This window comes from Mytilus edulis, chromosome 3 (assembly GCF_963676685.1).
Source record: "Mytilus edulis chromosome 3, xbMytEdul2.2, whole genome shotgun sequence".
NCBI classification, from domain to species: domain Eukaryota; kingdom Metazoa; phylum Mollusca; class Bivalvia; order Mytilida; family Mytilidae; genus Mytilus; species Mytilus edulis.
The window spans coordinates 38,654,041-38,798,219 of NC_092346.1; the positions used below are offsets into that span (position 1 = coordinate 38,654,041).

General features: G+C 33.1%; 3 protein-coding genes and 1 pseudogene across 4 annotated transcripts; 2 read left to right on the forward strand and 2 right to left on the reverse strand.

Moving 5' to 3' along the window:
* The first annotated feature begins 8,081 nt into the window (after positions 1 to 8,081).
* Positions 8,082 to 33,188, forward strand: LOC139515238 (solute carrier organic anion transporter family member 4A1-like). The gene is made up of 14 exons (XM_071304802.1): positions 8,082 to 8,126; positions 19,034 to 19,075; positions 19,442 to 19,491; positions 19,827 to 20,143; positions 21,503 to 21,700; positions 23,572 to 23,674; positions 24,374 to 24,501; positions 24,924 to 25,048; positions 25,916 to 26,054; positions 26,479 to 26,683; positions 27,135 to 27,267; positions 27,814 to 27,974; positions 29,429 to 29,493; positions 31,125 to 33,188. The coding sequence occupies exons 1-14, from the start codon at positions 8,082 to 8,084 to the stop codon at positions 31,493 to 31,495; spliced, it is 2,082 nt and encodes a 693-aa protein (XP_071160903.1). The 3' UTR covers positions 31,496 to 33,188.
* Positions 32,752 to 80,505, reverse strand: LOC139516414 (solute carrier organic anion transporter family member 4A1-like). 2 transcript variants are annotated; one of them, XM_071306489.1, is made up of 15 exons: positions 80,222 to 80,505; positions 77,681 to 77,767; positions 74,847 to 74,921; positions 54,578 to 54,627; positions 52,967 to 53,283; positions 52,071 to 52,268; positions 46,354 to 46,459; positions 43,438 to 43,559; positions 42,317 to 42,402; positions 40,870 to 41,008; positions 39,781 to 39,979; positions 39,313 to 39,448; positions 38,590 to 38,771; positions 36,173 to 36,237; positions 32,752 to 34,927 (listed from the first exon to the last, which is right to left on the reverse strand). In XM_071306489.1, exons 1-15 carry the CDS (start codon positions 80,228 to 80,230, stop codon positions 34,689 to 34,691), a joined length of 2,010 nt encoding a protein of 669 aa, XP_071162590.1. In that variant the 5' UTR covers positions 80,231 to 80,505; the 3' UTR covers positions 32,752 to 34,688. The 2 variants fall into 2 exon arrangements, with proteins under 2 accessions (XP_071162590.1, XP_071162591.1); XM_071306490.1 differs by lacking the exon at positions 80,222 to 80,505 and adding an exon at positions 76,516 to 76,679.
* A 6,311-nt stretch (positions 80,506 to 86,816) lies between these two features.
* On the forward strand, positions 86,817 to 90,868 carry LOC139515239 (uncharacterized; annotated as a pseudogene).
* On the reverse strand, positions 90,843 to 94,441 carry LOC139516415 (MAP7 domain-containing protein 2-like). Its single transcript, XM_071306491.1, has 4 exons — positions 94,337 to 94,441; positions 93,530 to 93,782; positions 92,828 to 93,000; positions 90,843 to 92,173 (listed from the first exon to the last, which is right to left on the reverse strand). Exons 2-4 carry the CDS (start codon positions 93,769 to 93,771, stop codon positions 91,917 to 91,919), a joined length of 672 nt encoding a protein of 223 aa, XP_071162592.1. The 5' UTR covers positions 93,772 to 93,782; positions 94,337 to 94,441; the 3' UTR covers positions 90,843 to 91,916.
* Positions 94,442 to 144,179: the final 49,738 nt, after the last annotated feature.

Below are 144,179 nucleotides of genomic sequence, written 5' to 3' on the forward strand. Positions count from 1 at the left end.
ATCTATGTTTGTGTTCGATCATACAGTATAATAAGTCGGTAGTTGCCCGCGAATGGATTTTTTTTTTAATTTCTTGTGACTCTTTGCGTCTTATTTGTTTATTGCAGTTGGTTTTTGTTTTGTGTCATGTGGAGATATGGTGTGATTTTGTTTTTCTTTTGATGTGTTTGCATCTTAGATTGGGATTGCACTGACTTATTTCATGATTTCTTTTGTGCTATATTTTCGATAAATTTTTATTGCCCCACCTACGATAGTAGAGAGGCATTATGTTTTCTGGTCTGTGCGTCCGATCGTTCGTTCGTTCGTTCGTCCCGCTTCAGGTTAAAGTTTTTGGTCAAGGTAGTTTTTGATGAAGTTGAAGTCCAATCAACATGATCAACTTGAAACTTAGTAAACATGTTCCCTATGATATGATCTTTCTAATTTTAACGCCAAATTAAAGTATTGATCCCAATTTCACGGTCCACCGAACACAGGGGCGGATCCAGCCATTTTAAAAAGGGGGGGGGGGGGTTTCCAACCCAGAGTAAAGCTATATGCTCCCATTCAAATGCATTGATCGGCCAAAAAAAAGGGGGGATTCCAACCCCCGGAACCCCCCTCTGGATCCGCGCCTGGAACATGTAAAATGATAGTGCGAGTGGGGCATCCGTGAACTATGGACACATTCTTGTTAGTCTATCTTATAGCATCTTACAATTGGCTCACTCTATTTTTCTCATACATGCTCACTATTACAAGTCAAGTACTATAGTAGTACACCGGTGTCTTCATATTTCATGTATTACACATACGTATATATATTACTCGAATTTGAAACATGCAACAATACTCTACCAAAGCAAGCCAGGAAACAATCCATCAACAAGGAATTAAGTTATTCATTTAACTTTAAAGGGGGTATGGTTTTCTTGTCTGAGCGCGACCATTTATTGTCCGCCTCCACCAATAAAATATTTTTTTCTTTCAAAACTTAACACTTTAAGGTTTAAGAAGATCAGAATTCATAATATTTTTTCTGGTTTTAAATTTTGTCTGACATATTTTTTCGAACGAATTTTGGATCAGACGATATTTTTTTTGAATGAATCTTACCCCTCACTCTTTTTCACAATTTGAAGTTAAATTTTCGTTCCCGTATGTAAATAACCAGCACAAAGATTCATTTTTTTTTATCCATTTGAAGACTTCCAACCAATATTCAGTGGCGGATCTAGAATTTTACATTAGGAGGGAAAAGGGGGGGGGGGGGGGTGGGGGCTGACTGAGCTAAGAGGAGCTCGCTCCAGTCATGCTTCAGTGATTACCTATGTTTAATCAAACATATTTCCCCGACGAAAGCCCCTCCCCCCCCCCCCCCCCCCCGAATCCGCCTTTATTCTTTAAAACGTTGTTCTTATACATACTTACCTCCATGTTATTGTCTCAAGTCTTCAGTCTTTGCACCAAATACTTACAATCAACCAAGCCGTTGCTAAGACGGTGCTTAAAAGAGCAGCGGATTGGGTTAAAATTGTACTTACTAGACAGTTTTTGATAATCTATTACAGTTTTGTACAAGAGTTAGTCCTTTGTTGTTTTAATAATAAAAACGGAACTATTATGATGTTATGGGAAATATCGAGTTTGCTTGATATTGACAAATCAAAAATTCAAGTCACATGGTAATGTTTGGGATGCTTAAACCTTTGACATATTTTGTAAGTTGAAATATGACTATACTAATTTAAAGACCTTTTTTGGGGTGTTAACATTTACGGTTGACTAGCATATTTTAGTAGAATGTACAACCTGTTTTATTTAAAAAAAAATGATGATTCTAAAAGATAACGAAAATTAAGCATATGCTCTTTATTCTGTTCTTGAACAGGGCTCTAATTTAAAAAAAAAAAAAAAAAAAAGAAGGATTCAGCTGATCAAGTTCTATGAAGAAGGAGAAAGAGGAAACCAATGGCACTGCTATATCATCCCAGAAATAATATAATTTATTACCATCAGTATTACAAGGCTATGAAGGATGCATTCACATCTCTTCTGTTATGGATACGTTTGACAAATTATGTATATAAAAAAAACAAGTTCCTTTTGTGGCATAACTTTATTCATATAGATTATTTCTCCTACATATCTTTATATATTGTTTTCTTTAGTTCAAATTGGAATCTCAGATAAGCATCTGGTACTACTTTAAAACCTCTTCTCTCTGGTCGACATGTGTACTTCAGAATAATTCCTAACTGTCGGATGTATAGCAGAACTTTCACATAATTTCTTGATAAAACTGCTGTCTATCTCCCTTTTCGACACTGCAAACATAAAAATCGAACAGGCAATTAAAGAGGGGGTCGCAACCACATATTCCCCGTACAAACGGATCGGAACTAAGAGCTCTTTCCCGGATCTGACACTGAATTTATACATCAGATGCATCACAAAATATAAACATGTTATTAATATACTAGAATATGAAATAAAGAAAATTTAAAATATTAATCGAAAATGTTGAATTATAATTTATGTCTACGAAACCCAAAGTTCCTACTTAATTGGCCTTGTTTTCAAATCATATCAAATGTTTTCATTGGTCTTCACATGTTAGAATAATGTAGGTTATTGCATATTCTTCAGAGCTGTATCTTGAACTAATGAATTGAAAAAGAGGGGATGGATATACGTACTAAACATTAATTTTGTCTGTATTTTCAACATATCTAACAAACATGTGAGAAAAATTAGTTTTAGAATACGAACTATCTCTCTCATTCTGTAAACAGATATTGTAGGATTGTTAAGGTATTTTGGTGTTTTTGACCCCCCCCCCCCCTTTTTTTTTTGTAATGTACACCACAAAAAACATTTAGTTAGGATAAAGAACTAATAAACGATAGTCCTATAATGTAAGGCTTCAGAGTTTCATTTCATTTACATTCAACATGTTTATCGGATTTTTTTTTATATAAAAAAAAAATGAATGTTGAACCGTTATTTTTTATCGGATTTTTTTTTAACTACCAATGTTGAACCGTTTAACCGTTCAACATTGATAGTAAACAAAAGATCGATAAAAAATGTTGAATGTAAATGATATGAACCTCCGGTCATATATTAGAGGACAATATATAAGACTTCTGAGATTCATATCATTTACATTCAACGGTTTTATCGGATTTTTTTTTATTACTTTGAACCGTTCAACATCAATAGTAAAAAAAAAATCCGACATAAAAACGTTGAATATAAGTGATATGAACCTCCGAAGTCTTATGTAATAGCACTACGGTAAATAGAATAATTGAGATTCATTTAATTGAGTGTTGGAGGCTATTTTAATCCACTTTATGAGTGTGTATTATATAATGTTACAATGTAACAAACCTATCGAACACACCTTGAAAAATAACATTATCTCCCCTGGAAATGTTTAACAACAAGATACAAAAAGCTGCTACCTTTTTTTGCCCTATATCACATGATTATGAAAACACATTACATAGATAGGGAATACTGTGCTTGTGTACACGTTTGAATGTGTAGGTGGCACACTCAGAACGATTGTCTCTAGATTTTTTTTAAAAATTCGTCCCGGCCTTTCCGGGTTCACGTAGCAACACGTTTCTTTCCTTTGCAGCTATTCCTTATTATGAATAAATCCAAAACATGCATTTATTCCAAAGCAACAACTATTAAACAACTCACCTATACCAATGGTGATCGTCTAATTCCTAGCTGATTCCTTTAATCGTACCTTTCTTGACGACACCCATCGTTGTAGCGTCTACCATTGGAGGTAGCGAAATTACATGATTTGACAGGAGAGCGAAATAAACAAGGGGAGCAATTTTATCGAACCACATTCCGGACTGCACCATCTGAACTCTACCAACAACATATAGCAATGTATGTCTGAACTTCGCAGAGACATTGGTTGGTAGGGTATACTGTTATGTATTTTTACAGGAAATTATGTTCAATGAAAACAATTGAGTTTTTTTCACACACTTAAACATACCATATGCGGAAATAAAAATTAAAATATCTAATCAATAGCATACTAATAGTTTTTAGTAATAATGTCATTTAGTATAAAATTAATGAAGCTCCATATATGGCTTGTCAATATCTACAATGTGCTAAGATTCAGATGGCCAGAAAAACAACGCATTCATTAGTTATAATTCAACAGGGAGTGTATTTACTTACCAAACGGCATATACACATTATCAAAAGACTTTTAGGCTATCCCTTAATGGTCTTTCATGTCTGATATAAATGTCTTCAAGTCATGCAATTGAGCAAAAGAATGATTTGAGACACTCTACGTCGAGGCTTGTCTACATTCGAACTTTAACTATGTTATTGCATTGTTTTACAGAGTAGTTTGTTACGTATAGTTTGTTTTCTACTCAGTTTGTTATCCATAGCTGGAATCCTGTCCATGTATCTTCAGAAAAGTACCTTTCTCACAACTGGTGAAAATTATTCAAAAATGACCCCATATTTCATTTCAAATTCCACAATTCTGTTATTTGTATTCAGTTTGAATTTTTCCGTAACAAAGCGTAATTTAAAGGGCGACTCAAATAACTGAGACTTTTCCTTTGTTTTTATTTATCTAAAATTATAACATGTATGCTTGTACGAATGTTATAAAATATAGATGTAATTTTGTTTGATAAATTATAAATTTAAGTTTTTCTACTGGATTTTTTTGAAAATTAAAACTGTAATTATGATATTTTTCTGTAATTTTTATTCATGTGACCATTTGACGACATTTTCTGTGACTTTCGTTCCTGAAATGGTTTTCCTTGTGACTTTTACTCTTGTGTGATGATATAAGTAAGCATTTTTTCCTCTTTTTAATGTACTTAATTGATCTTTGTATTGCTTTTTTTTTAGTGTAATGCGTTTTTTTATTTTATTGTAATGCTCTTAACTTGCCTCTGTATTGCTGTCTCTATATTTAATGCTTTTCTCTGATCTTTGTCAGCATTGCCTCATTTTGATTATCATAAATGATCCTTACATTTTTTTACAGATTCGTTTGGTTCCATATGATCATGTATAAATTCACAGCCACGCCGAAGTGAGAACACGGAATCAGAGAACACAACTATTTGGAACATAAATTAAAAATATTAAAGTGGACGATTTTGCGCACTGTTTAATGTAGTACAGCAACACTATTTCATTTGGCAGCACCTGTAAAACCGTTCGAGACCTTGACGGTCAATTGTCATATTTTACAATGGAAACTTTACATAAGTAGCCAGTATATAAAGACAATTTCGTAAGGAAACAGCCCTGAGGTTTAAAACATTTGTTATAACTAATGCATGGCAGCTTACTATTGTTCTGACAATTTAGTACGTATACATATCAAAACGAATGGTTAAACATCCCACCGCTTCCTTGGCTGCCAGAATAATCGAATCTTCTTCACAGTTTATTAAAACATGGCATTGGTTGATTTTTCCTGTGTACGGCTGTTTTATATTGGTGTTTTAGTTTCGTTTGTTAGTTTGATATGCAAGTTCGAAATCACGTACGTTGCTCTACTAAATTCCAATTATCATTTGCCTATTTAAAAGTTATGATAATAAACGTTTGTGTATTATCTTTTATAGTAGGTATTAAAATATACATTATCTACTGTGTCTAGCTACTGCATAAACATAAGAACAATAAAAGTGTCAGAAGATGTGTCTTAGTGCTCTTGTCACAAGGAGAAATAAAATCACTCCTACTTATGATAACAAACAATGCGCTTAACTGTTTGCTTTAGAGAAATTAAATTCAAAAATAGAAATTCAAAAATTTCTGCTACCGTTATAAATGTTCACATATTTTAAAAGGTACAAGTGATATTGTTCTTTAATATAGGCTAAAATATTTCTATTCAGTTTGAAACGTACGTCCGCACTCAAAGTTGACCTTCGAAGATTTTTGGTAATTCTGTTTAATATGTCCTTAACGATTTTGATGCTCTGAGCTATTATATTTGATAACCTTCCTACACATTTTGTTTCTTTTCCATCTCAATAATTTCACTTTCCGTTTTTTGTTTTGAAATTGGTATATCTATTCACTTTATAATTCAAGTAGGATGAAATGAGGTGAAGAAACACTGCCAACTTGACTCCTCACATTAGCATGTCAAATGTATCATAGATATATGAAGATGTGGTATGAGTGCCAATGAGACAACTCCCCATCCAAATAACAATTTATAAAAGTAAACCATTATATATTTTAATGCATTAGTTTTAAGATTGGTATTTTCCATAAAATCTACCTAGCAACGTGTATTTTCCATAGCAACCATACTATTTCAGGCATTTAATGTATGTAATTGCATACATAACTTACATTTGGTGTTTGCCAACTTATAATTCATACAAACAAGCTAGTTTGTTCCTTTCATAAGTTTCAGACCGGTATTTTGCTCAAAAGCTACCTAGCAACATGTATTTTACATAGCAACCATACTATTTCAAGCAATTAAATATGTATTTGCCAAAATTCGTGTTTTAAAAAGGGAAAGGATGAGATATTAAAAAAAAGAGCACCACCATTTAACATAGTCATATGTCCATGTTTCTCTCTCAAGTCATCAACAAAGTCATTGGTTGCCTTCTGTAACATCTTAATGTTTTTCGCCCTTTTGGTGTTGATTGACATCTGTCTAATGGGTAAGACTGTATATATCGATGTCAACAAGTATACCGGTTTTTGGTGTCATGGTTTTGCTCTCACATTGACATATAGTTCTATTCGTGAGTTCTTGCGGTTTATTGCATGATATTCTTACACATTTTATGTTTTCAAATTTGCAATGGTCTTTCATTGTGCTTATGACTTTCAGCAGGTTGAGTTATAATTGGTTTCCTATGCATCAGTTTCAGATTAGTTCTGTGACCTTAAACTACCTTGCAATGTCAATTTTGCATGGTAACCATTTTTTGCATTTACATTTGTGTATAGAACATATATTTTTGATTTCCACCTATCAATGATTTTTTTCATTTATATATAAGCTGCAGTATTTTTCTAAATGCATAACAATGTGTGTATCTTATGATTTCTTCAGCATATACTACTTTTTTAACATTCACAACAGATTTAACATTAAGTGCATTAGTTGCAAAGGAAGATGTATAGGATGCATAGTTTCAGCATTGCCTTTCTTTGTGTTAGGTTTTTTTTTCAGTTGAGTTGGGTAATCGTGGCCGTCTTTTTTCCATTATTTACTGCATTTTTTCTTTGGAATATTCAAGGGTGTTTATTTTTTGTTAATCAAACTCACAATATAAACTGCAAACCTTTAGTCAACCTTTTATGGTAAATGTCAATAAGGTTTTTTTTTTTCTGTTCATTCTTCCAGGGATCAGTTTTGTTTACACAAATTCTATAAATAAAGGGTCACTTTTTCTTTGTATTTAGTTGACAACAATCTTGATTTAAAAATGTACTATTTTACCTCTGTTTCATTACAATTTTTTTTAGTAGCAGATGTTTTTGTGTCATCCTATGAACTCTTTTTACCAGTTATCATTTGGTACTAAAGTTGCTAGTTTTATTTTACGAATATAGTCTATCACTCATTTTTTTTTGTGTAATTTTAAGAAAAAACACTGCAAGAACAAATAAAAACAAAATACATATAAGCAGACGAATAACTAAAAGGTAAGTATTATACCGTAGCTATAAAATTGAGAATGGAAATGGGGAATGTGTCAAAGAGACAACAAACCGACCATAGAAAGACAACAGCAGAGGGTCACCAAACAGGTCGTCTTCAATGTAGCGAGAAATTCCCGCACTCGGAGGCGTCCTTCGGCTGGCCCCTAAACAAATATATACTAGTTCAGTGATAATGCAGGTACAGTTTCAAACAAAAAGAGGGAGGGATAGGCAGACTTCGCAATTTGAAGAGAATGTTCGACCAGATCAGTGATCCCTCGTACCTGTCAACACTTCATATAATTCTAAAATAAAATTATATTGATGTAGTCGTCATAATAAAATCATTTATATGTGGTTTATGCTTGTCAAGAAAATTCACATATATCAGCGAAATGTCCTCATCTCAAGTTCATCCCAATGATGAAGAGAACCAAGAGGTAATTATTTGTTTTCTTTTCCTGAAATTAAGGTTAAGTTTGCATCTATCAATTATTAAATTGTTAAATTTGAACTAATGCAACCAAGACTGCAGTGGTCTTAGATTGTGCAACGATCTAAATACTTGGAATTAACTCTCTCGGGGAAAAAAGCTTACCTCCAATAACTCTGGCACCAAAATTCCAAGCGAGTTTATGTATTTATTCATCATTAGCTTTTAAATGTTAATGTTTGAACGTTCCTGATAAAGGTAAGACAAAAAAACACTGCAATTGCACGGAATGATTTATGAGCTTGTTTTTTTGTTGTTTTGCGATGTCAAATAGAAAACATACGTTTAGCATTGATACTGTATTAACTTTATTATCGATAATCCTATTTACCAGACATTACATTTATATGGACTGGTGATAATTTCTGATTTTTAAGCAATTTAAATACTTATAGATTATCGTTGATAATCTCAACGAGATTGGTTTTCTCGCTTGAGCCGGGACGGCGAAAGCGAGAAAGGCAACCGAGTTGAGATGACCAATGATAATCTGTTTATCGCTATTTTACCTATGAGGACGTTGTCAATTTCATGTCAATTTCGTTAGCAACGCCACGTGCCTGCTTAATTTCTAGTGATAATTTTCCATCTCAAGCGAGTAGCATGATATGAAAAATTATCATAAAAAAAGATAAAAGGAAAAATGCACAAAAAAGCGATAATATTGTTTAAATGGGGTTTTACCGACCAGTTGTGTTTGAGGAAAATGGTTAACAGTGGTAAAGTCTAATTCCGGAATGACAAATAAATATATGTTGAATGCACACACTTTTTATTTTTGTGAACGTGTAATACCGATATTTTAGTTGCTCCCGATACGTATGAATATAGGGAAATATGGTAATCTTTCAAGTAAGACAACTATCTACCACAAAACAAAGAACGTGGATGTTAACAAGTACTTGTCTCTTCGTCTTAATTTTGAGTTTTGAATGTCACTGATGGTACTTGTATCTACCGCCTCTGTTTTATTTTAATGAGAAGTAAACAATTTGAGCGCGTAAACTAACGGCCTGATTTAAGTATGTAACATGAAAAGAAAAACTATAATATGATAAGTAGAAATCAAACGACAATCTATGACTACAATCTCCTATTTTGGGGCAGGTCACTGGGACAAGCACGATTGGTTTTTTTTATATTCACCAAGTAAGCGATTTTTTTTTTTTGCGAAAACAAACCAGTAAAGTACCCAAAATCAAATAGTGAACTGTCAAAAACGCTAACAAATGTCTAAAATTAACTCTGTCTTGGATGTAGTTTAATTCTACAGTCTTTTTTTTTTAATTCCTTAAAAAAATTATCCTGTTAGTATCGAGGCAATGGCATTATCTATCTACTGTGGCACCAATAAAGCGCTAGTAATGTTCATAAAATGTAATTACTCCAGCATCGATTTTGTTAGTTTGTATTAACCGAATGTATGCTTCGGTAGATTTTGTATAATAATTATTTGCATGTAACGTTGTGTATGTAAGTGGTACTGCACCAGATGCGCATTTGACGATTAATTTATCTTAATATTTGAATATGATCAAGACCAAAATATTTGAAAATCACAAACCAAATACAATCAATGAGATTGTCTGGAGCTTATAGGTATAAAAAAAATGACAAACAGGGAACAATAATCAAAGCTATGCATTCGGTTTTGATCACTTTTCAACTGGTTCACTTGCTGATGCTTTGACAGAATCTTTGTGCAATCACTTTAGAAAAAAATGTCTTATTAAGATGCCAATGAGACAATTATCCACAAAAAACAAATGACGTACCTATTGGTCTGCGTATACCTTCTTAACGGAAACTAATTCAATATCAAGTCTCCTGATGAATGGTGTTTCTGCATTCTTACAACAGGGCTAACTAAAGCGTCTGGTTTATTGTTTTACAATTATAATTCAACCTGCCGAAAGTCATAAGCACAATGAAAGACCATTGCAAATTTGAAAACATAAAATGTGTAAGAATATCATGCAATAAACCGCAAGAACTCACGAATAGAACTATATGTCAATGTGAGAGCAAAACCATGACACCAAAAACCGGTATACTTGTTGACATCGATATATACAGTCTTACCCATTAGACAGATGTCAATCAACACCAAAAGGGCGAAAAACATTAAGATGTTACAGAAGGCAACCAATGACTTTGTTGATGACTTGAGAGAGACACATGGACATATGACTATGTTAAATGGTGGTGCTCTTTTTTTTAATATCTCATCCTTTCCCTTTTTAAAACACGAATTTTGGCAAATAGAATTTATTTAAGAACAAGAAAGATCAGTACAGAAAACGTATAAAGACGAAGCAGATTTATGAACTACCAGTAATCGTTTTCAAGGTACAACTAATCTTGTTTTGCTTACTCGAAGCCTAAAAATTTAACACAAATATGAAACTGAAACTGGAAAAATTATGTATTGATGTCTTTCAATTCATTAAACACGAAAGGTTAACTGGGGTATAGAAATATAGTTCTTCTTTGAATTCATCGGCCCTGAAAGAAACCCCGCGCTAACTCGGGCTCAAAGGGGTGTATAAATACGCAGTCATATCCTGTCTGAACGGAGACGTTAAATTCGATGTTTCGCTACCATGATCTCTAAACATGCAAGGACACTTGCAATACTTTTCTGATGAATTTTTCGAATGTGGCCAGTAGCATTATAAAATTTCGGACATAACCTGACAACTAGTTGCAGAGGAATTTCTATGCTTTCCTCTATGTCACTCTGCTTTTCAGAGCTTACATATGTTTAAACAATATATGTGTGATCGCTTACATATACATGTACTATTTGCCACTGGGCGTAAAGCAAATGACATCAAATAAAAAAAACAAATTATATAGATTCCTAATGTACAATAGATTAAGATATAAGCAAATATAATCGCCGTGTTCACAGAAACCAATTTATTTTATTTTACATTTTTTTTCACATTGAGTGTTTTTCGCCTTTTATATATACATGTACCTACACACCTGTACGTGCTCTGTTCCACTTGTACACTAATTGTAATTGATATATTACGTAAAAGTGAAAACTTTATAAACTTGTGATTCATCCTTTGAAGCATCCATCACTGGGTGAATAAAACTTCCTGAAGCTTAAACCAATCCCCATGTTATATATCCAACTGTTAATTTCAACGTTTTCCTCTAAGCGCAAGTTAAACTGGATACAAATATGCGCTAAAAATGGAAGCATCACTGTATTAATTATGTGCTACTGACGCGCTTTCCTGGATTAACCTACACCAGTAACGCTCAAAGCTGAAACTTTGAAAACCAAGGATGTGACTGAAGTGGGAAAAAAAACACTAAAGCAATTATTATATCCTTTAAAAGTCATAAACTCCACGGTACTTTTCAATGTTTAACTTTTATATTTGGAATGAATAAAACAGGAAAATACAAATTTAAAACGAGCAAAATCAAACATTTATGACCTAGTTTAAACTTATGTTTATTTTCGGGTGTCATATTCCTGAGTATATAAAGGAGTTTTAGAATCGATATAATAAAGATTTTTAGTAGTTTGAAATATAAATGCCTCCCAAAATTATATGGGGTTTTAATGATATTTTGACCACAAACCAAAACCATTGTCCACTTAAAATGATACAGTGCATATTAAACGTAGATAATCAAATATTGACAATTTTACTTTGGAATTAAAGATTTTATGGACTTAGGCTATTCTTAAAGACATTGGTTTGTAATTAAATGATGAAAATAAAATATTTGTACAAATATACTAAAGACCGTATAAATATTTATCTATTTTGTACCTTTTGAATTTTGTATAAGTATGCAAATGAGGCAACTTACAAGGTTCACCTGTGATACCTGGCAAATAGTAATTTGAAACGTCACGATGAAGGTAAGACCTATTTTTCTTACAAAACTTAAAGAGCATCAGATATTTCTTATATTTCTTATGTTTACATTTCCCCGAAAAAGATAATATAGAATTACATCGAAAATTCGGAAATTTAAAACTTAAGATTTTATGCCACCAAAAAAGTAAAAAAAAATCTAGCTGAATGATATTATACTGAAAACAAAAGAGTAATGCGCTTAATCTTTAACATATTTAATTACATAATTATAGTTGAGAACAGCTTTTATGATTGATGAAATAACATGCTTTTTTTTTATAAAATAAAAATCTCAGAAAAGTAAAAAAAAATTTGTTTTGAATTTATTTACATTATTATAATCCTGGTACTTTTGATAACTATTCTATCATTATCTTATTTTTTTTTAGATATTCTTTACTAATTGTCCTTTTTTGTGTAATTTGACAATTGTTGTCGGACCAAGGACAAAAAATATATAACTTCACCGCATCTCCTCATTTTTATACCCATCAATTAAACACTTGTGACATAACTCTTCATTGAATGTGATGATGATGCATTTCTTAATCTAGATTGATATTTTTTCGGTTCAAGGTAACCGTGTTCTTGTTAAAAGTGCTTTTTTGCTGCTAAACATTGATATGTTTTCGCGTTTGAATTGTTTAACATTTGTCATTTCGATGCCTTTTATAGCTAACTATGCAGTATGGGTTTTGCTCATTGTTGAAGGCCCTATGGTTAAATATAGTTGTCAACTTCGATGTCACTTGGTATCTGGTGAAGAGTTGTCTCAATGGCAATTATAATACATTTTCATATTTTTACATGTGCCGTGAATGAGACCACACAATTAAATACATGTTTTGTAGTATAAATATCTCACAGAAAGGGTAAGATCAAATTAGGCTTGCAAATGCAACAGTGGTAGGGTTTCCATACATGCCAACTGTCACTATTTGCGGGAGACACCCCCCCCCCCCCTGGAAGCTCCCAAATGGAAATTTTGAAAGAGCAAAATAAAGAAAAATACATATAAAGGCCCCTTTGAAGGTTTCTTAGGACTATGAGAACCATCTTGCACGCAAAACCCCCATGGGCATTTTTAAAAAGTTTGCAGGTATGTTTTTCATATCTTCAATTCTCAATTTTAAAATAATGAGATGCTGAATGCTTGCAGAAGAGATAACTATTCAACACAGTTTCATTTGTCATACTTGTAACCGCCTTTTCTATCCTAACAGATCTGTCTTTGAAAATAACTTTCAATGCATCATTTTCAAGTATATGTCATAAATTAAAACCAATCATAAATGAAATGACCACTTATGTTGAAGAGCAATTATCTATCTGTTATTATATGTGCCTTACTATCACAATGTTGAATATTTAAACGATGACATGGCCATTGCTTCTGTTTATAAAAGCTATCTTCGAATATGTTTAGGATCGCAACTTCTAGTGTATTCATGAAGTGTTTTCAATGTTATATTGACCATGAAAAATGCTGCAGGCGAAATAAGCAAATTCATAAAAAAAATCTTTATAAAGGAAAGATGCATTTGCAGTCTGAACGTCTTTGTACCAATCAGAGCGTCCCAAATCATGAAAATCCCATTTAGCAACAACATGTTTGTGTGTTTCTGTCGCTTAAGATAATAAAATTGATTGATTCTTGTTTGCCTAACGTCCAGTGACAGATATTTCATGCATGTTTTGGACGAGAACGAATTACCAATACACAAAATAGGTAGTTCCTTTGACTTACCGGGATGAAGGGTTTGTTTATTGAACTGCAGGACGTTGCATCGAATTTATATATCCTGCACATCCCTAATAGACACCTTACTTAAACAATAGTTTACTACCGGTCGGAAGAAGACCAAGAGATAAGCAATTTATAAAATATTTGGTGCATTCACTAAAATTTTCACGAAAACATTAAAATGAATACCAAAAACCTACATAAATTGACTCTATGATTACTTTTTGTATAATCAACTATCTAAGGCTTAATGATATTTCAGTCTGATAATAATCACTGTCAATACAGCTGCAGCGATACACTTAGTTTCCGCTTGATAGTGAAACTTTCTTGCTTTAAGTCGATGATCATATAGTACTATCTATGAATACTGTAGATTAAAAGTAAAGGTGAAGATCTTTCAACACCCACGACAATGTCTCACTGCAAAAATGAAAACAGAAAAAATCATTTCAAACCAGACTAAATATATATTCTTTGATCTACGTTTTCATATAATTCATTCGAACAAAAGGTTTTTGACTTGTGTTAATGTATTTAGAAGAAATAGAAGCATTTAATTGTAATATTAATATATTTCAACAACTAACGATTGTTTGTGATATCGGCCCACGACATTTGATAATACTAGTTTATCAATAAAGCAAGACATAGCACTGTAACGTTGCTTAACACCTACATTTACTGATACGAAACTAAATGTTTGAAATGTATGAATTAAAAGAGACATTTTTCATACATAAATTAGATAGCCAAAAAAAAAAAGAAAAAAAAAGCGTAAAACAAAGCGTAGAAAATGTTTTAATTATACAAATGAAAATACTTGACGTGTATGTCTTTTTTTCCTCTTATATTTGAGTGTGTATTCTCATAACTTTTCTATCCCAAATTCATGTATTTAGTTTTGATGTTATATTTGTTCAATCTAATTAAAAACCGATCTCTCATCGCTCCTGTTTCTGATATGTCGCGTGGGAGATCTAACGAAACCCGCTTTGAGGTCACATGTGAGTGACCTCGTAGGTGTGTCTTTTTCGACCAATGAAATTGAGTCTTCCACAATCTTGGAAGTTTAACGTAAGGCAAAGGGATGTAACTCATTTTATGTACGACGAAATCGTCAGTCATAATAATACATAAACTTTTTTGATTGGCTTATTAATAGGTCGTCAACTCATTTGCATATCTTTATAAATTCATGACTTTTAGTTCACTCACATGTGACCTCAAAGCCGGTTTCGTTAGATCTCCCACGCGACATATCAGAAACAGGAGCGATGAGAGATCGGTTTTTAATAAGATTGATATTTGTTATTCTCATCGGATTTTGTCTAATGCTTAGTTCGTTTCTGTGTGTGTTACATTTTAAAGTTGTGACGTCATTCTCCTCTTATATTTAATGCGTTTCCCTCGGTTTTGGTTTGTGACCCGGATTTGTTTTTTTCTATCGATTTATGAGTTTTGAACATCGGTATACTACTGTTGCCTTTATTTAGTCGTCGATTTATTTTGTGATAATGCCCTTTCAATTGGCATATAAAGTCTATTCCATACATTGGTTTTTAATCTCAGTTTATTTAAATGGTTTGGAGTTTAGTATAGCCTATATTATCACTGAATTAGTACACATTATTGTTTGGGGGCCAGCTGAAGTAAGCCTTCGGGTCTTAAATTTTCTCGCTGTGTTGAAGACCCGTTAGTGGCCTTCGGTTGTTTTTTGCTCTTTGTTCGGGTTTTTGTTTCTTTGACATATTCCCACATTTCGATTCTCAATTTTATTAATTACTCAATATTAGATGAATAAAGATAGCCAACAACTAACAGTAACTGCTAAAGAATAAAGTTGAGAATGGAAATGGGGAATGTGTCAAAGAGACAACAACCCGACCAAATAAAAAACAACAGCAGAGGGTCACCAACAGGTCTTCAATGTAGCGAGAAATTTCCGCACCCGGAGGCGTCCTTCAGCTGGCCCCTAAACAAATATATACTAGTCCAGTGATAATGAACGCCATACTAATTTCCAAATTGTACACAAGAAACTAAAATTAAAATAATACAAGACTAACAAAGGCCAGAGGCTCCTGACTTGGGACAGGCGCAATATGACTTAGAGTCATACTGCCATTTTATTGATAACAGTAAATTTCATCACAGATTCTTGGTTGTGACTACAAATAGCAGTCATGTTCCCGGTAACAAAGACTTATTATCCATAATCATAACACTATAACTGAACAGACTGAATCCCTGATACAAATCTATAGAAGGCGCGTATTTAGTGTTCTCTTGCTATGATAATGCATGTAGCATTTGCCACTGAACGCTTAGCAATCAACAATCAATCAATCCAACTGAAATATTTTTATCTATTGTATTATTATTTATATTTAGGCATGAAACATAACGCCTTGACACATTTGCATGACTTAATCTTTATTTACCTTGAAGATTTTTGTACATTACGAATACAAAATCACCCAACTAAAAATCATCATGAACCAAATTTTACACTTTTAATTACTGTTGTGTGTATATATAGTAGATATTATTTGTTCATTATCGGACATAGTAAATTTGACTTTCCACTTTTCCTTTCTCACATATTTAATTGTTATTCTCTGTAAATTTGATCGTTCCAACTTGTGCTCTGTTCTTTTACGCAATTTTGTTTGCAATAAACTTGACTATCCACTTTAAAGTAACGTTGAATCAAGTAATTATATATAAGGAGTGTCATCTTCTGTACATACTAATTATTCGAAGTAAATAGACTTGGTACTTTTATGTGTTGTTTTTATATATAAGTAAACAATTCTTTATCCAGACTGAATATCATTATCCTTTGCAGGACGGATATGGTCTGCATATGATCATGCATATTTATACATATATTTCGAAATCACATCAAAGATACCCTGCTTTTACTTATTTACCAGACGCGCTTACAAAATACTTATTAGTGGCGCTCAATTTAAAACACTTGGAATGTTAAATCAATTAAGTCAATTGAAAGTCAAACATTTTTAAATGGCTAAAGCTCGCCCATGACTTGAGTGTAGAATTGTCTAAGTGTTTTGAATGGCTTTCAGTTTTAGTAACAGTAAATGACTATATCAAAGGCCTATCATGTCAGAGCAGAATCATTCAATGGATTATTTTAAATATAATTCCAATGAATAATTATACTTTTAAAGAGATCACTGTTTCTTGTAATATCTTTGTCTTCGTAGGTATTACGGTTCGCATTTTTTGTTCATTATGAGGAATACTGAAGGGATATTATCTGAGGAGAAATAATAAAATTGAAGAATGTTTTTCTGAGTCGCCATTACACTCTTTATTCAAATCTATAGCTATTACCTAATATTTTTTATACCCGACATTTCTATTAGAACGAATACACTTCGATAAACCAACTCTAGAGGTTCCAAATGTTGGTTTACTACAGTTTTCAAGAAATGCCATGTATAGCATTCAAATTTTTATTCAAACTAAGAACTTACATCAAACCACCGTCTGAAAAAGAACAGTGTTGTGAACCCTTTTCCAATAAGGGTTACCCTTTAAAATGATGTTTAAGTTTGATCTAGTGTTGTGTAGTTATAGGTCCACCAAAGGGTTGAGCACTAACGAACATTTTTAACCCTTCTTAATTCCAAAGTTTGTTTGCTATCATAATGTATTTATTTATTTTCAAGCATAATTTTCGAAATTTTGTCTGTTTTTCGAAATTATCTATAGATATAGGAAGATGTGGTGTGAGTGCCAATGAGACAACTCTCCATACAAATAACAATTTAAAAAGTAAACCATTATAGGTTAAAGTACGGCCTTCAACGCGGAGCCTTGGCTCACACCGAACAACAAGCTATAAAGGGCCCCAAATTTACTAGTGTAAAACCATTCAAACGGGAAAACCAACGGTCTAATCTATATAAACAAAACGAAAAACGAGAAACACGTATATATTACATAAACAAACGACAACTACTGTACATCAGATTCCTGACTTAGGACAGGTGCAAACATTTGCAGCGGGATTAAACGTTTTAATGGATCCAAACCTTCTCCCTTTTTCTGAAACAATAGCATAACTATGCATTCCACACCACCGCCTCGTCAAATAAACGTCGTTCTTTTCATCAAATCTTATTCTATATTCATAATTCTGTGAATTCCATCAGGTTAGATTGATTCGGAATCGCGATTAATGGAACGCCATAATATTGTATAACAGTAATCATTTATGTTTTTGATACGGTCTCTTTACGCTTAGATTATCACATGCAAGTGTCAATTTAGGTTGATCAACGTCACAACCCAACGTTGTTTCAACGTCAAGTGCCCACTAGGATACTTACTTTCATAGATGTACTCATTGTTAAAGGCCTTTCGGCTTTCGGTTACCTTTAATTGCTTACATGCACTTCATTTGACTTCTGGTGTTTAGTTTTACCATTAGCAAGCATTCCACTAGATCTTACTTTATTTCTGTAGACAATATTGCTGTAAAAAGTTATTAATTCCATTTATAAATTTCAACCGTAATCAAGTATTTATTAACAGTTCATTTGCATTTTTGGGTGAATTTTTATAAGATATCCAGTGCGTTGATAATATAACTTCCACGCACTTATATTTGTCCTTGTGAAGGTGTATACGCGCTGTGTATTTCAATTATTTAATACTACTTGAAAGTAAGTATTTCCACAATAAAACTTTGAGATCCATCATAGATCGACAAGTAAAAAGACAATTAAAACAAGACAAGATTGCTGATATTGTGTAATGCCACAATAAAACTGTTTTCACAGATCCTTAACCAAGACGAGATTGCAGTAAAATAAGTAGGCCAATGTTAACATTATTGACAGTGAAAACCATTAACATATTCATTGAACATTGAGATGGCATGACATAACAGTTGATATAGTTCTAAAAATTATATGCAGCAAGATTAAAACAATGAAATTATTTGTTATATATGTCTTTGATACAACATATGTGCACCATTTATCACGGATGCATATAACTTAACACCCTAGAATAAAAACTGTAATTAAAAGAAACAGTAGCTATATTCAATTCAAAAGTCTTTTCAAGAAAATGTTAAATAACCTCTTATAACATAAAATATCATTGTATTACGTTATATATGCTATTTTAATTCTGAAATAACTTCCACAATTTACTCTATGAGACTTTTTATAATTCCAGGGCACACGAAACGGAGATGCATACAAACAGAAAGAATATTCGGTTAGTACAAATGTTTTAATAGATTAGACCGTTGGTTTTCCCGTTTGAATGGTTTTACACTAGTAATTTCGGGGCCCTTTATAGCTTGTTGTTCGGTGTGAGCCAAGGCTCTGTGTTGAAGGCCGTACATTGACCTATAATGGTTTACTTTTATAAATTGTTATTTGGATGGAGAGTTGTCTCATTGGCACTCATACCACATCTTTCTATATCTATTTCAAAAATCCACAAAGATCTACATGCTCTAATTTTGCACTTTCGACACACAATTGTATAAATCTGTTATTTCACAAATATCAGTAAATTTGCTCTTGTTTTTTTTTTATTTCACTTCTTTCACCTTAACAAGTTTTTTTTCTGATATAGATTACTGATGCAGAAGATGAAAGCAATTTGAAATGTCGATTTGGACCAAAGTAAGTTAACTATATTGGTTTTAGCTATAGCTATTATACTTTGCTATACAACTTCAGATACAAATTTTAATACATTACACTGACAAACTAATTAAGAAACAAATATCTTAGCATTCAAAAGATGACAAAAAGAAAATAAATCATATAATTCCATAATCAAAATAATGTTTCAAAAGAAAACTCGCACGCACAACATTTGGTAACTTTGACGTTTTGTGTCATTCAATCTCCAAATCCTTATTAACCTTTGCTCAATGTAGGAAAACAAAATTCAATTTCTGATAAAAGACACAAAGAAAAGTATCATAAAAATCAGAATGTTTTCATTTTTTCAGAGGCTGTTTGAATATAAAATGGGTAGTTTTCTGGTTGTGTGTGATCGGCTTCATAGAGGGAGCTGCAGTCAATGGAGTCACCAATATAGTGTTAACTACATTAGAGAGACGATTCAGTCTACCAAGCTCTCAGTCTGCCCTGATTGTCAGTTCAACAGACATTGGTGCTGTTATATTTGTACTGTTTGTTAGTTTCTATGGTGCCAAGAAGAACCGAGCTGTCGTCGTAGGACTGGGAACATTAATAATGTCGCTCGGTTCCTTTCTTTTTCTGATTCCACATTTTGCATCAGACACGTATGATTATCAAGGAGCAAGTGAGTGATATATCTTTTTACATACATTAATATGCTTTGCTCACGTTAATTATCTTTCAAACAAGGAAAACAACATTAAGTGTCACGTGTCCTACGCACTTTTCTGAATTTAATACCTTCTCTGGAACAATCGAAGTCGAATATGTGAAGCCAATCATGTCATAGAACCGAAACAGTTAAATAGCTTTATATATACCACAAAGGATAAGAATAAAACCCAAAAACCATCCAAGTCCACTTTAACGGATGGAGTTGAAACCTTAGTTTCTTAATATTTTTTTTAAATCTATAAAGTATAAACGGACAATTGAAGAAAGGTTTAAGTTTCTTCGTTCATGTCAATCACTCCGAATTCATAGAGGTGAAAATCAAATTTAAATAAAAGACTTGCTTCACAATATAAAATAATGTTCTTATAAACAGAATTAGTAAAACTGTCTTGTCATGTGTATCTTTCTATAAGGAACAACAAATCAGAGTTACACATGTAGACACGAGCTTCTTTACACGAATTAAACCACGCATGTATTATATGTAAGCTAAAATTATAAAAAAAATCCAGAGCTAGATAGTTACCTTTGTAATTGACCTTCATATATAACATAGTTTTCAATATTATCATTGTTCATGTAACGCAAAATTAAAATATAATAAAATATATCAAATAACATTGACATTGACATCGAAATTCTTGATGATTATAAATTTTAGTTGTCACTTCATATTTACTTTAAAAAATGATGACACACAAGAGACAATAAAATAAAATTAAAAAACGAAGGCCGACATGAAATAATGTCAATTAATTTAAAAAGAACACATACTAAAGGACGAGGATAAACAAGAGCAATAAAACAATACGTAACAACCATGTCAAATAATCTAAAGAAAATATACTAAAAAGAAGAAGATACCCAAGAGCAATAAAATAAAATAACAAAACAGAACAGAACGGAGAGACATAAAACCCATATCAAATAATTTAAAGAAAATATATTAAATAAAATAACAACAAAACGGAGAAAGACAAATAATTTGAAGGAAACAGATAGAGTTTTATTCTTCTGAGAACTTTCTTTTGGAAATAAGGGAGCAGATACAAAGCGAAAAATGTTAACTCATAGTCGAAGAAAACTACTACACAGAAAAATAATGCTGAAAAAAAGTACTCAACTGTCGGGGTGTACCTGGGTTTTCCTAAAGTGTATGCAGCTCGTGTATATCTATTGGTACCTGTCGTATGGACTTTTATTAACACAAGAAGAAAACATAAGTTCATTCTTTTATTTTTTTTATCTGATTCCAAATTATTTGCAATATACAATGCTCATTTCTTCTTTTTGTTAATTTTTTTTATAGATGTCAATTCAACAAGTCAGATATGTGAGATCGGCGGTGATGACACATGTACTGCACCATCACAATCTGGTAGTGGCTTTCTATACGTATTTATGTTGGCTCAGTTTGTACATGGTATTGGATTCACACCAATGTTTACACTTGGAACAGCATACGTAGATGATAATGCTAAAACAGAATCAACGGCTATTTATCTGGGTAGTATATATAACTTATATAAAATGAGAACCTAAAATTTACATATTTCTGATACGCAATAAAACTCGTATTGCTTTGTGTGTGTTTGTGTGAATGTTGTGTCCAGAAAAAAGGTTTACGCAGCATCTCCTGCTTCACTTGTGGCACCCGTCTCGTGTTGCCTTAAGTAAAACCCTAGTGATAAGTCTAATTTGGTAGGTCAAATAAGACAAAAGGACATTGTTGTTTGCGGTTAAGCCAACATACAAATTTAAAAAAAAAACCAATTAAACATTTGCTTTGCAGATGACTTTCGAAAATGCATTCTCTTGGCTCTTTTTTTGTTTTTCTTAATGACTGTTTTACGTCCAGTGGCAAATTAAATGCAAATTCAGAAAGATAATAATGTGAAGTACATAGGAACCCTATTTTGTTATAGACCAACACGTTGAGTCGGAATTAAACGCACTAGACGAAGTGCATCGAATAAAAAAATGTCGTCTATTAAAGAAATTAAATATTCAACATGTATGCAAACTTCTATATAAAAATCAACCTTGAAAGAACTTCAAGTCTGTTGATTTATGAAAAGAGTTGTAAAATAATTATAGATAGAAGCACGTTTAGGGTTAGACAGGTTAAAACATAAGTGCGTTTTATGACAGCTATTCATCACATAAACTTTGAAATATTTATTGCCTTTAAGTACCGACACATACAATGTACATGTAAACATTCATGAAAGATACGAAGCTTTTACATAAGACTCATCAGTGTCGCTCGAATCAAAACTGTTGGAAGGTCAAATCAGATACAAAATCAAAAAGCGAAAAAGAACCCGGAAATTCAGAAAAGTTTTGCCAAATACCAATGCTTTATGAATAGACACAAATCTATTGTGGACAATCAATCAATCATATCTATTGATGAAGACTACATGTACTTATCAGTCCCCTTAAATCAACGAAATAAAACATTCAATATGAACGAATATAACATCTTATAATGCTAATTATCTTGGTTTTTAAGTTTTAAGCTTTCCTTTTTTATATCGTTACTCAATTATTGAACCAGAATATATAATACGCAAATAAAAGAAATTATCTTACCTCCTATACAATTCCAGGAATATGATTGGTTAAAAGCGTCCGCGTGCAAACCGTGTATATTTGATATTAGGTTAGTAGGGAGGCGGGGCTTATCTCATACACGGTTAGTAGTGGAGTTACGTCCCTTTATATTCCTTATTAGGTAAGAAGGGGCGGGGCTTATTTCATACACGGTTAGTAATGGTGTTAGGTCCCTTTATAAAAAACAAAACGGTACTGAGAAAAAAATCTTAAAAGTTCCAACAGACGAAGAAATTGGAAACAAATTCATAAAACACATTTAAACCTTACAAGTCGTTATTGTTGGCATCTGTTTTTGTAGGATCAATGGAAGTATTTTCTTAGTGCTAACAGTATTGAAGACTTGCTCATTTTGAGAATCACTAGTCTTAATTTCACACGTTAAGATAGTCGGTAAGATAAATTCGTTACATAGTGTGCTAGTGACGTAATACGGTATATATGGGGTCAGTAAATTCCATATGGGGATTCGAGCTTCGCTCTCACCCCATATGGAATTTACTGACCCCATATATACCGTATTAGGTCACTAGCACACTATGTAACTAATAATGGTCCACTGTGTTGGCTTCCGTTCAATCTACCATTTCTTCATAAGGAAATGCCTGTACCAAGTAAGGAATATGACAGTTGTTTTCTATTCATTTGATGTGTTTGAACTTTTAATTTTGCTATTTGATAAAGAACTTCCCGTTTTGAATTTTCCTTGGAGTTCGGTGTTTTTGTTATTTTACTTTTATATCGCATATTTATATTTTATAGGTTTGATCTATGCACTGACAGCATTGGGCGTTGCCGCTGGATACATGGGCGGTGGACAGTTTCTATCACTTTGGGTAGATTTTGAAAGAGTGGATACCACGTAGTATGTTTTAAATTCAATGCCTTTCTTTGAAAATATATAAACGCATGCGTTTGAGACAGTGTAATTTAAATTTTAACTTTTTTTTTAAATTCTGACAAAATTACATATTATGTTTTGAACATGCTTGAGGGGTTTGAATTGTGATGAAGAAGAAAAGAAATCAGAAAAAAAGACTAATATTTAAGAAAACACAAAATATACTAATAAATAAAGAAAACACAAAATACACAAATAAATACACAAAAAAAAAAAAACGGAAAAAAACTACCACGAAATATAGAAAACAGAAAAAATACCAACAAATAAAGAAAACAGAAAAAAATACCAACAAATAAAGAAAACACAAAATAAACAAATAAATACAAAAATAAAACCAGAAAAAAAAACATACCAGGAAATATAGAAAACAGAAAAAAACATATCTAGAAATAAGGAAAACAGAAAAAATACACCAAGAAATAAAGAAGAGAAAAATATACTAAGACATATAGATAACAGAAAAATATACTAAGAAAAAACCAATAAGTAAAAGATATGAAATGTTGTGCTTAAATATAAAGAATAGAGACTATTAGCATTATGAATACAGAATTACTTCTACAGAAAGGATAGGATACCTTCCTTTATCCAGACTGCATACTGTTCACAAAACCAAATAAAAAAAAATAAAAAAAGTACAAAATTTGTTTATGTTTGCAGTATTTATGACAACTTTACACCAATGGATCCAATATGGGTAGGAGCTTGGTGGGTTGGTTTTATCATAACCTGTGTAACTTTTTTCCTGTCAGCTATACCAATGTTTGCGTACCCCAAAAACTTGACAGGTAACATACACTTAGTTGTGATATGTGCAATATTATATTTTGACATTAATTTTTGAAAACATTACACATCGGCAAGAACTCAATAACTGAAATTTATTTAAAAAAAAAGAAACACAGAATTTAAAATTCCAGATGCCAATTATGATCAGCTTTTTGCAATACAACTGAAATTTATGAATACAGAGGAAAAAAGAAAAACACGTTTCATCCTTATTTCAAAATTCTAAATATGTTTAGACAAAACAGCAAATTTGCAAACGTTTAATTTTTCGTATAAACAAATTTTAAACTATTTTTAAATACTGTTTATTCGAAATTGTTTTTAGTTATCGATGAAATTGCAAAGTGAATTTTCTTCCAGTTAAAGTTTTCCTGTGTATATTAAACGATTGAGTTTCAGCCTAAATAACATTTCATTGCAGGAAGTGCTGCCATAAGAGCTGCACGTTTGACCGAGGAAGATAGAGTCAGAATAGCAAAGCAAAAGAATGACACAAGACCTCTAAAATTAAAGATACTAGATTTTCCAAAAGCAATAGTAATTCTTGTAAGTATTAGGATTCGTGCCGAAAAGTATTGTACTATCTCCGCAATTATTCACGCTGGCGGCGTTTGAGTTTTTTCAAACTGATAACTGTAGACAAGTTTGAACATTTACCCATATTAAAAAAAAAATAACACTTCACGAATCAACTACAAGTTTATATAATAACATTACATGTATGTTTTACGAAAACCGTTGGTTGTATTGGCTAACAATAATCGCGCGTCATTCAAAAATTAACCTTGAATCATATCAAAATGAAATGTTACATTCATGATGACACGTGCATTTCCTTTGGTATATGTGAACAAGTTGTATGATTGACAACGTTACCACATCTCCTTATTTACGAATTGAATGCTGCTTTTTGTAAATTTATTGGGGTGTAAAAGCGTTGACCGAAGTACATTTTGTATGAAGCGCGGAAGCGCTTCATACTAAAAATGTGCGCACGGTCAACGCTTTTAAAACCCTATAAAGTTACAAAAAGAAGCATTCAATACTTATAATTACATTTTTTAAAGCTAGAATCATGAAAACACGATTTTTATCAAGTTTTCATTTAATTTACCTGTGCACTTTATTGTGGGACCTCGTGTCATCATGAATGATAAATGTTATTGTCTAATACAATTGTTTCAGGAAGAGCACGAGATGTGCAGTTGGCCAATCAGAATAACGTATTATAATGAAACATACATCTAATGTAATTATTTTTAAATCAAATTTGACCAAAAACTGTATGCACATGTGAAATTCTAAATTTGCATTCCTTTGAATCAAATTATGTTCGGTTGCTACATGTACAAATGTATATAACCAAAATTCCCATCTATTAATTAACTAAGCTGGGTTTTTTTTCTTCTTCAGATAAAAATACCGTGCTTTGTTATTATTACTTTGGCTGCATGTGCCGAGACATTAATCATAGGAGGTCTGGCAGCGTTTGCACCAAAAATCTTGGAGGAGAAGTTTGATGTCGTTCCTAGTGATGCCGGACTTATAATGGGTAAAACATACAATTATTTTTATTGCAATTTTATTTTATTTTTAATGTGTGAAATGCTGTTTAATTATTAGCCTTTGCTTTTTATCTAGGAACTTTCTCTATTTGTCCCAAAAATTAGTGAAGACAAAAACTACATGTTAACTGTTGACGAACATCTTTGATATGATGTAACACAACTTGACAAAACCTTAGAAGATATTTTTTGGCAGTTATCATTAACACAATGACTCTGGAATAGTTAAAACGAAGATTAAAATTATTTTTTTCTTATAAAAAACAAATGTCTAGAACCATCAACGAAACTCAAAAACACCCTTCCTCTGAAAGATTAATGGTCGTTCTTTAACAGTTGTATTATGGTTTCGAATGTCTATTTGTTTACGTCATAGACGATACCACTCTAATAGAAAACTTTGATTTACAGGTGCGGTGACATTGTTAGGTGGGGCAGGTGGTATGGTTTTCGGCGGTGTTTTAATTAAATGCTTTAAACTGCAAGTGCGTGGCATGACAAGGTTATGCTGTTTGATGGCTTTATTATCACTAGCAATCGGAGCAGGATTTTTTATCAACTGTGAAGAAAAATCGTTTGCTGGTTTATCATCTTCCTATTCAGACGGAAGTTTAGGGTAATTGTCATATCAACGTATTAGCTATTTTAAAACATTTATAAAAGAATTATATGTAGGGTCTCAAAAATGTGAAAAACATAACATGTAAAAATAAAATATACCACTGATCAGGTTTCTGAATTGGGACAGGCACACTAATTTGTGGAGTGCTAAAACTAATGACTTTAAAGATGTGAAATACCTCCAACCTTTTTAGCATTACATATTTTACTTCTGTAATTTTGAAATTTGCTTAAACTAAGGAGAGACCTGGCTTCTCTTTGTTCTTCTTGAGAACAAAAAACACCACTTCCCAACACTAAATAAGATGGGAAATAATCCTTGAAGTTCATAGCCTTTTAAAGTGTCGCTCTCGTAGAATCAATTGTTTTTATCTTGATTTTCAATAAAAAAATACATATTCAAACAATTTAATCATTATAATTTATATCTTTGTTTTCCATATAAGTGTAGGTAATATCATATCAACTTGTAATGCGGATTGTGGATGTACAACTTCAGCATTTGAACCTGTATGTGGATCAGATTCCGTTACTTACTTTTCAGCCTGTCATGCTGGGTGTAATATTAGTGATACAGATGTAAATATAATTATTATAGCTAGCAACACAAACAATATTGCTATGCATTAACTCTTTGAATCGGATTTTGATGCCTTTAAAAGTCCACGTTAAACCTTTTCTATTCGACATTATATATGTAGTCCAATAACTTCACTGCAATTAGTTTTTATTAAAAGGATAGAATTTACAAACTCAGGCACGTATTTATAATGAATAAAGTCATGGAAGACACATGACTAATAATTATCATCAAGGGTTCCCGCAATAATCATCTATCGTGGTACTAACGGTTGATTTTATAAAAAGAGAGTAACTTGAGATAGAGCAATACAAACATCCCATAACTTTGGACCCTATAACCGATAAAACCAGTTTTCAAAGAGAGGTGAATCCAAATTTTATTGATATTGATCACTTCATCAAAATAAATGAAAAATATGGTACTGGTTTCAAAATTTATGAAACGTAAATAATAATTGCCAGAAACTCGGGGACAAAAGCTAAAATACGGTATTTTTAAATGTTTTAACATATCAGTCAAATCACTCTCATACATAATTTTAGTTTTCACAATGTGGCTGCGTTGGATTGTATGGTAATGGTACAGCGATAACTGGAGAATGTGGAAGTAGTTGTAATATCTACATAGTGTTTATTATTCTTTTATTTTTTGCCATGCTGTTTACATTTACGACGGTTACCCCTGCATCCATGGCTATTTTGAGGTTTGTAACTATATACTGATCACACGAGTAAAGAGACACCACGGGTTTAATTTTAAAAAATAAAAAAAATAAAAAAACCTTCGAAAAGTTCATACACCATGGTAAAAAAAAGCTGAAAAGGAAAATAAAGTCTACAAAACAACCTTAACATGAAAACCTAAATGTACAACATTCATCCCTTTTCCACGTGAGCGCGATGCTTCGAAAGGATTTGCAGTTTATGCTTTCATAGTGACACGCTTTGACAATGTTTATTTGGAAATGTGCTCGTCGTTGACAGGGTTTTCTACTTTACTTAAAAAAGAAATCTTTTGTGTACCTGATTTTTAACTATATGTAGTACTACAGAACGAACGATTTCTGTTTGAAAATCACTATACAAACCAAATTAATAATGAAAATACCGAACTCCAAGGGTAATTTAAAATGAAGTGACGGGTAAAGTCACCTATAAAAAAAAAACAAAAAAAAAACCCTCAAACTCATCAAACGAATGGAAAACAACTGTCCTATTCCTATTTTGACCCTGATTTTGTACAGGCATTTCTTCATGTAGAAATTGGTGGATAAAACTAGGCTTTATAGCTCGCTAAACCTTTCCCTTGTATGACAGTTGCTTAAAATTTATTGACAACAATATGTGAACAGAACAAACAGACATGAAAGGTACAAATTTCAAAAATAGGGATTACCTCAGCCGTATTTCACACAATTTTTTGGAATTTTGGGTCCTCAATGCTCTTCAACTTTGTACTTGTTTAGTTTTCTAACTATTTTGATCTGAGCGTCACTGACGAGTCTTATGTAGACGAAACGCGCATCTGGCGTATAAAATTATAAACTTGGTATCTTTGATAACAATGAACAGCAGTCAACATTATGTTATAGTCTTAATCACAGTAAAAGAATGTTGAAACAGACGAAGGATTAATTTGTCAGGTAGCTTCGAAGTGCATATCATCCACAAAATTAACACGTATTGTTCTAGCTTACAAAAGGTTTAACATATACCAACGGATAACTACACTATTCATAGATTTAAAGAAAGACACAATCATTGTAAAAATATAAAATTGACAAAGACCCCCAAAAAAAAGACACAACAGCCAAGAATTCAAAAAGTGAAGTTCGAGCAAGTAATGAATTACGTGAATTCGTTCAGAAATGTATTCAATGGTATGTCCTTTAGTATCTATGTGAAAAAGTAAAATCACAAAAATACTGATCTCCGAGGAAAACTCAAAACGGAAAGTCCCTAATCAAATGGCAAAATCAAAAGCTCAAACACATCAAACGAATGGACAACAACTATTACTCCTGACTTTGTACAGGCATTTTCTTACGTTGAAATTGGGGGATTAAACCAGGTTTTGTAGCTAGCTTAACCTTTATTCTTTACGGCAATGTAGACACAAATATTCATGCACCTTTACATTCATTTATTGGTATCACAGGTGTGTACCTGATGAACATAGAGCAGTTGGTCTTGGTTTACAGTGGGTTTTACTGAGACTTTTAGGTAAGCAGTAACGAATAGAAAATGAATCTAGTGATATCTTTAAATATGTACTATGGTTTGATAAGTTGTACTCTAGATGTGACCTTGATTCAAACATTTACATAAACATAAGAAAATGTGATAGTATTGCCAATGAAACAAATATCCATTCCAGTCTCAATTAAGTGGATGTAAGAAATTATAGGTCACTGTACGGTCTTTATAATATGCTTTAAAAATCTGTTCACAATAATATAGTTAAAAAAAGAGGGACGAAAGATACCAAAGGGACAGTCAAACTCATAAATCTAAAACAAACTGACAACGCCATGGCTAAAAATGAAAAAGACAAACAGAAAAACAATAGAACACATGACACAACATAGAAAACTAAAGAATAAACAACACGAACCCCACCAAAAACTAGGGGTGATCTCAGGTGCTCCTGAAGGGTAAGCAGATCCTGCTCCACATGTGGCACCCGTCGTGTTGCTTATGTGATTACAAATCCGGTAAATAGTCTAATTCGGTAGGTCACATTCATGAAAGGGAAGGGGATTGTAGTTACGACGTAAGGAACATATCCGATATCATTTGTGAAACGGTTATTCCATAACGGTCAACCAACTCGTGATGGCGTCCGTAAAATTTACGAAGGGATGATTTCAACTTCACTATTTGATAAATATAAAATACACTTAGAACAAGTGCATATGGTAAAACCAAAAATTTATTTGTGCTGTCTTGCAGTAAGACCTATAAAAAGTTGTAACAACTTTCTTTAAAGGATTGGTTTGCCATACTTTGTTGACATTTACCAATTGTTAGTTCTAAAGAGGTTGATTTGGATTTTTATGTATGTCTCTTTTTTTTTGCGTACCGTACATCTGCTTTTATTTTAAAATGGAGGTTGTCTCATTATTAGTGTTATTGTTTGAGTGGGTGTTAAAAGTGTCATGAGATTCGGTAGTCCCAATTGAAACATACTTGGTTTGAGTTCTCTTAACCTAGTCCGTGAGTTCGCCAACCGGGTAGTACCAAAGGATACCTCTGTCTTCCGGAAAGGCATATCGGCTCGGAGTCAAACCAATGAGACTGTAAGCCAAAATCTGATCTTGGACGTTTAATAAAACGTTTTGGTCATCTTTATGTCTGTGAAAAATTATGTGTATTAGTTTAAATCTTTTCGTAACGGAAACCTAAACTACTAGTACTATGCCGTGTAAGAAAAAATGTCAAAAACATGTTTTATTTCCGAAATCGGGATTTATAATAAGCTTCTTGTCGAGATAAACAGTTCATTTTTTAATGCCCCAGATGTGTACTTCGACAGTTAACGTCTAATTAGTGAAGATTTAGGTCAATATATTCGAAAATCACAATCTAATAGAAACATAGTGTATATCTGTATTATGTATGTGTGAAGGGTTGATAGTATCTGCTCTTTTTTGTCTAGATGTCACGTTTGAAACAAATTAAACTTTTCAATATTAACCAAGTGTGTCAACTATTAATGTAGAAAAAACTAAAACTATTTAACTGCAAACTTAATTCTGATTCTATTAAAATTCGAAAATGTTTATATGGTCCTGATCTATGTTTTCAAAAATCAACATGATATTATTTTCATTATTTAACTGTTTATTTTTAAGGAACAATTCCCGGACCTGTCTTGACTGGTTCTGTACTGGATACTTCTTGTGAAGTCTGGCAAGACACGTGTGGCACCAAAGGTTCCTGTTGGGTTTATGATCGAATGGACATGAGTTGGAAACTTTTTGTCTGGTGGTGCGCTGTGAAAGTAGCCAGTTCAATTGGATTCTTTATTGGTGGTAAATTATACAAGGCACCTGAACGGACCACATTGGACATAAAACCGCCAATTGAAACAAACAATGTACCTAATGGCGATTATGACGTTAACTTTAAACACAGGAAACCATATGATAACATGGCGTATTTGTCAAGTGAAGCGCCACCATCTACCTCCAATAATGATGTTGTCCTGTCGACACATATATGAGCAATACTTAATGCTTTTAATGTATGCATTATCTACGAGCAAAAGCTGTGATTAATTTGATTGATTGTTACTTCTACCTAATTTATTTATAACACGCATTATAAAGGTGCGTTTAGACGATACGAATTTCCTTCATATTTGATACCATCGACTAGGTAAATCGTACGGTCAGCTTCTACGATACGATACAATTTTCATTCGATTAACTAAACAACAGCCGTTGTTAGTGTTCAGCGATTTTTGTGTAATTCGACATCATTGGGGAAAATCGGATGGGAAATCGTACAGTGTTCCCTGATTTTTTTTGTGATTAATGAAGAACAACTTCTTTTTTGAATACTTAAATCTGTGGATAACTGTAAAAAATGTAGACCTCAAATGACTGTTCAATCGATACAAAATATACCCTGTTTCTTACAAAATTTTAAATCTTGACCGGGGGAAGTAATCAAAGATAACGTATCGGTTATTTTTTGAAATTTTAATTCCAAGGTTTTAAAATTACATCTTTTTTTTTATTTAATTTGTGTCTGTATTAGCAAAAATTAAGAATTTTGTAGATAAATCTTTTATTACAAAAACAAAACATATTTCATAGTCGGCATTGAGTTATAGTTAACGTGTAAACGCATAATTATTTGTCCTACCGCAGGTCAGTGGTTCTTTCAGGGCACCCCTTCGCCACCAATAAAAAACGGACTGCCACGAAATGGCCCAATAATTCGACAATGTAAAAAAAATCACTTGCTTTAAATCATTTTCTAAATCATTGCTAGAAGATGGCGCAATTCTAGAAGTATAATAGTACATGATGTAACCTTTTGGCTTGTTATTATATACCATGTGACGAAACATAACCAAATATGTGTATTTTTTTGTTTTCATTCTGTGCTTTATTTTATTGTCTAGTCACGTGATTTTATTGTTATTCAACAAGCATATTCATATATCATTTTTTTTAATTAGAACATCTAAGGGTTTGTTGCATTTCCGTAAAAAAATACACTTTGCTTTTATGGGCATCGTCACTTCCTTTCAATGTTGAGCCAACGGTTGAAAAAATATGATGAAAAATTGAACGAATTATTCGGCAAATTAAATTCTTGGATTAGATCATCAGCACTGTTGTCATTATGGAATTATGATTAAGTACATAATTGACGAACTTTTCCGGTGTAGGAAATAACTCGAAATTGGTCTATATAATTCCGTCCTTTTTTTTGGTGTAAATACTATATTGTTGGAGCACTATCAAATACAGAATTGTTGAATTTTATTCATTCTTGTAAATATATGCATAATAAATATATGAGGATACATGTACATTGTATAAGCATTGAAATAAAAAATGAAACAATGTTATAAATAAATGTACATATGGCACTATAAACACTTACATGTAATATGAGAAAAGGCAAGGACAACATACATATAGCAATGATATATACAGTACATGATACTTCTCTGTGATATGATATATGATACTTCTTTTGTGATATTATTCATGATACTAGTAGTTCTTAGATTTGATTTGTTTTGTATAATTGCAAATAGAATGTCATTAGAATATTGAAAAGAAAGATAAATATTCCCAGAGCATAACAATGGTTATTGTTTATCTTTCGAAATTTAATGGAATTAATCACTATAGCACCAGATTTTGTTAATAAAAAGTTCTCGTCCGCAAACCAAATTTTGTTGTCAAATATATAGATAATAAGTATATGCTTGATAAACATTTTAACCAATTACTATTCACCAAGTAGTTGTAGTTAAACATATATCACCGGTATTTATGCAATAAACCATGAGTACAAAATAAGAATTTTACTCTTCAAGAGTTTTCAATTGGTTCATGTTGCTTTCATCGAGTGTTTTTTGATTAGATGGTTGATAAAAAAAATAGGCCGTAGCTTTGTCCGTTTTGTTTTTCGATTTCTTGAAAATTGTTGAAGTATCTTCTCCACTTTTGTCCACTGTAAATACACGTAAAATATCTACAACCTGGCTTGATATTGTTCTCCTGTGATGTGCTCTACTGTTTGCCGCAGTACAAACACGTGGAATCTCTTTACGGTAATGAGTATTTTGTTGAGTAAACAATAACTAGAGGCTCTAAAGAGCCTGTGTCGATCACCTTGGTCTATGTGATTATTAAACAAAGGACGCAGATGGATTCATGACAAAATTGTGTTTTGGTGTAGTGATGTGTTTGTACATCTTACTTTACTTAACATTCTTGCTGCTTACAATTATCTCTATCTATAATGAACTTGGCCATGTAGTTTCAGTGGAAAATGTTAGTAAAAATTTACAAATTTTATGAAAATTGTTAAAAATTGACTATAAAGGACAATAACTCCTTAGGGGGTCTATTGAACATTGTGGTCATGTTGACTTACTTTTAGGTCTTACTTTGCTATACATTATTGCTGTTTACAGTTTATCTCTATCTATAATCATATTCAAGATAATAACAAAAAACGGCAAAATTTCCTTAAAATTACCAATTCAGCAACCTAACAACGGGTTGTCTGATCCATCTACAAATTTCGGGGCAGATAGATCTGGACCTGATAAACAATTTTGCCCCCTGTCATATTTGCTCTAAATGCTTTGGTTTTTGAGTTATAAGCCAAAAACTGCATTTTACCCCTATGTTCTATTTTTAGCCATGGCGGCCATCTTGGTTGGTTGGCCGGGTTACCGGACACATCTTTGAAACAAGATACCCCAATGATGATTGTGGCTAAGTTTGTTTAATTTTGCCTAGTAGTTTAAGAGGAGAAGATTTTTGTGAAAGTTAACGACGACGGACGACGACGACGAACGACGCCGGACGCAAAGTGATGAGAAAAGCTCATTTGGCCCTTCGGGCCAGGTGAGCTAAAAATTAGGTTTGTTGAAAAATCAATAAAATCATTATCCTTATCAAATAAGGTTATACAACAGTAAAACAACGAAATGATGTTTTATATCCATCCAAAGGTCCTTATAAAAATGTCATAATTAGTATTACAGTAGTATGCCCGACTCACTCGATACGAGTATTTAATTGAATATAACAAAATAAAAAATTAGAAGTTAGGCCCGTTTGATTACTTACATTATATCAGTTTTCTTTTTTAAAAAGGTCACATATGATAATGACAAATGCAGCTTTTACATTAATCACAAGTTTCGAAGCATATGTCTAATTTGAGGTTATTTCGAACGAATCTTTTTTCCCAGTTCTGGTTTCAAACAAAATTGCAAACAGGTAAAATACTGCCGATAGCAATGACACAATCAACCACCAAATCAATATCCCTGAAGCCATATCATCATGGCTGTACAACAAACAGTTACCTTTATTACCACAAGTTCCGTCTAAAAATATCAAACATGCGTTATCCAGCACCCAGCCAACTAGAAGTGGACCTGGAATGGTTCCTACAAAAATACAATTACAAGGTATACATGAATGTTGTCTAGACGACTAAACATGAACAGAAATGGATAATACAACAAAAAGTAACATGTATTATATACAAAACATGCTTTCTGGAATTCACAATTTATGTATGTATTACAAATAAACTAGCATTCTAAGTTTACTGACATGAAAGGTTACGATTTTGTAACCAGGAAGCATGATTTGTCCAGCACATAAATCTCATTTGCAATCTTTGTTGGTTTTTTTCAAACTTTTATCTTGGTGTAGATTTGTCATGATCGGTATAAGACAGTATTATAATTCGCTAGGCCTATTTGTTTAAAGTTCATTGTTTCGGTCTTATAATTTACTGGTCTGTTTGTCTTGAACGTATGTGCTGTTCAACTTAGACATTGAATTATTTTGTTTCTAGTTTTAATTTGATTTCTAAAATTGATGTTGGTGGTATCGGTGAATGTACAGTGATCTAAAGTAGGTTTCATCAACACAGTGAACGTTTGCATCAGCGATTTGGTCCTATGAGGACGGAACATAGTTTGGTTTATTAATTGTTCTTCTTCGAGTCATTTAAATTCGATCACGCTTTTATTTTACATAGAAACCTTAAAATTATAATATACCAATATTTGAAAAAGTCATTAATTTTCAATAGTATCAGTGAATAAAAGTTATTTCATGTTATGCTCTATTCGGTAGGCATACTATTCGTTCGTTAATAGTGTAAGAAATGCGTAAACTGCTGTCAAATAGTATGCCTATGTTTGTAATCAAACAGGAGCAAAGAGCACGAATGAGAGAAAAGTTTCGATTTTGATTTGAAATTTCAAAACTCTTTTTCGCTTGTTCCGGACATACAGGACACCTTCAAAGGATTTGATTTGATGAAGCATGGATAAACGTTATAGAAATATAACCGTGTTACAATGTTAAAGTTTATGCATTAAAAAAAACTCCAAGATTTTTTAAATTTCACAAAGAGCTTCTCCCGTAGATATATTAATATTGATTTTACGGATCGATAAAAAAAATCGACGGACGCTGCAAATCGTACTGTTACTCCAAATAAACTTATCATAGATACCAAGAATAAAATAACACGCGAATGCCATGATTTATTGGAATTAGAACAAGGGATCGTTTGGAAAGCCAATGAAGAGCATCAAGAGGAACTAGAAATTTCAAAATCTGAATGTAATTGAAAGAGAATGATGCATACTGAAAATAATTAACAGCACACTTACCAAGAAGCCGTATAAATACCCACTCCACACCTAAGGCAAATGGTTTAACGTCCTCATCAACAACTCTGAAATTGTTATAAATAATCGGTTATGCAACGACAAATATTTTGATTTAAATGAATCAAGCAAGAACTAACTCTAAGTACTGAGACAGTTGCTTTTTTTTTTTATTGCATTCCAAATCTTTGGAATGGTCATTTTCTGTACATTTTCTGTTAATAAAAAATTGAAACTCTTCCAAAAAGCTTTTCTATCCAAAGACATAGATGTCTCTTTCCGTTTTGACCCAATTATTCCAAAAAAAATTTATTGTTGCCTCCAATGTATTTCCGATTTGTGTTTCATTTTATGCGCCTCTGATGATTGTTTTTAAACATGTCGGGTAGTTAGTTTAAAGATTGGTATTTTTCAAGATTTATTTTGCTACGAAGAAGTACATAGATCACAATAAAGAAAATGTACGATAAAGTGTATTTACATGCTTTATTTTCAATGAAGTTAAAATTTGATATATATAATTCTGTTTTCAAGTTGAGGTTGATCATAAACATGTAGTTTGATTTTCCATAATGCTACAATATAAAAATTGTTGGGTAATGGAAATGTCCGAATTACGTATTTTTATGAATACAAACGCTTATATTATTGAAAAACTACTTAGAAAATTTAACTGTTTCCGTTTTTTCTGTAGAAAATTCCATTTATTTCTTTTGTTGATGTGATACTTTTTTAACCCATACATTTTTAAAAAGTGCGAAAAACAAATGAATTTATACCGTCGTTTGACCGTAAAATCTTCATTAATATTCATCCTATTGAATGATACGGCTTACACTTTGAAAACAGGAAATCTGAAAAGACCCGTAGTACCCATACTTTTTGGAAGCAGACAAATATATTCCGTAGATCATTCAAAATAATATAAATAATTGAAACTTGGTGAAATAGATTTGTTTTTGAATATTTAAACGAATATGTTAATCTGTTAAAATTACGTGTCCCCTGGAGTTCTCTTGACTTATTTAATTAACAGATGTGTCTTGGTTTTCACCCATAGACTGCACATAGTTGCATAATTAGCTATTCAGTCATTTCAGAATATTACAGATCAAAATGGACATTTCGAACAATTTAATTTATCAAATCATTGAGCAACTACAGTAATATGACAAAATTTAACATACAAATGGAAACACATGGATAAAAAATATTAATTAAATTATCTTTTCACTTATTTTTCACGTATTCCACGATTCTGTTTTGCGGGCATTGTTTGTTTATCAAGGTTATAACAGGAAATTCAATAGTTCGGTATCAAAAACAGAAAATTCATTAGTTCGCGATCAACAATCCCCGAATGATAGATTTTGCCGATTAAGGTAGATAGGGTGTCTTCCTCCATTTTGAATTTTTAAATACCAGAAAACAAGGTCTAGATTTTTTATAAAATGTGCAAATTTTGAGATTAGTAGGGAATTCATGTGTAAGATTTTTCATTATAATATAGAAAATGCCATGTTTAATCATATTTAGGGTTGTATTTCACCAAAAAAACAAATAATTTTGTTTGATTCATTTTTTTCCAACTTTGCCAAATAAGGGGAGACAACTCAAATGCAAGGGCAGATAATTCAGATAGTGTTACTTTTACAATAGAATGTGTTAGGAATTTACCAATTTTATTATGCAGCAAAAAAACGAGTCCGGTGACCCCATTTTTTCTTCTTCTTATCTGAAAGAATATTATTGGAGCTATCTTCTCATATTTTATCTCAAAATTCTATGGTGTAGTTTTCGTTTATGACCGAAAAATTGGGTTTTCCATGCACAATCTATACAAAATCTGACAATTTTGCACAACCTGTAGTGTGAAAATAAGTCCGGTGACCCATTCTTTTTATTAATGTTCTTAAACAAGCAGGATATAAACTACATTTTGGCAAATTATTAAGAAATTCTATGAATTATAATTTAGACACCCAATCTACCTTAAACTTATGGGTTCGTAATAAAAGTGTAAAATGTGCATACAGGACTTATATATTATATTTATTCATGCAGTGATTCAATAATTTCCTGGTACATTATTTTTATAAGAAATTTGATTAGTGACTTTCTGTTTTAGATTTTCCTCGGAGTTTAGTATTTTTGTGATTGTACTTTTTAAAGGATAACGTTCGATTTTGGCAGTTTTTATTAGCTTCCTATTTTTGATTTTACCTTGAAGTAACTTTACACGGCATACAAAATTCAAAAACAAAATTTTTTGCAGTATGGCAAAACCAACTATTCATTTGTTTAGTCCAACATCGATACGTTTATCATTGTAATGACGCGTTGGTATACGCGAGTACATATTACTTATGTAAGTATCTACCACCAAATGCAATATTTGTATTATCCAAATTAACAATTACCTCATAATACACATTGAATTTGGCGTAGTTGATATTAGTACAAAGATGATTGCTAAAAATAAGCATGGTGCAACGTAGTATAGTGCATCGCAGTTATCATCACACCGTCCATAAAAGGCCCCTGCATCGGCCTGACTTGCATTCAGGTTCTGAGCAATGCAACTACAGTTACCCCATACGCCCTGTAATTATAAAATATTACATTCTATTTAAAAAAAAGATGTTTAATAGGAAGTATTAAAATGAATTTGAAACTAGAATAGAGAATGGAAATGAGGAATGTGTCAAAAAGAAACCAATAGGACCAAAGGGTAGAAAAAACAGAAAAAAACCCCACAAATTCGACCTAGCTAGAACATCCATGAAGCGGCCTTAAATTGACCTGTTAACCTATATGTTTACTTGTTTAGCCAAATGGACGCCACACTAAACTCCGAATCATACAAATGAACAAAAACAAATCAACTAACAAAGGCTGCAGGTTTCTGACTTGAGAAAGGTTAAAAATGTTTAAACCATCTCCCTATACCTCTACCCAAAGTAGAATGAACAAACACGCAACAATTATACAAAGTTCGAGAAGACATATAAAGATTTTGCCCATACTGAGTTTGAAAGTCCTCAAAAATGTAAAATCAAGGTATCGATAAAAAAAGACGAAGAGTTCTCTTTCTTGTATAAGACACAGGATAGATTAAAGAAATGCATTCTTGTGATACGTACCATGCCGGCAACGTCTGTACATCCAGCGTGACAAGGGGAGTAATACACCACGTTATCTATACCACACACAGGTGTAAACGTTTCATATTGACACTTGCATGGTTTCTGACAGGCGTCTGAGTATCCGTTAGCCATGCTGAAAAAGAATAATTTCGTTTAAAAGATTGATGGATGAAAAATCTTGCTTCGCATCCAGTGTCTGTGTGAAAAGATACGGTTGGTATATAAAAAGACAATAAAACAGAAATAACAACTTTACAATTGAAATTACACTCTGAAAATAAGGAATTCAAAATCAAATCTTCGTACGACACTTAGATTAAATAAAATAAAAAATATCAATCCAAAATGTGGTAAATCCATTACGTTTATTGTTGTATTTGATTTGTGAAATCATTCAATGTCACTCTTTCATTTTAGTTAGCTTACTCTATACTTACTAGTTAAGTTAGATGACCTAATACTTACTCAGGGTTGGTATGATACGGAACTTCAAGCCCAGCTAGCTTCACATCTGGACATCCGGCTATGAAACTGATCCCCATTAAAGATGATATCAAGCAACTTACAAAAGCTAGTCTTAGCATTCCACGTAGTTCAAGGTTAAATATTCTTATAATCACACCACCACCGAACGTGCCAACAACACCAATTGAAATCATACCGGCTACAACACATAAACATAAAAGGAAAACGTCAAAAAATTAAAATACCAGATTGATTTATTGTAAGTTATACAAATTAACATTAACATTCGCACTAAAATTGTGTTTTTTTATTTTTGGAAATAGTGAATTAACAAATTACGACGACAGCAATTTGAGCTTTCCGATTGATTTGCAATGCATTGTTTACACATTATCATGGAAATCACAAGCAATATTGAAATTATTGGGAAACTTAATATTGGATTGCCTCTTGATTGTTATTTGCTGATAGTTATCAACCTTGGTATTCTTGTGCTTACCTCCAACATTATAAGTTTTACCCGATCAAGTCAAACCAAAGACAAACAAGAACGTGTCCATAGTACACGGATACCCCATCCGCACTATCATTTTCTATGTTCAGTGGACCGTGAAAATGGGGTGAAATCTCTAGTTTGGCATTAATATTAGAAAGATCATATCATAAGGAACATGTGTACTACGACTTCAACTTCATCAAAAACTACATCGTTCAAAAACTTAAACATGAAGCGGGACCGACGGACGGACGGACGAATAGACGAACAGACGGAAGGACGCACGAACGAACGGAGGCACAGACCAGAAAACATAATGCCTATAAATGGGGCATTACAAAAATTTAATTTGTCGTTTTTTGCCTAGCTCATGGTATTTTATTATGTTTTATGAGCTACAGCATATTCAAATCTACATATTTGTCTGGTTAAACGAAATCTGAGGGTATTTCGAGAAGGCTTTTTATATCATATCAACAATTGCGTTCGTTTGAATCGGTATTTAAAAGTAATGTTTAGCATTGGATATAAAGTGCCGATCAATCAATCAAACAATTAAGATGTTTACCAGATTTGCTTAATAGAAATATTACCTAAGAGATATCCAGCTGTTTTGTAATCCAGATTGTACTGCTCCATTAAAAACTTGTAAGCAAATGATCCGACTCCTGATACAGCAAGAGTATTAGCAGCTCCAGCAAACGTTACCATCATAAATATAGGGTTCTTAATCTGTAAAAGACATAGTTAGTTATTATTGAAAAATACTCAGTTATATAATCTTTATTGCAAAATTACACCCATGAGGGTCAAGCAATAAAATCCACCAATTTTATACAATACAATGCAACTAAAATGTAATACAATACAATATATGGAATAATAGAACATATTTTAAGAGTTCAATTATAAATTTATGTGAAAAAAAACAGGCATAAGCTTGTTTTTAATGGGTCTGACTCTCTCAGTTCTAAAGACTGCTTAATTATGAAGACTCCAATATGACAAACATGTTCAGGAATGGGGGTTAGAAAGTGTTTAGTTTATCAAATGCACCAAGGTGTTGAAATAATGATACATAGTCTTTTAGATAAGCAAAAAGATTAGAACGCAATCGATTAAAAACATTTTTCAAGAGGTTATTGATGTGTAAACTAGGGAGATTAACTAAAAAACCGAATAAAAGTCCAGTGTGTGAGTTAATAGCCCCAGTTTACACACCAATAACCTCTAAAAAAATGTGTGTAATCCTTATAATTCTTAACCCAAATATTCGACATTTTTCTTGTGTAATGTCGACTATAATCATCATCAAAGCACAACTGACAAGTCGTAACTAAGGAGTTGAACGTCGTATTGATTTTCTAAAATCCACAAATCTTCGACAAATGCAACAGAATCTAAAATGAAATAGCATCTACCTCAAAAATTTAATTTTAAATCATCCAAAATTCACGCGTAAAAGTAACGAAATAATATTTCCCTTGAAAGTTTTCATTCGTATGACGTTGTGTTTTGCCATGAGGTAAATTCGCGAAATCATTTATGAAATTTCATGGAATTTTATTTACATTTTAATTTTATACATTTTCGAAGCTATAATAATACATTTTTACTTTTCTTTTTTTTATGTATATCCATTAGAATAGAAAAAAACTGTGATATATATTTTTTATAATCTCAATTTGCTGAAAATCCCAGGAACCCTGCATGCATGTGTATCGCGCATGAATGGCTAACAGTGCAGGTTATGAAGTAGTTTCGGAAACAGAGTTTATTGATGTGTAAACTAAGAGAAAAATTCTAATTGACCAATTTAATTAAAGTATTTATTATAGATATGCAAATCATAAAAGATTATTTACGAATGTTTTGATATTTTGAAATTCACGGAGGTGCATTTTATTCATCTTTAGAATATACTATGCTTTTTTTTAATGGTTATGCCATTAATTCGAAAATTTACTTTCCACTGGCGCAGTATTATTTATCTTTTTTATATTTGCTTGTTTCAGATAAAATGGAAATTAGATGACTAACCTGTTTGATGAGAACAACAAAAAATTTCTTCACGTTGGACATGAAAGAGTTTTCGCCTTCTTTTTCAACTGTCCGTTTATCAACACCTGTGAAATAGTTATAGTATCATATCATATATTCATACGAAATTGAAGAAGTGCTTAATCAACACTTGTTATTTGTTTTTAAATTATTAATATGCATGGATCGGTACAAATTCTGTGAATAGTTTCATGTGTTGATGTTACAGACAAGGCTTCGAGAACGGGATTGGTGGAACAAGAATTTGACCATTATATTTGACCATTATATCCGTGACACATATCCCATAACGATCAACAACCAAATCGTGATAGCGTCCTTTAATATCTCGTGAACATCGATACCCAGGAAACCTTGGTTCAATAGATTCCTAATAAGCATAAACTCTATAACGAGAAAATCATGCTAGAAAACGCAAGATTATCATATCAACTGAGAGACATAAATTCCACATGTAATCGCTGCTGGAATATTAATCTTGGTAAACAGAAATGGAAAGTTCTAAATTGAAAAGTTGTAATCATCCCATTTGTCGCAATGTTTTGTTCTCAACCGACCCTTATTGTCATTTTATTGAGCACATGTATCTGTATTTTAAGTATTCCGTATTTCAAGTTTGATTGAACTGATGTGCAGAACATAATCAACCAACTTTAGCGAAAGAACATCATGTATATGGCTTAACTTGGAGTTGAGGGATACTGACTTATTATTTTTATTCTTCCAAAGAAGCTCCTGTCCAAATATTCCACATATAAATAAAGAAATAGTTACGAGGAAGAACACGGTCGGTTCCCATATGAATGTTACATATTATTGCGAGACAGTCTGCTAGAGTACATTGATTAAATTAAATAATAAAAAGTAATAGTCAAACGTAAAAAAACCCAACATAACATGACAGAAAAACAGATTAGTATGCAATATACATTCCTGATAACAAATGTTAGTTTTCAACTATGTGCCGTAGGTTTCATGCAATACGAGTCAAAATTATGCATTCTTTGTAGGGACTTTGGGAATTTACAATTTATCAGCGTATATAAGAGTACAAAATCCAAGAATATTTAATAACTTAAGTAATATTTTTAATTTATTACCTGGAAGTCTTTTAGGGAATCCAAAGAGAGGTACAGCTATGATAGCAAATGCTACAATAGAGATCGCAAACCCTAACCACCAGGCTCCTACCCATCGTGGGTCAATGTACGTTATGCCGATACTGAAAAATCAAAGGTACACCTAGCAATTTTTGTATTATTTAATTTACACAATGTATTGTTTTTTGCTTCAATTCCTTGTGTATTTAAAGCCTTTTTTGTCACTATTATATTTGATCAACTACATACAGAATAAAATATCGCCGTGAAGATTTTGTGGGTCAATAAAATTGAGAATGGAAATGGGGAATGTGTCAAAGAGACAACAACCTGACCATAGAAAAAACAACAGCAGAAGGTCACCAACAGGTCTTCAATGTAGCGAGAAATTCCCGCACCCGGAGGCGTCCTTCAGCTGGCCCCTTAACAAATATATACTAGTTCAGTGATAGTGAACGCCATACTAATTTCCGAATTATACACAAGAAACTAAAATTAAAAATGATACAAGACTAACAAAGGCCAGAGGCTCCTGACTTGGGACAGGCGCAAACATGTTTATGAGATCTCAACCCTCCCCTATACCTCTAGCCAATGTAGAAAAGTAAACGCATAACAATACGCACATTTAAAATTCAGTTCAAGAGAAGTCCGAGTCTGATGTCAGAAGATGTAACCAAAAAAAATAAACAAAATGACAATAATACATAAATAACAACAGACTACTAGCGGTTAACTAACATGCCAGCTTCAGACTTCAATTAAACTGATTGAAAGATTATGATTTAATCATATGAATATCAGGCACAATCCTTCCCGTTAGGGGTTTATCATCATAACATATACATATATTAGAAGTACATAACCCGTGTCATGCCAACAACTGGTTTTTGAATAAATGTGTTTAGTTCCGATGCAAAGACCCTATAAGTGAATCAATATTAACGCCAAAATATGCAATCTTTAATGACCTGACAACAGTATCGTAACTATATCCCTTCTTAATAAGTCTATTTAAAGGTTTTGTTAGTTTCTGAGGTGAATACTGACATTTTTGTGCTTTATAAAGAATAATTCCATAAAAAATTGATGTGAAATACCTGAACGTATAAGAAGTCTGCATGTTGAGCTATATTTACGAATGATGTCCTTATACCGATGATAAAATTTGGGTGAATGTTTTGACTAGTTTGTGATATCGAAAACCCTGGTGTAATAATTTTTCAGTAATACATAAATTTCTTTCGAAAAATCTAAAACATTATTACATACACGAGCGAATCGTACAAGTAGAGATACATAAAAACCGTAAGATGGTGACAAGGGAACGTCACCATCTTAAGGTGGATAATTAACGACAGGAAATGAAAAATCATCTCTTTTATTATAAATTTTAGTATTAAGCTTTCCGTTAGTGATATAGATATCAAGATATCAATGTTTGTTTTCCGATACTTAAAATGAAAGGGTTAAACTATGTATTTTTTTTTTAAATGTTTGATATTATTCTATATTTTATTTATATTAACATGTTTTTTTTCCCAATTCTGTGTGGATTTAAAGAGTTTCTAACCCCTTGGATAATATTTGATAAACTACATACTGAATAAAATATAGCCGTGAAAACATTACAAATAACATTACACTCAGAATTTTTCATTAGAATTGCCGATTTTACTACACTATTTCATTTATTATGACAATTTGTAACCAGTTGTAAATAGTTCAATTTTCAATTAAAAATTACCTCGCCAATTCATCCCACTAAACTTCGATGTAAATCTGTTTGATTATTGTAAATTTCAATTGATTTGTTTTCCATATGTGACTTGGGTATAGCCTTCGAACGGTAGTCCGTTTTGCTGAGCGATATTTATATATAAATTCACAGACCGTCAAGTAAGAATGGTGACGAGGTATTTGATGCCTAGTGAACAGAAAGTGCCGCACTCTCTTCACTTGAAATAATTCTTACAATTCATTGTAGTGTCCGTAGATGTTCTGTTGCAAGGCATTTTTTCCCCATCCAAATAAACCATCGTTTTCCAGGGGCAGTTCCAACTTGTAAAACCTACTTACGTGTATTGTGTTAATTGTGTATAGTATTTCGACCTAAACATACATGGAATAATTGCATACGGACGTTTTATTAGCAACAATTAGTGAACCAAAGGACTTTTAACCTATTTCATGCAATTTCTGTAACCCGAATATATTATAAAATAAAAAGAACAAAGGATTTTAACCTTTTTCATGCTATTTCTGTAACACGAATACATTAAAATACAGAACTTCCTGAAATGGTTTTTGAATAGGTCAGGTGTATTTTTTTAGCCGCATTCATATGCCAAGATATAATACGCTTTAGTGCTGTCACTACCTTTAATCAACCTTGCAACCATTGGCGCTTTAGGTATGAAACCTCTTTTTCTCTTTTGTTGTTTAATTGGTTTTGTTTTAGAAAACACATCTAGATATCTGAACTTAGTTAATGTGTTTTTGCTCCATACGTATATTGTCTTTCTTGTGTGCATATGGTCATGTGATATCCAAATCTGCATGTCGGTCCACTCAAAAGCTGAGATTATTTATTTCCCGTTAACGTTACTGTCCTCAATATACATGTTATATATGCCGTTAAGTAACGTTAAGTAAATATCAATCAATCATTCTTAATATGTTTATATCCAATTTATTATTTCACTTTTAAGCAATATAAAATAAAGCATACTGTTTATACATTATTCGGTAATTTTTTTTATTAAATCAGGTATGTTATGATAGGAAGTTTAAAAATCCAAAAATAATAGAAAAGTAAAAATTTACTTTGAATATTTTGAAATTTGCTTCCCTAAATAGATATGCATCAAAATTACACAGTATAATTAATTATAAAAATTAGACAAAGAATAATACCTGCTTGTATCAACTCTGTCGAATTCTACATAGTAATTTTGTGATATTTCTCCACCAGATAAAAATCCTACTGCGGTCCCTATTGCTGATGCAGAAAACGTCAAACCTGAAAGTATACAGAGGATTATAGACACTGTGAAGAAGCTTGTTCCTTAAAACTCATAAAAGTTTTCAGATTTTTGTTTCAATCTTTTATTTTGTACATACAAGATAAAGGCGTCGATTTTGGCAACATTCTGTGTCTAAAATTGTTACATTTAACATGAAAAAGTAAGGAAATATTGTCTTCGGAAAAGTCAGGAGTATAACAGAAGTCACGGTGGGTATGGTTGTCCTGCAAGAGAACGTTCTGTGCTGGTGATTTGGTCCTGTCGGGTGCTGGTGGGTCCTGATTCTGTGCTGGTGGGTTTGTTTACATTGTATCAGAACGGTAATAAAACGACTGTTTTGTTGCTTAATTCTTCTCTGATGCGTCATAAGTACCACGCAAAGTATATTACAACAATATTATATTGCAAAAGTCGTGCAAGTTCGTTAAACGGAATTGTCCTGACGCTGTGCTGGTGATAAGAAAAACGGTCCTGGTTCTGTGCTCCTATGTCCTGGTTCTGTGCCTTTATGTTTTAGTTAAAAGTGACATATATTCAAAATCATTGATGCTGTACTGTTATTGACTAATTAACTGTTGTCTGCTTTCTTGAAATTGACATTGTTGTGAATCTGTTTACTGTTTTTATGAGTGAAAAAATACCCTATTTATTTTATTTTTTTAAAATTTACTGTAATCTTATTTATTGGCCTGTTAAGGGAACCCTTCTTGCCCCCTTTTAAGATAATAAAATATGTTTACGACTTTCGGGATTACGATCATTTTGCAAGATCACCAAAATACGTTGTAATTTATACAATACTTATATAAAGTAGATGATGTGGTATGTTTGTTGTCAATGGACAAATTTCCATAAGAAAGGAAGTATGTGTTAACAACCATACGTCATCGTACGATCTTCAACAATAAACCATAAAATAAAAATGTTTAGTGCTGACTATAAGAATGACAATAGTATTGCGGGTTTGTTTGTTTGGTGTTTTTTTTGTTTTTTTTGGGGGGGGGGGGATAAGTTAGAGCGAGGTTACAGTGAAAGTTTTAAGCTTGGAATAGTTTCCCGTAAGATTTAAAAGTTGTATTTTAAAAGAAAGATGTATCTTATAGCTATTAAGAACCACTTGCTGTATCTGTAAGATTTTTTCATCATAATTTTTTTGTCTGAACGGTTATCAGGTATTTTTTTTCGAAAGTTCGATAGAACACACAAAAAAAATCACTATTTTATGAAAGGGCAGACTAGAATATGTCAATTTCAAAAATTAAAATACCTCGTAGCTTCATACTACCAATTGAGTATAAAACAAGTATATAAGTTTAAAAAAGAAATTCTTAGATTAAACACCTACATTTAACTTTAAAAGGTCATAACAGTTTAAAACAATACAAATCTACACACACAAAAAACTGGCTTAATTTCAACTGGTTATCAACCCGAATCGCTATAAGATCATATATAAGCTCACCTGTGTCGAGGGGTCGTGTGAGGTTCATGTATTGTCTTGGCGTCCGCAATTACAAAAAGATATAATCTGAAATTACTTGACCAAATGTTACCAAATAATTTTTCAAGAGTGAATCTAGGAAAAACAATATTCATCAACAAACATGACCACTGTCTGTTAAAATGTATTCGAGTTTTTAGTTACAGCCGATTCCATTGAGTATGTAGGCAGGGGTAATATCTTTGGTTAGCTTGCTTGTTAGCTAAACCGTGAAGTCATTGTTAGGTAAGGTATACTACCCTCCTTTCGAAGTAGCCTGGTCCTACAGACAGAAAGATGTGTCATTTGTCGGACTAGTCTACTCTTAAAGTAGGGTAGTTTACATAACCTAACAATGACTTTTCTGTTCAGCAAGCAAGATAACCAAAGATATTCCCTTTGTCTACACACTCATTGAAATCGGCTTTAATATTGAAAAAGTTCAACCAATTAGGGCAAAACTTACCGAGTAAAAAAAATCAAAAGGCCACTGTCTATCTACCTTGCACATTTCAGAAAATTCAGATCAGATAACGAAACTGGGTCCAGCAACATTTATAAGCAATTTAAGATTTTGACCCTCACAGTTTCCATTCACTACAAATATTTTCGTTACAACGAATCATTTTAAATACAAAAAAAACCAGTTGCAGCCTTTTGTTTATCTATTAATATATGTATACGGATAAAGCTATGAAAGGCAGCAGGGTCACCAGGGTGAGGAGTCCATGTCATCTGAAATAAATGCTAGTAAGCATAGATCTAGAAAGCGACAGATAATCATGACATTAAAAAAACTCTCTTCTTTTCGACTTTTTTCAAACAAATTGACACATAAAATGAATTATATAGTATTGTGGAATTTTTAACTTGTGTTAAATTCATTGGAAGATGGAAATGTGAAAGTTTCCGTGCGTCAGGCGCAACAGCATACGAACAGCTAACATGCCTCGTCAGGGTGGAAGCTAAAAAGTCCACGAAAATTTGATTTAAAATCTTTATTCGTTCCAACAAAGTTATTGAGATTTTGTTGAGGATTTAACCATCTACGACAACAAGAATTTTTTTTTTTTAGAATTTACAACTCTTCTATAAATATATGCAAAGCAAACCATTGATCAAATTGCTTGCTATGATTGTTTGGATGTTTGTAAACGACAGGTAAGTAGTCTGTTTACTATATACTAGAATTTGTTTGGACAATAAACATTAACTGTCAGTTTGTATTTGCCCAATCAAATCCCAGTATGTATTGCCTACCTATTGTTTGAAAACATCCAAGCAAACATAGCAAGCAAGTCAATCAAAGTTTTGTTTTTGCATGCTTTTATAGAAGAGCTGTACTATATAATGCAAAGAAGCGTTTAAGTCTTTCGCCAAAAAATACTATCAATTTCTTTTTGTCCTATGTAAACTTCCGTACCATTTCCTTCCATTCATGATCATTAAATTGAACTGTAAACTATTTCTTGGTACCTTCTTAATTGCTTTATAAGTCTTATGTAAACATAATAATGACAATAACTGTTGTGAGCACAAGATTCACTGCACACTTTTAAAGTTCTGTTTCATCAAACATTAAAATGTGAACTTAAGTTTTGACACTTTTTTAATCGACACGATTGGGATTTTTGTATATGAGAACATGGTTTATCTATTAGTTGAAAATGCGGCTTTGAACTAGCTTTCAGTACCTGCGAGCATTCGTTGTTCAATAGTGTGTGTCTTTGTGTTATTATTTTATGTGATAAATTGTTGTGTTGGTACACCACTGTAACAATGAAGGAGGAAATGAGGAGGGTTGGTTGGGTGGAAGTGGGGAGGGGTATGCGGAGCGCTAACAAACATGTCTATGCGGCATGGGCTTTGATCATTGTTGAAGCATCAATGTAAGGGGCATTTAATATCTTAATAAAACTATTCTTATTTTAGATACTATATATTGTTATCTGATATTGGACGAAAGATGTTGCCCTCTTATGTAATTATGTATTACAAGTTACGATCATTTGAAAACACATATTAAACAGCCAAATGGATGCACAAGAGCTAAAATAGGAGTCATAGATCCTATTGACAACAATTATCTGCCCAATTTGATTGATTTTTAACATTTGTTTCAAATATGACCATCTTCTTATCCGAAATCACCAGCACCGTATCAGGACCCACCAGCACAATGACAGGACCCACCAGCACAGTATCAGGACATGAATAAATTGAGAAAATGCTAAATTTTAATAAATTGCAATGTTTTTTTCACAAAATAGTTTTGTCGTGTGGATTGCGGTATAGAAAGCGGACTCTATGAGCATTTTTGTTTTATTTTTTCAGTTCTAGATTTTCTGAAAATAAGCATTTTTGTGTTACGCTTACTGAAACAGTTTAGAGGGTCAACTTTTTAATGGTTTACATATGAACCCATACGAAACAAAATTGAAAAATCTCAACTGTTTTCTTCAATTTTTTATGAGTGAAAACGTCAAAAATCATCATTTTCGTCTTTGTTTACATTTTTTCATTGATCACCAGCACCCGTCAGGACCGAATCACCAGCACAGAACGTTCTCTCGCAGGACAACCATACCCCACCGTGGAAGTGCTCTATCCGTTCCGTTAGCTGGTATAGTATAACGTTTGATTTCGTCATGTTTTAATGAAATTGCATCTTTTTGAATTAACCTTTTGAGTTCGGTTTTTAATAATTTTATATTGAAAAGCAAAATTTGTTTTCAATATCTATACTATTAAACGAGAAGACCTCATTTTGTGTGTCGTTTCTTTTCCTTCCACGATAAATAAATCATCATGCCTCTGTGTTCTATAGGTAACATGCGTAATCGCATTTGTCATCCATTCTTACGACTATTCAGATGGAGTTATTTTTGGAGAAAAACGACAGAAACGGAGTCCGGATATTGATCCGTCGTCATTAGCCTAACTTTTAGTCATAGACAAGACTTCCGGTTTGAAACATGCACAAGTACAACCAATCGTATGATAGATAACAAAAAAAAAAAAGGAAAAATAAATGAACCAATCAGAGCGTTCTCTATATTATGGTGTTTAGATCGCAAGAACCACAACTATTATACCTCCTTCGAGAGGACAATTATTTTTCGCGTTTATCTACATGTAAACTACAAGTATTATTCTTTAATATACAGAGACTATCTGTATCTTTGAAATGTATACCAGTTGCATATATATTAAAATAAGTAGAACATGTGGAAACAAGAATGTATCCAAAGTACAGGGATGCCACATCGGCACTATATATTACCAAGTCTTAGTGTTGAGTTGATTGGACTTCAACTTAATCAAAAACTACCTCGACCAAAAACTTTAACCTAAAGCGGTACAGACGGACGAACGAAAAAACGAACGAACGCACGGATGCACAGACTAGAGAACATAATGCCCATAAAGCATAAATTTTATTGTTGAAAGTCAAAGTAGTGATTTGGCAAAAATGAAAGTAGGTACAGATTAGAGGGAGGCAGGACCTTTTTTGGGACGTCGGGATCGTGTGTTTTTAAGCTCGGGATTTGGGGATTGAACCTTATTGGATCCGGGAATATATTTTTCGATTGCGGGATCTCTGGATATGAATCTCTCTTAATTCTGCATCTCGGAATTTCATGTTTTTAAGCCCGGGATTTCGGGATCAGGACCCCTCCTACCACCCCTTAGTTGGTTAAAGTCATTTATACAAGATTCATATCCTACCATTGACATGTTAATAAGGGTCTCAAAAGAAAAAAACACTGATGGACTGTCCTAGAAGCATATTTACTAATAATGGTCTATATATAAGCAGTTACATTTATTCCATATTTGAAAGCGGCGCAAAATTTTTAATTTAATTTGACTTTTACCAAAAGATGCATTGTAGCAAAGGAAAAGAATAATTATGGTCTGAGGCAGGAAACACGAAAAATAATTGAATTTAACAGAAAGGAAACAAATATCGGACTTTGGAAAAAGAGAGAGGGCTTTTGATACCTTTTATGAAACTCTCCTTACATAATATCTTTACAAAAAATCATCCTTCAATAGTTCACAAGCTGAATATGCCCGCGATTCCCCGGGTGTGTTCTAGTATATGTAAACCAAACTACACATACCAATATGAAGAGCAGCTTTAGCATTATCTTCATTGTCGTCTATGTATGCTGATCCCAGTGTAAACATTGTAGTAAATCCAACTCCATGGAGCATATTAGCTATCATAAATATAGCTAAATACGACTCGCCAACGGGATCACATTCTGATGGCCAGGATTTTCCGGCAGAACAGTTGTAAGTATACTCAGTGGCATATTCTACAACATAACAATAGTATAAGATACATTTGCAATCAGGAAAACTATTAAAAACAATTAATAAAAGATACAACTATAAGAGACTAAAGTACTTATGTCAAGAAAGGATTTGTTTCCCACAAATTATCTTCTCTTTTGCAAGTAAAAATTAGTAATGTAACTATTGATTATATTCATAAATACCGAACAGCCAAAAAAGAAGTTCATCTACAAATGTCTTTTAAAATTAGACGAACAAATTCATACCAGTACAATTATTTACTACATCTATCATGACTGTGCATAAATTTAATTTTGAGTTTAAATGCAAAGAAATGGTTGTTATCGTTATTTGGTATGCTTCGTCTTGTGACCGTTACAACAATTTTATAATTTTTAGAGCACTGCCAGTACAGCTCAGTAGTCAGTATTTCGGTACTGACATGATTTAACAAACTTTACTAAAATTGTCCGTTAATAAATTTTGAAATTATCAATAACTAAGGTTTCAACTCCCTCAGGCAAAGTTGGCTTTAGATGAATTCGGATATTTATTTTAGGTATTTTTGACATATAGCTCTTCAGCGGTTTCGGTACTTATACATTCTTGGATTTCAAATAGTTGGCTTTGAGTGTTCCTGATGAAGGTAAATCCAGAAAAGCGCCTCGGACGCATGAAGTTAATAACGTATTGTTTTCAATTTTTTACAAGCATTTACCAACGTAAGAGTATTGATCAATAAAATGTGGAATCAAAAACACAAACGAGCCCAGTGCCATGACAACAGTCCCGCCTGCTACTATTGCCGCCTTATTATATCGTCCGCCGATGAAAGTTACAAACAACACCACTATCAGTGATCCTATGTCCATAGAGCTTGGAATGAGTGCAGACTTCGTTGACGGAAGTTTAAATTGTCTCTCTAATGAAGGTATGGCCGAGTTCGCTATCCCATTTACTGCAAATCCTTCTATGAAGCACATAATGGAGACGAAGAGAATATAAAAATGCATTTTATTGAATACTTGGAAACACCTGAAATAAAACATGTTTTAGTAATAAACTGCAAAAAATTAGATATCATTAGTCATTTTGTACATTAAATCCACGGTCGTCAAGTTGAAACACAAATTTCTAGCTAGGATTTGTTATCTCATAAGCAACACGACGGGTGCCACATGTAAAGCAGGATCTGCTTACCCTTCCGGAGCACCTGAGATCACCCCTAGTTTTTGTTGTTCTTCAGTTTTCTATGTTGTGTCATGTGTACTATTGTTTGTCTGTTTGTCCTTTTCATTTTAGCCATGGTGTTGTCAGTTTATTTTCGATTTATGAGTTTGACTGTCCCTCTTATGTAGTAGTCTCCTTTTTCGTAATGACAATATGGACAAGATGATGGCAAAGAAGACCATTGTGTTACAAGAACTATTCAACAATTATTTTCGAGTTATAGTTTAACCTTTGCGTTGTCGAACGATTAAGGTTCTATGTTGACATGGAATATCATAGATATTGACCAGACTCAAATTAACAGCCACTTGCTTGCGACGGCCAGTTTTAACATAACCTAAATCTAAAACCCCCAAAGATGCATAAGATTCAAAATTTTGAATTACCAAGGATGTTCAACCACAGGAATAGATAACCTTAGCTGTATTATGCTAAATCTTTCTAAAAATTTGCCCCAAAATGCTTTTCGTCTGTGTTCCTTATTTTGCATTTGAACTCTTTTGATTTAAGTCTTACTGGTGAGTTCTAAAGATCAAACGCGCGTCAGGCGTAAATATTTATAAGTCTGGTATCTAATTTATTTCTCTCGTAGACTATAGCTTTCCGTTGACTCATGTAACATGACGACATTATATAAATTATGGTTGAATGCAACTCATTTTGTTGAATTCAATTGCAAAAATTTCATGGCAGTTTAATTTTGAGAAATTATTCCATTACATTGCATGTTAATACCGAGAAAGTACAGTCAGCATAACATGCACGTTTTTATAATTTAATAGGAATTTTGTCGTTATTTTCTATTTGTGTCTAGTTCCAAAATTCTTGACATATTTGTCATTTCTCGAAAGTAACTTAATAACAGAATTTTAAAGAAGTAACGTGCTTTTGTTTATTACACCTCTAATATTTTAGGTATTTCGTTTTCTTGGTATAAGAACTATGAGAGTGTGCTTTTGATGAGAAATAAAACTATTTGTACATCGAATAGTTTTCATAACTCAATCGTAAGATATAGGAATAGATTACAAAGTAGTCTGGCTAATATAATCTATTAAAATATACCTTAGTCTGGCTAATATAATCTATTAAAATATACCTAGGCTTAAATGGACCATAACCCCAAGCCAGATCTTCACTGATATCATCCTAAAATACAAAATTTTAAATTAAAATAGTTTTAAATTTAATAATAATATTATAAAAATGAAGGAATGTTTACAACTTTTAAGAAAAACTATAAATCATTTCATCATGTTCATATTTTCTAAATAATATTTTATATTTTAATTCATTAACTGCACAACTACTAATTTCTAGACTAAAGTCATCTTGTGAAAGATTCTTGGCAGCTACTGTTTTCATCTCCGTTCTTTTAGTCTCTGGAGGTCGTACCACATTTAATCTTTATAATAATTGTATCTGCGGTCAATATAGTTATTTGAATCGGATTATTCAGCGATAGTGCATCATGTACATGTTTAAGGGTTACGTTAATCTGCATGATTGCACACCTTTTATATCCTGTGTTCAAAAATTTAGAGCAATTGAAAGCTTCAAATAGGGTTTGGCAATGCTAATCCTGGTATCTTTTTTCGTGATAATCGTACATAGACAACAATGCATATAATGCTAAAGCTGCTCTTCATTTTGGTATGTGTATAGATAGAAGAAGGTGTGGACCTTACACGTATAAGTGCCATAGACACAACTCTCCATCCAAGTCACAATTTATAAATTTAAAGTTAACCATTATAGGCCAAAGTACGGTCTTTAACACGGAGCCTTGGCTCACACCGAACAGCAAGCCATAAAAGGCCCCAAAAATAACAAGTGTAAAACCGTTCGAACGGGAAAACAAACGGTCTAATTGATATTAAAAGCGAGAACGAGAAATACTTTTGAACCACATCAACAAACGACAACTACTAAACACCAGATTCCCGATGTGTAGTTTGATTAACCGTTTCTATGAAGATATCAGGACTCAAATCTATGGTCGGTTCCAAATCTACCATAGATTCCTAATCTATGGCAAATGTGACGTCATGTTATCCAAAATCTATGGCAAGTTTTGTAATGTCCTAATCTATGGCGGATATTTGTTGTTATACCAAATCTATAGCCAATTTTGTGAAAATGGAGGTCAACGCAGCACATATGACCAATGACTTGTCTAAAACAAGTGGAAATGAACTGTAGCATGTCTAAACATCCCATCATGGTCAACCAAATCGTGATGGCAACCAACAAAGTTTGTAAATGATGAAATCATATATTATAATACCTTAATACAGACTTCAAGATTGAAATAAACATTTTCTAATCTGTGCATGGTTCCTGTTTAATCTATTCATTAAACTAAGGAAACTTCCAAAAAGTCTCTAAACGAATAAGAAGGCAGTTTTTTTTTTATATAAAAGAAATAGATAACATTAACTGTTTTAATTTTTACATAAAAAAAAAAATTCATCGTGAATATGATCTTTTTTTTAATTTAAAGACGATTTATATCAAATAGAAATCCGGTTATTTCATCTTTAACTTTATAAACTTTGTAAGCCGTAGAAGTATTATATTAACTATAACTCCTTTTCTATTTTCTAAAATATCTGATACTGAAAACAGCGGTACCCTTTTTCAGGTAGCACTCCACAGTTAGGTGTGTAGTTTCGCATTTTGGCCCCTGTGGATTTTTAAAATATGAGAGCTAGTGTGCAATAAAATTCATTTTTAGATAGCTGAGTATTAAAATAGCCTTTGTATTGGGTTAATATGAACAACAAGGTTATGTAATGTATGTAACATAGGCTGTTTTCTGTACGACAGTCCGTATTTGCATGTCCATACCATACATTGGTCCGGCAATTATTGTAATGTTATTTTCCAACTTTTTATCGCACGAACTTTGTGATTGGATTTTACGAAAACATGAGGCGAAAGACACCCATTTTTTATTTGATCATTAGGAAGATTTATGAAAACAGTTTCTAAAAAGGTAACACTCAAAGGCATTGAAATTCTAGTTTGATCCAAATTTTTGGGGGATATGTGACATGTTCACCCCCCTTTTTGCAATATTTTATGGTAAATAAATGCAGAATGTTGCCATGGATACACATAAAAGGAATTAATTTTCACCCTTTTAACTTTTGCAAATCAAATCTATGGAAGATACTGATTACATACATATGCACATGTACAACACAAACAGTTAGGTTAATGTATTAGAAATCCAGGAATAGGAGATGATAAAACATTTTAGGGCTCATTTTTAATTTTTTTTTTAACTGTGGAGTGCTACCTCAAACACATTCTGTCCCTTTTCTAGATAATAGGTCAACTTTTCCTGAGGCTCCCGCAGGGTCAAAAACGACCTGCGACCTCTGGCCTTTTTAGATGCCACTTCCGACCTGAGGGCCTTCTATAAACGACCTGCGTCCTGTAAAATTTGGAAAAAAACGACCTCCGACTTCACCTACGCTAAAAACGACCTTGCTATTTTGGGCGCGATTTTTTCCTATGAGTCCTTTGTCGCCATTTTGGTTATCTGACAGATCGGTAAAACGGCGCGCGGTTACTGGTTCTTTGTCTCAACCTATTTCCCCCTTTCCCCCATTCCGGTATGTCAGTAACCAGATTGTCGTTTACTTCAACACAACTACAAAAAAAATGTGAGATGGTGAGTCGAAATCCGAAACTGTTTTAATTGACTGCTGCTTCAAATTATTTCTTGTCGGCAGTGCTAAAGCGGCCGAACAATGGTGGCACAAACTTGTTCTAACTGAAACGTCTTTTTAATCAACTAATGATTTGAAAAAAATTGATCTCTACAAAAATTACCCAAAACTGAACAATTTAGATATGATAAATGCATTGAACCACACTGCTATGAATTGATAGGTATTGTAACGTGTCCGCCTCGTGTGAAACTCTGCAACTTTCAAAATGTAATGGACTCGGAAGGAGAACCTCTTGTGTGTATGCTACTCTTTTGTATAGCGGGGAGGAGTGTAACTGAGTTACAGGACTGGATCCCTGAACACTGTTTTACCTTCGGGCAGTGCTCAACGGACTCAGTTCCGATGTTGACACATTTTGGCTAAAATTAGCAATACCAATTAAAGTTAATTATTTAATTGATGAGACAAATATTTAATGATATTATACGATATAATGTTATTAACTTCAACAAATGTAACTGATTACTTAAAATTTTAATAGTCACCAAGATTAAACAAGCAAATCGTAGGGATGTTCCTGGTCAAACAATACAAATAAAATCAATACTTAGCAATATAATAAAAATGACTAGCTTTGAGCTATTATATCCTAACTTAGAAAATCGGCGGAATTACAATATCGTATGATGTGTTCCTAAACTATGTAATAATCGAACGCGTATAGAGAAACAATAGAGACCTTTTCAATAGATCTGTATAGCTATTTGCTATTGGATACCTAAATTACACGTTTCTCTGAAAACCTTTTCGTATAGAATTTGGATTAGAAAGTATAAACTTTTATACCTAAAATATGTATGGAATTATTGTGTGAATATGCCGGAAGGTCACGTAGACCGTTAATAGTTCTTTAAAACTTAATAGTGTCTTTTATTGTATAATCAAATTAAAGACTCTGGTAACGAGTCGTTAAGTATATTACGTCAACAGAAATTGAGTCAGAATAATGACTTCAATGACTTTAATGACTTGAAAAAGCTTTTTAAATAAGCTAACCTTGAAATGTGTCACGTTGTTTATATAATGGAAAAGGTCAGAAAGACTCCTAAAGTTGCTTTATTATAGCAGCGTGGAAGTTGGCTTTTGGCTAGATGTTGCCTTATGCCCAGTTGAACCACACTTGAAACAATGCAATACGCACGCTCTTTTATACCTAAATTTCGACTAGAAAATGACGTTTCGACTCTAAAAGACTCGAAACGTTACGTCTTTGACACGTTTAACGACAATCGATACTTGCTTTACGGCAATTGTACTGGAATAACAAAGTTGACCTTTCAATGCAAACAATCGTGCAAAATTGACTGACCAGGTATCCCTACGAAGCAATGATAAATGTGCATGATATGGAAATAATGTTAAACGTAAAATCATCTTAACAATGAAGTTTCAAATCACGGAAATAATCAGAAAGATACAAAACAGGTAAGTGCATGCTTTAACTTTTACGTTGCATTTGACGTCCAGAATTATTTGAAGGTTATTTGTTTTAAACAGTTTTTTATGCATATGATTATATATATATGAATATTATTAAAAAGAAAACTTGGTGACTAAAACTGAACATGGCCTGTTAAAGAACGGTAGAGTTAAGAAAAGAGGGGAACAGCGTAAACGCTAAAACATTACATTGCCCCCTTCTATAAAAAACTGTCCGTCCCGGACAGGGAATGATCGAACATGATAAATTTAAACACAATAAAAACATGATATAAGTACATATGTCAAATATAAAATACAACTAACAATAATAATTTTCAAATGTCCATTCTATAATCTGAAATCCTGAATGTCTCTACTTCATCTCTGGTTAAAATCCACCCCCCAACCCCCAATGTCTATCTTCCAGTTACATTAACTCAAACATAATCTTCATCTCCGCACTCTGTGTTGCCATGTCCTTTGTAGTAGTTTCTTTTTGGGTCTCTTTCTCAGATGTTTCGGGCACCTGTATGACATCTTCTTCAGTTGTTTCCCCTTCTGTGTCGCTTCCCTCTATCACTACCACTGTTGTCTCTGTATACTCTCCATTCTCTACCGACTCTGTCACATCTTTTACCGGCTCTGCCACATATATTGGCAATGGTTTTTCTTCAATAGGTGGTAAGGCGGCATAAAGCTTTTTGAACAAGTAGGATCGGGCATCCAATAGGCACTCAGTTCATATACTGTTCCCTCAGGCAGAATTGCCTTTTCTACTTTCTTTACACCACCTATGCCATCAGGGATGACGGAGCCTGAATACATTTGGCTGCTTCTTCTTGCCTTTTCTCGAATACATAAAACCCTGGCAGCATCATCAGAGGTTTGGTATAAAGGGGGCGGTGCCATGAATCTTTTCTTTTCGTCCTTCAAGTCATCCTTTTTTGGGAGGATGAGTGTTATTTCTTTCCTCCGACAGCTTTTCTTCTTCTTTCTTGCTTTTGGCTTTTTCAGTGCTTTTTGGTGTTTCTATTTTCCTTTTCTTAGGAGTAGTAGGTAGAGGGGAAATTGGTCTGACCGGCGATTCAAAAAGTGCCATCAAATTCTCTGGTAACTGTGGTAAGCTTTCATCGTCATATCCCAAAGTGATAGGGACAAGGGACTTTATTGGTGAAAAGTTCATCATACTAGTACATTTCTCTGGGGACTTTTCAAATTTCTGGATCAATGGCGCCCTCTTCATTGGTGATACCGGGATGACCAATGTTGGATTCGACCCCGGTTTTTCATTGTTATGTTTAGTTTTCTTTTCTGCTGCTTTTACTTGTTCTGCATGTCTTGCCTTTTCGTGTTCCTTCATCCTGAAGGCCAGGCTGCTAGAAACCTTATAGGAACAATATCTACATTCAACTATGGTTTTGGAATGCTTATTCCTCACATGTCTCATCATTTTCTCCCTGAACAAATATTCAGCACCACAGTGCCTGCACGTAAACATCATCTAAATAAAGAACATTTTGTCTTTAGAATAGGAAATGAAAATACAATTTAAATACCTTTGACCAGGAGGATCCCATCTTGCTTGCTTGTGTTACTAATTATTTAAGTTGAATTTTATATTATCTTTGTTTCAGGTACATCTGAGTTAGTTTATGAAATATCCAACAGTATGCAGTAATCATCAGACCTGTTGTATATTGTATTAACTGTGCGCCTCTTCTTGCCGACCTCTTCTTATTTTCATATGAATCGGAGTTCCTCCAGACACTTGTAAAAAACAAGAGAATCAAAGAAGCCAGATTATTTAATTTCACTTTCAGATATATTGATGATGTTCTTTCCATAAACAATCCGAACTTTTCTGATTGGGTTCCATTAATATATCCCCCAGAACTAGAGATTAAAGAAACAACAAACACGGCTTCCTCCGCCTCATTTTTAGACTTATATCTAGAATTTGACTTACACAGTCATCTCAGTACCAGAATCTAAGACAAACGAGACGATTTTAATTTTGAAATCATAAATTTCCCCCACCTTAGTAGCAATATACCAACTTCACCTGCATATGGGATATATATTTCCCAACTTATTCGATATTCAAGAGCTTGCAGCTCCTACTCAGACTTTGTAATACGTCATCAGTGTCTGAGTAGAAAGTTGATGAAACAGGGGTATGTCAAAGAACGTCTCGTTCTTTTTCTAAAAAAGTTCATCGGAAGGTACCAAGACCTTGTTGATAAATATTCCGTATCAACTTCTCAAATAATACACGATGGTCTTGATGTATAGATTCTTCGTACTGATGTTGTTTATCATCTTAACAACGTGTTTTATAGTTCTTTCATTTGTCTTTGTTCTATTATTAATATTACTTTTACTGTTGAATGGTTTCATGCGATATCCGTTTCACGTGGCTCGGTACTTATACATCTCGTCAATGTGTTTGTATTGGCTTTCATTTTTTTGTGGTTTGTTTTGTATTTGCGACTTTTTGTATTTCTTTTGTTCTTATAACGTGACTCTGTACTTTAAAAGATCCCGTCAGTATGATATTGTTCTATTATATGTCATTATACTATATTTCTATTATGAATTACAATATACGTTGAACCACAAACGTCAAAATCGTTCAATTGCGTAGTGGTATTAACTATTTTTGGATTCTTTTTTTTTTTTTTTTCAACATAAATAAATATTTATTTCAAATATTGGCTTGTTACAATATCATTCAAGAGTCCAAGCTGCTCCCGATGTTCCCTGTTACAATCCACTAATCACTCAGGGTAGTGATTAGTTGCAAAATACATATTACATTTTTTACATCATATATATATATATATTAGATAATATCGATTAATCACGTAATATGTTTTCTAATAGTTGCTAAAACATTACTTTTAACCTTCAAACATACTCTTCTATTGAACTCATTGCGAAAAATTGAGTAAACATTGACATTTTTTGTCTTTTGATCAGATATGTAGTAGGCTTTATAAATTGAAAAGCCCACAATTGTTAAAAAATAGTTTAAGTCAAAATATTCTTCTTCAGAAGTTTTATATCCAAATACTAAGTGTCTTAGTTTTACTTTAAAAGTTATTTTACTGTTATTTAAAACTTTATTTATTTTATTCCAAAAAAGTTTTAAATACGGACACAGTATAAAGAAGTGATCATAATCTTCTTCTTGTGTACAAAAATTACAAGAACTATTGTTTACAATTTTCCACCTGCATAAAAGTTTCTTTGTAGGTAGAATATGTTGTAGTAATTTCCATCTAAAAATTCTAAGTTTATTTTCTTTTAAATATTTGAATAAAAATTTATATAGATAGTTTTGATATAACACATCATCTATATCAAATATACGCAGCCATTTTTTGGGTCCAATAGCTGGTTCAATTTTTTTATTTATCAGAGACTTATATACAAGTTTATTTGTTAATGCTTCTAATTTTATAGGTAAACCATCCAATATAAATTGGTTTCTTTTTATATTAACAATACTTTTTATAGAATTTTCCGATTTTAAAATTGCTGCCCAGTCTTTTGGTATAGATTTCTTAACTAAATTAATTTCAGCCATCCAGTTTGATTTATTTTTTAGTTTATTTAAAATTATGTCTTGAGAAATACAACCTTTTTCATCTATGATATCATTTACATAAATAAGATCGCTTTTAATCCAATATTTTAAAAATATAGCTTTATTTTCAAATTTAATAAATTTATTGTTCCATAATATTTGTTTTCTTATATCTGTAAATGTTTCTGGTTTTTTTGTTAGACCTCCACCAGTTAATTTCCAACATTTAATAATATCTTTATAAAATTCTGGGATTTTTTCAATGCTTTCGTCTGTCTTATCCCCACTGTTTGTTTGAAACACTAACCAGTTTGACCCAAAATTATAAAAATAGTGTTGAGGTATAATTGTCCAACTTCCTTCACAATCATTTACTAATCTTTTTACCCACATAGCTTTTAGAGCGGTGAAATAACTTCTGATATCTATCATATTCAAACCCCCCTTTTCATATGGACTAATAATTGAATTTCTTTTTACTTTATCTGGTTTATTATCCCAAATAAATTTAAAAAAACTTTTTTCTATTTCTTTTAAAAATTTCTCTGAAACTCTGCAAGCAGATCCCACAAAAGTAAAAATGGGCACAATTAATGTTTTAATTATCAAAATTTTTCCAAAAATAGTAAGATTTCTTTTTTGCCAAGAATAAAATAATTTATTCATCTTTTCAATCTTATTTTCCCAATTTAGTTTATCACATTCCTCCGTACAATGCCCAAAGTAAATGCCAAGAGTCTTAACTGGTCCATTGCTCCAGTTGATTCCCTCAATTTTGTCTTTACAAGATTTAAGTTTTCCTACCCATAACCCCTCTGTTTTGTTTCTATTTAATTTCAGCCCTGAATAAGAACCAAAAATTTCAATTTCATTCATAGCTACTTGAACATCATATTTAGAACAACAAAATAAAGTAGTATCATCTGCCAGTTGCGAAATTTTTATAGTATGATTTTTGCAATCTAATTTGACTCTGATACCTTTAAAATCAGTATTGCTTCTTAATCTGGAAGCCATAATTTCCACAGATAAAACAAATAATAATGCAGATAAAGGACACCCTTGACGTATACCTCTTGTGTTTTTAAAGACCTCAGATATCCAACCATTATTCATTACACATGTTTGAATATCACTATATAAAGTCTTAACCCATCTTATAAAAGATTCATTAAATCCAAAATGTTTTAAAACTGAAAACATAAAATTCCATTCTAGAGAGTCAAATGCTTTAGAAAAATCAACAAAGACTATAGCCCCCTCAATTTTGTATAAATCAGTAAAATCTATAATATCTTGTATCTGTCTAAGATTAAAACCAATAAATCTATTTTTAACATATCCAGTCTGATCTTCTTTAATCAGTTTTGGTAAGATTTTTTTCAATCGTTGTGCTAGAGCGTACGATAGAAGTTTCATGTCAATATTTAAAAGAGAAATAGGACGGTAATTATCTAGTGACAATGGATCACCTTTTTTAAATAATAGCGTTAATACACTGGTACGCTGTGAATATGTAAGTGTTTGATCTTTGTATCCAATATTTAGAATGTTTACTACTATGAACTTTAAGTTATCCCAAAATTTTCTATAAAATTCCACGGTTAAACCGTCTAATCCAGGGGATTTATTAAGTTTCATTTTATAAATAGCATCTGAGCATTCTTCTACTGTAATATCCCCATCGCAAATTGATTTATCATTTTTATCCATTTCTTTATCGAGTTTTGTCTCAAATATATATTTGTCGCTTGATGTTTTATCAGGGTTTTGCGTCGAATATAACTTTTTATAGTATTCTCTAATATTACTAAGTATATCACTTTGATCCGTTAAAATCTCACCATTTTCCCCTTTTAATTTATTGATTGACTTTTTTACCTGTCTCTGTTTTTCTAAACCTAAAAAGTACGAGTTATTTTTTTCCCCAAATTCAACCCATTTCTCTCGTGATCTTATTTGAGCACCTTTAGCCTTTTGTTCATAAATTTTGGCAATATTATTTTCAAGTTCTTCAATATCTTTATCTAAAACGTTATTCTCAGATTCTTGTTCATCTCTTATTTTCAATTTTCTTTCTAATTTTTTTTCAAGAGTTCGTAAGTTTTCTCTTTTAAATTTTGCTTTAGATTTACAATAAGCTATAGTTGCCTCCCTTATCTTTATTTTAAATATATCCCATGCTAAACCAAGGTTTTTTAAATTACGATTACCCATAAAGCAGCTTTCCATTTCTTGATTAACTAATTGTATGTAGTCATTATCTTCTAATATAGAATTATTTATTTTCCAGTACCCCCTACCCTTTTCTGATGCACCTGTTCTAAACTTCATAAAAACACTTTGATGATCCGTAGAATCAATAACTGCAGGTTTAATTTTACAACATTCTACTAGTGGTATGAAATCTGAACCTATCAGAATCATATCAATCCTACTTGCCTGTGATTTATCTTTTCTTCGCCAAGTATATTGTTGTTTATTTTTATTTGAATATCTCCAAAGGTCTGTTAAATTATTTGTTTTTATTAAAGATTTTAAACTATTTACTGATTGGATATTTTTTACCTCTGAACGAGCATTTTTCCTGTCTATCGCTTTCATCGTATCATTGAAATCTCCCCCCATTATCGTAATTCCTATCCCTTGTTCTTTTAATGTATTATTTACTTTTTTGAAAAATATATTTCTATTACTTTTACAATTAGGTGCATATATACACATTAGTGTAAAAACGCTTTCATCAATTTCTACATTTAAAAGAATTAATCGTCCATCTACATCGTTATGTTTATTTATCAACTTATAATTCAGTGACTTTTTAATGAGAATAGCCACACCCCTACTAGAGGTTGTTCCGTGACTGCAAAATATATCAAAATTTGAATTATTTCTTATTTCTGTTTCTATGTTTTCATTAAAATGAGTTTCTTGTAGAAAACAGATAGAAGTATTTTGACATTTAATCCATTCAATTACTCTGTCTCTTTTAACTTTATTTTTAGTACCATTTACATTTAAACTACTTAAGTTTATTAGAAATTTAGATGCCATTTCAAAGTATAGTTTCATATAATTGTATTATTTCCTCACAAAACTGTCCATGCCTGCAAACAATACAATTAAAACACATGTTTATAACAATCATATAGAAATCAACAATGTATATCACTCTATTTCTATAAACATAAAAAGTACAATTCATCAAGCTACCTAAAATTACAGGTAGCAAATAAAACACGCTACCTGTGAATACGGCATTTAATTTACCGGTCTGCTTTGACCTTGTTTTGTAAAAATCAATAGACAATAAAATTGACACTGAAATAATCAACATCCACGTGTGATTTGTTACAGCCTTACAATGACTATTTGAATGGATATATCTGGTTGATATGCGTGTCTTATTCACATTATGTGTGTGCATACTTTTATTTGAAAAAGTGAAATGGAGAATGTAAACAAATTTAGGATAATAACGTATGTCAACTACATCGTTTGCTTTTAAAATTGTGTTGGCTATGCTTACTAAAAAAGTAAACTGTTCGCAAGATATTTTACTTGTATCTATTAGGAAGTTTAAAAGAATATTCAATAGTGCATATCGTGGATTTATTACATGTACCGCAACATTCAAATATACTTCAAAAATATATTTTATTGAACTACAAATACAGTATAATCTGTATGGATGAATACGCTGACATTGAGGTAAGTATTTATACATTCTAAACAGTGAAAAATTGAATATTAATATTGTATTCAGTGTTCTACTTAATGTCAACAATCGTTCATTTACTATTAATAGCACACAGCATGTGTATACTTGCGCTAAAAATAGCGCAGATAAAAACCCACTTACTAGTAGTATGATAATTATATAAATAAATATTCGCTGTTCGATTTTTTTCAGCGATTGACCAATAGTAAACACAATAGTTGTAAATAATATTAAAGCAATAATGCACATCGTGCATACATGCATTTCATGAGATACTTCATTGAAATCAAAAATAGTTGGTAATATATTTCTTTTTGACATATACATCTCACACTTTATATATCTTTTGTTATAGTTTAGCAAAGCCTTAAATAGAATACAGGTTTTGAGTTTGCATTTATAAAAACATGCACATGAGTTGCATTTATGACCAATAGTCAACTTCACAATCAACAACATCAACACATTGAAGTTAACTCTTATAAAGAGCTGAAAACTTTTTTTAGTATTCATTTTGATTTTTTTTTTGGTTTATATTATACATGTATATAGATAAAAGATCATTGTACTATAATATTTACATTAAAATATTTTACATTGTCTATATGACTACAATTATTAAGCTTTGGCCTTCTTGGGGCCATTATTACCAGTAGTTCTGTCATGTAAGTTCTCTGGGGGTGTAGGTGGGGTATGATGTTGAGACAGATTCCTGCGTTGACTTTGCGGTGTGTTCATAAATTTGTCTATATATGATTGTGCTTTGTCAGAATTGCTTGAACTTGTCTCATTCATACTAGCCTTTACCTTTCCTGGTTTTGCTGAATTTGTCTTATTTGCATTGTTTGAACTAGTGTCTGTTGTTTTTGTATTTCTACCTTTTGGTTTGTTTGCCACATTTGTTTTTGGGTTTAGTTTCTCAGTCTGTTCAGTTGACTGAGAATCATCTACTGTAACAGATTCATCTGTGGTCACTATTTGTTCTTCTTTGTTGCTTACTACTTGGAATGCATTAGGACAATCCATCATTTTGTGGCCTGGTAATTTGCATTTTCTACACACCCAATCATTTGGGCAGTCATACACAAAATGACCCACTTGCAAGCATTTATAGCATGGTTTTGTATTGCCATCACTGTAAGAGCCTCTGTTTTCAAATTCAGGTTGCCCACTATGCATTACTATGGCCATGTATTTGCCTATTTGTAAACTTCTAGCTATAGGTTTGTCTAACAACTTACTAATAATAATTCTGTCTCCAGTTTGACAGTTGGTGATTTTGCCTTTTACCCTTAACCGTTTTCTATTAAGACTCTGTATGTCACAACCTTGTAATGTAAGGGCTCTATGTATTTGACCATCATCAGCTGAAATCGGCACATTTTTCACTATAATTCTGATGGTATCTGGTTGTAAATTGCCTGGATTTCGGGGATTTTGAGAGTGCAGGGGAACTTGTCTGCCACGCAAGTTCATTCCTGTCACTAACAGAGACAGTTTGTCCTCCTCGTTATCCATGTAAATGCTCCACATATCACGGATTCTCTGAATACCTTTTATCCGTTCAGCTGGAATTTTTGTATCAATGGCGTTGTATATTTCTATGTTCGTAAGCCATAGGGGTCTCGGTGGTTTAACAGAACCAAATACATCGGTATCTGTCAGAAATATGGGTTTTATATAGTCACTTGGATCATGTGATTCATCTGTAGTATAATCAGCCACAACTGTTTTGTTTTGGTTTGTGTTGGTGTTTGTATTTGACAGTACATCAGAATAGGACGCCATATTTGTTTTGTTTTGATTTGAAATGTCTACCTCGGGGTCTAACAACTCTTCTTGCATACCTTGCATGTCTTCCATAAGACGTTTAAAACGATCTTTTGACATCTTTTTAACTAATGCCTCAATTTCTGGTTCCATCATGTAGTTTAACTTTAAGAAAATTATATTTTTTCTGGAGCGGTATCTCACTAAGCCTTAGCCATAAAGGGACATCACATTTTTGGATTCTTATAAATTCTATATATAACTTTTGGACTAGGTTAAATCTCGGTCTATTTCTTAAATTTATTCTTACATACTTTTGATTTTTTAACCCTGTATGCTAACATTCCCATGAAAATTTTAAAATTGTTTGTACGCACATTGAACGACAAATTAATGTGACGTATAAAATTTTCTGACGTCAGACACTCAACAAATGTGTTCGTAGATAGTAGATGTTTTTGTGTTCTGTTAAATTGTTCCTTTTAATATTGTTAAACGATGATGACTGATGTACCCATATTTTGACTATTATATTTATTGTGTCTGTTTATTTAACGCATCAATGTAAAAATATCGGAAATTGATGAGACTGTCATTAAAGTGAGAGGGTTAGCGCTATAGAACCAGGTTTAGTCAGGAATATGACAGTTTTTGTCCATTCGTTTTTGATGCGTTTTGTTATTTGATTTTGCCATGTGATTATGGAATTTCCCAATTGATCTTCCTCTAAGTTCAGTATTTTTGTGATTTTACTTTTTAAGACACATGGGGCATTTATTACTCATTCCCCTGTGCATTCCAGTGAGGCAAAAACTAGGACACAGACGCAACTCATTGCCTCTAGAGCTTTTCTATACCATTTAATGATTACTTCATAAGTTATCTTCATATTGCCAAATGAATAGATTCTGGGTACAAAGTATATGCTGCAGTTTACATCTAAGTACCAGTTTTCCTTATACCAAGTGTGCTATGTACACTAATATTGTTATACTTTATAAATATCAATATAATATGATATAATGATAAGAACATTTTTATTGAAAATAGAACTCAAAAGGGCATTATTAGTTGTTATTGGGTAAATAATATGAAATTAGTTTGAGCTTTTCATGTCTTTCAGGCAACAGTATGCTCAGTGCTTTGATTATTTTTGTCTTCGTTTAATTTGTTTTAAATAACCCAGTTATTAACTTCTCGGTAATAGGGTTTTAAAAGGTCGTGATGAACAACCTGTGACCTTGAAGATGGATTCTTCTGAATTTTGTAGGTCACATCAGACAGAATTACTATAAAGTATGGGCCATCCCATTTTCTTTGAAGTTTAGGACTAATGTTTTTGACCCGAGTAGGGGTATACAACCACACTACATTCCACTTCTGGTATGAATGTTGATAGCTCTTAATATCATATTGTTTTTTCTGATTTTCACTGGCATTTACCATATTTTGTGTTGCTTTCTCATGTACTTTCCACATGTTTTGCGTTATCTGAATCATATGTTCATTTACTACTTGGGTTTTATCGATAAAATCTTCGTGTTGGGGATGGGGGCCATAAATTAAGTCAATGGGGAGTTCAATCTCTCGACCAAGCATCAGTTTACAGGGTGAAAATTTTGTTGACTCGTGTACTGATGACCGGTAGGCCATGAAAGCCCATGGCAACTGTTCATCCCAGTCCTTTGATTGGAACAGACATATTTACTAAGTATTTCTTCCAAACTGCGATTGAGTCGCTCCACCAGCCCATCACTTTGAGGGCGGTAAGGAGTGGTTCTCGTTTTGTCGATACAGAGTCGGGTACATAATTCTTTAAATAATGCCGACTCAAATTGTCGTCCCTGGTCTGTGTGGATTTGTCTGGGAACACCAAATCTACACACAAAGTTATTTGCAAAGTTATCTATAATAGTTTTGGTCTCCATATCAGGCATGGGATACCCTTCAGCCCATCTGGCGAAGTAGTCTGATACTATCAAGGCATATTTATTGCCCTTCTTCGATAATGGAAATGGCCCTATTATATCTAGAGCCACGCGTTCCATTGGTGCTCAAACATGATATTGCTTCATTTTACTCTTGGTCCTTCTCGGAGGCTGTTTTCTAGAACTTCACATGGTACAATGCTGTATCCACTTTAAAATGTCTGTTTTGAAATCCACCCAATAAAATCTTCTCCGGACACGAGCAACCGTTTTATGTATGCCTAAATGTCCTGACGTTGGATTATTGTGTAATAATTGTAAGATATCTTTTGTCCAACAACTGGGAACCAGTAACTGGTTTACTGTCACATTAGTAATTGTGTCAAGCCATTGCCTGTTTAAAACACCATTCTCAAAAAACAATACGGTCCTATTGAGACCAATACCGTTTGAATATTGGGTTTTGTATTGCTATGTCCCCCCCATTTCGTTTTATCTTTCGACTCGGTTTTCATCTGATATAATTAACCTAGGATTTCGTCAGATTTTTGTGCCGGTATTATTTCTTCAGTTGTCTTTTGTTGAATCCTTTGCGTCTCATCTTCAGTATTTTGGTCTTCTATATCGTCATTTGTCTTTGCCATTCTAATGCACCCTTCCAATTCAGTATTAGTAAATTCTTTTTGGTGTTGTTTATTGCAGTGGCTACACGGGTAGCATGGTCTGCGCGATAGCCCATCAGCATTCCCATGAAGTCGCACAGGTCTATGTTGAACCTCAAAGTTTTTAAAACGTCTAACCATCGGGCCATTTGACCTTCTGGATTTTTGAACCATAATAACCAATTTAAAGCACCATGGTCTGTGCGAACTAAAAATGGACTGCCATATAAATAATGGTGAAAATTTCTTACCGCAGAAACAATTGCAAGGAGTTCTCTCCTTGTCACACAGTATTGTCTCTCAGGCTTACTCAGCGATCGACTATAATAAGCTATTACACTTTCTTTTCCATTAACTGTTTGGGACAATACAGCACCAAGACCATACCCACTAGCGTCCGTGTCTAAAATGAAAGGTTTTTTCATGTCGGGATAACCCAGAAGTGGTGAAGTTGTAAGCGCGTTTTTTAGTTCCTGAAAAGCATTTTCACAAGTTTCAGTCCAATCATACTGAACGTTTTTCTCTGTCAGTTTGTGCAATGGCTTTGCTATAGTGGCGAAGTCTTTAATGAACCGTCTGTAATAAGAACATGTACCCAAGAAACTTCTTACTTCTTGAATGTTTTTGGGAGATGGCCAAGATTTAACTGTTTTGATCTTTTCAGTGTCTGTTGAAATGCCTTCTTCCGAAACTATATGACCCAGAAAAGAAACCCTTTTTTGAAATAAGTGGCATTTTTTGGGAGCCACTTTTAAACCATTAGTGGCTATTCTGCCTAAAACTTCATCAAGTCTCTTTAAATGCGATTCGAAGGAATCAGCAAATATAATTATGTCATCTATGTAAATCAAACAAGTCTCCCAGTTTAACCCTGCTAGTACGTACTCCAATAGTCTCTGGAATGTGGCTTCACCATTACATAGACCCATGGCCATGACATTGAAATGGAAAAGACCTTTAGAAGTTGAGAAAGCAGTTTTCTCTTTGTCCTGGGGGTCCATTTCGACTTTGAAATATCCACTCGATAAGTCCAGCACAGAAAACCATTTAGAGCCCCTCAATGCATCTAGGGAATCGTCTATTCTTGGAAGTGGGTATGAATCCTTGATTGTCTTACTATTTAAGATTCTAAAATCTGTGCATATTCTCGTAGAAGAGTCTTTCTTTTTCACAAGAACGAGACTTGTTGACCAAGGACTTTTAGATGGTTCTATAATGCCACAATCAAGGAGTCGTTGTACCTCCTTGTCGGCTTCCTCTCTTTTATGAAAAGGTAATCTTCGGGGTTGTAATTTAACTGGAGTAGCCGTTCCTGTGTTTATCTTATGTCTAATGGCTGTTGCTCTACCCAAGTCATCTTTTGTTTTTGAAAATGTACCTTTATGTCGTACAAGTACTTGTTTCAACTCATCAACCTGAGACTCTGAAAGATTTGAACTACTTCTCTCAAACATATCTTGTAAATTCAAAGGAATATCTTATGAGTTTTCTTTAGTTATCATCTGTGATACTTTACAAGTATCTTCATATCTTTGAGTCATGTCAACTGACTCACAAATAGCAGTACAAGTTGACTTAAATACCGTTTGTACTTCATCTGTCAAGTTTGCTATCCTCAAAGGGACATGACCTTGACTTGGGTCAACTAAAGCCTTAGCAATCAGGAGATTACTAGTATGATTAGACATTACTGGTTCGACAATTGCGTCCATGATGTGTGATGAGTCACCTTGAACATTTGCATTGACAATCATTTCAGTATGGGCAGGAATGGTCATTTTTTCATTTATGGAAACCTTAAAAACTGAAGGCATTTGACTCAACTTCATGCAATTTATTTTGATTCCATTTATGGTTAATATTCCAAAGCCTAAATCAAGGTTACATTTATTTTTATGTAAAAAGTCATACCCCAGTACAGCTGGTGCATCAATTTCTGCTACAGTAAATTTTTGTGTTATCGAACTTCCCCCAATCTTCACAGGTAAGTCAATTGTTCCTAAGGTTTGGATACTGTCACCATTTGCCATGCAAAGTTTTCTTTTGTTTATCTTTAATAATGATTTTACTTCAGGAGGAAAAGCATCAAAATTTCTAGGATGTATAATACAGAGTGTTGCTCCTGTATCAACCAAACAGTTTATGTTAATATTTGAAATAAAACATTTTATAAAAAGACTTGTTTATTTTCATTAAATTGGTAAATATTAGACCTAACATCAAAAATGTAGTGCTGGTGACTGGTCCGCTTCACCAGCATTTTCTAGTTTCCCTGTCTATCAGTCTGGGTACCCTGTGTATATTGTGAACCATAATTAAACCTTTGCTGTGTGTTGGGTGATGAGCAGTACTGTACAGTATTATTTTGTCTATCATTTTGGTATTAACGACAAGTTTTTTTCATATGACCTTTAATGCCCCAATAGAAGCAGGTAACACCAGAGTAGTCATTAGACTTTTGAAATTTAGCCATGTCATCTAATTGATGACTCATTTTTGCAATCTGTCCTAAAATGTTATCTTCATCATCTATTTGTTTAAATGGGGTTTCATGTTGCATTCGAATAGCTGGTTTTGTGTTAGTAAGCCTTTTGAACTATTTGTGACCCTTTTTGTATCTTTAGTCGGTTAGAAGTCTTCGTTTCGATTCTAGAGCCTGATAAGCTATCAAATTGTCAGGTTATGATAATTTTGTACCTGTTTTGTTGGTATGTTGATATTCAACTACACTGGTGACTATGTGTGTGCTTCACAGAGAAAAATGTACCCAAGAAAGGTTAATAATCAGTTTTATGTCCCGACAAGATTGTTGCGGTAAACATAGTTTTTCTGTCTGTTCGTCCATCCGTTCGTTCTTCAGTTACACGTTGGTTTACCTTTGCGTTTAAGATGATTTCCTAAAAAGTTTCAAGTCGATTCTTCATGAAATTGTGTACCGTACTCTTTATTTATCATGCAATGGACTATAAACTGTGTAAAAATGGGGGGAGTTCCGTCGAAAATGGAAATAAGTGCCGATCGGGACATCCCCGTCTCAAAGACATTTCATTGTTACCACCAGTCTACGTAAATAGATCTTGTTCAAAGTATCTGAGTAGACTTTTAGTTAAATCCAGCTCTACATCCCCGGTGGTTTTATAAGAGTTCTAGGAACTTGATCGATATGAATATGTGTTGGATAAGTGAAATACTGAAAGTTTGGTTGAAACTACTGTTCTGAAAAATCGAAAAGTTCAAGTCCTCTTATGGTCTCAAAATGGTAAAGAAACGATATGGGTTAATGACACGAAGTCATCACATATTGATCATTAAATGTCACACAAAAATAAATCTAGAGCTGACGACACAAACTTCGATAGAGCAGGAACTTCCCACTTACAGAAAGCCATCTCTTGATTGCCTCAAACAAAACAAGAACTATCGAACCGAAGGGCACTGAAAAATGTCCAAATATCTAATTCAAACCTAAAAGGTTTAATCAGGAACTTATATGTGTCTGATTTAATAACACACGAATCGACACAATACCGACTTAAATGGATCCTTTAAATATGAAAACGACTTCCGACCTCTATGTTGGAAAAAACGACCTGCGACCTGTACATTTACCTTAAAAACGACCTCGCGACCCTGCGACGAATTTAAAATTGACCTTGCGACCTGAGAGGGGTATCCTGTGGGAGCCTCCTTCCTTTAAACCATACACAAAAAGTTGTCGAGGGAAATACCTTGATCTGAAATGGGTTTCAAATCTTTAGGTTCCGCGTTATTCAATTGTGACATTTTATGTTTTTACTTTTCCCCTGAAATTTACGCTATTTTAAGATCTGCGATAGAATAGGAGAAAACAAAAATCTGCCATACAGTAGATTTGATCTGTATGTCGTTTGTAACGTAACGTCACATTTGCCATAGATTAGGAATCTGCCAAAGATTTGGAACCCGCCATAGATTTGAATCCTACAGATATATTACAATAATAATTTTGCTTTTCAATATACAATTATTTACAAATAAATACCGACAGCACTTTGTGCTGTTTAATGACTAAAACTAGACTCGAAATTAGACAGAACGCATATCAATTCTATCACTAATTGACATAATTCAAATAATAAAACTTACGCATTGTTTATTATTAATCTTTTTATATGTTATCTTGGGATCCATCATTTCATGAAATACACTTTATAAATTATTCGTGCACGCTTTTCTAGATTTACAGCATTGAACGTTAAAACCAAAATGATTGAAAGCTATGGATCGATGTATAAATATATACAATCGTTAGGAGTCATACAAACAAGGGTATATACAAAGAAATTTTCTAATTCATCTAAGGTCAATGTTGCCTGAGGGAGGTGAAACCTTAGTCTCGACGTATTTCGTAATTTATGAACAGGAAGTTTTGGAAATATATGTGATAAATCATGTCAGTACAACCGAAGCACTGACCACCGCTGACCATAGAGTACCCTCTTAGACTTACAGTTCACAGGCACTTAAGGTTATGGAAATGATCAACATAAATACCTTATCACTTTTCAGGTTTTCCGATTTGCTGGTATAACTTGATAGCGTCCCATTGTCATGTGAAGGAATTCCATTCTGCAATATCAGATAAACATTTCCATTACATAAAATCATATCAATGCTTCTTTTTTTAGCATTAAGATTACAGAATGTCATGTGAAATGATAGTGAGGTCTATAAGATACCTAAATGTGGTTGATTCCATTATTATAATGAATGAGGAGATTATAGGTTGCATTTCTGTAAATATTGACAATGCAATTTCCCCTAGGAACTCCTTTTACGGCTAAAACTGTACCACTTTTATTATGAAGTTTAAAAAGAAATCTTATCCTAGAATTGAAAGTTCATATGCACCACAATTTTTTTCAAAGGTCAAAATATAGGGCTGTGCGGCATATTTTCAACGTTTATATGCCCTGAACTTCTCATAGTTTAAACTAACACTAATTTTCTAAACTATCCCTACCTCGAATGAAAGGTTACCACAGATTTCAATGTAAACAATATGCACATGTATATTTACTGGTAACATTCCCAAGTTATGTCTCTGTGAGATGGAACACAGAGAGCATAACTGGGAACCAGTATGTAAACAAAATTAATTTTCTATGAATATTCAAGATCTCCCCAAAAGAGGCGGGTTTTGAAAAAAACAGCTGTATTTACAAAGTGCAACCTATACAAACATTTATTCAAATAGAAAACTCTCTAAAATCACTTTTTGTCACATTAATACTCATTTATGAGAATTATAGCCTTAAAGAAATCACTGCGTTTACTCTAAGTTTTTCTTTACTGTACATTTTATACCCCCTCCCCTGTTTCAATTTTTTAAAGAATTGGAAAACAAGACTTTAATTTTTGCCAGCTAACCCTATTTGCATATTTTCTGATAAAAAATGCCTAGAACCTGTTTAAAACGGTTTTGATAACATATTGAAATTATATCAGAATACTATAAATGTAATGTTTAGCAGTTAATCATTACAACATTCAAGATTATATAAAGTATCCAATCCAGCCTCTGTCTCCAGTCACATCTTACTGTATGCCTATTTGTCAATTAAAGTACACATTTTCTGCCTCAAATGGTCAATTTAGAATTCTTGTTACAACAGTATCATCTGTTACCATATATCTGACACAATTTAGCTAATTTTTGTACTAGAAGTGTTCAAACAAAGCCATATTTGCAATAATTATATGTATGCAGATACCAGTCTGAGATATAATTTCACTTAAAATGTTATAGAGATGACTGCTTACATCTGATTTGTCCAAATATAGTTATTGTTTTCTATATCAAGAGCTTTAAAATCATAAAATCATAGCATATTTGTTTTATGAACCAGGGGGTAGGCAATTTTCTTTGCTTTTTGCCACTGGGGCCTCAAATTACCTAAATCATTCTGCTGTTTCTAGCAATTTGGAATATTTAGTACATATCAAGGATAGAACACATTATTGTAAGCTTTCTTGAGATATTTTTGTTTTTCTAGCTTGTATTTATTATGCTGTGGTGACAAAAAAGCAGAGTTAGTTGTTGCGGGTTACTTTTGGGTTATTGAAAGGACACAAACACCCCATAAATAATATTCAGGAAGGATCTATGAGTTTCAATGACTGCGAAGAGTAAATATAAGCACTTCTTAACAATTAAACTTACAAATATGCAAATATTATGAATTATTTTGTATCCAGGACTTTAAGTACACTATGCACACTGTAAACTGTGAATTTATGCTGAGTCATCATATTTAAGGCCCAGGAGTCTATCAATCTTCATTAAATATTTATAAAACTTCATATTTGAGTTAATTTCTTTAAAATCTGTGAAATAAAGAAAATTTGGTTAAATTCTGAATGTTCCCCTTTTTCGCCCTATATAGGTTGCATTTCTGTAAATATTCACAATGCAATTTCCCATAGGAACTCCTTTTACGGCTAAAACTGTACCACTTTTACTATAAAGTTTTCAAAGTGCAACCTATATGTTCTAGTGTCACCTCTCAATATACCAGATCAGATATTGCAGCTGGCCATTTACGAACCCCTAAAAGAGTGGTTTCAAATTGTGTGTATAAGTTTAGAATGATCCTTAAACGTGGTTACGTACTTGTATATCCCGCGCAATAATTTTCAAACAAATTGCCTTTTTGTGGATCAGGTCATATTGAGAGAATTAAAAGTTCTTATTGTATGAATCTTCGATATTACTTTTCACTCAGTTGTTACCTGTGCGGGACTCTGTAGCACCGATACATTAATGATACTATTTTTCAAAACATTTTAAACTTTACATGACCTTGGAAGCAGTAATGAAACCAGTAATAAAATCTTGCATGATTTAAATTAAACATAAAAAACAAGTTCTTTCCCACCCGGATTTTCAAATTTTTATGCTATCGCATTTCGTAATTGCCCAATTGTGTAAGTTATGGAATTTAAAGTAAGGATGATCATGGTCTTTGTTGAAATCTTTTTATAAAACAATCATTGAAGGATGACTACAATTTATCCCATTATTGAAATAATGTTCTTTATCCAAAATGTAGATCAGGTTAACACTCACACGTATTGTGAAGATAATTATATAAGTTAGAAGGACAACCATCAATGTGAGAAAAACATCATGATTAATTTTAAAATCTGTTTTTTTATAGGAGCCCCCCCCTTTTTTTTCCTCTTTTTTTGTCTTTGTTCGAACGTCTACGTGCATAAGTTTGAAATTTGATTATTTATTGTCTCTGAAATTTCGATTATCTCGATTTTTCACTTTTTGAAATATTTTTTTCCATTTACATAGCATTTTTATTCGTATATATTTGTACCTTTTTGTTCATATCTGTTTTTACCTCCACCGTGACATCATTACACCCGACACCACTTTCAAAAGCTTTATTTTCAATTCCATTTGACTGAAATACAAAAGAAATTTTTACCAGCTATCAAATCTTCTCCGTTCATTGTAATAAACACGCTTTGATTTCAGTACATTGACAGCAACCTGCAAAATCGTGATATGATCGGCAAATTCCCACTTATTATGAAGAAAAAGTATTGTAACATTGTTTACCATTTTTAGTAATGTGGCTATACCTATTCACATGAAGGAATTCTTCTTTGGGGCGCTACAACTGGACACTATTTTCGGGAGAATTTTCAAACAGGATTCTGACTTTTGTATAATAATAAAAGAATGGAAACGGGAATGTATCAAAGAGAGAGAAAAAACCAATAAAGAGCAGAAGACAGCCCAAGTGTACTCCGCTGTCGATATATGTAATCAAGAACCGTTAACTCACTCATATAATGCTATATATATATATGCAATATCTAACAGCTGTAATTATTACTAAAAGTCCATGTCATAGAAAAGGACTTCTATCAGTTTTACCAATAAATATATGCGTTATTTGCTTTTCTACAGGTAGTATTTACATCAAAACTATCATAATTTAACCCATATATTCCATAAATACAAAAGTTGTGCATTGAACTTACACTACCTACGTAACTTTGATCTACATGACATTAATGTTGTTTTTTTCTTCATCCTTTACAAACTTTATCAACCGCTGTTTTTTTCTTTCAAATCTGCGCAGTCTAATAATACAGTAAATTATAATTCACGTTCCCGTCTATCAAATATCAATAAGTACATATATGTGTTGCAATCCATAAAATTATGTATATTTAGATATTTAAAATTATCAGCATTTCGGAATTGAAATTAACGACCTCGTATATAAAATCACCCATTTCTTTTCGTAGATTCATAATACAAGGTCTCGTTGTTTACCATGATATTCGAAATACTTCAGTATAATGTAACATTCCATTTGTTAAGTTCTTGAAGTAACATCTTTAACTAATTTTGTAGATATTGTATTCCAGTGGCAAATGTTTCATGCATGTTCAGGACGAAAACAAAGTAGCTATGAATATAATAGGTAGGTCCGGTAATAGAGGCCAACTTGGTTGCAAGTCGGGAATATAGCACTATACAACGGGAAAATGAGGGTATTCTGGATAGGGAGAGAAGTATAGCCTTGCAACAGACCACCAAAATGCGTACTTATACATTTAACACAGCCAAACGGAAGCCCCACTTTGACAAGGGTTTCACTGTCGGTTGAAGAAAGACCTGTAGTGACCATCCTGGCGGACGAAATAGATTGATCGACTCAAAATGAATTGAATTGTAAATGGTTTTTTCTTCTTTTTACTGTATGTTACCAGAGTTATCTAACATTCTTCTTGATGTTCTTTCTATGTGACATTCGATGCTCCAAACTCATTAAACCGACATGTACATGTACAATGTTGTTATATTTCTGATCCCTAGTAATCCTTGGGATTGGAAATGAATTAAAAAAAATGCACAATGTCAGAATTTCTCGTGGTTTTTTAACATGGAGAGATCGTGACTTCCTTCCTACACAAAGCATAAGATTTAATATTTATATTCCGGAGAAACGTGTCTTCGCATTTATACATCCTTCATGATCAAACGACCCTCCCCCTAAGTTCATTTCACACTAGGGCCGTTTTTCTAATGTGTCAAAATTGTCGAAAATCAAAGCCACGTCAAAAAGTAAAATAACAAAAAGCAAACAACAGTTATGTACATGTTACAACATTCAAAATTAATAAAAGAGCAAAACGAACCCACCAAAAACGCCATGCCTTCAACAGAAACATGTTCAGCAATGATACATTTTAAATTATGGAAGTTTAATGAAAATATTTTAAGTTTTATATTCAGCCTCTTTAATATTTCAATTCCATAAAAGCAATCCTGTGAGTGAAGCAAAAAAGGGGGAAATAGGCCTTACGTCCTTCATTTTCCGATTTACCGCTTACTAACCACTCTCCGTTAGCATCTTTAAAAATGTCAAGTCATCATTATTTTATGTAAATGGAACAAATCGGGATTTGCAATGAGACGTACATACACGTACATTAAAAACGAAAAAGATGAGCTGCATGGTTATACATCATGAATAAATTATCCTCACTTAAATATTGATACTATATGTCTCATTGATGTAGTTCAACTTATAACATTTTTTTTAACTTATATGTGTAAATATTCACATTCTTGTTTATTTTTTCCATTTGATTAATATATCCCTAAAATTTCAATACGTGCATGGTTTATGGCAGACCTCCCTGTGTTAGCAGTACATGCACACCAATACCGAAAAGCATCATACAAATCATAATATAGAATACTTTTACATATACATTATAAAAAATATTCATTATTAAAAAGCATTTTTGTGTGATTTCTTTGTCAGATGTTGTGATGAATTGATATCTATAATTATACATATCAGAAATAACGGGATAAATAAAATATCTCTTACCTGTTTCATAGCTACTGTGTATCGGTACAGACTCGTCACGCCTCGGTGAATTCTATATATTTTATTTACCAGACTTTTGACCTTATAAGACCTTAATGTTTACTTGTCCAGAGTTACTACTTCTGACCACATTGTGAGAAATTTAAAGTGATCATATTATTATATATATACCGAGGTGTGATAAGTTTGATGTCGATTGTTCGTAAACCAGGTGTACAAAGATGTTTTGTTATGAAAGAAAATTATAAGTAAGACATGGTAAATGAAACCGTCAGGTAAAAAGTGTCATGACCTCAGAATTTAAATGAAATAAATTTATTTTTAAACATTGAAACTAATTTAGTTTTTTTAAGGGTTCATTGTACTGTTGTATTTGCTTTAGATTGAATAGTAATGATCTGTAGAAAAAAAAGATACAAGTTTTTAAAGAATTTAAGAGACTTTGTTCTATTTTAGTATAGTTCAAAAATTCGTTTTATTGGTATATATTTTAATGTTTAATGTTTCATGTTAAACTGTAAAATTTAAATCTTGTTTGCTAATACTAATATTCATATTTCATATGATATTCGAATTTTTAAATCAATAGTTGAAAATATATGTATTAAAAGAGGGACGAAAGATACCAAAGGGACAGTCAAACTCATAAATCTAAAACAAACTGACAACGCCATGGCCAAAAATAAAAAAGACAAACAGAAAAACAATAGTACACACGACACAACATAGAAAACTAAAGAATAAACAACACGAACCCCACCAAAAACTAGGGGTGATCTCAGGTGCTCCGGAAGGGTAAGCAGATCCTGCTCCACATGTGGCACCCGTCGTGTTAAATTATGTCGACAAAGAACAAAGGATACCTTGGACAAACTAGAAAAAGAAAGAATGTCTAATCAAAATGAACTACTAAAGTCAATACAATTAGGGCCAATTCAAAATATGTGAAAGAAAACAAACATTGCAGAGTAAAGGTTAATATGGTTGAGTGTGGTTTGTGTAGTTTTGGATTTTTTTGTCCTCAATGCACTTCAACTTAGTACACATGTACTTAATTTGATTTTTTCAACGCTTTCAATGAAAGCGTCCATAGTGGGCGTGTTGTGGACAAATCGCGCGTCTATCAAATATTTTTTAAACTCGGGCATCTTTAATGAGTTTATTTAGAATTGAATAATTCTATTTGAAGTGTTATTGCAGTGTAAAAGCGTCGTAAGAGGCACATTTTGCATGAAGCGTTTAAGCCCTTTAAAATTGTCATAAATGATTTTCCTTTTCTATTTTAAGTGGGTTTTACAGATTCCATTTTGTACGATTTAATAGACCAGATTTATGTTTTAACATCATTCGCGCATTTAGGAAGCATTGTTACGTCATACTCTTGTTAACCGAGCGGTTAATAAATGTAAAGCAATATTGCAAGAACTATTCAACAAATTAAATTCTTATACATAATTGATTATCAGCAATGCTGTCATTAGAATTTGTATTTATGCCAGACTCATTAGTTAGTGACGGTCGAATCAAAAAGAATAACAAAAAGGCCAAATAAATTACGCCTAAGTTTGAGCATTAAAGACCAAAAATTCCTTACAGTTTTGCCTATTCAGCTTATGTAATCTATTCATGAGGAAGAAAATCCTTAGTATTTCAAAAATTCTACTTTTGTAAACAGTTAATTTATAGTTATATAAAAAAAGATGTGGTGGTATGATTGCCAAGGAGACAACTCTCCACAAGAGATCAAAATGACACAGAAATTAACAACTATAGGTCACCATACGGCCTTCAACAATGAGCAAATCCCAAACCGCATAGTCAGCTATAAAAGGCCCCGAAATGACAATGTAAAACAATTCAATCGAGAAAACTAACTGCCTTATTTACATAAAAACAAATGATCGAAAAACAAATACGTAACACATAAACAAACAACCACTGAAGTACAGGCTCCTGACTTCGGACAGGCACATACATGCATAATGTGGCGGGGTTAAACATGTTAGCGGGATCCCAACCTTCCCCCTAACCTGGGACAGTGGTATAACAGTACAAAATAAGAACGAACTATATTAAAATTAGTTGAAAAGGCTTAACTCATCAAAAAGACGCTAGGAACAGATCTGAAAGTACTCGCAGTTAACTGACAGCTAGTTCAAATCCACTAACAACTATATGACCATATCAACTATAATGACCATATCAATGATTATTCATGTCAACAAAGAAGTGCTGACTACTAGGCCGGTGATACCCTCGGGGTAATAAAACTCCACTAGCAGTATCGATTATAGTTTATCCTGCATGTTGATGAACATGGAGGCGCATAATAGACAACCTATTCCGATAAATGACATAATTCGAAAGTGGTCTTGTAGGAGTTGGAGTTTCAAAATCAAACATTACGGAAACTGTTAATGCTGCATGGTCACAAGTATTCGCGCAATATATAAACATGCAAACGCGGTCTCGAAAAAAAACCCCTTAAATTCCCATCCCACGTATAAGAAGAGTTTAGTTAAACTAGTCCACAGTGGAAAAGGGTCTTCAAAAGTACTGTGAAAGTGGTTACTCGTGTTGTGGTATTAACCATTTATGGATTCCAAAAAAAATTGTAAAGAAAACTTAAATCTCAATCTTTCTCCGAAACTAGTTCTGTCAAAACGTTTGGTTTTGTTACATTATATATCACCATTGATAGTTTAGTCTTAGATGCATGATTTTTTTATTAGTTGTTAGTGGCTTTGAACTAGCTGTCAGATAACTGCGAGTACTCTCAGATCTGTTCATTGTGTCGGAATGTATAAGTACCCGGCCACGTCTACTTGTATATTTGTCCATCTGATGAGTTGAGCCTTTTTCAACTGATTTTTATAGTTCGTTCTTATGTTGTACTGTTATACCACTGTCCCAGGTTAGGGGAGGGTTGGGATCCCGCTTACATGTTTAACCCCGCTACATTATTTAAGTATGTGCCTGTCCCAAGTCAGGAGCCTGTAATTCAGTGGTTGTCGTTTGTTTATGTGTTACATATTTGTTTTTCGTTCATTTTTTTACATAAATAAGGTCGTTAGTTTTCTCGTTTGAATTGTTTTACATTGTCTTATCGGGGCCTATTATAGCTGACTATGCGATATGGGCTTTGCTCATTGTTGAAGACCGTACGGTGACCTATAGTTGTTAATGTCTGTGTCATTTTGGTCTTTTGTGGATAGTTGTCTCATTGGCAATCATACCACATCTTCTTTTTTTTTTATATATTCCCTATGTGAAATTAAAAAATTGTCAAAAAGAAATAATCCACAATGACCACAATGATTTTCACCATGAAAATGGTACCATACGCTATAAATGTGTTAACAAAGGTTAAACTTGCTACACAGAGTAGCAAGTACTCAATATGCTGAAATTTCTTACTGACAACATAATTGTTAAATTAGGAGGTGGACTTTTTCAACAAAATGTTGGCTTTCCCAAGGTAATGAAATGTGCGCCTTCACTTCTGACCTCTTCTTATTTTCACGTGAGTCAGAGTTTCTTCAGACACTTGTCAAAAAACAAGATATCAAAGAATCCAGATCTTTAAATTTCACATACTAAGTATATTGATGATGTTCTTAGCACTAACAATCCAAACTTTTCTGATTGGGTTCCATTGATATTTCTTCCTGACTAGAATTTATAGAAAAAACATACAGGGCTTCATCTGCCTCTTTTTTAGACTTGTACTTCGAATTTGACATAAGCGGCCATCACAGTACTATAATCTATGACAAACGCGACAATTATAATTTTGAAATTGTCAATTTCCCCCACCTTAGTAGCAAAATACCATTATAACTTGTTTGTAACTTCTTCTCAGACTTGGTTAAACGTCAACAGTGTCTGAGTAGAAAAGTTGATGAACACGGGGTATGTCTATAAAAGTTCATCGGAAGATACCAACACCTTGTTTATTAATACTCCGTATCAACTTAATAAATAATACACGATGTTCTTGAAGCATTGATTCCAGCTACCATGACGTTGTTTATTATTTTAATAACGTGTTATGGTATTCTTTTATTTTTCTTTATAAATTATAACTTTTACTCCTTAGCCTATTTTCGGCAAGACCTATTTAACGTGGCTCGGTACTTGTTCATCCCGTCATTGTGTTGTTTTTCTATGGAAAAGTTTTGTATTGTCATACATTTTTGCTAGTATGATAGATAGAAGTTTTTTGTTTGTCTTTGTTACATATTTGCTTGTTTTTTGTAGTGATTAAGTTTATACCACAATGATGACTGCTTTACTCCTAATTTTGACATTTTACCTATGATGTCTGTTTATTTTGTTCACGTGTCGTTGTCAATATTATGGAATTTTATGCGACTGACATTCAAATCAAGGGTTTTGCTACCTATAAAACCATGTTCAATCCATCATTTTCTACACAAGACAATGTATGTACCAAGTCAGGAATATGACAGTTGTTATCCATTGGTTTGAGCTTTTGATTATACCTTTGCCAATTCAGGTACTTCTTACTCGTAAACCTTTTTTTCCAGAACTGAGCTAGACGATATATTTGATTTAAAAGATAGGTCCAATTTCTCCTGAATTTAAAATTTGACGTAAAGTAAAAAAAAAAAAACAATACCTGAAGTTAATGGTATGACAGGTTCATCTGTGTACAGATGTTACACAAATGATAATTATTAAAAATTGAGGCAGGACGGAATTTTGCAAATTTGTGTTATCACTAAATTGTTTTTAGAATACAAGTATTATATGTTTTTTTACGATAATTCCTAGCAATATTGTGACACAATCGCCTTCAGCACCATTCTGTAATATAACTATATATAGAGCACCAAAATATCATTTAAAAATCACGGATATATAAAAAAAAAAAAAAAAAAAAAAACTTTTTATTGTATAAGCTGTTTGAGTTTAGAAAAAAGTAAAATCACAAAAATACTGAACTTAGAGAAAAATTAATTCGGAAAGTCCATAATCACATGGCAAAATCAAATAACAAAACGTATCAAAAACGAATGGACAAGAACTGTCATATTCCTAACTTGGTACAACCATTTTCAAATGTAGAAAATGGTGGATTAAACCTGGTTCTATAGCGCTAACCCTCTCACTTTAATGACAATCTCATCAAATTCCGTTATATTTACATTGATGCGTTAAATAAACAGACACAATAAATAAAATAGTCAAAATATGGGTACATCAGTCACCATCGTATAACAATTTATAAAGAATACATTTTTAGAATACAGTAAAATTATTCAACTTTCAAACATTGACCAGATTTATAGTCAAACAAATGCTGGAAAATTGGTATATCTCCTGCTCGTCTAGTATATGTCTACCAATAACCACCAGGATGTTAGCTAACTAAAATCAATAGTTATAAAGACGATTCATGCATTTATATTTATATTTATATGTCTGACATACGCAAGCGACTTAAGAAAATTTCTAGACTGTAAAACATTTTTATGTTTCATAAATATGTCCCCCCAATCAAAACAAAGCCGACGAGACTATCAAGAAAAGTCATCATCTCTTTAACATAAATTATACAAAGTTGTGAATTGCATTAAATATGTAAATCCTTGAACTTATTTCGAACTGTTCATATTATATGTATAAGAACAGGTTATTCACCCGACATACCCCGATACATTTCAAATACATATATTATCATATACATGTACATCAAGGTAGATTTTTACTCTATACCTATGGATTTAATTACTGGGGATGTAATTCAGGTTAATATTTAAATTTGAAATGTAACTTCATCGTGACATGTGCATGGTAAACAGCTTAAGTTCCATTCTGTTGAAATGTTTTTTTAAACTAGTTAAAATTAGAATCTACCCTATATAAAAACAGGTAGGTTATGTCGTTATTGGTGATCTGAATAGTGAATAGTGCATGTTTTCAGAGCGACTGAAACCCGAGTTTTCATTTATTTAAATGTGCGTATATTCGGTTAAGGTTAGTTTACTTTAAAAGCTTGATCAATTTTCACATGTCCTTTGCACTAGCTTGATGGAGATATATATCATTCTAATATGACGTGCTTCTTTAGCTTTGTAAACAACACTGTGATAAAATTATCGATAAAATATACTTAGCGCAGACTCAGAGATATGCATAATAATGGCTGTTACAATTTCCTTCCCACGTAAATCTACATGTATTGGAACCTATTTGCAGATCCTTTGCCGATTTTATTGTTTTAAAAAGTGCAATTAAAAAAGACAAAATAACTTTTATTCTTATTCGTATGCATAATAAAAAGAAGTAATGCACAAGAGCTCGGAGAAATCAACAAAATAAAAATTAAATAAAATTCCGCGAAAGTCTATTAATCTTTTTGGAGCATTTAAGTCATTTCAAAACATGACGTCATACAAATGAAACCGCTAAACTTGAAAGTTTTCTGTTACGTGAACCATCGGAATTCTTATGATATTGTATTAAAACTGATTTTTTGAGGTAGGTTTTGTTTTATTTTCTATTCTATTGCATTATTCGCATATTTACCCATTTCAGCAAGTCAACATGGCGGCTCATTAGTTACAAAATGTCAACTTTTGATTTGACGGAAGCTTACGAGAAAAACATGTAAATTAAAAATGACAAAAGTTGGGTTTGAGAACTTTAAGAATTAAAAAGTTTTTTTCTAGCAGTTGTTCTCGAAATAACCTACGCAAGTTACATATTTATAAAGATATTTGAGCTCTATCTAACAGGGAGTAAAAAAGAACAGCCACATAGACAGCATATCCACCCTCGCTTCAGTTTTTTAATGACCGTACTTGTCCTATTAGCTAACGCTCAGGATAAAATTCGAATATCACGGCCCAGGCCATGTGTAAATTTCCAACAATCTATGGCTTCCATGAATTATTTCTTAACTTACCGGGGTATCATCAGCCCTTTTTTTTTAAATACTAAGAATTTTCTACCTCAGGAATAGATTACCATAGCTATATTTGACAAAACTTTTAGGAATTTCCGGTCTTCAATACTCGTCAACTTCTACTTTATTTGGCCTTTTTAACATTTTTTTTATTCGAGCGTCACTGATGAGTCTTTTGTAGACGAAACGCGCGTCTGGCGTATATATAAAATTTTAATCCTGGTATCTAGATCTATGATGAGTTTATTTAGTTGATTAATTAAAAACAACTAGAATATGTAGAAATTCTATTTATCTTCGAAAAGGGTTAATTAATCAAACTTGGTCAAGCTTCCTTAAATTTCCCAAACATCAACATCACATTCGTAGCAAATTAAAATTAATCAAACATTTTAAAATATGGTAATATCCTCTCTTTACCGGCGAAAGAAAAAACCTAACCCTGTTGATGCAAGATTTAAAAATAATTAACGTTATGACGTAAGGTGATAACTGTATTTTAAGCTCCGACGGCATCAAATGGTGATTTGTAGGTCGCAAATTAAGTTTTCTGGCGACGCGTTAGCGGAGACAGTAAACAGGTAATTGCGACCATCAAATCACCAATTGATGCCGTCGTAGCTAAAAATACAATATTGTTATCTCCATTCTAATGCAACAGGGACAGTCAAACTCATAAATCGAAAATAAACTGACAACTCCATGGCTAAAAATGAAAAAAAGACAAACAGAAAAACAATAGTACACATGACACAACACAGAACACTAAAATAATAAGCAACACGAACCCAACCAAAAACTAGGGATGATCTCAGGTGCTCCGGAAGGATAAGCAGATATTGCTCCACATGAGGCAGGCACCCGTCGTGTTGCTCTTGTTAAATCGTCTAATTCGGTAGGTCACATTTATGAAAGGGAAGGGGATTGTGGTTACGACGTAAGGAACATATCCGATATCATCTGTGAAACGGTTATTCCATAACGCCAACCAACTGAATGAAACTGACAGAAAACAACGTAAAACCATACATTTGAAATATGCCTTACGTCGTCTGCGCATATTTTTGTAACGTTATCTAATCAAAATGAACGTTACAAGAGATATTGCATTATAATAGGTTTTAACATTTTGAAGTCGCCAGTGAGGGATTCTTTTAATGTCGTTGTTTCCGAGTTTTTTTTTAAATTTATTTAGAAAGTTGCGTAGCCATATTCATTGATAAAAGAAGTGATAATTCTTATATTACCAGTAGATATTTTCATTGCTGAGAATTGAAAAGAGGAACGAAAGATATCTGAGGGACAGTCAAACTCATAGATTGAAAATAAACTGACAACGCCATGGTTAAAAATGAAAAGACAAAACAGACAAATAATAGTACAGAAGACAAAACATAGAAAACTAAAGACCAAGCAACACGAACGCCACCAAAAACTGGGGATGATCGCAGGTGCTCAACATGTGGCACCTGTCGTGTTGCGAATGTTATCACAAATCCGGTAAAAAGTTTAGTACGGTAGGTAACAATCGTGAAAATGGAAGTGTATTGCAGTTACGACGTAAGGAACATATCCGATATCATCTGTGAAACGGTTATTCATAACGGTCAACCACCTCGTGATGGCGTCCGTGAAATTTACGAACTTCACCATTTGGAACTTTTGGTTTAATAGCCTCCTGGTGAGCAGCAATCCTCTATCAAGGAAATCATGATAGGAAATAAAAACCCGAGAATATCGTATCAATTGGGAGATATATACTCCGTATGCTGGCGTTGCTACATTGAAATGGAAAGTTCACAATTGGAAAGCTGAAATCATCTCTTATGTCATAAAGTTTTGTTTTCAACCGAACCTCATTGTCAATTTCTAGATGTAAGTCAAGATAAGCTGTTGTATATTTGTTAACAAACAAATTGACTTTTTGTTTCATATAAGAAGTTATAAATTCAAATAAAGAACTCATCATGAATTTCCTATGTATTATTTCTTGCCCGTTTTATCCAGGATAGATCAGCTGATTATAGTGTTTTTGTTCCTTATAAATCTGTAACGGACTTAATAATACTAAGACTAAGATTAAATTGAAATTTAATTGTCACAAATTTTTAAGATGTAAAGGATAATTATATATTCGCGTGTTTGTTAGTTTATTTATTTCTTTGCAAACCGGAGTGCGATATAAGATGATCCGACTCTCTATGCTACGTGTATCTTTTGAGAAAAAGCCTGACTGGTGTTGACATGATGATAGATGTAAACAAAAAGACGAAAGCCCAAGTCAATCGTTTGAAGACTTGAATTATCTTTCGGAAATGAAACAATAGAGAGGTTTAGCAAACGTTCGTGTGCGTGAACGCGTACGTGTAGAACAGAAGTACACGTACCCGTAAGTTTTTATTATGCCACGGTGTGTTTAGCAAAGTAGTACGTATACGTGTACGTGTAAAAGACGTAATGCAAAATATTATCTCATTGGTTGAAAGCAAAGAATAGTTGCCAATAAATGTCTTTGTTATATGTTTGATAAATATGGCGGAAACTTGAAAGTGTTAGCAGCTTTAGAAGACTCCGATGAATTACTGCTTTTGTCATTATGTAAAGAGGAAAAGGGCAACTTTCCAGGTATAGAAGTTGAAAAACTTACAAATGAACAGTGTCGATCTTTTTTTAGATTTGATAAAGATGATATTGAAATTCTTCGTCGCGCCCTGCGTATACCAGAGAAAGTTGTATGTAGTAATCGCACGACGGCAAGGGGTATTGATGGACTTTGCATGGTATTACGACGACTTGCCTACCCTTGTCGCCTTGAAGATCTAGAATATATATTTGGCAGATCAAAAACAGAACTTTCTCTCATTATCAATGAAGTTCTCGATTACATACATGACAATCATTGTCATCTCCTTTCAGACTTCAACATGAGTTGGCTCTCACAAGAGTGTTTAGAACGTTTTGCAGGTGCGGTTTTCGATCGTGATGGGCCTTTAGATAGCTGCTAGGGTTTTATCGACGGTACTGTTAGACCAATATGCAGACCACAGGAAAACCAAAGACTTGTGTTTAATGGCCACAAAAGGTCACATGCCTTGAAAGTTCAAAGCATTGTTACCCCTAATGGGATCATCTCAAACTTGTTTGGTCCCATAGAAGGACGTCGACATGACGCAGGAATGTTACGTGAAAGTGACATTTAAGCACAAATGAGGTTCCATATGACAACTCCACAGGGGAGAATATTTTGCATCTATGGTGACCCGGCATATCCGGTGACTGATGGATATATAATTGCACCATTCAGAGGCGGAGTCATCTCCAGGAATCAAATGATTTTCAACAAAAGAATGTCAGCAGTACGCATTTGTGTGGAGTGGGCTTTTGGGAAAGTTTTGTCATTATTTGCATTTCTAGACTACAAGAAAAATCTAAAGTTATATCTGCAACCCGTGGGAAAGTATTACAAAGTAGCAGTTCTACTGACAAATTGTCATACCTGTCTTTATGGCAGTGAAACCGGGATATTTTTCGATGTATCACCACCAACATTAGAGGAATACCTATTGGGCTGACAATTTTCCCAATGTTTCCAGATGGCAAATAATTATCGTTATTGCTTTTTAATCATTTTGACGTTTCATTGAAGAGCTGATAAAAATTAAATGTTAAGTTTGTCTTAAATTTGTTAAATAGTTTTAAAAAAACCCAAACAATTATCATATACTTGTTGTTGCCTTTTGTGTTCTTTGTATATTCCTAAAGATGACATATAGTTTACTTTTGCGGCAACTCTTAAAAATAAAATGTTTCAGCCCTATTTAATTGTACCTTGTCTGATCATGACTTTTGTGCTGACCAAGTTTTGTTACTGACAACACTTTTAGGGTAATGACACATTACTGATAATACCCCTAGGCTAGTGCCAAATTAATGACAACACCCCTAGGCTAGTGACATGTTACTGACAACAGCCCATGGCTAGTGAATGACACATTACTGACAACACACCTAGGTTAGGCACACGTTGTGTGCGAAATGCGGAGGATTTAGCAAGAAGCAGAACCTCATTACCCTTACAGAACAACAAATATCATTCCTGTTTTTCATGCTCCTTGATTTCCATTTGTTTTTAGTTTAATACGTATTGAATATAAAAAAAATCTACGATTGCCAATGAGACAACTCTCCACAAGAGACCAAAATGACGCAGAAAAAAATTAACAACTATAGGTCACTGTTCGGCCTTCAACAATGAGCAAAGCCCCTACCGCAAAGTCAGCTGTTAAAGGCCTCGAAATGACACTGTAAAACAATTCCAACGACACAACTAATGAGTCCTTGAGTGTCTTGTTGAAAGGTTTTTCTTTTTGAGAATTGATTGACCTTGTTTTAATATCATTTCGGTTGTCTACTTCTCTTTTGACATACTCTCATAGTTCGATGTATTCATAGTAATACACATTACAATTCGGAAAGAATGTAGATAGGTATCTCTTGGTTTATCATCTTATAAGTAAGCAACATGTAATACCACTATCCAAACTAGAACTGTGATTAAAATATTTCAGGAAACCTCCGGCCCAACCCTTTTCTCAAATTAAAATTGCTAGAGTGATTTCTTCTTTATGCATACCAGTCATGGCCACACAGTAAACCACATTAAGACACTGTAAAACAACAAATATTATAAGATACAGTTTTTCATAATAAGTTGTGTTAATATATTTATTATGATTGATGATTTGAAATATGGCTTCTCTATTAATGTCTGTCACCTAAACATTTTTTCAGCAGCTCAAACATAAGTGTTTTTTCTTGTTTGTCATTTTCCAATTTCTGCATCCTTTCATGTTTCTCTAGTTTGAACTTTTCCTCCTCCAATTGAAGTTGCTGTTTTTTAACTTCAAGTTCTTGCCTTCTATATATCAAATCGGCATCATTTTTTTCTTTTAGATATCCAACTATATTTCCGGAACTGTTTCTCTTTGATGGGGTGGCATCGTTAGAATCATCATCACCTGAAATATAGACATAATTTGTTAAAACATGTGTTAGGTTTTGGGCTTTTAAATAGTTGGTCCAGGAGTATCATTGGAGACAGAAGAGACATTAAATTTTGGACCATTGTTTTGATGTTTATAAAATTTAGAATGGTATTGGGGGAATATGTGAAAGAGACAACAACCCTACCAAAGAGCAGATAACAAAGTTTGGAACAAACCAGCTACAGCCTGAGCCTATACTCTCAGTTGTGATTGTTCCTTAACGTTCGAGACTAATTGGCCGTCTTAAACTATATGTTTACTTGCTGACTGTGTCATCTCTGTATATCACATGCTATATATATATAATAAGGAAGATGTGGTATGATTTCAAATGAGACATTTCTCCACAAATGACCAAAATGACATTAAAATTAACAACTATAGGTCACCGTAGGGCCTTCAACAGAGAGCAAAGCCTATCACAAATAGCCAGCTTTAAAATGCCCTGAAATGAAATATGCTGTTACCCACCTACGCGCTATGCCATTTGTCCTTGAATTGACGAAATACATAGTTACTTACCACCCCTCCCCTTCCTCAATAAATAAAAGCAACCTGTAAAAGATATAGGAACTATTATTTAAACACTACACAAATAGGTCATGTTATAAGATAAGAAGTATGTACCTTTCTTAGGAGTTAAGTTTTCCATTGCTCTTTTTCTAATTTCTTTTCCCCGATTTTCTTCTGTTTCCTTTTTCTCTTTCTGTTTCTCTTTCTGTTTTTCCTCATCCTCCACCAATGAAAGAATTTCATCCAGTAAAGTTTCTTTCTCTCCATACTCTTCATCAATCCCTGAACTGGAATAATAATATAAAGTTGTTATAAAATTAACAAGAACACTTACGTCACATGCAAATTTTGTAAAAAAGAAATGTTTTTTTTCGAATTTATGTTTTGAATTTCCAACCAGATTAATAAGTATTTCAAAATTTAGTTATAATATAAACATTGCTATGATTTTTTATATTTAACATTTTTTTTTTATTTCACAGTTCATGAAGACTTGATAATACCATAATTAGTATAAACTAAAATATTAGAATCTGACAATTGCAAAATCTATTTGCAACATTTCAAATTGTACCAACTTATTTGTAAAAAAACTACACACAAATGGAAGTATGGCTGCATATGATATACATTTTAAAACAGACTTGTTTGCACTAAAAATTGCTTTAGTGATTTTTGAGGAATAAGGAGAGGGAAGCAGCAATGAGGCGGAAGGGATCTCGAGAGAACGGATAAGAAAAAAGGCTTAAACACTTTCTACCTTGACAAATGCTTGAATAAATTATAAAATGGTTATAAACTTAAAAGCATAAATACCTCTTCAAAGAGTCAGCATTGCTTTTTTTATGCTGATCTATCAGCAAATGTGTTCTCTCCCGGACGCGTCTTGCATCCACCTGCAGATTAGATCTGGTATCTGCTACGGCTGATGCTATCTCGTTCCAGGCAGACTTGTTCTGAAATGGATTTTTAGCCAGGACCTCTCTCAGTAGAACCAGGTCATCTTTTGTCTGGAATCTGACTTGTTTTTTTCTACTGCCACTAGTGAAAGATGTCATATTTGCAGTTTCTAAAAAGGGACAAACAAATTTCAAGAGTTACAAAAATAGTTGATCAACCCCCCTTTTCACTGAAATAAAAAATATTTAAAGCACCAAAAGCGGGGCTTCTCCTTAATAGTTTAGATCTGCAAGTATTTCAAGACTCTTATGAATTTGCAATTTTCTCATTCAATCGTAAAAGACACAATTTGACAGCATCATTAGTTCACGCACCTGCTCACGCCACCCCCCCTTTTTTAACAAACTTAAAATCAGTGAATTTGCTTCTTGAAATGATTCTAAACTGCAGAACTATTCGTCGCCGAACATGTTCACTATAGGGTAACTATAAAATAATTTTAGAAGTTATTATAATGTAATTTTTGGATACTTGAAAAACCTTCAATATGCCGCCATTTTCCGTCAAATACGTCCCACATTCACGTTCCATCCTGATGTCATAGAAACGTTTTAATGACTCAAAATACTTTTAATACTTCAAGTACATTCTATTGTTCCTGTACATATTCAATTTTATTCACGAATATAATTGTTTTAAGAAAAATAATCCACAAGTTCTTACCTTCGTGTAGCCGCCGCTTTACAGTTGTCCCTGACTTGTACGTTTCACCGCCAGGCAAAATCAATGACGTAATACGCAGGAAATTGGGTGGTTTCCCTAGCCACACGTACATGTTCCGATGCTAAACCTCTCTAATATAATAATATAGCAATATAATTTCAACATCATACCCTTGGACATCAGGATGACGAGATGCCTTTGTGTATTTTTAATTGATGTGTGTGTGTTTCCACTGCCTGATTCAGCAAGAACCCATGCTTTCACACCCCATCTGTGCTCTTTTGTAAGCAATGTACTGCCTTTGAAACCAATCATTCTTTCATCAATGCAAACATTTTGCGAAAGTCTGAAATAATTCAATATGTTGTATATACATACATTTCTACCAATTTATTGATATAATACTGTGAATGAATTGAAGTAATAATGAGTTTCTAATTTTAAGTATTTGAAAATGGGAAAAAATCATAATCTTGTTACGGTATATGAGTTAAGTTTTCTTGATCAGTAAAAATTAAAGATAAATGACTTTTACTAAATTTTCCTTGATAAATAGTAGTAATTGAATTTTGAAAAACCAAGATTGAAGAAAAACAAACCATTATATTGTGTAGCTTTGCGTATTATCATTTTTGTATTTGTTTTTTACATTTTCCATTTCTTTTCTACAGCTTCGGTGTTTTTGGCAAATTACAATATGTGCTCTGCATCCTGGCCACATATTTTTTATTCAACCTCATAAAGGAACAGTTGATCCTTTCAAAGTTACTGAAAGGTTTGTATGGCTAGAATATAGTTTTATAATTGTAAATGTAAAAAAGTATACGTGGCGTTTCAATTACCAAAATCTTGATACACACTTGATGAAACTTTTAGAGATGAAACAACTACTTTATTGTTGTTCTTCATGCCAAGGCACTGCTAAATCTTCAATAAGTAAAAAAGGTTTATATACTCTATCGAAGTAAAAGAAGGAACCTAGCACCTGTATTAATACATGGAATTTTAGGCTAAATGTCAACATTTGAACATTTGAAAGAAAAAAAACTAAGATGCGGTGTTGCGGGTTGCGGAGTATTATCACGAATAACAAAACTACATCGGTCAAAATATTGTGCAGTAATGTCAAAAGACAACAACTTTGAAAAAGTTGTTTTAATTTGATTTATTTGCAGAAATGAGAGTGTTACACAAAGTGACAAAACATGAATAATGGCAAATTGATGATTCTAATGACGAAATGAATGGTTAGTTATCAGGTAAAACATATAAAACATATACATTATAGCTGAATATGCAGTATGGGCTTTGATCATTGTTGAAGGCCTACGGTGACCTATAATTGTTTGTGTGTCAATTTGTCTCTTGTGAAGAGTTTTCTTATTGGCAATCATACAATATATTTTTTTTAGATAGTTGTTGTCTCACACATTTTCCTCTAAATTTAGATTTAACAAAAGTAAAGCGTGCTACTAATATATTTGTGGAGTTTTCCGACTAAGCAAAGAAAAAAAGCAGCTTCAGTAACTTATGAAGACTTTTAATCGTATGATATTTTTGTGTAAAGAACCTCTTTACCTAAGGCTTTTAACATCATTTTTTTTTAGCCCTTTAAATCTTCGATATTTTTTTAACGTTTTTATTAAGTTTGGGTTTTCAGTGACAAACTTTAAATATTTGCTGAACATTACATTTAAGTTTGAAGTCGTGAGCGTATGATTGCTAATGAGACAACTATCCACCATAGACCAAATGACGTGGATTCGAGTAATTGTACGTCACAGAAAGGCCATTATCAAATTGCAAAACCATGCTTAGTTAGCCATAATAGGATTTGGGACATGTACACAATGAATTTACACATACGTTCTTCCTACGCCTTTAATTGACGAATTTAAACCGTTAAATAGTTAGTTGGAGAGAGCTCCATGAATATGAATAAATATTTCAATGGTTGTCTCGGCATTAAAGTGGTAAGATTTTTAGTATTGCAAAAGACATGTGGGAAAAAATAACTCTTTTAATATTTTAAATTCTGTCAACCTTCTCCTTGAACTTGTAGTTCTAATTTGGAGAATACAAAAAAAATAGTACCATTATAATTCCAAACATAATACAAGATTTAGAGCGAATTTATCATAAACAAGATGCAAGACATGACGCTGAAAATAAGTTAGCAGAGGAAATTGACATGTGGAAAACTACAATAACTGACAATACAGGGAAACTCAGAACATTAAACAAAGCACTGTTTAATAAGGACGAACAATCCCTCACTGTTACAAAAATATAACGAACTGGGCTATACGCTGGAAAGTGTTGGTATTTTTGTCGTTGCTTTGTTAAAAGTATTTGACAATGTAAAATTCATGGAAAATGTGTCTTTCTTTGGTTCATTTTTGATTGACAATATCACATTTGTAATCCTTTGTTTAACTTGTTTAATATGTTTTCGATTTAAAGATTTTGGAATGTTTAAACATTATATATATCTATAGTTACCAAAAGCTGTTAAAACTGACGGAAATGTTCTGTGTGGACATCATATGATTGGTGTCTTCCGTGAAAATCTCTATACGATTAGTCTATAAAAACTTTTAAAAGAAAATTTAGATTTTTTATAAGATGGAAAATGCATGTTGCTTTTCTTTTAGCACTCTGTACGTACATGATCCTTCACATTTATTGTTAATGGTAATGCATACTCATTTAAATGTGTAATTGTTTTTACAGACAGATCAACAAAACTCGTCAAGTTTTATGGATATAAAAGGTAAATAGCTTTTTAAAGATCTGTCGCCGTTATGATATATATATGTCTATCTCTAGATTCACCTTCCGTGACAAGGTAACACTACGACTATTGAAGTTATATTTTCATAGCGGATGTGGTCGAGTGGTCTAGAGCGCTGGACATGAGGCTAAGCGATTGGTGCTGTAGTGTATCAAAGGTGCGAGTTCGAATCCCGCTGAGGGACGGACAAAAATTTGTCAGTATAAAATCTAACTCTAACACTGTTTGGTGTAATTTTCAGACTTATATATATATATATATATATATATATATATATATATATATATATATATATATATAAAGATCACTATAATAAATGTTCTTGTGTATAGAAATATATATAGATTACTAAAATATATATATATAAAGAATGTGGCACGATTGCCAACGAAACAACTCCCCATAAAAGACCAAATGTCTCAGAAATTAAGAACTTCAGGTCACCGTATGGCCATTAACAATAAGCAAAGCCCGTATCGCATAATCAGCTATAAAAGGACCCGAAATGACAAATGTAAAACAATCCAAACGCGAAAACTAACAGCCTAATTTGTGTACAAAACGATGAACGGAACACAAATATATAAGACGGCAACAAACCACTACTACTGAATTACAATCTTCTAGCTTGGGACAGACACATTCAGAATGTGGCGGAGTAAAACTAGTTTGTAGGCGCCAACCCTCTCCCCTAACCAGGGGCAGTTCGTTAACAGTACACCATAAGAATAAATTATAAAAATCAGTCGAAAAAGGCTTAACTCATCAGGTGGATTGAAATAGAAATACACTGACAAAAACAAAGAGATGACGTAGACGGGTACTTATACATCCCAAGAACAAAAAGACATTAATAATGTCTTTTGTGTTCAAAGGAGTATTCTTTACCCTTAAATTGAATATGTTTTTGCTTCCTCAAGATTTGACGGTTCTAAACTGCAATTAGAATTTGATCAAGAACATAAATTGTGTGTCTAATAGTTCAAAGATTCAAGAGATCAACACACGTAAACAGAGAACAAAACCAAAAAGATGGAGCGACACAACATTTAAAGACACATAAAGTTTTCATATCTAGCACTACATGTTATTGTGTATAATGCGTGCCTTTTGTTAATTGCCAATGATAACAATGTTACTTTACATTTACTTTATTTTACCCTTTTTAAAGGATTACCAATGAATTGTAAAAATGGTAATAGTACGAACTATGAAGAGTGAAAAGGATATCAAAACAACTTTCTTGACTTTACTTGTTTATTTCCTCTATTTTTCGATTATGAATATTTAACTGAATTTGCAAATTGTTATGTATTTTTACTTTCTAAATTCTATTATGTATGTGCCGGATTGTAATTTAATGCATATTCTCTACTTGTTTTATTTTAAAATAAATGGATGCCTTCAAACGACATACGTATCTAGGAATTTCAACATTTACTATTTCGTTTTGGCTATATAAATACATGTATCTAAAATTAGCAGAACATGATTTGCAGAACATGATGTAACCCTCTGGCGCACCTTTAAAAGTCGTAAGTTTGTAAGTCCCTGGCGTAGATGGAATATGCTCGTAAACTTGGCCTGCTGATAATCAAAACATGCACATGTCAGTTTTTTATGTGAGGGTAGGGAGGAGGGACAATTTGATTAAAAAGTAAGCTTGTATGTCGTTTTGTGATGTATATCAATAGTTACTGTATATTAATTTGTTTTTCTTGGAACATAGACATTTTAAATAATTTAAAAAAAATGTTATTTGGTGTTTCGCTGGCTAATGACAAGAACGATTTCACGCAATTACAGTATTTATGTGGCCTCTCAATAAGTTATACATAATAACTAACTTTACACATGTCAACCAATACATAAAAGAAAGTTTTTCCATAAAGTTTACAGGGATATTTATTTTTTTATAGGATTTTCATATTCACAACAAAATGTTTATTTTGAAAGTATTGATATGATTGCCACTAAGACAACTACCCACAACAGGCCAAAGACATCGACATTAACAACTAGGTCACCGTTCAGCCTTCAACAATAAGCAAAGCCAATACCGCATAGTTTGCTATATAAGGCCCCGAAATGACAATTGTAATACAATTATTATGAGAAAATAAACGACCTATAACTTAAAAAATAATGAACGTAAAACAAATATGTAAAACAGCAACAAACGGCAAACACTTAATTACAGGCCTTGGACTTGGGACAGGAACATAAAAAATGTGGCAGGATTAAACATTTGAGCGGGTGACCAATCCTCCCCTAACTTGGGACAGTGGTGTAACGGTATACCACAAGAACAGATAGATTCAAATAGAAATGCATATAAGAATAAAGGGCTGTGCTTTAGCGCATGATACGCCCGTTACTCTTTTAACTTGTCTTTTATGCTTTAAATGAATTTATATGATCAACTAGAAATATATATACAAATCAAAAGGGATGTTACATTAATATATTCACCAAAGTTTCATAAAATCCCCCTTTTTAAAGTATAAAAATGCATTACTTAAGAAAACGTAAAATCTAAAATTTATAAAAATGGAAAGGGAGCTTATCTCAATAGATATAAATAATGTATTAAAGTTGCATAAAATTTTGTGAAAGTGTTAGTTATTGTCCCAACATTGGAAAATCCCCCCTTTTTTAAGCATAAAAATTCATAACATGGAAATGTAAAATCTGAGATTTATAAAAATTGAAAGGGAGCTTACATCAATAGATAAAAACAATTCACCAAAGTTTCATGGACATTGGTGAAAGCCTTTTTGAGTTATTGTCCGAAGTGTTGAAAATCCCCCTTTTTTTATGAATAAAGCCCCATAAATCCAAAACTTAAAATCTGAAATTTATAAAAATTGAAAGGGAGCTTACATCAATAAATATAAACAATTCACCAAAGTTTCATGGACATTGGTGAAAGCCTTTTTGAGTTATTGTCCGAAGTGTTGAAAATCCCCCTTTTTTATGAATAAAGCCCCATAAATCCAAAACTTAAAATCTGAAATTTATAAAAATTGAAAGGGAGCTTACATCAATAGATATAAACAATTCACCAAAGTTTCATGGACATCGGTGAAAGCCTTTTTGAGTTATTGTCCGAAGTGTTGAAAATCCCCCCTTTTTTATGAATAAAGCCCCATAAATCCAAAACTTAAAATCTGAAATTTAAAAAAAAACGAAAGGGAGCTTACGTCAATAGATATAAACAATTCACTAAAGTTTCATGGAAATTGGTGAAAGCGTTTTTGAGTTATTGTCCGAAGTGTGGACGACGGACGGACGGACGGATAACGGTATACCATAATACGTCCCGTCTAAAAGACGACGGGCGTATAAAAAATACAGCGTGGATGTGGCGAATTGCTTTAACATTTATAGTACAGACATGAGAGTATTCACAGTTACTGACAGCTAGTCAAAGCCAATCTACTTTAAAATCAAACAATTATGAAGACGTATGTGCAATATTTTGTCAAAGAAATCTCAAAACGTACATTGGTTGGATGAATTGTAATTTTCTTTAGTGTAATTTTCCTAAAACGTTCTGTTAAAACATTATATGATATTAGCAACTGTGGGTACTATCCAGCTTGACTTTTCTCAACTGCTAAACCTTAACCATTGTCATTGCAATTTAGAATCCTCAAAATTTCCGTTTGCCCAATACGATGCATAGGAAGGTTGCCTTACAATTCCATTGCTAACATTAAACCAATACCTATTTGTTTCTTCCACTTTAACTTCATAAACTATTATATCATCTTCATGAATGTATTTTTCAATGTATTCATTTGGGGGGGGGGGGGGATAAATTTGTCCATAAGCCAACAGGACCATCATCTAGACTGAAATAATTTGGCTCTATAACTGTAAATCCCGGTCTATTAATTTCGTTTTCGAAATCTCCAACATCCGTGTCTTATAAGTCAGACATATCAACATCACTGTTGCCGTCTGCTGTAAACGACATTTTCAGAAACTGCACACCCAATTTTCGCTGTAATTATTACGTCACTACATCAACGTATACTGAATTGACACATGGTTAGTATTATAGGTCTGGGTGGCTGATGTTATATGCATGACCTTCCTTTCCTCCTCTATTTGTATAAATATATGTTGCATCATCTGTGTTGGCGTTCCATTTTGATTTTAAGTGCAGAATGATGGATCTCATAATTATCCATGTTGTTGTCAGTTTATACGAAGTGCCATCAGGCAAAACACAGGTTTGTTGGTTCCGTACAGCACTATATTCACTGGGCAATACTGTATTTTTCAGTCTTACTTGGCTTTTGATAACTCATATTTATATTGGAATCTGGAGGTTGGGGCCCGAAATATGTCTCGTATAAAAGAACAGCACATTATTTATTCAATTTTTAAAGTCAGCTTTTTACAAGAGCTAATTCTTTGATTAAAGTCCGCTTTTTACAAGAGCTAATACTTTGATTAAAGTCCGCTTTTTACAAAACCAAATACTTTGAATCAACTCAAATGAAACTTCTCATTTTCTCATACTTTACATTATGGTTATTTAGCACTTACACAATTACTAAATTACAATAAAAGCATGTTAAAAGGAAATGAATTGTCTACCTCTTTATTTACATTAATTGTTTCTACTGTGTCTGAATTGGAAGATGAGCTATCACTGTCACAATCATTGTCCTCGCCGCTCGACGATTCAGGATCATCAATCACGATCATAGACCCATCAAGACTGGTTTTCTACAGTTATGTCCTTAGTATCTGAAATAATCTGAAGCGGTATTTCCACGGGCTTTCCATCGGACTCAACAGCGGTGCTTTTGGAAGCATCAGTGGTAGAAAAATCAGTACCAGTGGCAGCATCAGCTATCGGTCACACCACATAAGGCAAAGTGTCTGTTAATGTTTCTGTACACTCACAACTATATGTCTTAATGTTCATGCTTTTCATATCAGCTAACTTTGGGTCAACTACACAAGTAGCACTGAGGGAATAATTGTTTAATGTGAATGCCAGTAGATGCGGACACATGTAACTTTTGAGCATTTTGTTTGGGTGACAAGTTCTTGCATGCCTCACCAGGGTCTGCTTATTTCTATATTTGGCCAATTAAACATCTGAAAATAATCTAGAAAATAAATGTTTTTGTTCTTCTTGGATATACATGCATATAGTAATTGTCATCCCTTCACAAAGTATGTGCATTTATCAATCGCAATTTTCTTATTCAGCTGATCAAAATATTGAAAATCGGAGAATGCTATGTTGTGGTGAATACTTAAACGAAGACATACATGTATCATTTACCGTTGAACACCTAAAAAACAGTTGCCCCACTAGATGTTGCCTTAAAATGTGACACATTAATGTTGAAATGGTTCTACTGACAGACCAACAAGTTCAAATTGAGTTGTTTTTTTGTTTTGTTTTTTTTTTATCTCAGTTCTCAGTTAGGGTATGAATGTTGCTTTGGGTTGCGTGTCTTATTTTATGCCTAGGGGATCGGTTCGAATTGAGGACATTGTGAATGCGCGAGGAGAAGTACAAACATTTTTTTAATCTTTGGCTTTATCACTTTTTTTGACTCAATAACTGTGATCAAATGCTGCTTATGTATAATATAGCACAGATTGTTCTATAAATTTTAAAAGATGTAAATTGATCACTGATTCTAAGATTATTAAAATATCAATTTTTAGTTCAATTTCAGAAAAAGCCAAAGGGAAAAGCAAGGGTATTTTGATAAAGGCAATAGTAGTATTCCGCTGTTCAAAACTCATAAATCCATGAACAAAAAACAAAATCGGGGTAACAAACTAAAACTGAGGGAAACGCATTAAATATAAGAGAACAACGACACAACATTAAAATGTAACACACACAGAAACGGACTAAGTATTAGACAAAATACTTTAGGGATATATAAGTACCGTGACACGTCTTATAGTAATGTGAATTCATACTCAAAAATAAGAGAAAACAAACGACACAACGTCAAGATGTAACACACACAGAAAAGAACTATAACATAACAATGGCCATATTGTCACGGCCATGAACCATGTACCATACGCCGAATATCTATGAAAAATTATTGTACGCTCAAGAGCCTGTAGAGGTCTTAAAGAAAAAACAAACAGCCAGGCTGTTTACAGTTTTTTATATTTATTTTCCTTACACAAAGAGTCGTAATGCTCATAGTTGATAAAGAATATGTATTGTTATACATAAATATTGTTGTAGTTATAGAAATTCATAGTAACATCGGTTTTGTTACAAACGTTATAACGGTTAGAGATGTGTATTGTAATTTTATACACATCTATGACATTGTCATTCTTTGGAATGTGACGTAAACAAACACTGTCTAGAACAAGGTAGATAATCTGGATGCAATAATCGTCGTTCTCGGCGTACACAAGTCTTACCAGCTTAAATGAATAGTCCATAGAACACACATAATCCTAGGAATAACTTCATAACAATTTTAATAGAAGGTGACAGCTGAATATACAAATAGACGGTCTAGAGTTGATAACAAACTGACGTTGTTCCAATCAAAATCTAGACGGCACAATATCCATGGCTGTTTCATGCGGCTGATCACTTAGAAAACTCGTATCATAATAAACGAGACATGCTTAAATTCCTCTCCATGTCTAGAATATAATTATACAAATTTCCCGAATATGTTAATACGGAATAAAGAGATATTTACAAAAGTCTGTTCAGGTAGGAAACGGAAGTATGACGTTTCCCGTAGAAATCAGTTTCTGATTGGCTGATTGGTTGTTGAGGTAACCATAGGGGACCTCATGAGAAGCACGAGGATATTGCACGTAAATATTATTATAAAACATCATGCACAGACTGTGTTAAACAGTCTGGCTTCAAGACTCAAGGCGGAAGCTAAAAATAAAAAGAACTGCTAGGCGGAAGGCAAGAGCAGTTTTAATTATATGTCTAAAAGAGAAACAAGGAAAGGTTTCTATAGACGGAATATTTCTGAAAGAGAAATTAATTTAATATACAAAGAGGGTGTCTTTTACTTACACTTAGTTACGTAATAAATTGTGAACGGTGTTCGTACATAACAATTAGCTAGAGGCAAATAAAGTAGTATTTAAGGAAAAATATATGTATATTTATTTCCTATAGAAAATTCCTGAATATAAAGGAATTTAGTTACTTGTCCGAATTAAGGCAACAGTATAAATTATTATCGTACAAATAAATAACGTATCGAGTTAGATACTTTATAAATTGTATAGAGTTATAATATAGAATATTACTACGTCATAGCAACCGTCAGTTATAGAAAGAAGACTGTCCGTTATTTCCATATCTATATAAAGGTTCCGAGTATTTTTTCGCAGAAAAATACATTGTGCAAGACGATCAGGCAGCTACCCAGAAATATATTGACAATAATAAAACATTTTTATTCATAATATATTATAAATATTTCATATACGTAATTAATAAATTATATATTGTATATCCAACTTTCTCATTCATATTCACCAAAAGCCAGAGACTCAACGATCCCTTATAGATAACATAATGTTGTGGCTATATTAAAGGTTCTTCTTGTATTTAGTAGTCTTGTCTGGATAGTACAGTCCTTTCTTGTATATTGGTGTAACTTTGACCGGTAAAACTATAAACAGTCAAAGTCCCACTATTATACGAATCGTTTTATCACACGGTTTAAGGTACACAAGAACTAAGCATAGCCCTACGGCGTTACATTGGTGGCAGCGGTGGGATATATCTTTGAGTAAAGCTTTTAGCTCTGGTGGTGAATTTTATACTAAGAATGGATGAAAGTTCGGACATAGTTACGTTCGGTCCTAGCACAAGTATGGTAGAGGAACAAGATACAGAACGGCATAATATTGTTGATACAGAATATAATTTAAAAGACAAACAGGAACAGAGAGATGATTTATTAGAATTATTCAAGGGACAATTGAATGAGTTTAACCATTCACTGGTCAGAGGCTTTGATGTAATGTCAAATCAGATGCAAAATTTAATAGGAATAATGTCAAGGAAGACTGACGATTCTCAAGACATGTCTAGAAGACAAATGGCTGACCCAATAAATAGAGTAGAAGCAAATTCTAATGTAGAAAACAGACAAGAAAGAAATATTGCACACAGTACGCCTTACCAAATACGCGATGTTAATAGCAATAATTGGAGAGACTCAATGCAGGAAAAGTCAAAAATGAAACCACAGAATTATGACGGCAAGGAGGATTTAGAAGAATATTTAACACAGTTTGAGTTAATTTCTGAACTTAATAACTGGGGTTATAAATCAAAGTCGCTTTATCTAGCCGGTAATCTTACGGGAGACGCAAGAGGACTTATTAACGAGTTAAATGAACATGACCGAAGAGATTTCGATGCAATCGTGAATGCATTGAAAAACCGATTTGGCTCCATTCGAAAAGCTGAAGTATTTAGAAGCGAGCTGCAAACTCGTGTAAAAGGCCGCAATGAGAGTATACCCGAGTTGGCCCAGTCTATAAAGAAGCTAACTAGGAAAGCCTATCCTAGTGCTAATTTGGATGTCACGGAGACACTGGCATTAGATTATTTTATAGATGCCATACCATTTAAGGAAATTAGAATAAGGCTTAGGGAAGTCAGTCCAAAAACGGTGGCAGAGGCAGAAAATATTGCTGTACGATTAGACGCTGTACACATGACAGACAGAAGTAGAAATTGTAATGTCAAAGCTATAGGAGTAGAGACAGAGACAAACGATTTAAGTAAAAAATTAGACGAGGTAATAAAGAAAATAGACAAGAGTATCTAATGAAGTTGAAACATTAAAATCAAAAGAGACAAGATCTCAAGAATTTAATGGAAACAATAGGAATTATGATGTAGAACCAAGAGCGCAAGGTTCATGGTCCAAATTTAACAAAGGCAACAATTTTAATAGAAACGGAGGAACAAATAATCAATATACCCCAAGAGGCCAAGCCAATGGTTCAAATAGATATGACCAGAAACAAAACAGCAACCAGGGAAACTGGCAAAGGTCGACTTTAGGGGACAAAGATCGACAAACAGTGCAGTTCCCCCAACGAAGATTTTAAGAAATTGTTGTGATAAAGACGAAGGATATTTTGTAGCAACTAAGATTATGAGTAATTATGTGCCTATGCTAATAGACACAGGCGCAAATATTACAATTCTTAGTAAGCAAATTTTTGATGATTGGAATCCTTCATGTAAACCTGAAATAGAACCTGTAAAAATGAATATGTTAACTGCAACAGGTGAAAAGTCACCGTTTCATGGGAAAGTAAAATTAAATATACAAATTGGTAGATGTTCATACGAACATGAATTTTTATTAGCAGAAATATAAGATAACGGTATATTAGGGATGGATTTTCTAACTAAGAATAAATGTGATTTGATGTTAGGTAAAGGTTATATGATGCTATATAAAGAAAGAATACCATATTTTTTCTAATTATGGAGATACACAGAATACGTGTTGTAGAATTAGTTTGAATAACAATGTGATTATTCCCCCGGAATCCGAGATGATGGTGTCGGGGAAAACAATAGACGGAATACCAATGAATTTGTCAGGAATTGTGGAACCGGATAAAAATTTTATAGAAAAGACTGGGATATTAATAGCGAAGGCAGCTGTTAATCTGAACAATGGTCTGATACTTATGAGGTTAATAAATGTTAGTGAAAAGCCTTACAACTGTATGAAAATACCGTTATAGCAAACTTTGAAGTCATAGACAAGATTGAAATACCAAGTAGAAATGTTCGAACTTCAAAAACTCAAAAAGTATTGGGAGGTGTTGATCAACTACCGGAATTATTAAAGAATTTATACGACGAAAGTAGTAAAGAATTGTCAAATGAACAGCAAGTAAAGCTTCGAGACTTGTTGATAAAACATAACAGTGTATTTTCCAAGACATCACAGGATATAGGAAATACCAGCATTGTTGAACACACGATAGATACAGGAGACGCAAAGCCTATAAAGCTGAGGCCATACCGCATTCCTTTGTCAAAGAAGCTTGATGCGGAAGAAGAAATCCGAAAAATGGCTGAGATAGGGATAATTGAACCATCTAGTAGTGCTTGGTGTGCGCCAATAGTAATGGTTACCAAGAAGAATGGTAGTATTCGCTTCTGTTGCGACTTCAGGAAAATTAACCACGTGACAATTAAAGATTGTCAACCATTGCCAAGAATAGACGATTCGTTAGCAGCTCTGAGTGGTTGTCGATGGCTGAGTACCTGTGATTTAAAAAGTGGTTACTGGCAAGTGAGTGTTGCAAAAGAAGATAAACATAAGACCGCATTCGCAATAGAGGGTGGAGGTTTTTGGCAGTTTAAAGTGATGCCGTTTGGATTATGCAATAGTAGGGCTACGTTCGAGAGATTAATGGAGAAAGTATTGGCAGGGTTGTCTTGGAAGATATGTTTACTATATTTAGACGACATTATTATCTTTAGCAAGACATTTGATGAACATATGGACCATATTGACCAAGTATTTAACAGATTGGGAGAAGCAAACTTAAAGTTGAGTCCAAAGAAGTGTCATCTTCTCAGAAAAGAAGTAACTTTTCTAGGACATACAGTTAGCGAAAATGGAATCGCGACAGACGGAGAAAAGATAAAGGCAGTAAAAGACTGGCCTATTCCTAAAAACGTGAAGCAGGTTAGAAGTTTTGTAGGACTCTGTTCGTATTATAGGAAATTTGTACCTAAGTTTGCGTCTATAGCTAAACCGCTACATAAATTGACGGAATTAAATACGAAATTTATATGGGATGAAATATGTCAAATGTCCTTTGATACTTTAAAACAAGCTTTAATCAGTTCTCCAGTTTTAGCTTTTCCCAGAGAAGAAGGACTTTTTATTATTGACGCTGACGCTAGTCATTACGGAATGGGATCTGTCCTATCACAAATACAAGATGGGGTTGAAAAAGTCATTTCTTATTTTAGTAAGACGTTTTCAAAACCGGAGAGACAATACTGTGTCACGAGAAAAGAGCTGTTTACAATGGTAGCTTCCATTAAGAATTTTCACCATTATCTGTATGGTAGACATTTTCTAGTACGCACTGACCACAGAGCTCTTAGATGGCTCATGAACTTTAAGAATCCGGAAGGTCAAATGGCACGGTGGCTAGAGGTACTAGGCACCTACGATTTTGAGATACAGCATAGAGCAGGAAGAATACACTCAAATGCTGATGCATTAAGCAGACGTCCGTGTCTGGCAACTAGTTGTAAATATTGTAACAGAATAGAGAGTAAATCTAAGTCTATAGATCTTACAAATACTGCGAAAGACCATGCAGTCAGAATTTTAAAGAAAGAATCTATAACAAAAGTATCTTTAGAAAAAGTTACGTCAAATCAAGCTGAAACAGAATTACAAGATTTGTCCTTTGACAACGGAGTAATTCAGCAGAACCGGGTAAAAGAAAAAGAATGGTCCTCGCTTAGCGAAGGAAAAGGAATATTTCAGGTTGTCTCCCTTGAGAAACCAATATATCAAGAAAGTGTCGACCCAGTTAACAATGGGTTAGCTACAGATGCATGTCCAATAAAACGAGTGGTCCATAATAAAGATACAACAAGTAAATTAAAAATCAAACGTAACATGCACATTGACATTCCCGTAAATGTAATAACAAGAAACATGACTAAGAACAGGACAGAAGAATTGCCCGAAGAGCTCAAGGGTGAAATTACACCTGAAAAGCTGATACAATCACAAAAAGAGGATTCAGATATCAAGGTCATCAGTGATTATAAAAATATCAACGTAAAACCAGGATGGCAAGACATTTCAAGACATGGAAATACAGTAAAGTCATATTGGAATCAATGGGATTCTTTAGAGTTCAGAAATGGTATTTTATGCAGAAAATATGAAAATATTTCAGGAGACGAGGTAACATGGCAAATAGTACTGCCAAAAGCGCTTAAAAAGGTTGTTATGGAACAGCTTCATAACAATATCACAAGTGGTCATCTTGGGATAAAGAAAACAATAGCAAGAGTAACAAACAGATTTTATTGGTATGGGTTAAGGTCCGACGTGGAGCACTGGTGTAAGACTTGTGACATTTGCGCAAGTAAAAAGGCACCACAACGAAAGGCCAAAGCTCCTATGAAACAATATAATGTAGGCGCACCACTAGAGAGGGTGGCTATTGACATAATGGGACCCTTACCGCAAACCAAGAAGGCCAACAAATACATAATGGTCATAGGCGATTACTTTACAAAGTGGACCCAGGCGATAGCAATTAAGAAAATAGATGCGATAACAGTCACGCGTAAACTTATTGATCACTTCATAAGTGTTGTAGGAGTACCATTACAAATACACTCAGACCAGGGCTCATGTTTTGAATCTGAAGTTTTTCAACAGATGTGTAAAATAATAGGTATTGAGAAGACGAGAACCACATCTATGCATCCATCGTCAAATGGTATGATAGAAAAGGCCAACAAAACAATACAAAATATGCTATCTGCATTTGTATCGTCACACCAGAAAGCCTGGGACGAATATTTACAACCGCTTATGATGGCATATAGATCAGCAGAACATGCAACAACAGGGGTATCACCATGCAAGATGATGTTTGGCAGGGAGGTTACGATGCCCCTGGACTTATTAATAGGTAGACCTAAAGAAGAGAACAATGATGGCATAAATTACTCTACTTACGCAAAAAGATTACAAGAAAAAGAAGAGAGCATACACAGCTTTGCTAGACGACGGATTTATAAATCAAGTGATTTAATGAAAAAATGTCATGACAGAAATGTCAATCACATTTCTTATGAGGTAGGTGACGCCGTGTGGTTGTATGAACCTAGACGCAAAGTAGGTTTTTGTCCAAAGTTATATAGACCATGGAATGGTCCATTTATTATAACAAAGAAATTGAATGATGTAATATACAGGATTCAAAAAGGGCCAAAGAACAAGCCAAAAGTTATACACCATAATCGCTTAACGTATAACAGAAAGGAGAAACCAACATGGTTTAAAATTACATAAACGATATATTTATGTTATTCCTAAAAGACAAACAAAATGTCTTTTTGTTAGCGCAAAATGCAGTTAGTTATCATATTTATGTTGTGGTTCACTATTGTACATAGTTATTATATATATATAGATATATATATTTAGATTATTTTTTGTGTTAACGTATGATACAAATTATTCCTAATAGTTTTTAAATACGTGGTATGTGGAGTAGTTATAGAGATATATTTATAGTATGAAAATCGGGTAAATTCCGAAACATTGTAAGCACGGATTGTAAGTCGAGAAATTTTAAGATAAATTTCTAACAAAATTGTTTTACGATCTATTTATAGTAATACTCATATAGCCCAAAAATCAAAAGTTATTGGTGGTAATTTATTAAAAGTATAACAAAAACAGAAGGACGACAAACGTAAAATGCAAATCCGTATTTTTGGGGTTATTTTGTACCCTTGTTGTGGCCTCAATTCCTCTTTCATCAATATCACTCATGATCAGCTACGTGACGAGGGCAAGTTCAAGGTAATTTACCGAGATGTGACGTCATACTTAGCGTGATCATAACGTCAAGTCAGTGCCGATTTGACGTCCATACTGTTAAGATGAGCGCCTCAAAAGAAAAACAAATGCTGGTCTGCAAGATTTGTGTTGACAGGGACTTTGCATTCCGTTGGCAGATAGAGAAACACATTATGGAGTTGCATAGCCCGTACGGGTTCAAATGTACGGTATGCAAGAAGATATTTGAGAAAAGAACATCAAAACATGGAGCTTTTGAGGCGGGTGATACAAACCAGATTTTGATAAACAAGCAAACTGGAGAAACGGGATTGAAGATAAGAGACGAGTACAACAAATTCAAGGAAGAACACGTCCAACAGAACATTACAGTGGAAACCAGGCAGGGAAAGACTCCACCAAAAAGAAAGATCCGTCCATTTGTATCCGCGAGTAGGGGTCGCTCTCCTATTAGGAATACTGAGCGCAGAGGACATAGTAGATCCCCAATCAGAAGAAGGCGGGAGGAACCTGTCCATTCAGTGAAGTCGGTGGTAACAAGGTTAGTCAGTCCGGCCCATACAAATCAGACCAGTAACGACACCAGAATAGTACTCAGCCAGTCTCCCGGAGCCGATGCTAATTCAGGACCGCCCGCAAAAGCTAGAGCTAGGTCAAATTCCAGCTCGTCAAGCTCTTCATCAAGCAGCAGCTCGTCCGAGGACTCCGTATTATCCATTCACGCTGAGGCAGGGGGCGTTTCCCCTCCAGCTAGTTCAAGATCTGGCCCGTCAGACCAGATCTTGTCAGACATGGTAAAGGAAGCCGTAAAGAGAGTCCGACGATCACAGGAGAATAGGGTCATGTTGAATGTAGGCGGGACGAAATTCGAAACGTCTAAGGAGACCCTATCCGTCGTGCCAGGGTCGTTGTTTTGGGCCCTATGCCAGGAAACTCTCCCAGAGAGTCCGCTTTTCCTGGATAGGGACCCTACACATTTCAAAATGATTCTGAACTATCTAAGAAACAAGGAGGAATTTTCCAGAAGTATCCTGCCAAAAGATAGAAGATATCTGGAAGAGATATTGTTAGAAGCCAGGTATTACCAATTAGAAGAGCTCAAAAAGCAGGTAATCCAAAGGATCGAACAATTATAAAAAGAAAACTTTAAATTTATATACAAACAATCATATTAGAGAAAATAAACATATGAATGTAGATAATTAATGCTATATAAATACATAAAAAATTGTAAAGAAAAAGTTTACTGAGTATTTGTCTTTTATATATTCAAACTAGAGTCTAAACCATAGTAAAAATAGAATTCCAATGAATCCCTCACCATGATAGTCGCATGTCACTTTAACTATGGTAAACTAACATATCTAATGTACGACCATTTGGGGGCCAAATGCCAAAGGTTGACAGGGGTAATGTCACGGCCATGAACCATGTACCATACGCCGAATATCTATGAAAAATTAGTGTACGCACAAGAGCCTGTAGAGGTCTTAAAGAAAAAAACAAACAGCCAGGCTGTTTACAGTTTTTTATATTTATTTTCCTTACACAAAGAGTCGTAATGCTCATAGTTGATAAAGAATATGTATTCTTATACATAAATATTGTTGTAGTTATAGAAATTCATAGTAACATCGGTTTTGTTACAAACGTTATAACGGTTAGAGATGTGTATTGTAATTTTATACACATCTATGACATTGTCACTCTTTGGAATGTGACGTAAACAAACACTGTCTAGAACAAGCTAGATAATCTGGATGCAATAATCGTCGTTCTCGGCGTACACAAGTCTTACCAGCTTAAATGAATAGTCCATAGAACACACATAATCCTAGGAATAACTTCATAACAATTTTAATAGAAGGTGACAGCTGAATATACAAATAAACGGTCTAGAGTTGATAACAAACTGACGTTGTTCCAATCGAAATCTAGACGGCACAATATTCATGGCTGTTTCATGCGGCTGATCACTTAGAAAACTCGTATCATAATAAACGAGACATGCTTAAATTCCTCTCCATGTCTAGAATATAATTATACAAATTTCCCGAATAAGTTAATACGGAATAAAGAGATATTTGCAAAGGTCTGTTCAGGTAGGAAACGGAAGTATGACGTTTCCTGTAGAAATCAGTTTCTGATTGGCTGATTGGTTGTTGAGGTAACCATAGGGGACCTCGTGAGAAGCACGAGGATATTGCACGTAAATATTATTATAAAACATCATGCACAGACTGTGTTAAACAGTCTGGCTTCAAGACTCAAGGCGGAAGCTAAAAATAAAAAGAACTGCTAGGCGGAAGGCAAGAGCAGTTTTAATTATTTGTCTAAAAGAGAAACAAGGAAAGGTTTCTATAGGCGGAATATTTCTGAAAGAGAAATTAATTTAATATACAAAGAGGGTGTCTTTTACTTACACTTAGTTACGTAATAAATTGTGAACGGTGTTCGTACATAACAATTAAAGTTCAGAAGTACAAAAGTTGAATTTAAATATAAATTCAGCTAGAAGCAAATAAAGTATTATTTAAGGAAAAATATATGTATATTTATTTCCTATAGAAAATTCCTGAATATAAAGGAATTTAGTTACTTGTCCGAATTAAGGCAACAGTATAAATTATTATCGTACAAATAAATAACGTATCGAGTTAGATACTTTATAAATGTATTGTTATAATATAGAATATTACTACGTCATAGCAACCGTCAGTTAAAGAAAGAAGACTGTCCGTTATTTCCATATCTATATAAAGGTTCCGAGTATTTTTTTCGCAGAAAAATACATTGTGCAAGAGGATCAGGCAGCTACCCAGAAATATATTGACAATAATAAAACATTTTTATTCATAATATATTATAAATATTTCATATACGTAATTAATAAATTATATATTGCATATCCAACTTTCTCATTCATATTCACCAAAAGCCAGAGACTCAACGATCCCTTATAGATAACATAATGTTGTGGCTATATTAAAGGTTCTTCTTGTATTTAGTAGTCTTGTCTGGATAGTACAGTCCTTTCTTGTATATTGGTGTAACTTTGACCGGTAAAACTATAAACAGTCAAAGTCCCACTATTATACGAATCGTTTTATCACACGGTTTAAAGTACACAAGAACTAAGCATAGCCCTACGGCGTTACAATATTCCTCACTTGGTACAGGACATTTTTAAAGGGAAAAATGGTGGGTTGAACCTGGATTTGTGGCATGCCAAACCTCCCTCTTTTATGGCCATGTGAAATATAACATTAAAATGACAACACAACATTGACACTCTACAAAAAGCCGTGTAGATACAAATTCCATACATCTCCGCCAACGAAACGAATTAAAAGCTCCGGGAGTATTCCTGTCTTCAAATATATGTCACAGAGGTCATCACATATATCTAAGTAAAGTATATCGCCGATCACAACTTCTTCACCTATTAGACCCAATCTGTTCTCAAAATAACGAAATATTCAAAACAACAAAGGCAGATCTACAGAACTTATTAGTCACGAAGATGGATAAAGGCCATGATAATCTCAAGGAAGACCTAGAAGAAGACCTTGAGGAAAAATAAAAAGTTTTCCAAAGTGCGTTTGATAAACTCTCCCAGTTAGGGAAAAGGTAAAGACTTTTGGATTTTTTATTCATTAGTACAGAATTACGTTTTCCTTTAAACAACATTGCATTCGATCTGTTTTTGGGTATTGTTGAGTGGTTTGAAAAAGACGAATCACGACGAATGAGATACACCCATCATCTCTGCAGTTCTTTGGTTAGAAAGAAAGTTATTTGGAACTCTCTTCATTCGGTTCATGTCTATCGAAAGTGAATATTCATCAGGAACTTCATCATCTTTGTCTCTGTTGAAATCTAAGAGTATTTTTTGCATGTCCAAACAAAAACATTTTATGGAAAATCAATCCACTAGGGTCAGACTTCCCGTCAGTGTATAGGCTTAATAAATTCAATGATAAATTTAAAGGCCGACAAAATTGCACAATAAACGTCCTACATCCTAATGTGAGATGGTAAAAAAAAATATCGCTCTCAAAATGAACCCCTACTTTATCAACCCGAAATTATTAAGTATATACCTAGTGTTCAATTTCTTTTATAAATTAAGAACGGAAACGTGATTTGATTTTAAAATGTTTGACTCTAAACTCGAAAGAAAATATCAACTGTAAAGAAAGATATAGTATTCAAGTCAAACATTGAAATACTAGTAAAATGAAATTTATTGTACAACTTTTGCTGTTACAAAATGTTAAAAAATATACATTAAGGAATGTATCTCCCTCATGCAAAGCTCTGATTCCTTTCACGGATTTGGCTATACTTTTTTGGAACTTTTGGATTATAGCTCTACATCTTTTATATAAGCTTTGGATTTTACATATTTTGGCCACGAGCATCACTGAAGAGACATTATTTGTCGAAATGCGCATCTGGTGCAGAAAAATTGGTACCGTTAATGTTATTACTACCACTGGGTCGATGCCTCTGCTGGTGGACTGTTAGTCCCCGAGGGTATCACCAGCCCAGTAGCCAGTACTCCGGTACTGGCATGAAAATACGGATTTTTTGTGTTATTATGTCACCCGATCGACAATGTCGGGTGACATATTGCTTTTCCTCTATTATTATTATTTTTCTTCCACCTAATTTTGTCCGGCAGTTTTCTCAGAGCCAAAGGAACCAATCTGAATGATGGTGCACTATAACAAGGAACCCTGACTTTCCAGTTGCAGTGTAACTTTGGAACTAAACAATGGCTGCCATCACCATGGAAACGGAAAAATGGTGAAAAAATATAATTTTGGAGAAAGGTGAATTGTTTGAGAATGCTTTACCTATCTAAATTTATTAAGACGCATATCAACATCGGAGAACGAACGACATTCATACCCATTAACCGAAAACAAACTCAATTTGAACTTGTAGGTCTCTTAATAGATTATGTCGTCATTTATATTAAGGAGTAGGTCCGGTAAGGACCAATTTTGGCCTCAAAGGAGTAGGTTCAGTAAGACCCCTTTCTGGCCCAAAAATATAGCAGTTTTACAAAATTGTTAAAATGTAAACCTTTAGTAATTTATTGGACAGTAGAATGCTTCTGTTACATAAATATAGGCTGTTTTTGACAATACAATGCACATATATCCGGTACTAGCACCATTAAGTCATGCTAAATTACTGAAATCCTCATAATTCTAGCATTTTAGTTAAATTTTAGACGGTTTTCGTGTAAAACGAAAGTGGCCGCATTCGTGTTCATCCTTAATATTGAAATGTAAGTTGTATTTTATGATAATACATAACATATATAAAAGTTGAGGATGAACACGGATGCGGCCACTTTCATTTTTACCAAAAACCATCTGAAAAGTGACATTTTCCGGCATATTAGGTACATTTTTCATATTTGAGCTTGAATCGGATCGTTGTCAAAATCTTTCGTCAGATGAACCTGAAATTTGAGGCCAAAATCGGTCCTTACCGGACCTACTCCTTTCAGGTTCATCTGACGAACGATTTTGACCACTTTTTAAACACTTAAGTGTCTATTTCATTTGAATCAATTAGTTTATGTGAAAGATTTTAACTGATTTAGTCATTAAAAACGATCTGATTCAACTCAAATAGGAAAAATCTACAAAATATGCCAAAAAGTGTCACTTTTCAGATGGTTTTTGTCAAAAATGAAAGTGGCCGCATCCGTGTTCATCCTCAACCTTTATATATGTTATGTATTATCATAAAATACAATTAAGATTTCAATATTAAGGATGAACACGAATGCGGCCACTTTCGTTTTACACGAAAACCGTCTAAAATTTAACTAAAATGCCAGAATTATGAAGATTTCAGTAATTTAGCATGACTTAATGGTGCTTGTATCCGATATATGTGCATTGTATTATCAAAAACAGCCCATATTTATGTAGCGGAAGCCTTCTACTGTTCAATAAAGAACTAAAAGTTTACATTTAAACAATTTTGTAAAACTGCTATATTTTGGGGCCAAAAAGGGGTCTTACTGGACCTACTCCTTTCCTGTTTACAAAACTTTGAATTTTTCGAAAAAACTAAGGATTTTCTTATTCCAAGCATAGATTACCTTAGCCGTATATGGCATAACTTTTTGGAATTTTGGATCCTCAATGCTCTTCAACTTTGCTCTTGTTTGGCTTTATAAATATTTTGATATGAGCGTCACTGATGAGTCTTATGTAGACGAAACGCGCGTCTGGCGTACTAAATTATAATCCTGGTACCTTTGATAACTATTAATAGAAACATTTCAAAATTAAATGTCACTTTTTAAGGCAATTTCTCGTTGGGCAATTGATTTTGTAGAAGGTCAACTATACGTACAACAGTAGTTGATTCATGTATTAAAATAATTGTAATCATTTGTATTAAATTTAACTTGTGATTATTCTGCCTGTAATGGGCGTCTTTAATTGACAATAAAATATATTTGATTTGATTTGTATCCATCTCTTCGTTAAAGTATTCACCACAGTCTCCGACTTTCAATATTTTGATCAGTTGATAAGAATACTGCGATTTATAAATGTTCATAGCTTTTGAAGCGGTGACAATTACTCCACTAAAGCACAACCGGAAAATCCTCTCACTGTTCGCATTGCAGAACCAATTGTTCTGCGTGTTTAGATGCCCAGCCATGGAAATACTGTTCATCGTATTGGTATAATAGATGAAGTTTTGTAGATATTTAGAGTTGGTTATATAATGTTATATTCCATTTTTACATATCTCAATATATTAATTTAGAGGAAATGAATACTACAGGATCCCTCCCTGATCAAATTTGGGCAGATAGGTCAGTGTTGTTGATTGTTGTACTAATTACAAATAGCACACTCATGAAAAGAGTGGAACATGTGGCTGTACATTTTATTAAATCAAATCAAATGTTTTATGACATGTAAACTACTCATCATAGATACCAGGATTAAAACAATATAAACATACACAAAATACATTTCACAAACAAAACCAGAGGAAAACATCAGTCATATAAAATTTAAAAAAAAATAAAAAAGCAAAATAATATATCTAGATGACACACAGCTACATTTATATAAATACATGAAGAGTCCGCTGTCGTAAGTTCTAATTCCGTTTTTTTAAAAAGGACCATAAGCTTTCTAATCCTTTTGAGGTTGATGGACAAAGAAGGTATTTAATTTTCTCATTTTCTTGCCAGGACATAAAATTTGGCACATGTTTAACTATAATTCCTATAAAACTATCTCTGAATTCAGAATTTTTTATACAGTATCAAATAAACTGCGCTTCATTCCCTTATGTATTACAGGAATTACTTCATTCTTTTAACTAAAATCGAAAATATTCAAGTACAAGTATTTCTTGTTTCAGGTAAGTATATACAGCAGACAGGTGATTAATGTTTCCTTGTTGTTTTATATCAGAGATATATATATCCTATTTGAAAAGGTATTTCTGAAACTGTCTTACTAATTTGCATTGTATACTTTATTTTCATTTTTCTTTTAAGGACTCCTATTTGAAACCTGTCGAAAGATGAATCTGAGTGCGACTGGTCTGGAAAAAAAAACCACACTCCAGACTGTAATGAACAGCAGAGGTATACTGTGGGCAGTACCAGTAAAAGTTGAATTTTATGACACTGTTTATATCTCACTCACTTCTCTATGCTGATGTATGTGCCTCAAATTTCTGAGAATTTCGAAGTATTTTATTTTATCTATCAGTCTACAACAAAACATTTTTTGTTACTTCGTAAAGTATTGGTAGATGTTAAACAGTTGAAGATATTTGAAGTAGAGTTCAAAATCCTAATAGACTTTACGATTACAAGTATCTATAATACTAAAATAACGCGGTCAAATTTAATTATACATAATTAATATTGCCAATAATTAACAAGTTCCGGGTCGAATCCGATACCGATACCAATAGTATATTCACCTGTTACCTATTACCTTATCTGTACGTTCCGCATCTGACGGGTGCGCACCACCATACAGTGTATTTAGGATTTTGTTCTATACACGGGTCATAACCACAGGGTTGACACTACTAAATTCAATCATTGTCCCCTATTTCAGCTTTATAAAAAACCTGTTTGGCTTTATAAATATTTTGAAATGAGCGTAACTGATGAGTCTTATGTAGACGAAACGCGGATCTTGCGTACTAAATTATAATCCTGGTACCTTTGATAACTATTAGTATTTTAATCAGTATGACTTTCTAAGATGTCTATACGGTAAGGCACAAGCCCCTACTCATTCTTATATAAGAATTTTGTTGTTGATTTAATTGTGTGTATTATATGACAAGTACATGCAGTGTTTGAATTGTGAATAGATTTATGATGTTATTTATTTGAATGTTCACCGTATGAAATGTGTTGTTTAGACATGCAGCTTTAAGTATTTTTAATCTTTTTGTAATTGTTCATTTTAGAACACAAACAGTGACATAACAGAAATAGAACATATTTCATTAAATTTTATTATTGACTAGAAAATTTCATCACTGTAATATTCTCATTTTGAATGATTTATGGCACTTAAAGTTAACTTTTCACAGTTTAAATCTTTGAAACTGTTTTTTAACACAAAAAAAAATGGCATTACATACTTCCCAATATCTGTATTATATCACAAACTCTTGTTTAACATAACTTCAATGTTGATTCATTTGAAATTGTTGAAACTTTGCTCCTTCTTCGTGTTGTTATTTAAGGCTAAATTGTCGTCTGCTGCCAGTGCCTCATTCCCAAATTAATTTGCATTTTTAAACATGTGCTGATGTCAATCCACATAGAGTTACTGTTAGAAAACGCTATTGTTATGCGTGTTGTAAATAAACTGTAGTTGTATGAAGAAATGTTATTCCTTTGATCTTTATGAATGAATGTTTAAATTCCTGCTCATGTGCAGTAGTTGTAACATGTCATGCTAATCGTTGATGATTATTAGTTCGATTTTTAATTTAACGCTTTTACAGTTGTACTCGCCGGCATTTCGTATATCCATGCGTTGTATATAAAGTATTCGCATAGTTTTTATAAGCTGTCAAGTTGTTTTAGCCGCGAATTCTGTAATTTTGTCAGCCGTTAACACACACACATGTTTTGTTCTCACAGACAAGCCGCTAATTCCGGTGGCGCAGTTGTAACTTTATTTATTGTTGCCAAGGAGATTTGAATTAAATAATACAGTAGAAGCTCTTATATAAAAAATAAGATGAGAAATATATTTAATTTGAATTTACGAATTATTTTTATAAATAATTATTTTCTTTAAATCCAACTTCGGCGGGAATTTCCTACGTTCCAACATCCAACAATCCAACTTCCCACAAATCCAACGGTGACGTAAAAAACGCTAAAAACGTTAGTCTTGCTTAAAACTTTGGCTTGTTAAGGCAGATTTTTGATTCAAGTTAATTTTTGACAAAACTTCCAAATTTACTTTAACTAAATTTATAGTTATTTAATTTAGAAAGGCAAAAACAATGTTTTTTTTTAGTTTTTGTAAAGTTAAACCTCATTTTAGCGGACTTGAAGGTAGAAAGGATCTAACTGTTATCTTAAAATAGGTACTGTTTTAGGAAGGATCTGGCAGTTGCCTTGATTTTATGGAATACTGTTTAAGTAAGGACTTCTTTAAACAACATTTTTGTATTTATATCAGGAAGGACCTGGTAGTTATTTAAACTTATTTTGAACTGATAAGGAATCAGTTTCCTAAACTTATTTATCTAAATCAGAAAAGGTTAACTTCTGCTCAAATTATTAAACTTTATGGTTATAGAAATGTTAGTTAAATAAGTAATTTATATAGCAAGACTCAAACATGTAAAAGTTCACGTATATATCAGTATACATTCTTATATATTACTGCAAACAGTATTATATGGGACTCGATCACAACCTCCTATTTTTCAATGAAGTTCAACACATTTAATAATACATCTGGCGTACAATATTTAGAGTTGACAAATTTTCAAAAGATAAGAGTTCCTATATTTTTATTGGGAGCTCTGAGACTGGTTTAGAGAGGTGCTACAAATTTTTTTATTATGTAATTACTGTATACTTATATTGTATTGTGAAAACATATTTGATGAGGAGTTCATGATCAATAGTATATAAAACTTAATAAAAATGGAAACTTCAAACTTGTTTGGTGTTCTTTTCACCAGAATAGCATAATCTGATTGTGCGGATTTTTATCTAAACAGGAGAACCTATAATTTAGTCATAGACTATTCAGTCTTCAGTTCTTGAGTTTATACTTTTCCAAGTGGTTGGAATTTAAATATTTAATTTTGTTTTCTGTTTTGTTAGTCACCCCTGGCTCGCTACAGATTTTGGCATCCTCTGGGATTCATTTCAATTAGTGAATCCAGTGATACGTACTCTTGACTAGAAAAAAGAAATATAGTAAGGAGAAAAACTCAGGCTCTTGCCAGTGACACTGAATATTCTGATGAATTTGATGAATATACAACAGAACAATGTGACACAGAATATAACTTAACATCCGGTCAATCAGATTATGAAAATGAAGATGAAACGGTCATCTTCAGACCTAAAACTAGCACCAGTTCAGGTGTAAAGCCCTCTAAACCAGCCCAACAAACTCAAAGAAAGAGCTTACGCTTACTCCAAAAAAAGCAAATAAAAAAAGCTCACGAGACTGACATGCCCAGTCAACAAATGAATCAAGGTGATTCGATTGAAATGGGTGGATTAAATAAAAATGTATTTGTGGACATGACAGCTCAGATAGTTTCTGCTGTTTTGACTGCCCTCCAGGGGAATGCCAGTCCTATGGCTAAATATCATACAGATAAAAACCCTGAAGTATTAAATCCAGACGATCCAAAATAAGATCCATAACCCCAGAAAAGGACTCTTCTAGTGAAAGCTGACAGTGAGTCCTCACTCTCAGACACTTGCAGTTTAGCTACCAGCCAAATTTTCAAATCCAGGTCTAGGCCAAAGTCAGGGCAAAACGTTAAGCTTCCTGCCTTTACAGGCAATTAGAAATGGGAAGTATGGCTCAATAGGTTTCCGGCTGTGGCTCGACTAAATAATTGGGACGATAATGAAAAGCTTCGAGAGCTTATACCTAGGTTACATGGAGAGGCAGGTGATTTTGTCTTTGACAAACTGCCTAGCAAAACTCTAGACAAATATACAAAATTAATTAAAGAATTAAGAAACAGATTTGGGGTCAATGAATCAGTAGAACCTACAAACTACAATTTAGTAGACGCAGGCAATTGTCAGGTGAGACACCTGAAAAATTTGCATCTGAACTAAAGCGCCTCTATGACAAGGCATACAAAAATAGGGATTTTAAAACTAGACAAGAAGATCTGCTTCAAAGGTTTCTTTTGGGCTTGCAAAACTACAAAGCCCGTATACACATTGAATTAAATAAAGACCCCTAGAAAATAGAAGACGCTGTTCGTGAGGTTATAACCTATTCTGAAACAATGAAAAACCATAATCCAGATGAAAATAATAAAAAGACAGTTAGACAAGTTACGAAAATTTTTGGACCTGATGATAGCAAACCAAATCCTATTCCAAATTTCAATAATACACAAGTAACTGAACAAAAGTCAAAAACTTTGACTATAAAAGAAGATGAACTGAAATCCTTATTTGATAAAATGTTTGAATGCAAACAGTCTGAAATACAAAATAAGCAGTTGACAAAGCCAAACCCTAGCCAAATTCCTCATCCGGGTTATAATAACCAGAATAATAGCCCCAGAGGTCCACTCGTATGTTTTCGCTGTGGTCAGCCTGGCCATGTGGCCAGAAATTGTACTGGTAACCCCAAAAGACTTGACAAAATGGACATGAAACCACTACCCCCTTTTAATTCTCCCGGGGCTCAAAACAGACCCAACTTTGATCAGAGAGGAGCTTTTTCTTATAATGGTCCCCCATCACAAGACTTTGGGTTAAACTAAGAAGGGTCGACTCTGATGACCGGGAGTAGACCTCAAGGGTTGAATTTAAAGGTCAAAATCTGGTAGAGGAAAGTATTCCTATTGACGATAAAACTCCTAAAGTAATTAATAAAGAAGTTAAATTTACAGTTGGCATTGATTCATCTGATAGGTCCTTAGTTAAAAATAATTGTAGTCAGGAGGAAGAAAAATCATTATATGTTACTAATAAAAAATCTCTTATACCTGAAAGTGATGAGGATGTTGAAATTTCATCTAAAGTTAAAGATGAAACTCCTCAATCAAACAAATTGGACATAATTGGTTGACAAGTCGTACTTTGCGATGGCGTATATATAGACGGCAGTATTCAAGGAGTCAAAGTTACTTTTACAGCAGACACAGGTGCTGATCGAACTGTAATTTCTACTCGTATTTTCAAAAAAAAATCCACAGTCTGATCGACCATAAATTGAAAAGTCAAGTACCTTGGCTAGTGCCAATGTCCAACCCTTAGTTGAAAAGGGAAAAGCTATTTTTAACCTTGAATTGGGAAATTTGTCCCTAGAAAAAGAATTAGTAGTTGCTGAAATAGAAGATGAAGTGTTTTGGGGGATTAAATATTTTGTTGAAGGGCGAGATGGGCCCTGCTGATATAAAATTAACTGGAGGAGTTATATTGTTAAATGAAGTAACTATTGCTTGTATCCAAATAGGACAACCTGAACCTGTAAAAAAAGTTAGAGCAGCTGACAATTTTATTATCCCCCACAGAGTGAAATACTTATTGATGTTTTTGTCGATAAAACAGAAAATGATCCCATATCCCCACCCCAAGATTATTTGATAGAACCCAGTCCCAAATTTATAGAAAATCATCCTGTGATGATGACATCTAGTCTAGTTGATATTTGCCATGATGTAACTAATAAAGTTAGATTAATTAACCCTTTTGATCGAGAGGTTCAAATTAATCAAGATACTTTAGTTGGATTAGCCGAAAAAGTTGAAAACCAACCCATTCTTTTTTTTTCATCTGAAAACACTGAAGATTCTACCAATTTTGATAGTGTCAGAAGCGTCAAACTGGAGTCAAATCTAGTAACTTGGCAAACCAATGAGGGTATAATCCGTAATATTACCAATAAAGGGCTGCGCTTTGCTCTTTTAACTTGTTTTTTATGCTTTAAATGAATTTATATGATCAACTAGAAATATCTATACAAATCAAAAGGGATGTTACATTAATATGTTCACCAAAGTTTCATAAAATCCCCCTTTTTTAAGTATAAAAATTCATTACTTAAGAAAACGTAAAATCTAAAATTTATAAAAATGGAAAGGGAGCCAATAGATATAAACAATTTATCAAAGTTGCATAAACTTTTGTGAAAGCCTTTTTGAGTTATTGTCCGAAGTGTTGAAAATCCCCCTTTTTTTTATGAATAAAGCCCCATAAATCCAAAACTTAAAATCTGAAATTTATAAAAATTGAAAGGGAGCTTACATCAATAGATATAAACAATTCACCAAAGTTTCATGGATATTGGTGAAAGCCTTTTTGAGTTATTGTCCGAAGTGTTGAAAATCCCCCTTTTTTATGAATAAAGCCCCATAAATCCAAAACTTAAAATCTGAAATTTATAAAAATTGAAAGGGAGCTTACATCAATAGATATAAACAATTCACCAAAGTTTCATGGACATTGGTGAAAGCCTTTTTGAGTTATTGTCCGAAGTGTTGAAAATCCCCCTTTTTATGAATAAAGCCCCATAAATCCATAACTTAAAATCTAAAATTTAAAAAAAACGAAAGGGAGCTTAAGTCAATAGATATAAACAATTCAATTAAGTTGCATTGAAATTGGTGAAAGTGTTTTTGAGTTATTGTCCGAAGTGTGGACGACGGACAGACGGACAACGGTATACCATAATACGTCCCGTCTAAAAGACGACGGGCGTATAAAAAGGGTACTACGGACGGGGGGAAAGTGGAGTTGTTCCTCCACACGTAATAAACTTATATACTGAGGCCTCCGAAGGTCGCTCCGAAAGAGAACATGAAGCCATTGCAAATCTTTTACATAAATATACAACAGCTTTTTCTGCCCATGAGACAGATTTAGGAATGACTCATTTTACTGAGCATTCCATTGATACTGGAGATGCCAGACCTATAAAGCAAGCATCCAGACGAGTACCTCTGGCCTTTGCAGAGGAAGAGAGAAAATTATAACCCAAATGCTTGACCAGGGGGTTGGTTATAGAACATTCATGTTCCCCATGAGCCAGCCCTTTACTCCTAATAAGAAAGAAAACTGGTAAGATAAGACCAACGGTGGACTATAGAAAAATGAATTCTGACTGTTTGTGATGCCTTCCTGCTACCGAAAATACATGATTGTCTTGACGCTGTGTCAGGCGCAAACTTATTCTCAGTTTTCGACCTAATAAGTGGATTTCATCAAATTCCCGTTAAACTGGAAGATAGGCCTAAAACAGCTTTTACAACAAAGTATGGACTCTATAAGTTCAAAACTATGCCATTTGGCGTTTATAATGGTCCGGCCACATGTCAAAGGCTCATGGAGCTAGTTTTAAATGGTATCCAATGGCAAATATGTCTCATCTACTTAGATGACAGCATTGTCTTTGGTAAAAACTTTGAAGAACACACGGAGAGACTAGCTATTATTTTATGCATGGGAAGTTATTATAGATTTGTAAAAGATTTCTCATCATTAGTAAAACCACTAACAGAACTAACCAATAAAATCAAAGGGTTCAATTGGACACAAGACTGCCAAGTTGCCTTTGACAAATTAAAAAGTGTATTTACAAGCCCGGAAATAATGGCCTTTCCAAAAGATGAGGGCGAATTTCATCTTGACACTGATGCAGCTGACATTGCAATCGGTGCTGTCTTAAGCAAAATTCTAGGCGATCAACTAAAAGTAATCTCTTTTGGGAGTCGTACGATTAATAAAGCTGAGAAAAATTACTGCGTAACAGACAAAGAACTGTTAGCGGTAAGACATTTTGTAGAACATTACCGACAATATTTATTGGGACGGAAATTCTGTGTCAGAACAGACCACCAAGCACTAATTTGGCTATTTAGTTTAAAAGATCCAAAAGGCAGAGTTGTCAGATGGTTAGAGCAAGCACTAATTTGGCTATTTAGTTTAAAAGATCCAAAAGGCAGAGTTGTCAGATGATTAGAGCAAGCACTAATTTGGCTATTTAGTTTAAAAGATCCAAAAGACAGAGTTGTCAGATGGTTAGAGATACTCTTACCATTTAATTTTTCGGTAGAGTATCGCCCTGGTATAAAACACGGCAATGCGGACGCTATGTCCAGATGCCATAATCCCCGTGAATGTGACTGTTCCCAAGTTGATAACTTGGAATTTTTAAAATGTGGCCCCAAACAAATGCCACAGAAGAGCAATTGATATGGATAGCTCTCTGGTGAATTTATCAGAGATGCTAAACCAGACAATAGCAGGTCAAAATAAAGATGACCCAGTCCCTAGTAATGAAATCATTACAACCCCCATATGTATGGTAAAAACCAGACAGCAGATGGACCAAAATATTTGGACCCCTTTGGAGGGTGGACATTCAGAAACTTGAGTTGTGTAAAATGCAAGAAAATGACCCTGATTTTGGACCACTCCTTAAAATGGAAGAAAAGTGGTCACAGACCAACAAAATCTGATATACAGCAAAATAGTACTGCGACACGACATTACTGGCACATATGGGATTCCATTGTATTAATAAATGGATTGTTATATAAAAAAATTAGTAGAAGGGATGGTGTAGAGGACCATACACAGTTTTTAGTCCCATTCCTACTCAAAAAGGAAATTTTAGAAAACATGCATAATTCTATATTGTCAGGCCATTTAGGCAAAAAGAAAATAAAAGCTAAATTATCTCAGAGATACTTTTGGTACGAAATGAGGGAGGATATAGATATCTGGATTAGCCAATGTGACATATAAGTGGGTTGAGGTATTTCCTGTTAGACCAAACTGCTGTTGTATGTGCACAGTTGATTTTGAATGAAGTCATATGTCGTTTTGGCAGTCCCTTGGCTATTCATTCGGATCAAGGTCGAGCCTATGAAAGTCAAATTTTTCAGGAATTATGTAAAATTCTTTAAATAAGAAAAACTAGGACAAGTCCTAGAAATCCTAAATGTAATGGACAAACAGAAAGATTTAACCGTAGTATTTTTTATCTATGATAAAATCTTATCTTGGGGGAGAACAAGGAAAGTTGTCAATCATGACAAACTAAAACCATATAATGGTCAATTCCATCCCAAATGGATTAAAAAGTTTAAACATTTTAGTATGACTTCTTTTGTAGCTGTGTGGTCAAAACTAGTCAGTCACAGATTTTGAGACCTATAAATAAACTATGTCCACTCGAGTGTTCTAAATAGAACTATGTTTTTTTTTTATGACAAAAGTGTATTACATTTTTCAAACTGTATTAAGAAATTATTTGGTAATTTCATTGTGGGGAGTGTAAGATTTGAAATATTCAAATTTAAATATAGTTAATTATTTAGTAATTGTTTAATTAACATATTCATTTATTCTTGTAAGAATACGAAACACAGTTTTTATTATTTATTTATAAAAGCGTTAATGTAACGTTGCGCTTTTTTAAATAACACATTTTCCCGTTTCTGTTTTATGACGTTACGCCTCTGACGTGCGCTCCGTCGTCTAGACTTTTATTTGATTACATACGGATGCACATCGTTTTTTATTAGACAGATTATAGTTGGTAAGAAACTTTTTATGTATACTATCTTTTTATTACATCAAAGCTTATTTAAAAGGAGAAAACATTGTATACTATTTATTAGAAATATGCGTAACTTTTAATTATTATTTTAAAAGTAATTTAACTTATGAGAGAACTTATGATACATGAACGAAATGGTTTTTATTGTTTGTTTAGTTTAATGTGAACACTTAAACATATATCTTATTATAATTTATGTATTTTTACTTGTGAAATTATTCTTTATTTGTAGAGAATATATTGTTAGCGACCATATGATATTATATATGAATAAACGATAGATACATGGTGCAAACTCGCATACTCATATCTTCGCCCTTAAGTTAACCGATGTGATTCGTATACTCTTCACAAACATGTGGACACCTTTATGCCACATGTCAATCAAAGGAACTTGTTCATTGTAGAAAACAGATTCAGAGGAGATGCTGAGTACTTGTTTTCCAGTTCCATACCACATGTGTTCAATGCTCTACAAGGCTTTCCGGACTACGAGGTCTTGCCAGCTTTGGATTCACAGAGGCATTGGGCAACCAAGGTCCGGGCAAGACTTCTGGCCACTCCAGTAGGGGCAGCATTTCTACCTATCAACAATCCAAAACAGACCCAATCTCCAGTAATGGCAGTGGCTCTACAAGCCACTGCCCTATTCAGACCCAGGCTCCGGTGAGAGCAGCAGCTCCACTTTCCACTAAACATGTCCAGACAAAAGCTGCAGTAAGGGTGTCAGGTCTACCAGCTACTCACCCTTACCCTACTGGCAACACCTAACATGTTGCTGTTGCTACACCATCCCCGTCTAGGTTGGGACCTCCGGTTTGTGTGGGTGCAGCCTCCCTACGCCGCCTTGTCACACCTGTCAGCCCTTCGGTACAATCTTCTTTTGTTGACATCCCTGCCGCGACAGTGGGACTGGCAGCTAACCAGGTCATGCCATTGAAGTCCAGCACACCAATGGATGACCTATATGACTTTTTCATGCCAGATGTTACGATGACCTCCGTTGCAGACCATTCTAATACCATCTCATCAGCCATTTCTCACTACTTGCCGTTAGAGACACCCACATCATCATCATCTGTACCACCTATAACTTCTGCCAACCCACATGTATACTCCACCATGTCCACTGTACTAACCGCCACTACCAGGATCAAGACTCTTCCATGAGACCAGAAACACCTATGTCCACTACATGTACGTCAAGTCCTGATCAAGATCCCTACTCTCAGGAAATATCACCTACCGTCCAGTACATCTTTGATCAGGATTTGATACAGGATGAGGATGCTGAATACATCCTTCCACAGATTTTGGGGTCTGAGGTACCTCTAACCTCTACACCAAAACCTCAACCAGTGCAGATTCCTCCACCTTCTTTGGCCCAACCTCCAACACATAATTTGAACCAGCATATCTTGACCGCCCTATCTACTTTTACCACCACCCAGGAATTTTTACTGAAAGAAATTACCCACAACACAAAGGCAATTCAAACCCTCTCCACCGACATTGCTTACCTGCGTGGGCAGTTTAGACAGGGTCGACACCAGACGGTCCAAGACAGGTTGTTTAACCTGTCCAATCGCCCATTCAAACAAATACGAAGGAAGCCATATTTAAACAGACATAAACTACAACAACGCCAACCAAAAGTAAAATCCGTAGTAGAAAAGAAAGATCCTGAGAATAAAGAAAACTGAACTAAGTTAATAACTATCATTATTTTAGTCTGTATTGTATTTGCTGATTCTATATAACTTTTTAATTTTGGCCTACCTTCAGTAATTGTCAATTTTTAAAATTTAACTAACTTGTTTAGCATGTTTAGTATCAAAAGCTAATGAAAATTATTTTGTTAAAAGTATAATTATTTGACATTTTTCAATTTGGTATTGAAAGGAAAACTTTGTTAAGTGAATTTATCCATATGAAATTATATTCTTTTAAGTGGTCAGTTAGATAGTGGTGTATTTTTTTAAATATTCAAAGTTTTAGTCTGCCATTAAGATATATTTTAAAAAGAAATTTATTAGTAACGATCAATTCTCCTTATAAGGGCAACTCCTGACTTTACCATCTGTGTTTTACAGCCTCAGGTTTCTTCATATTCCTTCATACTTATAAACTTTCTTAATTTTCTTGTAGAATAATATGTAGTAATTTTAAGCATCCTCGAGTATGTCACATTTCCATCATTCACTACAAAAGTCAAAAAGTCTGAAAGGACCAGTTTTTGTCTGAATTAGCGTGAATTTTTACTCGACATTATTAATTTGCCTGAATAATTTTTAAAAATTCTTGACATAGTATGAATTTGTCTAATAAGGTTCTTGATTTTTTTTGACAAGTGTCTTGACAGTATGAACATTGTCTTAAAATTTCTCGATACTTCCTGTATCATCTGATAAGAGTCTGGATTAGTCTCGACCAATTCTTGATTGTCTTAAATTTGTCTCGATATGTCTTGACATATTCTTGACATTCTTAATAATGTCTGAATATGTCTTGACATATTCTTGACATTCTAAATAATGTCTGAATATGTCTCGACACATTCTTGACAGTCTTAAATATGTCTTGACACTATCTCATCAGTATAAATTTCGCTTGAAATGTGAACAGACTTATTATTCCTGGAGTAGATAATAATTTATTTTTAATCTTTGGGAATTATTCAATTTGTTTTTATGTTAAAATAATTAACTTCATAATTTTGATGAAGAAAATTCATTTTAATTCAATTTTTCATCATCAAAATGATGATTTTCATTTTCATCTATCAACAAACTTTTAAATTGTACTGGCATGGTCAGTAGACTGATAAGTTGTATGGCTGATTACAGGTAAATCAGTAATTTCTATGTAACAGTTGCATGTACTCTTGGGTGTGGAATACCTTATTTTATGGGGAACATCCTGTCCATGTGTATTCCAACAGGTGACATTACACAAATTGTTCTTTTATTAAATGAATGATTTGTATATCATCATGATTTGCTATTTATATAAACCACATTTTGGTACAATAATTATTTATCATATAAACATTGAGTATTATGAATGTATAATGAAATATGTCTACAGTATGATTGGTTTAATCATTTAATTTATAAGAGTTAGGATTCAAAATTTGTAATTATTTAAAAACCCACATTTAAATTATTTCATACTTAAGATTTCATAGCCATATTTGCATTTGTAAAAATATTTATATATCCAAATTTTCAATTATTTTACATGCCCAAATTTTATTTTTGTTGTAAGAAGTGTAACTTGAAACAACAGTATATCATTAAAAGAGAAATAAAGATAAAGTTATATCATGTATATTGGTCATGATTTGTAGAGCTGAGAACTGTCAAGTAAATTTTAGACACAATTCAAAATGTTCAGAATATGTCAAGCCATACTGATAAAAAATAAGAATGTCAAGAATATGTCGAGAAATTTCAAGACAGTATTCAAATGTCAATAATTTGTCAAGAAATTTTAAGACAATATTCAGAATGTCAAGAATATGTCGAGTTAATTTAATACAAATTTAATATAAATGAGAATTTGTCAAGAAAAATTAAGACACAAGTCATACTTTTGGAGAATGTCGAGTAAAAGTTCATGCAAATTAAGACAAAAACTGGTCTTTTTAGACTTTTAGACTTTTGTAGTGATTCTTAGGATAATTCTATATTTGTTGTTTAGTATTTTGAAGTAATCTAGATGTTAAGTCCATAGTACATGTACTCATTCCTGGTTTCCATGAGTAATTTTCAAGTCGATCACGAGGTATAGTTGTAAAATTTACAAGTGTAGTATTAATACATGCTCTTTAAAACATTTTTTCTGGTTTCTAATGGACTGCAGTTAAAATGTTGATCTGCGACTTTCAACCTGAAATATTGAAACATTAAATTAACAGATATAATTTGTTGCATAAACAATTGCGAGGATGCTAAATGTTTTATTGAGGGGTAAATTGTAAAGCACCAGTCCCTACTCATTCTTATATAAGAATTATGTTGTTGTTTTTATTATGTGTATTATATGACAAGTACATGCAGTGTTTGAATTGAATATTTTGAATTGTGCATAGATTTATGATGTTATTTATTTGAATGTTCACCATATGAAATGTGTTGTTTAGACAAGCAGCTTTAAGTATTTTTAATCTTTTTGTAATTGTTCATTTTAGAACACAAACAGTGACATAACAGAAATAGAACATATTTTATTCAATTTTATTATTGACTAGAAAATTTCATCACTGTAGTATTCTCATTTTGAATGATTTATGGCACTTAATGTTACTGTATAAGGCTTACGCATAGTTATAAACTTTAATTCAGTTATGGACCCGCGATATCACGGGTGTGTTCTAGTATGGAAAAAAATAAGAAGATCCTGCATCCTTTTTACAATTAATGAATGATACGTTAAGATGGTATACAGTGAGTTTCTATAACACGTTCTTCCTTTTATATTTTTTAGTGACAGGAAGGAGTATATGCATGTACCAAATGCAAAAAGAAATATTGCCACAAGAAAGACCTTAGCTGTATTTGGAAAACTTTTATGAATTTTTGGTCCTCAATGTTCTTCAACTTTGTCCTCCATTTGGCCTTTTAATCATTTTTTTTATTCGAGCGTCACTGATGAGTCTTTTGTAGACGAAACGCGCGTCTGACGTAAATACAAAATTTTAATCCTGGTATTTATGACGAGTTTATCTGTTATCTGGTATAACAGCTGTTCGTGATGTGTCCATTTTTAAATGTGATCAGTGTGGTAAAACATATGCCTTCGAGTCTGGTCCTCAACGCCAACTTAGGAATGTACATACTGATATAATGTATAGATGTTCATGTTCAACAAGACATTCTCCTACAATTCCAATTTCACCAGAAATTAGAAAACCAAACATGAGGATTCACTAGAATAATTAACATTTCGGGCATTTTAGAAAATGTAAAATGCAAGGATATTTTAAAAAACTAAAATACAAGAATCTTTTGAAAAAATAAAATTTGTTTTCACCTCGTTAAATCCTTAACTTACTAATGTGTATGCTGGTTACATAGTTTATGCTGATTAAAAAATGTTTATGCTGGTTCCAAATGTATAGGCTGATTACAAACGAGTATGCTGATAACAAATGTGTAATCTGAAAATAGCTTACTCTTTCTCTGTCCTGTATGTTCGTTTGTTTCTTCGTTCATTTATTTTTATTAAAGTTCTGTCGTGTAATGGTGTTATTTTTAGTTTTATATTTAACACTGCCATTAAAGCGGGAGGTGTAGCTAGCCACACATCCAGTTTCAACACACCAGTTTTTTTCTTAAAATGGTCTGTTCCAAGTCTGTGTCGTTATTATCATCTTGTAATTGATGTGTTTCCCTCACTTCCGGAATCTTTTTTTCTTATTCAATTTATGAATTTCGAACATCGGTATACTACTGTTGCCTTTATTTACTACTTGAGCATAACAAAAGTCACAATATTAAAATATCAGTGGTGTTTTTGTATTTTACCAAATTAGTATACTTTTATTATAAATTCTGTATCACACTGACATAATTCTTCCAAAAAGCATGCCTCGCTCTTAAGACATATCTGCATGTTGTGGTATCGAAGCACAATATATATTTGTTTTACGTAGATCTTGATCTAGGCATGGAAACCGATAGCAAAACACATTTCTTCTATAAAAGCAATCCTATATAATCGATTAATTTTTCCATTTTATTATTAGCCTCATTTTTATTCAAACCTAAGTTCGTCATCATTCAGTCTAAATCGTCTACGTCTATTGTGTCTATTGCTTAACTCGTTTCTGTGTGCGTTACATTGCAATGTTGTGTTGTCATTCTCTTATATTTAATATGTTTCCCTCGGTTTAGATTTGTGACCCGGATTTTTTTTTCTATCGATTTATGAGTTTTGAACATCGGTATACTACTGTTGCCTTTATGTATTTATGGTAAATAGTTATCAAAGGTACCAGGATTATAATTTAGTACGCCAGACGCGCGTTTCGTCTACATAAGACTAATCAGTGACGCTCATATCAAAATATTTATAAAGCCAAACAAGTACAAAGTTGAAGAGCATTGAGGATCCAAAAATTCCAAAAAGTTTGGTAACCCTGTCGTGTAATGTTGTCATTTTAATATTATAATTAACACTGCCAATAAAGCGGGTGTTTCGGCATGCCACAAAACCAGGTTCAACCCACCATTTTTAATTTTCTTTTTAATTTCATGTACCCAGTAAGGAATATGGCCATTGTTATATTATAGTTCGTTTCTGTGTGTGTTACATTTTAATGTTGTGTCGTTTGTTTTCTTTTATATTTGAGTATGAATTCACATTACTATAAGACGTGTCACGGTACTTTTCTATCCCAAATTCATGGATTTTGTTTTGATCTTATATTTGTTATTCTCATCGGATTTTGTCTGATGCTAAGTCTGTTTGTGTGTGTGTTACATTTTAATGTTGTGTCGTTGTTCTCTTATATTTAATGCGTTTCCCTCAGTTTTAGTTTGTTACCCTGCTTTTGTTTTTTGTCCATCGATTAATAGTTTTGAGCAGCGGTATACTACTGTTGCCTTTATCTATGTGAAAGGATCTTTTCCTCATTTGCTCTATAATGGTCATTGATTCCTTCTGCACATCGTGCAGGTTTGCCACAGGATTAGTAAGTTCCAGTTTTATATTAGGATGGGTTGGGTTTTTTTTAGCGAACCTCACAATAAAATAGGTATCTGTAAAATTAAAACATTTGAATTGACCAGCCATTATATAAATAACACATTTAGTATAATAAATTAAATAACACATAGCTGAGAGGATGATAGAGCAGAATGGTACCCGAGAAAACATTGTCAACTGCGGCGAAGTCAAGGTAGACAATGCTTTTGAGGGGTACCAATCTGCTCTATCACCCTCTCAGCTATGTGTTATTTAATTTATTATACTAAATGTCTTATCATTGTTGTCTTTGATGGATACATCTTATTTAAAAGTTTTATATGACGTCACGTACATAACAACATTACGGGTATTAGAAAAATCAACAGATGTGAAGCAAGGTGTTTTATATTTTTTTATTGTTAAAGTCAAATAAAAGAATCTCAATCAAAACGTAGAACTTAAGCATTATCTTTAATAACTTGGTGTAAATTCAATTCATTGTCATTTAAATTATCGATTTTTGATTGGTCTTGACGAAAGTGTAACATTCAAAAAAATTGTCAACCGCTCAGCCATGTGATGAGTAAATTAACACCCTCGTATTAGCCAATCAATAAAGGCAACAGTAGTATACCACTGTTCAAACTCATAAATCTATCCATGGACAAAAAACAAAATCGGGTTAACAAACTAAAGCTGAGGGAAACACATTAAATATAAGAGGAGCACAACGACACAAAATTACAATGTAACACACAGAGAAATGGACCAAGCATCAGACAAAAGCCGACGAGAATAACAAATAAAAAATCAAAACCAAATACATGAATTTTGGATAGACAAGAACCGTGACACGTCTTATCGCAATGTGAATTTACACTCAAAAATAAGAGAAAACAAACGACGCAACGTTAAAATGTAACACACACAGAAACGAACTATAATATAACAATGGCCATATTCCTGATTTGGTACAGGACATTTTAAAGGAAAAAATGGTGGGTTGAACCTGGTTTTGTGGCATGCCAAACCTCCCTCTTTTATAGCCATGTGAAATATAACATTAAAATGACAACTCAACACCACAGGACTACAATATAAATAAATAGGAGAACACAATTGACAAAGAAACACACGAACAACAGCCAACAAAAGGCAACAAGTTCAAAATTTTAATACGCCAGAAGTGCATTTTGTCCACACAAGATCTACCAGTGACGCCGAGATACAAAAGTTTGAATGCAAACACAATTAAGACGTGTTAAATATGGCATTTAAACGTAAAGTATAAAAACTCAATTTGACAACTTGCAGTGGTCATTTACGCTCGTTTTGTTTAGCTTTAAAATCTTTAAAATGTCTACTCTGTTCAGTATTACAGGTATATCGTATAAGATATTTAATTAAAAAAAGAAATTCATCGTAACGCATTATAAGTCCAATATACGATCATAATTGTGGGTTTTATTTTTGTATCTCGAATTCCGATTCAATCATTTAAGAAAACAAATTCAATAACAATAATATTTCTTTTGTAACAAATTTATGAAAATAGAATTTTTTTTAGTTAAAATCTCAAATCCAAATTGTAAAGGATGAGAAAGTCAAATCACAAAAATACTGAACTCCGCGGAAAATTCAAAAACATATAACGAATGACAACTGTCATATTTGTCACTTGGTACAGGCATTTTCTTACGTAGAAATGGTGGATTAAACCTTGTTTTATAGCTATGAAAACCTCTCAATTTGTATGACAGTCGTATATAATATTGAAAACGATGTGTGCACAAAACAAACGGACAATATAGGTAAACATGTCAAAATAGGTGTACAGCAGTCAATATTGTGTTAGAATCTTTTTCACTATAAACACAAACAAATATGTTACATAGATGCATAACAAATATAAAGACTCGGGTACATTTTTTCATAACACAGGCGCAGCACAAGAACGGGATGTATAATTACAGAGCCACGTTGTATGTAACCAAAAAAAGGCACACAAGGCACATTTGCAAAAATGAAAGATAAGAATACAAAATTGTATCCTAGGACGGGATAAAAAGGATCGAATATGAAACTACTAGTTAACATTTTAAATTGGTTAATTAAGGTTAATAATAAGACGTTTAAAATCCAATACTTAGCAAATGTATTCTGGAGACGGTGGTTGCGTGAACATTTACCAACTCTACAGCAGAGAAACAAATGGCAAAGAGAACAACGAGATATAAAGATTGACGACATTGTAATCGTTGCAGATGACCATACACCGAGAGGAGAGTGGCCATTAGGAGTCTTGATAGTCCTATCCATAGTTGTGTGATCAGAACAAAAGAGAACAAATTTTTAAAACCTGTAACTATATCATGCTTACTTGAATGTTCACAATAGAATTTACAGTAAATAAATGACATTTTGTCATGTTCTTGTGTGATGACATTTTTTTTAGAAATGTCATGATGGGGAGTGTTAGATTTGAAATGTAATTCCAAATTGTTGGGTTTCTCCTATTTATTATTACTAAATTTATTTATTTTATTTATAATACTTGTAGATGCTATTTTTGAGTATTTGCGCATTTGTAACGTTGCACTCATGAAAATTGTAATATTTCCCGTTTTTTAAGTTTTATGACGTTTCGCCTTTGACGTACGTTACCACTGTGCTTAAACGGCTGTGGGTAACTTAAGTTACCCACAGCCCAAGATGGAGCCGCCTTGAGTCGGTTAGATACTTTTATTCTATAGAATAACAATACCACGAATGCATCAATTAAACAACTGAATTTAAAAGTTGTATTAATCGTTTAGGGAAACCCCTAAACTGGAAAGGTGATTAAATTCTACAGAATAAACGATCACAGCACGATTTAAAAAAACACTTAGGCTGTCCGTAACTTCAAAACAACTTGTCCGTAACTTTTTTCATCATACCAATAGAGATGTCCGTAACTTTCAAAGAATCGACATACGCGGATGTAATGTTTAAACTGATGATAGAGATTGCATCGAATACATATTCACAAAACGAAGTAGATGTCTAGTATGATATAATTCATTGTATCGATGGAAGACAAAATTGGGGAAAATATGAAAAAAATCACGATAAATCCGCAAATCTCGGGTCTCATTTTGTATAACGTCGGGGTACCCGAATCGCCTAGTTCGGAGGGTTGTTTCCGATCATAGCAGATAAACTGTTGAAACATCATTGTTCGTTTTTATTTTTGAACAAGTAGACTACACAAGTATTTTTTACACATACATGTAGCATGTATACACTTACTGATTATCTGCCAGCAACGACAAGGGTAGCGTGAATCCGGGATTTTGGAGGGGAACCCAAATTGCCCAGGAATGCAGTGGATAGACTATACGAGACTTAGTAAAGTGCTCAAACTTTTCCCGTCTTTTTGAAAAAGCCAAAAACACTTTTCTCTCATCCCCACAAAAACAAATCCCATCAGCATTGACAGTAAAATAAAATGGGTGTCAATCTGGACACACTGGGACGTTGCGCACGGTGATATTGCGGTACCCTGGCCAAGCTTTACAGTAAATGGGAAAACTTTAAAAAAGGACATTTTGTATAAATGAATAAACCTAGTTTTACAGCTAGCTGCATATTTCATTTGTATGCAAGTTGCATTAAATCTCATTAAACTGAATAAAACTAAAAGACACAATAGGTAAAAGTCAGTGACAATAAAAGGAAAAGAGCAGTCAACATAGTGTAACAATTCGACATAGTATATAAAAATATAAATAACTACGTAGGACAACAGGGTAATTTAATAGTCTAACAACCCCTGATAACATACAAAGAGAGAAAAAAAACATACTAGGAAACATATTCAAAAAATCATAACACTATAACTAACTGGTGGGATGTATAAATACCGAGCCGCGTCAAAGAGTATTCATCAAAATATACATAGAAAGAAACAGAGGTGAAGGTAAACCGCAAACATATAATTAAACTCAAAACATTAAAGAGTATGGAAAAACCTTGGTCTGACAAGCGAAAAACGTCGATAAGACGCACATCAGTAAATAAAAGTTCAAACCATAACCAGGATGGAGTACCACAAACCCCACATAAAACTTCTGTGGTGTAAGTATGATGCGTTAATAAAATCACATTTGGTGGTGAATGAGTAGTATAAACGGCCGCGAAGGTTACAAATATGATGTTAATTGTCTTCTAATTGTTGAAATTATAATTCTTAAAATTTTAAATCAAAAGTTACCCACATCTAAAAATAAAGTTACGGACAGTCTGCTTAGTTTCGATCAAAAAGTTACGGACATCTTATGCATTTTTTAAAGTTGACCTTGCGCTTTAGTGAACTCTATATTAACAAATTCATGGTAATTGTTAGTCATTTCTTTATTCAATAATCCTATAAATATTTACATTCTGCATGAAAAACGTCGCAAAAGGTACATTTTGTATGAATTAAATATCAACGAGTTTAGAGTCCGCCATCTTGGGCTGTGGGTAACTTAAGTTACCCACAGCCGTTTAAGCACAGTGGTTACGGTGTCTAGTTTTTATTCATTGCAAGGTATTTGATATTCGGAGAGACATCATTATTTTATAGAGAGAATATAATCGGTAAGAGATATTTATGTACATTTTTAAGAACACTATTTATTCAAAGAAGAATATTAAGAATTGTAGAAGTGCTTATACATTATTATTTATTTCAATTAACTTTTAATTTTACAAGTTATTTATATTAACTTTTAATTTAACAAGTTATTTTTTATTAAGCGTGAAAGAAAGTGAATCATGTTGTTTGATTAGTATTATGCTTTTAGTGTTTTAAGTTATATTTTACCTACGATGTATGTTAATATGTAGCTGTAGTTTATTGTAGAGAATCGTTTGTTAAAGCCTCGGTCACACCTTACCGGATAGCACGAAAACGGACACATAACGGAAGCGTACCGGATAAAACGGATTAACAAGATATACGAAAAAATCAAAGGCGACAATAATAATACATGTAAATTGCATAAATATTCAAAATGTTTCTGTGTAACTGGTTTTGGTTTGTTCTTCAAAATTCCGCCAAAGGGCAGTGTCTGGCCTGAATAAGAACTGCTTGATTGTGTTGACGTGCCTATACTCTAAGATCGATTATGAATAATAAGAATTCATGAGCCTTAAGAAATCTGACATACCAGTAATTGGCATTTCTGAATGTATCTTCCAGACCTCCAACGGATGTATAACGGACGAGTACCGTACAAAACGGACGCCTAACGGACATTTTAACCGTTGGACGTCCGTTCAAAGTTTTGAACATGGTCAAAATTTTCCACCGGACAGAACAGACGTCGACAGATAAAACGTACGCTTAACGGACATGCAACGGATATGGACGGACGTCTAACGGATAAGAACGGACATGAACGGATTGAAAAAAAGTTATCCGTTAGGCGTCCATTCGAGCTATCCGGTAAGGTGTAACCGAGGCTTTAGATACTAACAGTATATGCAGCCAAAATTATATGTTTTGATGAATTAAGATACTTATGTAGATTAAACAGCATACTCGACTTATCGCCTTTTTTGATGTGATCCATTACAATGTTCATGTATAAATAAACTCATCATAGATACCAGGACTAAGTTTTATATATACGCCAAACGCGCATTTCGTCTACCAAAGACTCATCAATGACTCTCTGACTCTCGGATCCAAAAAAGATATAAAAAAAAAAAAAAAAAAAAAAAAAAAGCCAAATAAAGTACGAAGTTGAGGAGCATTGAGGACCAAATATCCTAAAAGTTTTGCCAAGTACAGCCGAAGTAATCTATGCCTAAGGTAAAAAAAAAATTCAAAATATTGTAACAGTTAATTTTTATATATAAACATATTAATGATAATTCATGTCAGCACTTTTTATACTGGGCTGGTGATACCCTCGGGGAAATAAATTTCCACCAGCAGTGTCATCGACCCAGTGTTTGTACATAAACTCGTGCTTGTTCACACCATACGGACTTCATATACAGGAGTGTGCTCCTTACGCAGAAACTGCCCCAACAAAGTTACGATCAGGACAGATTAAAATTGACACTCCGTAAATTTTACGGACACCATCACAAATTGGTTGATCCATACGATGTATCTTTGACCAAACTAGCTAAGGACATTTTTACCACCTGCTAGATTGTGGTTTGTCATTACCTCGTCTTATATTTTAATTACCAAACGTGACTTGTTCCCGATTGTGACTGTTTTGCTGAGTGTGAATTCGCATTGTTATAAGACGTGTTACGGTACTTGTCTATCCAAAACTGATGTTATATTTGTAATTCTCATCGGATTTTGTCAAATGTCTTGACGTCTCTTCGGTTATATTCATGTTTATAATAAAGAAAATTAATCGCCGCCTTCATTTATTAGATTTGATTTGGTTCAACGTAATTTGTACGATGTATTACGGTTGCAGTTTGATTCTGAATTAACCGGACATAGAATATAGTTAATTGTCTAATTGCTACCTCAGTTTGATACTATTAAGTATTGTAATTTTCATTATTATTAAATGCAATATCATTATTTAGTACAAATATAATATTAAATCAATCCTAATTCTATCTTATTTTTGACTGATAGTTTTATTCGTTCAAATGTGACGTCATTTTTCATTTTTGGTGTGCTGTTTTACAAATTCAAATGTGACGTCATTTGTTTATCCTTTTTTACAATTTCCAATGTGACGTCACTTTGCGTTGAGGCCTTGACTAATTCGGGTGCGTCTATTTTTTGTGCTAGATTATGTTGGATTTTGTCGGGTTATGTAACGTGTCCTGTTGTTTTCTGTAATTAGCTAATACTTCAGTTTTATCATGTATATCTTTTATATAGTAATTTTATAAAATTTACTGTTTGCAAAAGTATAAATAATTCTAAGTAATAGGGATGTTTTGGTATCTTAACAGAAAACCCTGGCCGTTTATGGCACAACTTTTTCTAACTTTTGGTCCTCGATGCTATTCAACTTTGTACTTGTTTTGGCTTTCAAACTTTTGTATCTGGGCGTCTTGTGTGGACAAAATGTACTGCTGACGTATTAAATTTTAAACCTGGTGCCTTTTGTTAGCTATTATTCGTGTGTTTCTTTGACAATTGTGTTCTATATATTTGTATCATAGTCCTGTACTGTAATGTTGTGATTTTAATGTTATATTTAACATGGCCATAAAAGAGGGAGGTTCAACCCACCATTTTTTTCTTTATAAAATGTCCTGTACCAAGTCAGGAATATGGTCATTGTTATAATATAGTTCGTTTCTATGTGTGTTACATTTTAACGTTGTGTTTCTTATGTGTCGTTTGTTTCCTTTTAATTTGAGTGTGAATTCACATTATTATAAGACGTGTCACGGTACTTTTCTATCCCAAATTCCCAAATTCATGTATTTAGTTTTTATGTTATATTTCTTATTCTCATCGGATTTTGTCTAATGCTTAGTTCGTATCTGTGTATGTTACATTTTAATGTGTTGTCATTCTCTTATATTTAATGCGTTTTCCTCGGTTTTGGTTTGTGACCCGGATTTGGGTTTTTTTCTATAGATTTATGAGTTTTGAACATCGGTATACTTCTGTTGCCTTTATTCATCATAGATTCCAGGACTAAATGTTGTATTAAGCCAGACGCTCGTTTGTCTACAAAAGACTCATCAGTGACGCTCGAATCCAAAAAAGTTTAAAAGGCCAAATAGAGTACTAAGTTGAAGAGCATTGAGGACCAAAATTCCTAAAAATTTTGCCAAATACAGCTAAGGTAATCTATGCCTGAGGTAGAAAAGTCTTAGTTTTTTTTCAAAAATTCAAAATTTTGTAAACAGTTAATTTATAAATATTACCATTTCAATAATAATTCATGTCAGCACAAAAGTGCTACATGAACAACTTTTACTCTGTTCAGACAAACCTGGGTACCTCAAAAAGTTTAAATTATGGCTTACACTTGACAAATCAAAGTTGAAACCTAATTGTATTTATTTGTAGCACACTAATATGCCATTATAATAATAATAATGTCTGCTTAAATGTATGCATGAGTTGTGTTTACCAGGAACTATTTTAATTGTTATTTGATTTCAGGAGAATTCCAACTCATTCATGTGGGGAGAGTGTGCAGCGTTGCCCCCGAACATATTGTTCCGGTTGCCTTTTATTTTTAATGTTTTTGCCAGGTGTGTATCGTTGCCCCCGAACATATTGTTCCGGTTGCCTTTTATTTTTTGATGTATTTGCCAGGTGTGCAGCGTTGCCCCCTAACATTTTGTTCCTGCTGGCTTTTATTTTTAACGTGTTTGCCAATTGATGAGTCCTTATTTGATAATGTGTGACGTTAAGATATTTGGCAATTTTGATGTTGCAAGTCATAAAAAGTATTTATTAAGTATTTTATCAGTATTGTTCAAGTGTTCAATAGTTCACAGTTAATGATTGCAGTTTTTTTTTTTTTATTAATTGCACAGGGCTCTTCATCATATGAAACAAAAGCTTCAAAGAACATCCGGATTGTTTGCAGCTGCAAAAAGTTAATTACAAAAATACCGAACTTCAAGGAAAATTAATCAATTGGAAAGTCCCTAGTCAAAAGGCAAAATCTAAACCATATTAAACACATCAGTTAAATGCAACTATTTTGATAATCTTGTTGTGGTATCATCTTAATGTTTACCGAATACACTTTATTTTAAAAACTATTTCAGGGTTTGAAACCAGATATGGTAGTCGAAATGTTAAAAGATTTAAATGAATTAGGAGTGGATATATTAGAAGTAGTAGGAGATTATGATGCCACAGGTTTTGACCGAGCCAAGCGACTAATTCCAAAATGGAAAAAAAATAGTGATAGAAATTATATCAAAGATAAATGAACTAAAGCCAAATCACAAAGAGTTAACAGGGATGGTTTGTGATGCAATTTTTAAAAACTTTACATAAGTTGTCAACCAGAATGTAGGTAATCCAAGTGGTATTGAGAACGGTCTATATGCATCAATAAAACGCATATTTGGCGAACAAGATAACGGCAATGAAACTTGGTGTTGATACCATAAAGACAAAGATGCATATACAATGTATCCATTCTAATTTTCCTCGTGGAAAAGACCCATGTTCGTCTGAACTCTGATCAGATCTTGAAAAACTGGTTATTCAAAAAATGATTCCAGTCTAAAAAGCTATACAACTTGGTCTCATCACAGGCAAATGAAAGTTTCAATAACTTAACTGCTCTCAAAGCTCCACAAACCAAACATTTCTCCACATCGACATCTTTAAATAACAGAGTCAGCTCAGACGTACTCCAAAAGAATGAGGGTTATAATTATATTGCTGAGGTATTATATGAAAACATCTTAAAGATAGTTAGAGGGCGCACCCCCACATTGTAACTGGACAAATGAAATAACTCAAAGATAAAAAATTGAATTAATAATTCATGTAGATACGCACATCTACACAGTATGTCCTTAATATTTAAATAGGTTTCATGAAACTCAGTTGTGTGGTTTCAGAGGAGTTGTTATGACAAACTGTAGCAGTAATATAGTGAGGTAAATAAGTTCAAAGGGGCAACTCCTAGAAAGAGTTTCAGAGGAGTTGCGATGACAAACTATTGACATGTCAGGGAACCAAGGTCCATCCAAACTTCATAATACTGATAGGTAAAAATGCTATTAATGGGGGTTAAGCATGCAGACAACATTATGGTATAATCTTACTCACTGCAAATACAAACAAGTATGCTATCAAAGAAAAGCAAACTGCCAAAGAGACAAAGCACATATACAATTAGGAAAGACAACAATACAAAATATGATCACAATACATAGGCAGGATGTATAAGTACCAAGCCACGCCGCAG

Coding starts and splice junctions, on each gene's coding strand:
- LOC139515238 (XM_071304802.1), top strand. CDS start 8,082: ATGTCCTCATCTCAAGTTCATCCCAATGATGAAGAGAACCAAGAG. Junction 26,055..26,478: donor TGATGCCGGACTTATAATGG/GTAAAACATACA, acceptor TTTGATTTACAG/GTGCGGTGACATTGTTAGGT. Junction 27,975..29,428: donor GCATCCATGGCTATTTTGAG/GTTTGTAACTAT, acceptor TTGGTATCACAG/GTGTGTACCTGATGAACATA.
- LOC139516414 (XM_071306489.1), bottom strand. Junction 74,922..77,680: donor AAACAGATATGAACAAAAAG/GTACAAATATAT, acceptor CTGATATTGCAG/AATGGAATTCCTTCACATGA. Junction 38,772..39,312: donor GTACAGACGTTGCCGGCATG/GTACGTATCACA, acceptor TTATAATTACAG/GGCGTATGGGGTAACTGTAG.
- LOC139516415 (XM_071306491.1), bottom strand. CDS start 93,771: ATGACATCTTTCACTAGTGGCAGTAGAAAAAAACAAGTCAGATTCCAG. Junction 93,001..93,529: donor AATGCTGACTCTTTGAAGAG/GTATTTATGCTT, acceptor TTATTATTCCAG/TTCAGGGATTGATGAAGAGT. Junction 92,174..92,827: donor AAACTTAACTCCTAAGAAAG/GTACATACTTCT, acceptor TCTATATTTCAG/GTGATGATGATTCTAACGAT.